We start from the raw sequence: 144179 nt of genomic DNA, 5'->3' as shown, positions 1-144179 counted from the left end.
GAATATTGGTTCACACGTGGCTGTTAGGTGAGATATGAACCGTGAAATGTAGTTCAATCTACCTAAGAAACCACGAACCTCCTTCTCTGTTCTCGGTTCAGGCACTTCTCGTATTGCTTTTACCTTAGCAGGATCAACCTCGATTCCTTTTTCACTTACAATGAACCCCAGCAATTTACCGGACCGCACCCCGAAAGTGCACTTATTCGGATTCAACCTCAGTCTGAATTGTCTCAGCCGGTCAAATAACTTGGCCAAGTCTACCAAATGCCCCTCTTCTGTTTGGGACTTTGCTATCATGTCATCAACATAGCATTCGATCTCATGATGAATCATATCATGAAACAAAGTCACCATGGCTCTCTGATAAGTAGCACCGGCGTTCTTGAGACCAAATGGCATCACCTTATAACAGAAAGTGCCCCACGGTGTGATGAACGTTGTTTTCTCCATATCATTTGGCGACATTTTGATTTGATTATAGCCAGAAAATCCATCCATGAAGGAAAACACCGAGAATTGAGCTGTATTATCTACCAATACATCAATGTGAGGTAATGGGAAATCATCCTTCGGGCTAGCTCTATTCAAATCCCGGTAGTCCACACACATCCTCACCTTCCCATCTTTCTTCGGGACGGGCACAATGTTCGCGACCCAAGGCGGATAATTAGTGACAACGAGGAAACCAGCATCCAACTGCTTCTGAACCTCCTCTTTAATATTCATGGCCATCTCAGGTCGAGTTCTGCGCAACTTCTGCTTCGCTGGAGGACAATCTGCTCTCAACGGTAGCTTGTGCACAACAATATCGGTATCCAACCCTGGCATATCTTGATAAGACCATGCGAAGATATCAACATATTCTTTCAACAAGGCTTCCATTCTACTCTTGACACTCGCCTCCAAAGCAGCCCTGATTTTCACTTCTTTTCTGACCTCGTCGGTACCTAGATTCACAACCTCTACCTGTTCCTCGTGCGGCTGAATCACCTTCTCCTCTTGTTTCAACAACCTGGCTAATTCCTCTGGCAGTTCATAATCTTCTTCGCCTTCTTCTTCGGCATGATAGATCGGATTGTCGAAATCATATGAGGGTGTAACAGGATTGTTATCAATGAGATCCGGCGAATGATCGCATCTGCATGAATGTTGATTCATGCACTGCTTTAGAACCGGAGTGAAACAAATTGAAAAAGGAAAATGAAAACATTGCCATTTTTATTTTGTTTTAAACTGCAAAAATAAATGAAAAATAGGGAACACCGCTTTTAATTGAAAAACATCCTTTTATTTATGATGCAAATATTGCAAAATGAAACATGAGGTGGCCCTTACAATGAACCATTACGTTTCGGGCAAAACATAAGGCTTCCATGCAGATAAAATTGAAAAACAGAAAATATTACTCTTCAAGTAGAGTGACAATGATGATCTTTTCGGCCTTCCAGTTCTGGACTTCCATCCCTGGTACGCACGGCTTTATCCATTGATCGATCTCACAATCACTGTCAACTTCTCCACCCACCATACAGATGTGATATCGATCCAGCATTCCAGCACTGGTGAACGTGAATGACGGACGGCGTCCTCTACCTTGTCCAGACGAGCCTCGGCCCGGCTGATAACCCACTCCGAATCTATCCTTCTTGGCGGCGATGTCCATCATCTTTCCCCAACCAGGAGCTTCCCCACTCTTCACCACCTCAGCAACCTGCTTGTACGAAGAAATGGACGGCTTCTCCTCTTCTTTGGAAAAAAGAGCATTTTCCACCTTGACGGTTTCAAATGCTTGACTCGGCGTTTCCCATATCTCACAGTCCATTTCAACATACTTGAACGATGATAGGTGGCTGACGAAGATATCCTCCTCTCCGCAGACTGTGACGACCTGCCCGTCCCAGATATACTTCAATTTCTGGTGCAAAGTCGAAGTCACTGCCCCAGCGACATGAATCCATGGGCGACCCAACAGGCAACTGTATGCCGGCTGAATATCCATGACATAAAATACCGACTTGAACACCTCGGGCCCGATCTTCACCGGGAGCTCCACTTCCCCAAACACTGCCCTCTTCGAACCGTCGAAAGCTCTCACTGTCAGGTCAGTGGGCGTCAAGATCAACCCTTCATAGTTCAGCTTCGCCAGGGCTTTCTTTGGCAACACATTTAAAGATGAGCCAGTATCAACCAACACGTGCGAGAGCACGGCTCCTTTACACTCCATAGCAATGTGTAATGCCCTATTATGATTCCTCCTATCCACAGTTAGATCTAAATCAGTGAAACCCAACCCATGACTGGCATTGACATTTGACACCACCGTCTCTAACTGATTGATTGTGATCTCCTGAGGAACATAGGCTCTCTTCAGTATCTTCAATAAAGCCTCCCTATGCCCCTCGGAGCTTAGCAACAACGACAAGATTGAGATCTTGGATGGAGTCTGCTGCAAATGGTCAACAAGCTTGTACTCTGACTTCTTGATGATTCTCAGAAATTCTTCAGCTTCATCATCAAGTTCTTTCTCCGACCCACCAGGCGCCGGTGTCACCACAGGAGTACCTTCATTTACCACTTGTTTCCCTCTTGCCCTGGCTAAAGCCTCGACCTTATCTTTCTTTTCTCTCTCTCTATCCCCATTCCTCAAGGCGTCCGGTGCAAACAACCTTCCACTGCGAGTGAACCCACTAGGTCCGACATTATCCACCTTTGAAATAGTGGTTTCACTTGTAGTTTGATCCTCCAACTTCTCCCCATTACAATATACTTCCCCACCATAATACCATGGCACGGCGTCATCTTTGTCATAAGGAATTGGCCCAGGTACCGTGATAGTAACTGGAGCCGCCTCTGCCAGCGTTGACAAATCAACCGGGTCAAAATAGATGGTTATGGTGGAGACATCTTCCTTCACCAAATCAACCTTCTCAAATCTGAGGCTTCCCTCATCCATCATCTTCTGGACAGCCTCCCGCAAGAAAACACACCCATTGATAGCAACAGTGCACGCAGCACAACAGTCATCACAACCCGGGAAGACCCCATTCTTCAACAATTGACGCTTGACCTCAGCCAACAGAGTCCTCAACTGATCCACATTCAACAGCCCAATTCTTCTACCATCTTCAGAAATTGCATTCACCCCCATTTGACCATGCACAGGCATGAGATTAGCATTCACATTTGGAGACGGTGCAAAATTGATTGCCTTGGAATCCACTAAGTCCTGGACCACATGCTTAAAAGCTTTACAATTTTCCACGTTATGTCCAGGGGCACCTGAGTGGAATTCGCACTTGGCGTTCTCATCAAAACTGGCCGGCCTCTGATCAGGTCTCAACGGTGCCAACGTCCTCAACTGGACCAACCCCAAGTCTTTCAGCTTCTTCAACAAGAATGAATAGATCACAGGTGGTCTATTGAATTGACGATCATTCATTCGTCCTCTTACCTGGTACCTGTAACACCCTTCTAAAATACCCCACATATTTAATTAAAATAACAATAACAAATATATATCAGAGTAATTATGCACCAAGGGTGTCACACAACACTTCACACATGTCACCATAAAATTCAGTCATGCTCATTATTTAATTCAAAATAACATTTTTGCATAATTCGCAGCGGATAGAAATCAAATCAACCATTCAAAACATATAACAGATTACATGTAAAATTATTCAACAATTAAAAACATCCCGTCCCGATGTTACATCTATCAGAGCATGACCCACTACGGAGACTACACTAGACTCCAAGCACTAGCTTCTACTCAATCACTGCTCGTTACCTGAAAAATAATTGTAAGGGTGAGTTCCTCAATCGATATAATAGACATTATAAATCATCACGTAATGCTAAGTGAATTCACACATTTAATCACCCTAATCTTATCACGCATTCAGTAACGGCACATCAACTCAAACATCATACTCAATACCAACAAAATGCAACTCAAATGAGACTCGACTCGTCATGCATGTGGTACCATTCGGAGTAAAACTCCCAACTTAAAATCATTGCCATTTTATTGGGCATCAAGGCATAAGCCTTCAACTTTCAACTTAAAATTTTGCCAATCCAGGCCAACGTGGTGTGAGCAAAGCTCCGACTTAATGCATATGAATGTACATGGCATACACGACTCTAAACTGTCGACAACATAATAAGAATAGCAATAGAACAATGTTTTCAACAAAATCAACTTATAATCAACTTATAATCAACTTTGGCTCACCAAGCCTACAACTCAGTATTTCCAACAACTTTAACACAACTTATCAACATATTTGTATCAACACTTCATAACATAAACTCAACAAAGTTACTCATCAAAATTAACGATAATAGGCCAATAACCAATTATGTTCACAACATTAAAATATCAATTTTTCCAATTTCCAATAGTGTTAACCGGTTAACGCCCTGGGTTAACCGGTTAACGCAGGACAAAACACACTTTATGGCAAAACGCAACAGTGTTAACCGGTTAACGCCCTGGGTTAACCGGTTAACGCAGGCAAAACAGCACATTTCCACAAAATATAACAGTGTTAACCGGTTAACGCCCTGGGTTAACCGGTTAACGCAGACAAAACAGCAGTTCCTGCGCTAACACAAGGCAGAATGCAGAGTTCTCCGCATTTTCCGCCGTTGGAGGACTTCCGGATCTCCGATTCAATTTCCGTGAAAAGCTATACGTTCGGGGGAACACGACTCACACAATTACGGACTCAGTTACAGCTTTAATACAACTTATTCATCACAATATTTTCAGCATTCAACATCCCAATTAGGGTCACTTCAACGGTTTATCACTACCCATGACATGTTAATCTATAATACCCATTAAACGACGATAAACCCCCCCTTACCTGAATAATTCGGCAATCTCTAAGCGTCAAGCTTTTCCGTTCTTCAACCTTTGCTCTCTAGCTCTTCCTCTTTGCCCTTTCTCCACTTTCCACTTTTCAGCCGCTTCTCTGTTTCACGTGAAAACTCTTTACCAAAAAAATGAAAACCCTTTTCTCTTATTCCAACTTATATATTTTCCACTAATTATTATTCCAAATAATAATAATAATAATCCAATAATTCAATTTATTTAATTAAATTAATAAATATATTATTAACTTAATTTAAATAATTCTCTTATTTTATTCGGGGTGTTACAACTCTCCCCCACTAAAAGAGTTTTCGTCCTCGAAAACATACCTCAAGCAAATAACTCTGGATAAGACTCTTTCATCTGACTCTCCAGTTCCCAAGTCACATTGCCACCTGCTGGTCCTCCCCAAGCTACCTTCACTAAGGCAATCTCTTTACCCCGCAACTGCTTCAACTCTCGATCCTCAATCCTCATAGGCGATATTTCAACAGTCAGGTTATCTCTCACCTGTACATCATCTACTTGGATCACATGCGACGGATCATGAATGTACCTCCTTAACTGAGACACATGAAAAACCTCATGCAAATTCGCAAGTGACGGCGGTAAAGCGATACGATAGGCTACCTCTCCTATCCTCTCCAAAATCTGATAAGGACCAATAAATCGAGGTGTCAACTTCTTTGACTTCAAAGCTCGACCAACCCCAGTTATCGGAGTAACACGAAGAAACACGTGATCTCCCTCTCGGAACTCAAGTGACTTCCTTCTCTTATCATGATAACTCTTCTGACGACTCTGAGCAATTCTCATCTTCTCCTGAATCATCTTAATCTTTTCTGTAGTCTGTTGAACAATCTCCGGTCCAACCACAACACTCTCACTGGACTCATACCAACATAACGGTGTCCGACATCTCCTACCATACAAAGCTTCAAACGGCGCCATACCAATGCTCGAATGAAAACTATTGTTGTAGGTAAACTCAATCAAAGGTAAATAACAATCCCAAGCACCTCCCTTTTCCAAAACGCAAGCTCTCAAAAGATCCTCCAATGACTGAATCGTCCTCTCAGTCTGACCATCAGTCTGCGGGTGATATGCAGAGCTCAATCTCAGTTTAGTTCCCAAAGCCTTCTGCAAACCTTCCCAGAATTTCGATGTAAATCTAGGATCTCTGTCCGAAACAATACTCGACGGAATACCATGCAAACTTACAATTTTCTCAATATACAACTCAGCTAATTTCTCTAACGGATAGTCCATTCTGATCGGAATGAAATGAGCCGACTTTGTCAATCTGTCAACAATCACCCAAATAGCTTCAAAATTCTTAATTGTCCTCGGTAAACCAGAAACAAAATCCATACTGATACTATCCCACTTCCACTCTGGAATAGCCAACGGTTGCATTAGCCCAGACGGCTTCTGATGCTCAATCTTTGACTTCTGACAAGTCAAACAGGAATAAACAAAACTCGCAATTTCTATTTTCATTCCCGGCCACCAAAATAACTTTTTCAAATCATGATACATCTTCGTAGCTCCAGGATGAATACTCAGGCCACTACGATGTCCTTCTTCAAGAATACTCTTCTTAAGTTCGGTAACATCCGGAATGCACACCCGACTACCAAATCTCACAACACCATTCTCATCAACTCTGAATTCGCCACCTTGACCTTGATTCACTAGAGTCAACTTATCAACCAAAAGCACATCGGATTTCTGACCCTCTCTGATCTCATCCAGAATACCACTTGTTAACTTCAACATTCCCAATTTAACACTATTGTGAGTACTCTCACACACCAAACTCAAGTCTCTAAACTGCTCAATTAAATCCAATTCCTTAACCATTAGCATAGACATATGTAATGATTTCCGACTCAATGCATCAGCCACTACGTTTGCTTTACCCGGATGGTAATTCAAACCAAAGTCATAATCCTTCAGAAACTCTAACCATCTTCTCTGTCTCATATTCAGCTCTTTCTGATCAAACAAATACTTTAAACTTTTATGGTCACTGAAAACCTCAAATCTTGACCCGTACAAGTAATGCCTCCATAACTTCAGAACAAACACTACAGCTGCCAACTCTAAATCGTGCGTCGGATAGTTCCTCTCATGAACCCTCAGCTGTCTTGAAGCATAAGCTATAACCTGCTTATTCTGCATCAACACGCCACCCAAACCCAACAATGAAGCATCACAGTAAACTTCAAATGATTCCGACGAACTCGGTAATATCAATATAGGAGCAGTAGTTAACCTTCTCTTTAACTCTTGGAAACCTTCTTCACATTTTGAGTCCCAAACAAACGCTTGCCCCTTCCTCGTCAACATCGTCAATGGTAACGCCAACTTAGAAAATCCCTCAATGAACTTCCTATAATAACCAGCCAAACCAAGGAAACTTCGAATCTCAGCAACAGACTTCGGAGCTTCCCACTTAGATACCGCTTCTATCTTAGAAGGATCAACAACAACACCACCTCTTGAAATCACATGACCAAGAAAACTCACCTCTCTTAACCAAAATTCACACTTGGACAATTTAGCAAATAACTTCTTTTCTCGTAGGACTCCCAAAACCACTCTCAAATGCTCAGCATGCTCTTCTTCAGATTTCGAATACACCAAAATATCATCAATAAACACCACAACAAACTTGTCTAGGTACGGATGGAAAATCCTATTCATATACTCCATAAATACTCCAGGCGCATTAGTCACACCAAAAGGCATTACAGAATACTCATAATGTCCATACCTTGTTCAGAAAGCAGTCTTCTGAATATCCTCGGTTTTCACACGGATCTGATGATACCCAGATCTCAAATCTATTTTGCTGAACACACTTGCACCAACCAACTGATCCATCAAATCATCAATCCTCGGCAAAGGATACCGATTCTTGATCGTCACTTTATTCAGTTGCCTGTAGTCCACACACAACCTCATAGTACCTTCTTTCTTCTTAACCAATAGAACTGGTGCACCCCACGGTGACACACTCGGACGAATAATTTTTTTCTCCAACAGATCTTCCAACTGACTCTTCAATTCAGTTAACTCAACAGCAGACATACGGTACGGAGCCATCGATATCGGCCTAGTACCAGGCACCAAATCAATTGAGAACTCCACTTCGCGCTCTGGCGGTAATTCATTCACCTCTTCCGGAAACACATCAGGAAAATCACACACCACGGCTAGATTGCCAATCACCAACTTATCTTTAGCCTCCAAAGTCGCTAACAGCATAAACAACTCTGCCCCATCAGCTACTTCCTCATTCACTTGCCTTGCTGATAGAAACAAACTCTTTCCCTCCTCAATCTCAGGAAAGACCACCGTCTTATCAAAACAATTGATAGAAACTCGGTTAAACACCAACCAGTTCATACCCAGAATAACATCAATCTGCACTAGTGGAAGACACACTAGGTCCATCCCAAAGTCTCTACCAAAAATACTCAAAGGACAATTTAAACAAACCGAAGTGGTAGTCACTGAACCCTTCGCAGGAGTATCAATTACCATACTACCAAACATCTCAGATATCTCTAACTTAAGTTTCACAGCACAATCCAAAGATATAAAGGAATGAGTCGCACCTGTGTCAATAATAGCTACAAGAGGAAAGCCATTAATATAACACGTACCTCGGATAAGTCTGTCCTCACTGGAGGTTTGAGTTCCGGTCAATGCGAACACCTTCCCAGTCTGGGATTTCTTTGGCTTCTGACACTGACTTCCAATATGCCCTTCTTCGCCACAATTAAAACAAATCATTTCCTTGTGCTTGCAATCAGCTATTGCATGACCAGTCTTACCACAACGAAAACACCTCTTTACTTCAGCAGTGCATACATTACTCTTATGACCAGCCTGACCACATTTGAAGCAAACTATACCAGCAGGAGCACCTCCCCTACTGGTCCTCTGAGCCGGAGCAGCTCCTTGTTTCCCTCTTCCCACTAGGGCATCATACGGCTTTCCACGGTTTTGATGTTGCTTGCCCCTGCGGTCACTGACAATCTTGTAATGAGCATTATTGTCTTCTTCAAATATCCTGCAGCTATCAACCAATTCAATAAAAATGCGTATCTTCTGATACCCAACAGCCTTCTTAATTTCAGAGCGCAGTCCATTTTCAAACTTGATGCACTTTGAAAATTCAGCACCAGCACCAGTGTAATGAGGATAAAATTTGGACAGCTCCACAAATTTCGCAGCATAATCAGTGACAGACATGTTTCCTTGCTTCAGCTCAAGGAACTCAATTTCCTTCTTACCACAGACATCTTCCGGATAATACTTTCTCATGAATTCCCTGCGGAATACATCCCAAGTAATGACTTCACCTGCCACGGTCAATCTCTCGTGAGTCTCTAGCCACCAGTCATCAGCTTCGACTGCTAGCATATGAGTACCATACCGAACCTTCTGAGCTGGAGTGCAATCCATAACACGGAAGATTCTCTCAATCTCTTTCAACCATCCCAAGGCTGCATCTGGATCATGCTTCCCTTTAAACACCGGCGGATTCTCTCTTTGAAAAGTCGCCAAGCTACGTGATCCAGCATCTCCACCAGCATTTGGCAAGTTCTGCACCGCTTGTGCCATCGCTTGCATTGCGGCAGCCATTGCAGCGTCATTCCTTCCAGCCATTTCAACTTATCAATACAACACAACTTAAAAGTTAGATTAGTAACAATACACAATTGTTAGACAGTAACGACACGACAACTGGCCGGACAGACCGACCTGCTCTGATACCACTAATGTAACACCCTTCTAAAATACCCCACATATTTAATTAAAATAACAATAACAAATATATATCAGAGTAATTATGCACCAAGGGTGTCACACAACACTTCACACTGTCACCATAAAATTCAGTCATGCTCATTATTTAATTCAAAATAACATTTTTGCATAATTCGCAGCGGATAGAAATCAAATCAACCATTCAAAACATATAACAGATTACATGTAAAATTATTCAACAATTAAAAACATCCCGTCCCGATGTTACATCTATCAGAGCATGACCCACTACGGAGACTACACTAGACTCCAAGCACTAGCTTCTACTCAATCACTGCTCGTTACCTGAAAAATAATTGTAAGGGTGAGTTCCTCAATCGATATAATAGACATTATAAATCATCACGTAATGCTAAGTGAATTCACACATTTAATCACCCTAATCTTATCACGCATTCAGTAACGGCACATCAACTCAAACATCATACTCAATACCAACAAAATGCAACTCAAATGAGACTCGACTCGTCATGCATGTGGTACCATTCGGAGTAAAACTCCCAACTTAAAATCATTGCCATTTTATTGGGCATCAAGGCATAAGCCTTCAACTTTCAACTTAAAATTTTGCCAATCCAGGCCAACGTGGTGTGAGCAAAGCTCCGACTTAATGCATATGAATGTACATGGCATACACGACTCTAAACTGTCGACAACATAATAAGAATAGCAATACAACAATGTTTTCAACAAAATCAACTTATAATCAACTTATAATCAACTTTGGCTCACCAAGCCTACAACTCAGTATTTCCAACAACTTTAACACAACTTATCAACATATTTATATCAACACTTCATAACATAAACTCAACAAAGTTACTCATCAAAATTAACGATAATAGGCCAATAACCAATTATGTTCACAACATTAAAATATCAATTTTTCCAATTTCCAACAGTGTTAACCGGTTAACGCCCTGGGTTAACCGGTTAACGCAGGACAAAACACACTTTCTGGCAAAACGCAACAGTGTTAACCGGTTAACGCCCTGGGTTAACCGGTTAACGCAGGCAAAACAACACATTTCCACAAAATATAATAGTGTTAACCGGTTAACGCCCTGGGTTAACCGGTTAACGCAGACAAAACAGCAGTTCCTGCGCTAACACAAGGCAGAATGCAGAGTTCTCCGCATTTTCCGCCGTTGGAGGACTTCCGGACCTCCGATTCAATTTCCGTGAAAAGCTATACGTTCGGGGGAACACGACTCACACAATTACGGACTCAATTACAGTTTTAATACAACTTATTCATCACAATATTTTCAGCATTCAACATCCCAATTAGGGTCACTTCAACGGTTTATCACTACCCATGACATGTTAATCTATAATACCCATTAAACGACGATAAACCCCCCCTTACCTGAATAATTCGGCAATCTCTAAGCGTCAAGCTTTTCCGTTCTTCAACCTTTGCTCTCTAGCTCTTCCTCTTTGCCCTTTCTCCACTTTCCACTTTTCAGCCGCTTCTCTGTTTCACGTGAAAACTCTTTACCAAAAAAATGAAAACCCTTTTCTCTTATTCCAACTTATATATTTTCCACTAATTATTATTCCAAATAATAATAATAATAATAATCCAATAATTCAATTTATTTAATTAAATTAATAAATATATTATTAACTTAATTTAAATAATTCTCTTATTTTATTCGGGGTGTTACAGTACCCGGCCCTCTGCGGTCTCTGTTGAAATGGCTGACGTTGTTGTTGCGGTTGTGGCTGTTGCTGTTGTTGATTATCAGCAGGAATAGTTACCGCAACAGTGTGCTGGTAGTAACGATTCCTACTCTGCCCCCTCTGAGCATACACGACACTTGTATCACCCTCCTTCTTCCTCTGACCATTTCCAAAGGGCTTCTTCGATCCAGATGACGAAGCGTTACCCTGTATCTTTCCCAACTTCAACCAACTTTCAATTCTTTCTCCGGCCACCACTATATCAGCAAAGTTGGTAACCGGGCATCCAACCATTCTCTCTGCGAATGTCCCCTGAAGGGTACCCATGAACAGATCTGACATTTCTCTGTCTACCAATGGAGGTTGGACTCGGGCAGCCAGCTCCCTCCACCTCCGTGCATATTCTTTAAACCCCTCATTAGGCTTCTGAGACATACCCTGCAATTGGGTACGGCTTGGAGCCATATCAGTGTTGAATTGGTATTGTTTAAAGAATGCATCACCAAGATCCTGCCAGCTCTTGATGTCAGAAGATTTCAACTTGGTGTACCATTCCAAAGACTCTCCAGACAGACTGTCCTAGAAGAAGTACATCCAAAGCTTTTGGTCCATGGTATAAGTAGAAATCTTACGGACGAAAGCCTGGAGATGAGTTTCCGGGCAAGAACTCCCATTGTACTTGTCAAACGCGGGCGCTTTGAACTTTTGTGGGATCACAATCCCCTCAACCAGCCCCATATTAGACATATTGACAACCCCTGGAGTAGCATAGCTTTCGAGAGCCCTGATTTTCTCCGCCAACACTTGAACCTCCTTGTTTGGTGGTTGGACACCGTACTGCCCAAACTGTTCATTCAACATGGAGAACTGATCTGCTTCTCTGTCTTCCTCTCTATCCTCTTCAGCCTCGAAGAAAGGAGGAAACAAACTGTCCTTCATATTGTTACCCATCGGACCTGGTCTACCACTTGTGGCAGCACCAAAACCACCAACATTATTAGTCACTACACCAACAGTTGTCCTCTTTCCGAGATCGCCTCCATCCCTGGAACCACCAAGACCGTGATTGGAGACCCCCTATAAATTAACACCACTATTAGCAGCTGAATCCCGCTCGAGCTTCTCCACTTTATCAGCAAGTGCTTTCTGCCCCACGGCAAACCCTTGCATGACATTGATCAATTCATTCATTTTCTCCTTCAGCTCAAGAAAATCTGCGTTGGGTAGATCCATCAGCCTAGGTGTGTTGCGTCTGGTAAAGTATCTGTGTGGACGGGTTGTGTGCAAGGGAATGATTCTACGCGCACGAGCAATGATTCCTGTAACAACCAAGCACATTAGAAACTGACACTTGCAAAATAGAAGACAAGTTATTATGATTATGCATGAATGCAATGTCTATCCATATGAGGAACACTCTGTCTTTCGATCCTGGCTTCATCGAGACAGATAATAATCCGGCATCAACATTCTGTCATTCATCGTCTGATTTTGACATACAGAGCAGAAAGTTATGATTTAGCAAAGATACCACCCAACCATGTGTGTGCTATGTGCGTGAAGAAATGGCAAAGCAAATAAAGCTTGAATACCAATCACTGAATGAAAATAACCATTGTATATCAAAAGTGCACCATATGTGCGAGAGTCATACATCAAGTCTGATACAAATCAAATACAATTCTCCAGAAATAGAAAGAAAATACAAACAAGTGACTTCCGCCAACAGGACTGACGGTAATCCAACACAAATGACAACAAGAGGCTACACTGAAGAAGGCCCCACAGAAGGCTCTGTGTCATCAACCATCCTGGTAAACTTCACAGTAAACCTGAGTTCAGTATTCTCCTGCTGCAGTCTTCCTATCTCCTTCTAGTGAGTCTTCATCTGTCGGAAATAATGATCCCTCTCAGCAAGATAATGATCTCTTTCAGCAATGATCTTCACGTTCTCTGCTTCCTTAATCTTCAGCTTTGCCTCCCACTCGGCGATAAGGGTTCTGACTCTGTTGTCCCTCTGATCCCTCACAAGGATTTGTCTCCTCCTCTCATCTTCGATGACCTTCGAAGCTCTAGCCAACCTCTCCTTGGTGACGTCATGCTCCTTCGTGGATGACTCCAAAGCTTGGCTGACCTTGCCATAATAAGCGGTGTCTATCTCAAAGCGCTTCACCACAAGAGCATGTCTCTTATCCTGATCTTCTATTCTCCCTTTGATTTCCTGATTAGCCATCTGAATTCTAGCAACACTCACCTCCAACTCAGTCTTCTCTGCTTGCAGCTGATCTTTGGCTTTCTTCATCTCAAGGAACTCTTCCATGCTAACAGAAGAACGAGGCCCCTCAATCAAAGGACACCAAGGATCACCTCCAGTAAATGGTAGATGTGTGAGCTCAATCCTCTTCCTAAGCCAATCATCAAACGGAGGAAAAGACCTGTTATTAACCTTCCCAAAAGGAACCTTGCCCTTTCTCTGAATGTCACGCCACTCCTCAGACACTTGCCTCAACCTTGTCTGATTGCCCTCAATTGGGAAATAGAAAGACTCCTAAATCTCTCGTCCAAGAGGAGGACCCTCCACAGCAAATCCCATCTGTCTCCTAAGAAGCACCGGGTTGTAATTAATGCAACCTTGAACTCCCATAAGAGGTACATTGGGAAGACTCCCACAACTGTAAATGAAATCTCGTCCAGCCATACCATTGTGATTCCAAGCTATGTCCTTGGCCCGCAAACCCATCAACATGACTGACCACTTGACAGTAGGGTCAAGAAAAGCAAAGGCACCTCTGGAAGGCAAATACCCCATGAACCATTTGTACAACAGCTGAGCACAACATCTGATCAATCCACCACGCCGCTTCTCGTTCCGATTATGGACCGAGTAATAAACATCCCTAACCAGAGTAGGAATGGGATTCCTCTGCATAAGCAACCTGATGGCATTAATGTCCACAAAGTTCTTCTGATTAGGGAACATGATGATTCCATAGATACTCACAGTAATCAAAGCACAAACGGTCCTCCAATTACCCACAACAACATGTTCCTTGGCTTTAGCCTCCAAGAAACTCAGATGAAAACCGGGTAACTTTCCTTTCTCCTTCAAACCTCCCTTGGTCACCTCCGGGCTCAAATAAAGAGCACGAGAAATCTCAACAGCATCAGGTTCCCCCTTAGTGACATAGAATGGAATCTGATCTCTGATTTGGATACCCAGGATGCTAGCATAGTCCTCCATCAAAGGTCCCAACAAGTAATCCGGGAAGACGAAACATCTCAAACCAGGGTCATAAAACTGGAGAAGAGTATGGATGACGCTCCTATCACTGTCTGTGAGCCTGAAAACCAACTTCAGAATACTACCGTATGCCTCACGAAACATCCCCACATGGTCAGGTGTAATCAATGTTATCATATCTCTCAGCACACCAATCTTTGGGTCGAAGAAACTGTAGACGACGTCGTCCTTCAAGCCGGTCCTCATGTCTGGAACAAAGAAGTCTCTCAACCAGGATCTCGATCAAGAATGTCCCCTGCATATGGATAAACATGTGTTAGATGCAGATAAATACAAAATGTGAATGATGTTGATGTATGAATGCAATGCACTGTGCCATCCTCCAAGTCATCTGATCATCAACTGTACAGAAGCCCCGGTCTCTGAACTGATCACAATCATCTGAGGTACTGAGTAACCACAAATCCGACTTGGGGTTCCGAAATAAACGGAACAGAGGATACATCACCATCATCACCAGAGATCCTCTGAACAGATAACCGCAAGACCCTCTAAACCAGCCCAGGGAATCCTGAAATAAACGGATCCCCACTGATAAATACCGCGGACAGAACTCCGGCGTCTCAGAAATAAATCCATAAATCCGACTTGTAAATAGGACTCTGATCAATATCTGAACCATTAGTCACCATCAAAGTCACCATCAGGACATGCATCTGTAAGAATCAACACTCCCCTCACAGGTGAATTCTAATCAAGTCATCCTAAGGCGGATAATGGTCTCGACAATCGGGCAAAGATACTCAACGGGTTTGCCCTTTCGGGTGTGCCGTTGCAGCTCTCATAAGATCGTCTAAACCAATGATTCGGGAAAGAACGGTCACCAAAGTCAATAGCTCAAATGAAGTGACTCAACCAAAGTGGATACTCCACAAAGGAAGAGCTCCCTCAAAAGAACCTCGTCCGGCTTGTGGTATGTCACGTCGCCCAAAACATGTTGACCTAACATGAGAGGCAACATGAGACCGCACTAATCCTAGGTGTATACTCGGGCCTGGGTTTTTGCCCCACTCAGAACACCCCCTCCCAAATCAGAGGAACCACCTTTACAGAAGACAGCACGATGATAGTATGATGCATGCAAACATTTATGCAAATATATACACAATATAATAATCATAAATGCAATAAATAGAGCAACACAAGCAACCTAAATTATCCTAGAGAACGCTAGGAGTGACTCGCTTAGGGAAGATGGACCAGCAAGAGGTCAACTTCTTAGTCCCCAGCAGAGTCGCCAGCTATCGCATCCGCGAAAAACAACCGGCGGGAAAAACAAACAAACAGAGCCGCCACCGTGCGTTATTTATCCCAAAAGAGGGAAAGGAAACGCTCGAAGTAAACCTGGAAAAGACATGGTCTTACGACCGGAGACGCAAGGATCGGGAGTCGGTTACGCAAGGGGAAGGTATTAGCACCCCTCACGTCCGTCGTACTCGACGGGATCCACACTCAGAAAGATAGGATAAGGTTGCTAAAACACTGCTCACAAACTGCACACACACACTAGAAGGAAACACAGATGGAAGAAGAGGGGAGCAGGCTCGCTAGGATATCGCATCCTATGCCTACGTATCTCATCTGGAATGAGAATCAGAGCTGTCATAGTTCGGCTAACACACGCCAAACAAAACCCACACAGGAAACCGACTGCCAATCGCTGGACTTACGTCAGACTCCACACAAACAGGCAAACCTGGAAACCGAATGCCAATCGCTGGACTTACATCAGACTCCAAACCAACAAACACACACACAGGAAACCAACTGCCAATCGCTGGCCTTACGTCAGACTCCAACAAGCAAACAAGACACAGGAAACCAACTGCCAATCGCTGGACTTGCGTCGGACTCCAAACACACACAAAGGGGTTGCAAAAGAAAAAGGGCGCCCGGAGAGATCTGCTCATCTCCTGCCTACGTACCTCATCTGGTATGAGGATCAGGGCGAGGTAGTTCCCCTTAACAGGGAAAGAACTTCTGTCCTAACCAGAAACAAAGGGAGACACATGTTAGACGGTGTGGCTAGTGATCGAGAGGGGGGGTGAATAGATCACCTCTTTAAAATTAATGGATTTAACGTTTTATCAGAGTTTTCAAAAATGGCGGAAAAATCAGTCCCGAATCGACTTCCGTCTATTCTGAACCGCTACTAGAAAGCCGGACACACAAGTGTAATTGCTGGATTTTAATGAGACTGACAGAAACAATTCACACCAGAATTCTAACAAATTGAATGCGCTTATCCTTAAATTCTATTTCCAATGAATTTAAATCTAGCTAACTGTTTTATCAAACAGTTGGTGTGTGTGTGATCGTCAATGAACGGCAATGGAGTTTGATTAAAGTTTTCTTGCCACTGTTGTCTTGAAAAAGAAGTAATCACCACACACTAACTGATATTGCGAAAACAGTTTGAAAAACGTAAAGAGGAGTAAGGTAAGAATACGATACGCAGAGATTTGGTAAGGAAGTTCCCCACGTCGTCCTCGCGTGTGGGTACGTCTCCCTCTCAATTTCAAATGAAATTGAGAACTTTGATTATCAATTATTGCCGAATCCGTTGATACAAAGACAGAATTCTAAACTCTAAGAACCTCTTCTTGTATAACCTTCACTTGATCTGAGCTCGATCAAGATTTTCCTGCACAAAGTTGCAAACAATTCACCGGTTCCACGACCTGCTTGCGAAATCCCCCGATCTCCAAACGCAACGCTGCGGCTGAATATGTTCTGCAAATGTGACTCCCAAACCCTCAAGAACACACCAGTTCTTGAAGGACAAACCAGTAGGTTTTTCCTAGAAACCCCCTTCAATCTTCGACTCAGCTAGATCCTCGATCGTTCCACTGCAAACCACAGCTAGATCCTTGATCGTACCACTGAACGTTATCTCAATGCTTCTTTAATCCAAAGAACAAGAATTGTTATGTGTAAATGTTCTTGAAGAAAAGTGATTGAGAAGATGAAGAAGATGAAGTCTCTTTCAGGTTTCTATGTGCTCACAAAACAATTGCTCCAACACTGCTTTTGATCTGTGTTCAATTGTTTTCCCTCAATGAATTCGTTGCATACATCTGCTGTTGAAACCTGTTCTTATATTCTGCAAAAACAGTTGCTGTTATGACTTAAAACAACTTTGTGTATTGATGCATAGGAGTGTGTATCGATACATACTGTAAGTTGTGTGAATATTTGGTGAAATCAATTACTCATGTATCGATGCATAAATCGTGTGTATCGATGCATGTGATTTTTACACTGATATGTATCGATGCTTAATGCTCATGTATTGATGCACATGCAGTCTCAAGTAGTCCTGTATCGATGCAGGAATCGTGTGTATCGATACATGGAGTTTTTGGCCTTCCATGTATTGATGCATGGCTCGTATGCATCGATGCATACTGAACAGAAATTGTTTTGTGATTAATCACAGGTTGCATGTATCGATGCAAAGGCTCATGTATTGATACATACTGATATAAAATGCATTTTAATAGTTATTCAAAGGGAATTTTCAATGTAGATTTATATGTATGTTTATGCAACAATAAAGTGGGATGATGGACAAAATAAGAACACAAATATATTATGTAATGTAATGCACAATCAATTTGGATGATGATCACACAATTTGCTATCATTAAAAATTAATTCAAGTTAAGGAATTCTTTCACAAACTCCCCCTTTTTGATGATGGCAAATTCTTGGCAAGATGTGTGATACTCCCCCTGAGTTTGTGCATATCTGCATTTTCTCCCCCTTTGTCAACATCAAAAAGAGGAAGAAACATAGCTATCAATCACAAAGTGTAGCATGGCATGGCAAAAATGGATAATAGGCTATCAATCACACAGAATGAAGCTGCAAGTTAAAGAATCATTCACAAAGAATCATTCAAAAAGTAAGGGCAATAACAAGTAGAGATAAACGAAATTGAAAAGCATTCTAAGGATACGAACGAGTTTAAGAGTTACAGAAGCTAAACCATATATTGTGCAACAAAATAAAACATGAGCAATATGAAATGAAATGCAGTGAGATGAAAGGGTGGTTGGTTAATTTGGATTGTTGCCACCACAGGACTCCTCATCATGTCTGTCAGGATCTCGGTAGCTTGGCGGAGGCGGAGGAGGAGGCATTGTGTCTGGATTTTGGCCCATGAAGGAGTATTGCCTAAATCGATTCTGAACTTCAATGCTTCTAAAGCTGTCCATAATCCCAGGATTTTCACGGCAATCATCCATAAAGCCGGACATTTCGTTGTAGAAAACCTGATGCCATTTAACCAAGTCTTGGTGCCAAGCGTGTTGATTGTGATACATCCGTGTATGCTCATCATGCCAGTCCCGATGCTCGTTGTGCCATTCAGATTGTTGAACATGCCAGTACCGTGCTTCTTCATGGCGTTCTTTGTTGACAATTTCCATCTGTTGAAGCATGTGAGTGATGTCCGCATTTGGTGTTGAGGCTGAAGTACCACCGGAGAATGGAGGGGCTGTAGGTTCAGGTACGTAGTTGGTGGGAGACCACCTTCGTGGCACCCACTCACCCCAACCAGTATTGGCCTCAGCTTGAGGTACATCTGTTTCAGGCGCATCCTGCATTTCTTCATCAGGTTGTTCTTCAACAATATGGATGCGTTCCGAAGGCACGTCAAAGTTGTAGATTCTGGTTTTGGATTTTCTTTCGAAGAAATAGAAGCATTTGCGGTCTTTGTCCCACCTATATCCCATATGTGATAGAGTGGCAGAGTCAAACTCTTGAGCTGCCGATGGGGATAGGAGAGGAACAATAGGTATTGCAACTTTCCAATACTTAAGAATTTTCATTATTTGAGATGCATAACCTAGAGCCACATTCTTGGAGCTGTCTCGCACAAAAAATAGACGTTTAACAAAGTAGTTCGCCCAATTTAGGAGAACCTTATTTTGCAGAATGTAGAGAAGATGTATGCTGGGCCTGTCCAACCGAGAGTGTCCGCTGTTTGTTGGACGCAGGATATGTGTGATAAGCCAGTGAAGAATACGCGGAGTCTGCTTGATCATACCTGACGTGACGTGTTCGTCCTCACTCAACAGTCTATCAATCTTTAGGATAGAAGTTGTAAAGTCCTTCAGGTCAAATTCAGGATCAAAGTGCAGGTCATGCCAGCACTTGAAAACCATCGACGGAGGCGGCATTTGAAATACCGTTTCCCAATCAGAAGCTTCAAAGGTATATGTTCTGACTCCGATAGAACACCGGAACATATAGCCTCTACCAGTTTGTAAACCAGCATAAAAGGCCCGGATGAAATCCTCATGATAGTCATCTTTTGTAGATAGAAATGACCCAAGTCTTTGTGCATGTAACAGTTCAACTACTTCATTTAGGTGCAGATGAACAACATCTGTTTTATCAAAGATATGAGGTTTCATTACCAACCTGGTCTTGAAGGATTCCTCAAATTCAGCAGTGATGGCAGGATGAAGAATGTCTAAGGCGTTTGAAGGAACATCTGGTGGTTGCTGAGAAGTACCGGCTGCTTCCTTTCCCTTTCCTTTTCCTTTGGCTCTGGCTAGAATAGTGCGTGGAGGCATGGTGATGTGAGATTTAGGGTTTTACCAAGTTTGTGAGAGAGAGTGAAGATGAGGAGGATTAGGGTTAGCCACTGGTTTTGGGGTTTTTGAGGGCAGATGAGATGAAGTAATGAGATAGGAGGTGATATGATTGGTTGATGTGTCGATGCATGAGAGAGAAAGAAATTGCATTTAATTCAGATAGCATCAGTATGTATCGATGCAGATAGTCATGCGTCGATGCCAAGTATTCAAAATTGTCATGTGTATCGATACATGCGATGGATGCGTCGATGCCAAGTGTTTACAATTGCCCTGTGTATCGATACATGCGATGGATGCATCGATGCATCCTGAAGCAGTTTTTGAAAAAATTGAATTTTTGAATATATGGATCGATGCAGGCTTCGTTGGTGTCGATGCATACTGATGCTGAACCAGTTTTTAATGAATTTTAATGCAGTATGAATATGCATTATGCACTGTCATGATGATTATGCTCAACAGAGATTCAGAAGTCAAATTTTAGTGTGCACACAATATGGACAGGAGTATATGCAATCAAATTTTGTATCAACTAGAGTAAGAACATTTGATGTAACATACACAATCACTTAGCAATAAGAAAATTGTAGAAAGGATTGATATTACCTCTGTTGGAGAACTCTTGTGATGGATAATTGACATCTAAAACAGCTCTTATCAACCATGGTGAGGCATAATATAATTAAGAGGTAACATGCTTATGACATCAATTGAGAAAGATCTAGGATTCCCAATTCGCGACGAATGTTGAAGAAAGGCTCCGTTGCCAATGGTTTAGTGAAAATATCAGCAAGCTGATTTTTGGAATCAATGTGCTCAAAGACAACGTCTTCTTTGTCAACATGATCACGAAGGAAATGATGTCTTATCTCTATGTGTTTAGTGCGTGAGTGTAAAACAGGGTTTTTAGTAAGGTTTATGGCACTAGTGTTGTCAGATTTGATAGGAATACGTTTGAGTTGAATGTTGAAGTCTTGTAGTTGCTGCTTCAGCCATAAAATCTGAGCGCAACAACTACCGGCTGCAACGTATTCTGCCTCAGCAGTTGACAAAGCCACAGAAACTTGCTTTTTGCTATGCCAACTGACCAAGGAGTTTGAAAACAGGTGACATGTGCCACTTGTGCTTTTCCTATCTGATTTGCAGCCAGCAAAATCAGAATCGGAGTACCCTACTAAGCTACAATCACTTCCTTTGGAGTACCAAAGCCCATATTTAGGTGTTCCGTGAAGGTATCTAAATATGCGCTTTACCGCTTTAAGGTGCGATTCCTTAGGATTTGATTGATAGCGTGCACACATACAAACACTAAACATGATGTCAGGCCTAGAAGCAGAAAGATACAAGAGAGATCCAATCATACCTCTGAACCTTTTGACATCTACACACTTACCATGCTCATCCTTGTCTAGATTTCCGTTGGTAGGCATTGGGGTGTCAATCGATTTTGAGTCATTCATTCCAAAGCGCTTGAGTAGTTCTCTGCAGTATTTTGTTTGACATACTGCTGTACCCTCATCAAGTTGCTTTATTTGCAGTCCTAGGAAGTAGTTCAGCTCCCCCATTAGACTCATTTCAAATTCTCCCTGCATAACCTTAGAAAATTCTTCGACCAAGTGTATGTTAGTTGAACCAAATATGATATCGTCGACATAAACTTGAACTAAAAGAATGTGCTTCCCTTTGTGTTTAATAAAGAGAGTATTGTCCACTTTACCTCTTGAATATCCATGATCAATTAGGAATTTGCTAAGCCTTTCATACCAAACCCGAGGGGCTTGTTTAAGACCATACAAAGCTCTTTTTAATTTGTAAACATGATCTGGATTTTCAGCATTTTCAAAACCGGGAGGTTGTGAAACATATACTTCTTCATTTATGACACCATTAAGAAAGGCACTCTTTACGTCCATTTGGTAAAGCTTAAAATCCTTAGAACACGCATAGGCAAGCAAAAGACGTATAGCTTCGAGGCGAGCAACTGGAGCATAAGTTTCCTCATAGTTTATGCCCTCCTCTTGGTTATATCCTTGTGCTACTAAGCGTGCCTTGTTCCTAGTAATCACTCCGTTTTCATCAAGCTTGTTTCTAAAAACCCACTTAGTGCCTATGATATGATGATCTCGCGGACGAGGGACAAGTTCCCAAACGTCATTTCTTTTAAATTGATTAAGCTCTTCTTGCATGGCCATTAGCCAAAATTCATCAATCAAGGCCTCTTTGGCATTTTTAGGTTCTACTTGTGAAACAAACGCGAAGTGAGAACAAAAGTTACTTATCTTGGACCGGGTCATTACTCCCTTTGAAATGTCTCCCAAAATGTTGTCGATGGGATGGTCTTTTGAGGATCTCCAAGCTGTTGGAAGATCATTTACTTCAGCTGTCTTTTCTTCCTCAATTTCTTCATGACTTGTATCTTCCTCCTTCTCATGGGAAAACTGTTTTGGACTGATCAGTTTCCTCAACAGCTTCCTCGAGTATGTCTTCTGTAGATACACCTGCGTCATCAAAAGAAATACCTTTTCCGACATTTTTTGGATAAGACTCATCAAAAGAAACATGAACCGATTCTTCAACAGTAAGTAAACGCTTATTATACACTCTATATGCTTTACTTGACATTGAGTAACCAAGAAAAATACCTTCATCCGCTTTTGCATCAAACTTCCCAATGTTTTCCTTACCGTTATTCAAAACAAAACATTTACAACCGAATACGTGAAGATGTGACAAGTTTGGTTTTCTTCCTTTCAAAAGTTCATAAGGAGTTTTGTTCAAAATAGGGCGAATTAAGATTCTGTTTAGAACATAACAGGCTGTGCTAACAGCATCAGCCCAAAAGTATTTTGGTAATCCACCCTCATTAAGCATTGTTCTTGCCAACTCCTCTAAAACACGATTTTTACGCTCCACAACGCCATTTTGTTGTGGAGTGCGAGGGGCTGAAAAGTTATGCTCAATGCCATACTTGTCACAAAACTTCTCAAAGTGATAATTTTGAAACTCACCACCATGATCGCTACGAATTGTAACTATTTTGGAATTCATTTTGTTTTGGGACAGATTTGCAAAATTTTTAAAAGCAGAAAAAGTTTCATCTTTGCTATGAAGGAATATAGTCCAAGTGAATCTAGAGTAGTCATCAACTATTACAAAGCCATAGTAATTTCCACCTAGGCTCTTTGTCCTAGAAGGTCCAAAGAGGTCCATATGGAGAAGCTCAAGGGGTCGTGAAGTTGAAATTACATTTTTAGATTTAAAAGACACCCTTGTTTGCTTTCCCATTTGGCACGCGTCACATAGGTGGTCTTTTGAAAATTTTATTTTTGGTAGACCGACTACTAGATCCTTAGATACAACCTTGTTTAGCAAATCGAAGTTAACATGAGCTAAACGTCTATGCCAAAGCCAAGAATCATCATTCAAGGTGACTAGACATTTAGTATTTGTTAACGGTACATCAAACAAGTCAAGCATATAGATGTTGTTTACTCTTACACCCTTAAACATAATGTTTTGTTCAACATGTTCAATTATGCAGCAAGTTTTTGTAAACGACACTTTATAGCCCATGTCGCATAGTTGACTTATGCTTAACAAATTGTGTTTAAGTCCCTCAACTAAATGGACATTTGAAATAGTAGTGATGGAGGGATTACCTACACTACCTTTGCCGAGTATAGCTCCTTTGTTGTTGTCTCCATAAGTAACATATCCCTTTTTCTTCGCCTTGAAGTCTATAAAAAGCGATATGTCACCGGTCATGTGCCTTGAGCAGCCGCTGTCAAGAAACCACCTTCTATCTACGGAGGCAAGGCACTCATCCTACAACATCAAAAGAGAGAAGTTGGTCCCCAATTTTCATTGGGTCCAAGAGGGTAAGTGTTAACATGGTTGCCTTTTGGCTTCCATTGATAAATACCTTTAGGGACTAGAAATCTCCTAAATTTGCATTTCTCAATGGTATGGCCAGCACGACAACAATAATGACATAAACCATGATGATGTGTTTGTTGTTTCTTGTTCATTGAATCCTTTAGAATAAAAGAGTATTTTGCATATGGAGGATTCAATGACTTCTTGAACAACTTGGGGTCAACGGCATAAGTAATTTTAGGTTGTAGCGCTTTCTCTAATTTGACCTTAAGAGTGTTTACTTCTTTTTGCCAAACATAACAAGCGTCACAATACCTAACTTTACTACATCCGTCAATGTTAATAGTTTTTGAATTTTCTGCAATACTAGTTTTCAATGCTTCTAAGTCAATTTCAGCTTTGTTTACTTTACCTTCCAAAAAAGAGAAAATATGTTTGTCGGAAGATAGTCTTTTAAAAGCATCTACAGCTTCGTTATGCAGTTTTTCAAAAGCTATTTTTAGTTCCGAAAAAGACATAGAGGAGAAATTATTGTAATACGCTTGGTTTACCTTTTTGTCATTGTTTTTCTTGTGGTAGGACAGATTTTTTGTGTGATCCATAAGGCACAGATTTGCAGCTTCATCATCATCACTTGAGCTTTGTGTGCTTGATGAATCACTATCACTTTCCCATGCAATATATGCTCTTCTTTGTTTGCTGTACCCTTTTGGCGAATCTTTTCTTTGATCCTTATATTTCATAGGGCAGTCCGTTTTATAGTGTCCGGATTTACCACAATTAAAACAGGATCCTCTTCCTCTACTCTTCTTGTTTTCTTCTTGTTTCGAATTTGTAGATTGTTTTCGAAACCTCATAAGATTTTTGTCGGAATGCTTGACTCCATTCTTTCGAATGAATCTATTGTATCTCCTTACAAACAGTCCCATTTCTTCATCATCCGAGTCTTTGTCACTACTTGAATCATTGTCGCTTTGCTCTTTTCGTGAGGACTTAGAGCTAGAGGCCACAAGAGCTATTGGCTTCTTCTCTCCCTCTTTGTGTCTTTTCTTCTCCTTTTCCTTCTTACTTTTATTCTCATATTTTTCAAGACTTTCCAAAGCTTGCTGATGTTCTTCCAGCTTTCCAAACAGTGTTGTAATCGTAAGTCTTGTAAGATCGTTGGCTTCCTTGATTGCTGTAACTTTAGGTTGCCACTCCCTGCTAAGACACCTGAGAATTTTATTAGTAGCAATTTCATTGGAAATAGGTTTTCCAAGAGCATTCAATCGGTTAGTTAGATGGGTGAATCTCTTTTGCATGTCGGAGATGGATTCTCCTTGTTTCATGTGAAAGAGCTCAAACTCTTGATTGAGTGTGTTAATGCGGGACTGTTTTACTTCAGTAGTACCCTCGTGGGCAACTTCTAAAGCGTCCCACATTTCTTTAGCTGTCGTGCAATGGGATACTCGATAATACTCATCAACACCAAGTGCTGAAATTAACATGTTTCGAGCTCTCCAATCACACGACCACTTTTTCTCATCTTTCTCATTCCAATCATCTTCTGGTTTAGGTACTATGGCGCCAGCCGCATTTGTCATAGTGATTTGAAACGGACCGTTTTCAATGGCAGCCCATACTAACCTATCCACAGAATTTATATGAACTCGCATGCAGTCTTTCCAGTAGCCATAGTTTTCACCGTTGAAAATAGGCGCTCTATTATACTCCCCCTTTGGTTCAGAATCCATACTGTTACAGGCAGCCACAGAGCACCAGCGAACCGGCGCTCTGATACCACTTGTTAGACGGTGTGGCTAGTGATCAAGAGGGGGGGTGAATAGATCACCTCTTTAAAATTAACGGATTTAATGTTTTATCAGAGTTTTCAAAAATGGCGGAAAAATCAGTCCCGAATCGACTTCCGTCTATTCTGAACCGCTACTAGAAAGCCGGACACACAAGTGTAATTGCTGGATTTTAATGAGACTGACAGAAACAATTCACACCAGAATTCTAACAAATTGAATGCGCTTATCCTTAAATTCTATTTCCAATGAATTTAAATCTAGCTAACTGTTTTATCAAACAGTTGGTGTGTGTGTGATCGTCAATGAACGGCAATGGAGTTTGATTAAAGTTTTCTTGCCACTGCTGTCTTGAAAAAGAAGTAATCACCACACACTAACTGATATTGCGAAAACAGTTTGAAAAACGTAAAGAGGAGTAAGGTAAGAATACGATACGCAGAGATTTGGTAAGGAAGTTCCCCACGTCGTCCTCGCGTGTGGGTACGTCTCCCTCTCAATTTCAAATGAAATTGAGAACTTTGATTATCAATTATTGCCGAATCCGTTGATACAAGGTTTTGATACAAAGACAGAATTCTAAACTCTAAGAACCTCTTCTTGTATAACCTTCACTTGATCTGAGCTCGATCAAGATTTTCCTGCACAAAGTTGCAAACAATTCACCGGTTCCACGACCTGCTTGCGAAATCCCCCGATCTCCAAACGCAACGCTGCGGCTGAATATGTTCTGCAAATGTGACTCCCAAACCCTCAAGAACACACCAGTTCTTGAAGGACAAACCAGTAGGTTTTTCCTAGAAACCCCCTTCAATCTTCGACTCAGCTAGATCCTCGATCGTTCCACTGCAAACCACAGCTAGATCCTTGATCGTACCACTGAACGTTATCTCAATGCTTCTTTAATCCAAAGAACAAGAATTGTTATGTGTAAATGTTCTTGAAGAAAAGTGATTGAGAAGATGAAGAAGATGAAGTCTCTTTCAGGTTTCTATGTGCTCACAAAACAATTGCTCCAACACTGCTTTTGATCTGTGTTCAATTGTTTTCCCTCAATGAATTCGTTGCATACATCTGCTGTTGAAACCTGTTCTTATATTCTGCAAAAACAGTTGCTGTTATGACTTAAAACAACTTTGTGTATTGATGCATAGGAGTGTGTATCGATACATACTGTAAGTTGTGTGAATATTTGGTGAAATCAATTACTCATGTATCGATGCATAAATCGTGTGTATCGATGCATGTGATTTTTACACTGATATGTATCGATGCTTAATGCTCATGTATTGATGCACAGGCAGTCTCAAGTAGTCCTGTATCGATGCAGGAATCGTGTGTATCGATACATGGAGTTTTTGGCCTTCCATGTATTGATGCATGGCTCGTATGCATCGATGCATACTGAACAGAAATTGTTTTGTGATTAATCACAGGTTACATGTATCGATGCAAAGGCTCATGTATTGATACATACTGATATAAAATGCATTTTAATAGTTATTCAAAGGGAATTTTCAATGTAGATTTATATGTATGTTTATGCAACAATAAAGTGGGATGATGGACAAAATAAGAACACAAATATATTATGTAATGTAATGCACAATCAATTTGGATGATGATCACACAATTTGCTATCATTAAAAATTAATTCAAGTTAAGGAATTCTTTCACAACACAAACTACTAGGGAGACTACGACTCGAGCCTAGAAGTTGTCATGCATACGATCCCTATGTTAAGGTTTCTATCTAACTTGCACAAGAAGCAAGCTATCCTAAACAGCACAAGCAAATACATACAAGCACATAAAACAAGCACACACACTATATGCACACAATTGGGCTCATACAAGGTTAGGCTGTGAGACACAAGCCAACTGGAATCGGGTGTAGTTAGCTCTTAACCCTAACATTGAGAGTTAGGGTGAAGCAGATGAAATGGGAAGTGAGGGTAAGACCTCACAGCTCTTATCCCTGGCTTGGGAGAGCTTCAGACAAATGAAAGTGTGGGAGTTCAGAATGTAGGAACTCTTCTCCACATACGACTGACACAACAAAGATCTTGGTCTATTATCCACAATGCATCAACACCATGGTGTGAGCAGGGTGAATGACACAACTGAATAGCAGGAGATGGATTACACATCTCTTTTATCTGCCAATTGCCTCTTAAGAGGTCTTTACCTGCTTGGCACAAAAGTAAACATTCACAAGCATTGCCTCTTAAGGAGGGCTTCAGACAGGTGCCTGCCCATATAACAGGACAGGTCTTCCAGGCTATATGCAGTCAGAGAAATTATACCTCAGTGGTTAAGCAACCAAGCAAAGCAAAAGCGAGTTCAAAAGAACTCAAAGTAACTTAGGTACCTGTTGAAAAATCTAAACCAATCAGTTCACAGTTCAGACAATCCAACAGACAACAGTCATCAGGCAATAGTACACAGACAGACAAAGCATTAGGCCACAATGAGCAAAGCACAAGCCATTAGGAAACGTGTTCTCAAATCCTACAAAACAACTCAATATTAGCCAACATCAATCAAGTAATCAACTCAAATGAGTGAGCCTCTCCAATCATGGTAATGTGCCTTTGAACCTGAAATCCACAATCTAAACAGTGAGTCCAAACCACTAGGTCAAAGCCTAGGGTCAAAAGTAGGTCAAACATTCAAAACAGAACTTGAAATTTAACATGAATCAACTTCAATCACATCTTGAAACATTCCAAAAGGTCTCATATCAATATAATTAACCAAAAGCATTTCATGATCAATTGAAGTTCAAGGAAATTTTAAAGCTCAAATGTGACCAACTAGAATGAAAAATCTCAATTAAATCAGAAATGATTCAAATAATTCCAACAAAATTCATGAGCAATCACAACATACATAACATGCATCACACAAAAAATCAGGGTAATTGGAGATCATTTGGCATGGTAAACACATCATTCAAGTTGAACATCACAAGGTGTGACACAAATTGTCACACCAACTTAGCACATTCATAAAACAGAAATGACAAGTGATAAAAATACCAAATCAACACCAAAATGTCAAGCAATATGTCTAGTTATAGCATGCAAAATTTCACATTCATTGGATCAAAGACCAGCATTTCACAAGATGATAACCAAGGCAAGGTCAAATATGGACATGTACTCAAACATTCTAGCACCAAAAAATATCCAGCCAAGCACAACTTGCATTTTGATAATCACAGAAAAGTAGACAACATGAGAAACATAATGCAAAAAATTGGAGGTCATTTGGATGAATTTTCAATTTATAGTGAATTTTAGAAGTTGAGAAAAATCTGAAATGAAAACATGAAGCCAAACATGAAATAATGAAGAAAAGGAGAAAAATGCAAGGCAAATGGAAAATGTCCTCAACCGGATTCGAACCATGTATATATTTGAATCCAAAAACGCGCCTAACTCAAAACGACGTAGTTTGGACACTTAAACCCTAACGCGCGCTCATGCATGGATTTAAAAATCCGCAGGTAATCCACATGAACTCGTGGATGAATCCGTAGGTAACATGGAAAACAGTATGAACATCATGAAGAACACGATGAAGATCATGAAGATCTTCATCCAACTTTTCCAGATTTCAAAAAAAATATTCCAGAAATTGCTAAAACCTACACCAATCAACTCACCACGCTATGCACATCAAAGATCAATGACTAATTCATGCTAAAACATCAAGATGAACACGAATCGAAGGAATCAAGAATCATCATCCAAAATTGAAATGCATGTAACTTGCTCAAAACAGCACCAAATCACTTCAAATTTGTTCCAGAATTATCACCAAACCATGATCTATTCAACTAGCACAAGGAAATGGAGAATTAAAGAGGTCGAAAAACCAACCTCTTGATGAACAGAATTGGATTCACTTGCTTCCAAGGCTTGGCAATGCTCAGATCTCTTCCAATATGCTTCTTGAGATGAATGATGATGAATGTGAGGCTCAAGGATGCACGAAACCAGCTGAATCTCCAACTGCCATGGATGCTTCAAGCTTCTACTCTAGCTCAATGTGCCACGATTTCTTCTGAATTCTTGTCCAAATATGCTCAATTATGCTTCATGATGATGAATTGAGCAATGAAATGTGTTTAAGCTTGAAGAATTTTGGAAAAAAATGAGAGAGAAATTTGGAGATTTTGGTGATTCTAGATCTGAAATGTTGATCCTGAGCAAAACAGTTATGATTAAGCATATATACCTCATGCTAATCATGTTTAAGAAGTGTTTAGGGCAAATGCAAATGTGATTAGTGAGTTTTGTGGTGTAAGTACAAAAATGCAATTTCTACTTCATGCACTTCTATGCACGTGAACAGTGCGCACTCTTGGTCTAAAATCTCTCACAATGAGTCCATGCAAGGTTTTGAATTGGTTTGGCATGCATATGTTCAACCAAAATGAGTTTATGAAATTTTTCCCAAAAATCCTCATGAATGCACCAATGATCATGCAATGATATTTCATGCCAAGTGATAGTATGCTTGGAAAATACATGTTACAAGGATCAAAGTTCAAAAAGAACCAGTCAAATTGGAGTTTTGGTTTGAAAGTTATGCTCATTTGAAGTTTAAACCACACTTTGCCATGATTGGACCATATCTTCTCAACCACACATGAGAAATCCATGATCTTGGACTTTTTGGAAATGGGAGAGAAATATCTTCAACTTTCATGTTGGACAAAATTTCATTTGAAGATTTCTTGATGATGTAAAGTTGAGTTGAAGTTGGTCCAAAATCTTTCCATTTTTGGAAAGTTCAAATTACAGGTCACCTGCTATTTTTGGAAAGTCTTGACCTGACCTCAAATTCTTCAATGTTGATGTTTGAAATGTCAAATGAGACTTGTTTGAACATGAATGAGGTATCTCTGACCACTTCCCACCTCCAAATCCATAGTTGACTTGGCAGTTGACATACAGTTGACTTGATCATGCACAGATGATTTTGAGCCTCAACCACTTGATGAAATGGCTCAAAAATAAAACCCTAGCTTACACAAGCTCCACATAATAACCATATGATGATCTCCTTCTCAAGAAAGACCTCATCTCCTTGAAAAACCCTGACTGGTAGAATGCAATTGATTAGGGTTGACCAGAGGTCAAAACCCTAATCCCCAGGAACATGATCAGGCACAATGAACCTCTTGGTGATGATAAAACCATGATGATGGTGATATACTCTGGCACATAAGATAACGCTCATCCTCCTTGAGGAACCAATAAACCCTAAATGAAGCACAAACCTCAGATGATTAGTGATCAATTTATGAGACCCTCAGGCTTGAATCTTTTAACCTCTCTATCTTCTGAGAAAGACCTAGGAGGATGACTTGCTTATTTCACATGATATGCAAAGATGTAATGCCTAATGTCCTAAAAATGAGATGCAATATGCTAAGCTAGTCCCAAGAGAGGAGGGCAAATTTTGAGGTGTTACACACGCACGCTTGTTATAACACATTCATCAAAGATTTCCGATGAGCCTCAGAATTTAGCAACAAAGACAACACCGATATTTTTTACGGAGTCTGAAGAAGTTGATATACCACCTTGTAATCATTTCTTTTGATTAGCCTTAGCAATTCTTCGACATCCTCATGCTTCTTAGGTTCATTAGACTGGCCAACGACCATAGGTTCTTGATTAACCATAACATGATCTTTACCGCAAAATTTCTTACTTGTTGACACATAATCAACCTTTCGGAGAGGTGTTGGAGAAAACATACGTCCACTTCTAGTCATACCATTGACATCTGCTATATTCTCGATAGATCGATCTGCTTCAATCATTACCTCTTTACCATCTTCCAACATAGTAGCATTACACCTCCAAGGAGCAACTTTGTCGGATTCGTACATAATCAGTCCAGGCAAAAAAATTATCAAGGGAGTCATAACACTTTCCTTGCACTGATAATTGATTTTCAAAGGCTTCAGAATATCAAACTGAGAAACAATAACAATCACTTCATCCTTTTTATGCTTAGTACTGACCTGTAAAATACCTTGGTCCATCAAGCCCTGGATATCTTTCTTCACTAACGTACATCCTTCAGGATTCTGCTCACACAACTGGAAATCTGTATGGTCATCTTCAAACAAACCAACCTTACATAACTTGACATGCATATCAGCCAAATAAGTCTTCACCAAACTAACATTATAAATCAAGCACTCTCCTGGACAAACTTCTACCATGCTGACAGAAGGTCCACCATGTCCTGGTAGAGGATTAACTTTCACATTAGGTTCGACATCTCAGAATTTCAACAAAGAATTCTTGACGAGCTTCTGAACTTATTCTTTCAACGAAAAACAAGTTTCAAGATCATGCCCGATGCTCCCAGATGAAAAACACAACGAGCTTCAGGTTTATACCACCATGGAAGTGGGTTTGGAATAGCCGGTGGAGATCTATTCTTAATCAACCCATTCTATAACAAAGATGGATACAATTCCGTAAAAGTCATAGGGATAAGATCAAACTGGTTCTTCCTGGGAACATGAACTTGTTGATTTTGATTAGACTGTTAATTTTGTTGAAACTGCGGTTGATAAGTCTGAACAGTATGAGTTGGACAAACCACCAGAGTTACTGCGACAATATAAGGATGTTGATAATACTATTGTTGAGACTGGTTCTGATAACTGCCTTCCCCCTTGAGAAGTAGCACCAGTATCCCCTTCTTTCTTTTTCTAGAAACTGTTGCCATACTTCTTTGTTCGGCTTGATGAACTTGCTTCTTTTGTCAAACGACCCTCTCTGACACCTACTTCCAATCTTACTCCCATACCAACCATTTCAGTGAAATCATTTGGAGCACTAGCAACCATCCTCTCATAATAAAAAGAACTTAAAGTCTTGAGAAACATCTTTGTTATCTCCTTCTCCTCCATCAGAGGGTTAATTTGAGCATCAATTTCACGCCATCTCTGAGCGTACTCTTTGAACGATTCCTTATCCTTCTACGACATGGCATCAAGCTGGTCACGATCAGAATCCAAGTCCAAATTATACTTGTACTGATGTACAAATGCCTCTACAAGGTCATTGAAAGAATTGATATGAGCACTGCCCACCCCCATATACCACTTCAAAGCTACACCAACCAAACTGTCTTGAAAATAGTGGATTAACAACTTACCATCATCAGTGTGAGTAGCCATCTTCTGGCATTACATAGTCAAGTGACTCTAAGGACATAAATTACCCTTGTACTTTTCAAAGTTAGGGACCTTGAATTTGATAGGGATCTTGACATTGGGCACCAAGTACAAATCATAAGCTTTCTTACCAAACAAGTCTTTACCTTTCATAACTTTCAACTCTTTATGCAATTATTCAAATTGATCCTGGAATTCATCCATTCTCTCATAAACATCTGGATTCTCACTAGGAGCAGTGTAATAGATATGATCCTCTGCTTGTGGCACAACATGCACAACTGGAGGAGTGGTGACTATTACAGGTTGAACTGGAGGAACTTGATTCACCAAAGGAGATTAAGTAGCAAGGTTGAAATTCTCTGGCATATAGTTGGGAGCCATACCCCAAGGATAACCAACATGCATCTGATTCTGATGGAGAGGTCCATTAGGTACAGGATATATAACATGAGTTATTGCAATCTCAGAGATAACAATCGCTTAAGGCCGAGACAGAGGTGGAGGCTGATTCTGATTTTCCACTAAATGTTCCAATAGAGCGGTCAATCTGTCTATTCTTGTCTTCAAAGAATTCACGTCCTCACTAAGTTCTTTTTTCTCTTGATCAATGGTCTCCATCTTTCGTCTTGTATTGGCACGAGTACTGTACCAGTGTGTCAACTTGTCTTCTACGAAGACGAAGGAAAACAAATGAGACTATGACAAATACTTGCAGAAAGCAAAACCAAATGATGCAAATGATGCTTGAAATGCAATGTGAAAATGATTATTTTCAAGGAATTAAGGAATTAAAACCAGATTGCAAACATCATAAGTAATAACACATTAAAAGAAAAGCTCAAACTTTCATTTTATTAAAATATTTGAAAGGATTACAATTTCAGTACATGATTTCAAAGAAATCCTAAACAAAAGACATAAGCTAAAGCCTAGGATATTATGGAACCACAACTAAAGAAGATCCTCCTTCATGCTGCAACTTCCTTTTGAGCTTTTTGATCAGAGCTTCAAAATCACTCTTCATGTTAGCTTTTTTTTCTCAAGATTTTGTCAACAACACATCTCCAGGCACCAGAGCTAGCCTCTTGATCCCTCTTCCTTTTCTGTCCATGTTGTTCAATCAAGTTATCCTTATGGTGAAGAAAATCATCTTTCTCCTTTAATCACCTTTGCAGTTCTTACCTCTTTGCGATTGAAACATGAAACTTGTTTTCCCAAGCATCTCTTTCTTGCTTCATCTGAGCTAAAGCAACTTGGAGTCCTTTCAGATCTTCAACTGAAACACGAATAAGTCCTATAACTTTAAGGAACATAGGTTCTTCATGAGGATAAGGCATCATGATCTTAGAAGATCTTGCTTGCACCCACTGAGTGTAAGGCTCCAAGACAACATAATCTTTGTTTCCTAATTCATCCTTTTCTTTTCGGTGGACCTTATGCCAGGCATGGACTATCTTCTACTTTAATCCCTTGCTATCAACACCTTTTTGAATAAATAACTCTTCCAAAAGAATATTTCTTGGTTTATCCTTCATAGCACACCCAAGCTGGCATCGAGCCAAAATCAGATTGTAGTTGATTCCTCCTTTTGTACCAAGAAGAGATACATTAGGGAATTCACCACAACTGCCAACAATATTCACATTATCATAAACTCTAGAATACCAAGTCACATCTACATTGGTGAAAGACATGATCCTATGAGACCACCTCAAACACTTCTTATTATCCTTGAATAAGCTGGACTGCAGCAAGTGCAAAATAAACCACTTGCATAGTAAAGGTGCACAACACATAACAGTTCCTCTATTCTTCTCCGTTTTGTGATGGATAAAATAATAGGTATCTATAAGCAAAGTAGGAACTGGATTCTAAATCAGAAAGATACGAATAACATTGATGTCCACAAAGTTGTCAACATTAGGGAACAAGATTATGCCATAGATAAGAAAAGTGAGAACAACTTTGAGAGCAACCATACTACTAGCACTACCAAAAGTAGCAGCCTTCTCTATCAAGAACTTAGCAGGTAGGCCAAGAATACCTCCTTTAGTCACAAGATTAACATCAATCACCCCTTTTCTCAAATTACCAGACCTTCAAATGACATGAGACTTAGGTATCTCCTATAAACCACTGAACGATATTTGATCTGATACAAGCAAGCCTATGTAATAAGAATACTTCTCAAAAGTAGGTGCAGGCCAATAATCGGGGAAAGTGAAACACCTATACGTTGAATCATAAAACTGGACCAAGGTGTTCAGAACTTCGTCTTCTACATCAGTGTTCAACACACTAAAAAGTCTTCCATGCATGTCTTTGAAATTAGGAGGAAAAACCACCAAAGATCCTAGATTCTTTATTATGTCAATTCAGGACGTTTGAAACGGAACTGATGAGTGTTTCTCCTTCTAGAGTCCATACTCAAATTACCTACAATGTTTACAAATAAATTTCCTAAGTCCCTTGAAAACCAGGTTGAAAAGAGGTGTTTATGAATGCATGAAAGCATGATTATGCCACAATCACAAGCTTGGGGGTTTCAAAGGTTTAATATCCCAAACATAGTATGTTTTATAGCTTTGGATGTCTCGAATAGTAACCAGGTTCTAAATAAAGTTCCTAGAGTCATAAATCCATCTTTTGGACATTACCGGTTTAACGACTTGCTCGTAGACCAATAATATTCTCAAGAGAACCTCGTATGAGTGTAGTGTCGTGTATCAACTAGACCAGACCTACACCGAAAAGGTCACCACACTACATCCTAAAAGGCCAAGAGGGGTTAAAGTGTTCTAAGGTCTCTCAGAATCCTTGACTCCCAGGTCAAAAATAATAATTCCATTACGACTACTCGCAAGACATTAGTACCTCCAAAGGGGTCTCATCTGAGCGGGGTTCTCATGTCAACCTAACAAGGCTAACGACAATAAGGTCAACATGATTATACCACCATCCTAGCTTAAGTGCACTAAAGTCCGGGTAGGGGACTTATCTCACCACACAAATATCACCAAGCACCCACAAACAAAAATAACAAATGAAAAGCGATAACATAAACACAGATAAACAAGTTAGGCTTAACCCACTTAGAGACTAATTCCCCAGCACAGTCGACAGCTGTCGCGGCGGAAAAAAGTTTGAGATTAAGCTATTGATTAACTTAACTCATAAAATCAAGAGTCACCACCGAACTTTATTGTTTCCAAAGGGAATGGGAAAAAGGTCGAACAAAACCCACAAAAAGGTAAAACAAAAGAGAAATCTAGACACAGGGGTTGGTTATGAAAGTGGAAGGTATTAGCACCCCTCACATATATGGTACTCCATGGAACCACTTGAAAATTCATGTTTATAAAAAAACTGGGTTGTTTGTTGATTGATTTTTATTTGAAAATATATTTTATCGTATTCGAGTGGAAAAACTCAGCTTACTACCCATAAGTATGAGGAAATGAGCATTTACATCATCTTGATATGGAGAACTTTTACTTGGACTTTCTCACAAGCACGTCTCAACATTCAAGTGAAAAATTTAAATTATTTCTCAATATATTGTAGAAGTATAGTGGTTTGCATCACTACAAGAATAGACTAATATTCAATCTACGCAAAAAAAAAAGGCTCTTAAAGAAAAATGCACAAAGGCACAAAAAGAAGTTTGATGAGGTATATCTTTTTTAGAAGTTTGAAAAAAAGAGTTTAAGTATGCTTAAGTGTTTTAGCATTTATTGAGAAAAGGATTTTCTGGATCACTTGACAAAGTCAAGATTTGTTAAGGAAATGTGAAGTTTTAAAAACAAGAGGTTTTTGAAATAGAGAGAGAGAGGTTTTGAAAATTTTAGAAGTGGACGGAGAAGAAGAGCCTATCCTAAAGCATAAAGTAAATGACATGAAATGAAAGGTATCATTGTAAGGTAGCGCAAGAGAAAGCCTTTTTGTGTGCAAGGGAATTAACCACAAGATGGAGCAAGCATTTGACATTGATCAAAATAATCATTCCTTTTCCCTTGGATTGAGCCACAAGATGAAAAAGCATATAAGAATATGAATATCAAAAGATCCAGATGAACAACATAGCCACAAAGAAACATCCAAGTATTGAATTGAAGATCAAAGGGTCCAGAGGGATCACAAGGTCTCAGATGAATCATAATGTCAGATAAACTCCAAGCAAGGGAAAATCACTAAGTCCTAAGGCCTAAGGTCCAAGTAACTCCTCAAGCAAGGGATAATAACACAAAGTCCATAAGATCAGATTAAAGTTTTTTGAGTCTTAGCCATTTTTATCATGTTTTTGTTCTTTTGCAATGAGAAGACAATAAGAAATATAAAGTGAAGGCAAGAATATAAATGTAAATGACATGAACGTAAGGAGCATAAATGTAAAGTTAGGTGTTAGATGTTAGACGTAAAAAATTATTGATCATGAGACAAATAATGTATGTGGCAATCATGTTAGAGTGTTGATACAAAGTCAAACTCTCAAGGCATGAAGCCCAACTATTTCAAACCGCAAAGAGAAAAGAAGAGAATAAGATACAAGATGAGAGCATGTTCAAGTGTTAGACTTAGGATCCACTATCAAACAAGTCAAGGGACCTAAACATATGGCACAACCCATGGATGATCTATCACTAACTCAAAGTTCCAAAAATATGATCAAATGATCATCTATCAACATATTGAATTAGAGAAACTAAATCAACCTAAAAGACCATCTATGAATGACTTGAAATGTAGAAGCATTGTCAACCAAGTCAACAACTCAAGCTCAAACATCAAGTTGTACAAAAATTAATCAAAAAAAGATTTTTAAATTGATTAAAAAGGGAAATTAAAGACAAAATTAAAATCAAGCACCAAAATATAAAAGAAATGGTTGAAAAAATTAGAGAAATTCAAGAAATCTTTAAGTAAGTAAGTCTCAAAAGTTGGATCTCAAAATGTTTGAAATGATCAATAATAAAATTGAAAATGAGAATTAAAAAGAAAAAATGAAACAAAATATTAATAAATTCTAAAATGATTTTATAAATTATGAAAAAGGTAAGTGAGATGCAAAATATTTTTATGGATTTTCTATAAAAAAATTGGATGAAAAATAAATTAAAAATCAACCAAAATTAAATCAGAATAGAAAAGGAAATAAAAATGAATAATAAAATAAAAGAAATATTTGAAAAAGGCGCCAACGGCTATTGAATTTGAAAAAAAATGCTGGCGGGATCCTATTGGCCTGAATGCCACTTCGGTCTGAACACCGGAAGACTGGCCTGAAAGCCACTTTGGTCTGGATACCACTTCGGTCTGAACACCAATTTGGTTTGAACACCGCAAGCTGCATCGATCTGAACTTCGGAAGCTTCTTCGATCTGAGAATCGGAAACTGGTCTGAATACCACTTCGGTCTGAACACCGAAAAACTGGCCTGAATACCGCTTCGGTCTGAACACCGGAAAATTGGCCTGAATGCCACAAGTTCTTCGACCTGAACGTCGGAAACTTCTTCGATCTGAAAATCGGAAACTGGCCTGAATGCCACATCGGTTTGAATACCCGAAAAACTTGTCATGCCTGTCAGCATCGGCAAAGATAAGGAACAATGATAAATGAGGCGGCACGCGTGCCAACGACCCATACCGGGGGTAACAAGCCGTGAGCATGCCATCCTCTATTCAATCCTAGCAAACGAATAATTTGCGCTCAACTGGGGATTATTCTCTTTCTTCCCTTTTTGGACCCCGAAACTTCTTGGATTATCATTCCATCTCCGCCTGACAGAAGTCCTTCCTCCAATATCGCACTACTGGGGAATACTGTTGATTCAAAATCATGATGCCAAATTCCTTAGAGTAACATCTTCACCATTTGGCGAAACCACCTCTCAAACGGTAACCACGGCTTGAGACTAGCTTATGCTTGCAATGCTTATGCATGATGATCTTTTAGCGTAATGCTCCATAATCATGGAAATGCTACGCAATTAAGTATGCAACATGTTATGCTTATCTACATGATGAATGCATAAAAAAGTATCCCCCTCAAGGGACTCTTCTAGGGAGCCCGAGGCAATCTACTGAGGAACTCGACAACACTCCAACCTCCACCCTGCTGGGGAATAGCCCTGCTGCCGGGAAAAGGACCACCCTCACTAGGGATAACCTCCTCTGAACCCGATCCACTCGGGGATTTCGCTGGGGAAGAAACCACCAATGCACTCTGTGGGGGAAACAACAACCTTCGGCTTGCTGGGGAACTTAACAAGCTCCGCCATGCTAGGAAAAACAACCACCAACAAGCACCTCCGCTGGGAAATAGCAACCTTCAGGCCGGGCTGCTGAGGAAACACCGATCTCAATCCTGCTTGGGAAAACCAAGAAAATCTGGCACAGAACACCCGTCGACTCGTCGACCCTGGTATCCCACATCTAAACCCAGTATCCGCTTTCCACTTTTGAGAGCTCCCCGACCCGTCTGGACTTTTCTGATTCATCACCTTGTATTCTCGACTCCTCCGTACTCGACGGCGATCGAACTCCTTGGATTCATACAAACCTTCCAGTCTCCATATTTTGAAGAGTCTTGTTGATTAATATCCAGGATCGTCGTCATCCCTTGCCGTCTTTCCATCATTCCTAGGTCCCTGATTGGACTCCGTGGGGATCCTTTTGCCAAAACTTCCCATCACCACCTGCAAGTGAGTGAAAATATCTAACAGCACCTGCAAAAGAGATCGTTAGACAAAAACGTGCCCCAGGCGTGCCAAGATTTCAACACCTGAGTCACTCAGCCTTCCAAATAAGATTTCAAGTTTTCAATCTTATAAACATGCATTGGAAGGGACCCGTATGTCTTAAAATGCAAAGATTCTTTATCACAAACAATTGGATGTTTTTGCAATCAAAGCGGTAATGAAAACAAAAACAAAATTATTTGACTGAATATGCATTTTATTGATTGAAAAGGTGTGGCTCAAACTAGCAATACAAAGGAAGCAATTCCTGAAAAGAGGTAATTGCGCACAAAAGGAAAAATCTATCCTAATGGCAATGTGAACCCGCGATCTCATCGAGTTCCAACTCGGTTACACCCCTTATGTCCTCAGACTCTCCGCGCTTTCTGCTTTCTGAACAAGACGCTTCCGACCGATCCCTGTCGGGGATTATCCTGGTGTCATAATTAAAGCAAACGAACATGCTGGACGCAGTTGTTCGTTTCAATCCCTCTTTTGCCTGGACCGCCCTTTCGGGTTTTCAGTCCACCAGGATACCCTTTTTTCCCAAGCCGCCTTTTCAGGTTTTCGTCTTGCCGGGTGTACATTTTTTCTTTTTATCCCTAATTTTTGACCGAACCTTTTCCTTTTTTTTTGGTTCGCCGGGATGCCCTTTTTTGCCTGGACTATTTTATTCTTTTCGTCCAGCGGGTCTCTTTATACGAAGTCGGCTTCAGAAGGTGCCGATGAATGATTATGTCGGCTTCAGAAGGTGCCGATGAATGATTATATGAGAAGATTCGAAGCTAAAAGAGCTTGAATCGAATAAATGGTTAACTGGTTTTTTGAGGTATATGGTTCAAATGGCTTTATAGTTTCTTTGGCTATCAAAGCTTGAAAAGGAAGGAAAAATCTTCCTCTATTTATAGGAAATGAGATGAGATCATGGTACGTGTGAAATGGAGGCCAATTCGTGTGAATTAGGTCAGAATTTTAATGATATACAAAGCGTGTGAAATGAGACATGAAATGCGTGAATTATCAGAGCCATTAATTGACTCTGAGCAAAGAGAATTTGCTCAAGAACACGAAGAACCCTAGTTCTTCAAAGTATAATTAAATGACTAATACACAATATAAATTCAAGGTAGTTTAGGGCTTTTGATCAGTGAAACACGACGAACACACTGGTAACCTGTTTGCTCCGAAGGGTTACTCGTATCTACCTTTCCTGTTGAAGCTTCATAGGTCAACAATGGAGGATTTGGAAGTCTGGTTCCAAGGTGTTTCAAGCCAAGGCAATGCTTCAGTCGACTTCAGAAGGTGCAGATGAATGATTATGGGAGAAGATTCGAAGCTAAAAGAGCTTGAATCGAATAAATGGTTAACTGGTTTTTTGAGGTATATGGTTCAAATGGCTTTAGAGTTTCTTTAGCTATCAAAGCTTGAAAAGGAAGGCAAAATATTCCTCTATTTATAGGAAATGAGATGAGATCATGGTACGTGTGAAATGGAGGCCAATTCGTGTGAGTTAGGTCAAAATTTTAATGATTTACAAAGCGTGTGAAATGAGACATGAAATGCGTGAATTATCAGAGCCATTGATTGACTCTGAGCAAAGAGAATTTGCTCAAGAACACGAAGAACCCTAGTTCTTCAAAGTATAATTAAATGACTAATAAACAATATAAATTCAAGGTAGTTTAGGGCTTTTGATGAGTGAAACACGACGAACACACTGGTAACTTGTTTGCTCCGAAGGGTTACTCGTATCTACCTTTCCCGTTGAAGCTTCATAGGTCAACAATGGAGGATTTGGAAGTCTGGTTCCAAGGTGTTTCAAGCCAAGGAAATGCTTCAGTCGACTTCAGAAGGTGTTGATAAATGATTATGGGAGAAGATTCGAAGCTAAAAGAGCTTGAATCGAATAAATGGTTAACTGGTTTTTTGAGGTATATGGTTCAAATGGCTTTAGAGTTTCTTTGGCTATCAAAGCTTGAAAAGGAAGGCAAAATATTACTTTATTTATAGGAAATGAGATGAGATCATGGTACATGTGAAATGGAGGCCAATTCGTGTGAATTAGATCAGAATTTTGATGATTTACAAAGCGTGTGAAATGAGACATGAAATGTGTGAATTATCACTTGAAACCAATTGTTTTATGCTTGTTCATATGTGTTTTTCTTTTTCAAATAGGTTACACATGTGCAGGTGGTCCCATTTTGAGATTGATATGAATTTCATGACCTGAAACTTGTGCAAGAACAAAGTTCATGATACCATGTTGGAGCTTAGGCCAAATGAGATTCACTCTTGCGTTTTGAGATATTTTTTATTCCAAATGGTATCCTCATGGTGAATAATCAGATGCAAAAAGAATCAAATCAAAAGGATGCTTGAGTTGAGAATGACATGGATGGAAAGTTGGGGTCGCGACCTGAAATTCTAGGCCAGGCATTAGATCGACCAGGTCTTGGACCTACTTTTGTGCACACATGGGCATCTTGGCCAATTCCAAATTTGATTAACTTAGAGGAAAAATTGATGTTTGTCCCTTGAAGCAAAGTGTAAAGGATTTCAAAAGTGACATTTGGCTCAAAGTAGATTCCAAAAATGTTGAGAAATGAGAGAGTTATGGTGTTTGGACTAAGGGACATGCCATACTTGATTTTAGGTCAATCAAACATGTCCCAACTTATGATTTATTGCATCCAAAGGCCCAATTATGAACACTTGAACACAAAATGAAGTAAACTTTATTGTCCTTTGAAGAATCTTGATAATTGCTTGAAAATTGGATGTAGATGGCATGGAAATAAACACATGAACCATACTTGAATCAACTTTTAAAACATGCACCTGTCATACCCTGATTTTGGTCCTGAATTTTTTTCCAATCAATCATTCATTTGCATTTCTCCTCACGACCCTTTCATCTGGTCATAAGACTATCCACCTACATTGGTTGTTTAGACATTGCCACTACTTGCCATTCCATAACTCTTAGATTTTTACCTTTCCATTTGGCCTTAGATGTTTGATATATTTTGATAGAATCAGGTGGAATCTTATGAATTTCATTATCATGACTAAACTCAATCCATGTTTTGTCTTTCTCATAGGACACCATTCACCCCTCGTTCAAGTTAGTCACCTATGTGGTCATTCACAATCCATTGTCATGTTCCTAATTCTTACTCACTTTTTTATTTATGAATTCTTATGCCAAATACAAATATTACGTTGTGGGTCATCATTCATATTCATTTTCCCATTCATTCACAATTCAAAGAAATTCCATACATACTCCATCATTCACATTCACCATTTCATATTCAAAATTCTCATTCATGATTAAAAAATCCACATATTTCTCTATACACATTCATATTATCCATTTCATATTCAATTTTTCCCATTATATTGAAGAACTTACACATACTTATTCATACTCCAATTACTTCATTCATGTCCAAGATTTTGCTCACATTCATTCACTCATAACCATCCATATACATGGCAAGTGACTAGTTCATCATCTTAAGGTACCATCTCATGAATAGATGAAAGTTCTAAGGTACAAGGAAAAAGTTTTGTTTTGCTACAAAAACACCAATTTTTCATTTCACATCAAGTGTCATGTGCATTACACGTCATAAGATGTTCCAAACGTAAGAAATCTACACAAATGGCATTTGGACCAAATTCAATTCACCCAAACCCCAAGAATCCCAATCCTTACATCTTTCTTGGCCTTTGATCGATACCGTGCTCCGTTGCACTTCATGCGTAATGCCTTCACATATGCAAGAAGCCATGCCAAACCATTCTACTCGGTCCAATCATAGTTTTTCTTTTCAAGCTTTTGAAGAACCAGAGCCTGCCATTGGTTCTTTACTGCATAACATCGGTTGAAGGAAGTTCTGCATGTTTTACCAACTATGCAGCAGACACTAACCCTGCAGAGTTCACCGCCAAATGAACCAGACAAATCACTTTTGCAACTTGTTTTGAATACTTGAAGAAGTTGCGGTTTGGTTGATGTTAGAGGGTTATGCGATGCTATCAAACCTGGATTGACATGGTACATCATGATGAGGTTGCAGGCTTGAGAAAAGCAGTAGGTGTTATTGTTATACAGAGGCAATTACACCAGCAAGTTGATGAATTAGACGATTCTTGCGAATGGAATACAAAAGACATACCTGTCGCTGAAGATGGTGTTCAATTTTATTCTTAATGAATATTGTGATGTAGACACAACCACATATGGTGAAAATTCTATCGGCGATAACATTTCATTTTAGCAAATCTCCAATACAAGACGAACCTGCCAAGGGCATCTTATCCAGTGGTGTATCATGTATTGAATCTACAGGAGCCAGCAAACAAAATGAAGGACTAGGATCTTCATCTGATGTTGATCCCATGAAGTTTTCAAAATCAACTACCAAGTCTCTATAGGAGCTGACTCCTATGTTCCGATGCCTTTAAAGATAGCAAGAGTAATTGGGAGACTGGTATTGGATTGAAAAGTCCCTCTTATACTCAAAAGGAAATTGGGATGCTCTCCAAATCATCACAGAATAATTCAGAAATATCTCCATGTTTGGTACAGGTGCCCGATGTAACTGGTAAAAGATCCGTCTCACGTATTAGTGATGGATGTGTTGCGCCTAATCTTGAAAACCAGGTGTCTGTTAATTTTTCTTCTTCAATTGAAGCTTTACAAGGAGAAGATAGGTTAGGTGATACTGGTTTTAACATTGATAGTAGTAAGAGTGTTACTGCTGAACAAAATTGTGAGAAGGAAACCTCTAAGTTTGAACCAACTATTCTAAAAATAGATGAATTTGGGAGGAATATTAAAGAAGGTGCTTCAGATAGTGGCTCTGATGAATCTCGCTGTCATATCTGTATTGAGAGAAACAGTTGTCAAAGAGTTATTTCAAGAACAAAACTGATGAACACTTTGATTGGAAAACAAAAACCGCAAGAAGCCGTGAGCGTCTTCAATAGTTTGGCTGAAGAAAGACATATGCCAACTATTATAACATACACTACATTCGTGGATGCACTAACACGTCTAAAGCGTTTCAAGTCTATTCCTTCACTTCTGTCAAAAGTTGAAGAGAATGGAATGAAGCCAGATTCTATACTCTTTAATGCCATGATCAATGCTTTTTCTGATCCCGGTAATGTACATGAAGCCATGAAAATCTTTCGGAAACTGAAGGAATACGGATGCGAACCAACAACTCGTACTTTTAATATTCTCATTAAAGGATTTGGAGTCATTGGAAAGCCTTATGAAGCCATGAAATTGCTAGAGATGATGTATCAGGACGGAAAAGCTAAACCGAACAAGAGAACATATAATATTCTCATCTAAGCTTGGTGTACCAAGCATAATTTGGAAGAGGCATGGGATGTCTGCATAAAATGGTGGACTTCGGTCTGCAACCTGACATTGTCACGATCTCACGCCGGCGCCGGTTTAATTCATGAACCAACCATGGTGTTTGCAAACCTCATCTAAAAATTCAACTCGGCGTGACATATTTCTTGCAAGTATCAACAACAACAATCACAAATGAACACAATCGCATTTCGATAATTCCAAAAGAAAACATATTCTATTTTGTTCAAGTGAGTTTACAGTGGTGAAACTACTTGTTACCAACAGTTAAGGTTTGGGGGTAGAAAGGAAGAAGAGGGACCACAAGGTGGAATGCGGACAAGAATTTCACAAACATTTTCCGTACGTACCCGCTCCACTACTCAGGAGGAGCCAACAGTTAGAAGGACAGAGGAATATTTTTGAGATAAGAGGAGAAAGGAGGGACGCACAGAAAAAAAGAGAGGAAAAAACTTTTTCATTTTGGTGAGAAGATAACACACACAGAGTTGATATTGAAAAATCTTCCGAGGTGAGCTTAGTTCCGAAGCACACCTCCATCGGGAGAAGCCATTGAACAAGAAAAGGAACAGATAGTTAGAAAATGGAAGAACAAGAGAAGGAGCTAACAAGTAGAACAAATTTACTTACTCAAGGTAAACGCTTCGACAGGATATCGTCGAAGTCGTAAGGCTCCAGTAAATCTTCTCTCTTTCATTTTTTTCTTTCAAACCTTCAAGATGTCGAAAGCTCCATTTGCCTTTGTTGATTGTTTACCTTTGATTGATGTTTTATAACACCCTGTTCGTCGATCCATGTCGATGTTGCGTCTGGGTTTACTTCCATTCTTTAGATCCAGAAAGTTGTTGTGTGTGTTGAGAATCGCTTTGAGTTGAGAGCTCTCCACGCCGGTTTAGCTCCGGATTTGGTCGGATCTGTTTGGGTTTGAGTGGTTAGGTTTCATTTGCTTAGCGCTGATATCCCCTAATTGGAGGTAGAGATGCAAGGGCGGGGTCATGGTGACCTGCGTTTCTTTTCTTTTCTTTTAGAAAGGGAATGAATAGTTGAAGGATGAGGGAACATGTATAAAGGGAATTAATTTATGGATTCAACCACTCTCATGTTGTTTATCTATGATTATTTTATCGATATAGCGATAGAATTTCACCGTGTTTTGATCTGTCGCACATGATCATCCAATGTTTGTCATGATGCGTAGACCGGTTTTGAGCATATTACCTAGTTGTCACTCCCGCATATCCACACCCTTGTAATTCGATTTCTTTTAAGCATTGCCACCAACCTCACATAGCTTACTCTTGGGCTTTCTTACTATGAGACCGTTTTATTGCACCTACACTCATGCATTGTGCATCCTGTGATTGGACCTGATTTAATTATTTATATATCTTGAACCCCCAGTCGACAAAATGTACCCCCATTCCCATGATGTGTAATATCTTTACTGTTTTATTTCTTTATTTGCTTGACTGTTTAGTTTGTTACTAACACAAGAATAAAATCATTTTCTTTTCAAAAGATAAAAAATAATGACTCGAACCAACGTCGAGCATTTTTCTCAATAAACAATTCCCTCCATTTCTATTTGTCCATTTCTATCCATTCCGTTTCTTTCAAACCTTCATTCAAATCTCTCTCAATCGCCCATCAAATGCTTGATCCAACGTCAAGCCATTTTCGCAATAAAAACTCAAAAATACTTAATTCCTATTTAAGACCTTTTAATAAAAATGGAAATGGAACGTGGTGGATACCGCACACTCCTGAGACTAGGATTCGAGATGGATATCTCGCCTATCTTAGCTCTCGACATTATCCAAATTTGTCAATGCGGTTTCTTAAAACCCTTTCTCAATCAAATCTTAAAAGCACATAAATATACCAAACCTTTTCGCAAATAAGATAGAAATGGAACATGGTGGATACCACGCACTCCTGAGACTAGGATTCGAGATGGATATCTCGCCCATCCAAGTTCTCGCCATCACCCGAAGTCATCAACACGGTTTCGTAAAATCCTTTCTCAATCAAGTCTCAAAAACACTTAATTCTTATTAAATACTTTTGCAAGTAAGATGGAAATGTTACATGGTGGATACCACGCATTCCTGAAACTAGGATTCGAGATGGATATCTCGCTCATCCAAGTTCTCGTCATTACTCAAAACACACACAAACCAATCAATTTCTTTTCTCGCTGCCGTGCGATTGACCCTTAAACCCTTTCTCAAATGAAAGGTACTTTGTTCCAAAAACGATGCAAATGAATGTTTCTCCACTTGTTTTGGGTAGTCCAACAATGTTTTCGTCGATTGACACAGAGTAGCTTTCGCTAAAATCGACCAACAAACAAACATTCTTCTACCCATAACTACATAAGCCTTGAGTTCTCTATTGCACCTGGATATACGTAGGAGCAGGATTCGTAAATCTTGTCAGACCCATTAATAAAAAACTCAGGTTTAGTCCCCTTCGTTGCAAGAATCCAAAAACTTTCTTCTCTTTTTATTCTTTCTTTCCCACCTAATAACTTGAGAAGCCTACCATTTTAAACTAACATTAACACACACAACTAACCTAACGGTTCCCGTTGAGTACAACAGACGTAGAGGTGCTAATACCTTCCCCTTGCGTAATCGACTCCCGAACCCTGATTTGGTTGCGACGACCATAATCATTGTCGTTCTTTCTTGGGTTTTATAGATATTTCCCCTTTCCTTTTAGGAATAAATAAAGTTAGGTGGCGACTCTGTTCAGTTCATCATTGCGAGCGTGCGATTGCGCTTCGCTAGGTCGTGTTCTCATTTTTCATTTTTCGAGGTACGACAACAGTAAATTTGAACTTCTCTTGATCAAATGATGTTCAATGAAGCTAGACATGAATGTAACTTGAGATTATAGGTCAACCTTGAAGTTGAAGCTCTTGTGGCCCTCTTGTTGACCAAACTTTGACATTGGAAAGCAAAACCCTAATTTAGAAACCAATCTTGATCCTTTGATTGCAAGTCCCTACCTTGTATAATAAGAAAAAGGAAACAATACATATTTTGGTATTTTTTAATAAGGTTAGCAAATTACAATGCAAGCAAGCAAAAAGGTAAAAAGAGAACACAAAGGATACTTGATGATCTCCCATAAAGGCAAACTCAAAGAGGTGAAGATTAGGAGGATACCATGTTTGTGATCTTGGTTGAAATGAAAATGATATGATAGGTGGAATCTTAGGGGTAAAATTAGGGTATGACAACATCTTACCAAAAAAATGTAAGGGTAACAATAATCAAATTATGATTATTCTTTAATTCCATATGTAATTAAGTATTTGATTTCAAAAAGTTAGATGAATTAGAATATAAGGCTACAATAATATTGTGTCAATTGGAGATGTTTTTCCCTCCATAAGTTTTTAACATTATGGTTCATTTAACTATTCATCTAGTTAGAGAAATCTGGTTTTGTGGTTTAGTTTATTTAAGGTGGATGTATCCAATAGAGTGATACTTGACTATCTTTAAAGGGTATACAAAGAACCATCATCTTCCAAAAGCTCTGATCGTTGAAAGGTATATCATAAAAGAAGTTGGTCCAGTTTATTTAAGTCTCGTCGTGATGCAAGATATGAAGGTAGATGTAATCAAGGTTTAAATGTTAAGTCAGTGACTCAAGATGTAGTTTTTTCAAGCATATTTGTATATATTGAATAAAATTGATGAAGTTTAGCATTACTTATCTACTAACAAAAGACTTATCATGGAAAAATGACCCTGGATTAGTGACAAATGGTTGTTAAAGGAGCATAACAAGATTTTCATAAATTGGTATCCGAGACAATTAAATGAATGTCATACATGCCTAAATTAAATGAATGTCATACATGCCTAAATTAAATGTAGTAACTTGGACTGCATACGAAATTAGTAAATTTTCCTTTTATACAAAATCAAAGGATGATCGTAGTACAATGCAAAATAATGGGGTCATGGTTGAGGCCAAATCCATGCATGTATCTAGTTCCAAAGAAAAGAATCCTATAATAGCATTTATACCATACTTTGGGGTCATTGAGGAGATTTGGGAGATTGATTATGTTTGATTCAAAGTGAATTTATTTAAACGCTAGTGGATTGAAAGTAACACTAGTGTACAAACTGATGACTTAGGATTGACACAGATTGACATTGGCAAGACAACTTAAAAAAATCAAAATCAAAATCAAAATCTATTAATTTAAATTTAAATAAAAATCCAAATAAAACAATTAAATCTTCAAAAATAAAATATTATGAACATTTTCATTAAAAAACAAATACAACATCATTAACATTTTCAAAATCAGGAAAAAAATATTCAAATTAAAATTTTAATTATATTAATACAAAAAAAATACAAAAGTTTCATATTTTAGCAACAATTTTTTTCAATTAATTAATAATTAAAATACTTAAACAACACAATTTTATTCATGTTTAATTACTCAATTTTTTTTGTATTTTTGTGTAATGCCATCAATAATACGATATTACCCATAAACATATATATATATATATATATATATATATATATATATATATATATATATATATATATATATATATATATATATATATATATATATATATATATATATATATATATATATATATATATATATATATATATATATATATATATATTCATTGTTTTTCTCTTAACACCACAAACATCATCAACCTAGAGAATACTTTCTCAATATATTCTTCTACGGTCACCGTCATCAAAATACTACAATCCATACAACAACATCGCCAAAATAAGGAAACTAAAAAACTTCCAGATATGTTTTTCTTTTGGTGAAATGAAGCTTTACCAATACGTTCACCCTTAAACCTAAAACTTTTTTTCTTCACATCTGAAAACAACCTCTTAGCCACTTCAATATCCCATTCCCTATAAAATCCATTAATAAAACGAAAATTATTAACATAAATTGGCTTCTTCCCTCTCGTAATCATACCTTGAAATAAAGAAAACAGAACTAGTGGGACCAATGTTGAGATTTTGACACGAGAATGATAACATAAGAGAGCGAGGAGGTCAAGTTGGGATTCAAGGTTCAGAGATGCAACAAATTTATACTATTGATTTTGGATTAGTTTTAGATTTTAGGATATAAAGGCAGATCTTAATAACCCATTTCCTGAATCAATCAACTTTAAGATCTTTTATGGTTTGTAAATAAATGGGTTAGAAAAAATAAGAAATATTTTAAACTTGTTAAAAGTACTATGGGTGACAACCTTTTATGGTGTAGGATTTTCAAAGGGTTTTAAGGTTGTTGTAATGTTAGAGCTAGCTCACATAAGGATGGTGAGAAGGTTTGTATAATAGTATTTAATCAGTAAATTGAATGTCCCCCTCAACCTTAGAGTTGAGGTATTTATAGGAGTTTCTTGGGTATGGATCTTAGGCTCCAAGTAACAACACTTCTATCTTTCATGAGAGTGGCGACCAAATGGTTATTTCCCTTATTCTTCCGCAGAACGTGTCATTCATCTTAGACTGCCTCCCCTATCTTTTCTGAGTGTGGACATGTCACTCCTCACATTTTCATAAATGGGTGAGTAACTCGGTCAAAAGGCAACAATTTCATATGGTAGGCGCTTGTTACGATAAATAGACAAACATTGCAACTAATGGGCGACTAGTGGCCATGCTTTGGGTGATGAGCGCTGTCTACTTTTCCTTGGTGAATCTTTTATTGCCTCCTATATGTTCCTTGCAAATATATCAACACATATTTCCTCAAACATACAACCTTGTAAAAGGCAAAGTTATTTAATTTCATACACTTTAGAGAATTTAAATGCCGAGTCCCCCAGGAAAGACTTTGAGTTGAGTCTCTTAGGCAATACTTTAAGTTGAGTACCTTAGAAGAGACTTTAAGTTAAGTACCATAGGAGAAAATTTAAATTGAGTCCCTTACGTGAGACTTTAAGTTGAGTCCCTTACGAGAGACTTTAGGTTGAGTCCATCAGGCGATACTTTGAATTGAGTCTCACAGGAGAGATATTAAGTTGATGTATTGCTCCTTGTTTGGAAGGGATATTTCCATGGAAGTATATTATTTATTGCCTCTTGAGGAGATAAGGATCTCCCAATGGAAGTCAATCATTTATATTGCCTATGAGGACCACAAGGATCTTCCGATGGAAATCCAACATTCAGATTTCCTTTGAGAGTAACATGATCCTCTAATGGAAGTCAAATATTTATATTTCCTTTTGAGGCGGAAAGGATCTCCCAATGGAATTCTAATATTTATATTGACTAAGGAATGGATTAGCGTAATATGACTATTATAATAATCAATTTTCAAAGGAATTCATACATTGGATGGCCAAATGCCTTTCTCCTTAAAATAAATAATAAGAAAGAAACTAATTATAATAGTATCTCATGTTAACTTAGTTCCATGTACTTCAGATGATTTGTCCATTCATATCTTCATGCTTATAGGCTCCATGAGGCAGTTTCTAACATATGTGGTACGAACCTTCCTAGTTAGGTTACAACTTCCTCTGTTGGGCGAGCATGACAACATGTATAAGTATGAGGCTGCCTTCTTAGATTTCTCTTTGGACCACCTTTGAGTTGTATTTTTTGGTTGAATGAGGGGTGGTATAATATAACTACAGTACTTCGTGAAGATGTTTAACCCATTCTCCCTTGGATTCATCCAACTTTTTCTTTATCTTACTTAATATTAATCTGTTTGCTAATTCAACCTTCCTATTTGCCTATGATGGACAATAGAAATTAACTTTGTCTGATCACCTAGATTAAGGCAGAGTGTTAACATTGTTATTCTTAATTTCACAAATCTTCAAAGACAAATAAAAATATCCACGAGCCATAATCGAGACGCTGGAAAATTCCTTAATGATCCCACACAAGATGAAAGAGGAATGTAGCACTAGGCATAACCTTTATTGGTAGCTAGGCTCTCTAGAGTACATATGGTAAAGCTTCACTCCCGTCGGCCTTGAATTGAGATCTCACCGAGAATGGGAGGGGAACAAACCCTTGAATGAGCCATAAACGTCTAATAAGTTAAAGTTTGATCTTCATCGGTGTAACCATAAAAAGTAGCGAGGACAACCACATCTAGAAAGATAACGACCAATCCAGAAAATGAAAGCATAATAGTATGTCAAATGATGAAACATAATCATTCATAAAATTATTCATAAGATAAAATCAAATGACCAATAAAATACAAGCAAACAACAAGTTAAACAATGAAAGTAGACATGTCTGCAAAATGAAAGAAAAAGATGAAACCACACATAAAAAGCAGAGCTTTGCTGAGGGAAACTTGCTTCCCCTCCATGACCTTCTGTTAGACATTTAATTTATCCATTGGGATCTTCACTCTAGGATAAAATAGTGCCACTTGGTTCAAAGCTTTATCGATGGAGGTTGGTATGACAGAGATCCAACATGGACGACTCCATCAGACCCGTTATGCTAAGAGTATTTTATCCCCTCCTTCATCAATTTTTCCTTTACATTTTAGCCTACTCAAAGTGAGATTATATTGCCTCATTTAGAGAGGTCTTGATGTATTCCACCATTTTGTTGGTAGTCTTAAGCGACTCGACGGACTCATTCAAAGAAACTTAGACACCAGATAAAGAGTTATGAACCAATCCCAAGGTTTTCTCCATAATCTTTCACCTATTCCTACATATATTTGAAGAGCTTTATCGTCTCAAAAATCTCCTTTAGGAGACAATCTTTAATCATAAAATAGATTCGAGCCTCTTTATCAGGACTTTCTTATCCTTCTTGAGACAATTTAGAGCCAAAATCTTCTTCTTTCCAAATACACCAATACATAACACAACGAACCCTTGATACAATTGATAAAACATCTCTTCCATTGCTTCCCAAAGGCTCGAATAAGTCAAATGAGCATTGTAGTTATAATCACTGTTTGGGAAGATGGACTAGACTTCTTTGAAAAATATAATTACATCATAAACATTAAGCCATAAGGTTTCTAACCTGATGATTTTGGTCTTCAAAGGGATGACATTGGGAAGATCACTGAAAAATAAAGACCGCATGAAAGACTAAAATTATGGAACTCTAGAGTAAAAGAAGTGAAAGGAGGAATTGAGTGCATTTATCCAATTTATAAGCAACCAGGGTGTCTAGATCGATGATAAATAATTAATAGGATATCAAAAGACGCAATCAAAAGTCCAGGATCCACCTTGGTTCCATAACAACACTCGAGTGCACCCAAGTGCAATAGTGATATCACCTCATCCTACCATAAAGTTATAGGGCCACGTGGAAGATTTTCTGAGTGAAACGTTTCAATTAAAGACAAACATTTAATGTGCGTATTCTCTAGATCACCTATTCCCATGCAATACACCATTTAACTTTCCCTCAACACAGAAGGACCACCTAAAGGATTCAAAATAATGAAATAAAACTTTATAGAGGCCAATCTAAACAATTACATAAGAATTCTAGCATGGTGACAAGTAGAAAGGCCTTGGGGTGCAACAGTTCTAAGCCGGGAAAAAGGAAGAATAAGACCAACGCGGTTCAAAAAACCTAATCCACAAATGCCCTTGTTGAAGATTGACGAACATGTAGACCCTCTCTAGGGGGCCACACATCGAACAAAAGTAGGAAACACGCTGATCACAACCGTTGAAATTAATACAACAATTGCTTGTATTCCATGCCACACTCATCAATGGTGGTTCTCACAATCATCCATATATGCATGATTTTGCACCTCACCAAAGTATGATTGATTATGTTATGAATCAATGTCATCAAGGATAAACCAAAATATGAGATAAAGATTGAGTTTCTTAAACAAACACAAGAAACCCTATTAGGTTTTACTAAATAGATAGAAGAAGAATTATGATTGGTCATAACTATTTTACTATTCATTTTCTATATTAGGATTCAAAGATTAAAGGGAATATCAACAACCAACTCTCTCTTAACACTCTGAGAGAAACAACCTATTTATACACTACTAAGCTAACTTAGGATACAATCTAACTTAAACAATTGGTCTAAACAAACGGGCCCAAATCAACATGGTAACAAACCTAGCAATTTTGACTACTGCATGCTTGAGCATACTTTGACTACATCATGCATGATCGTCATGTTAACAGACTTCGATTACATGCTAAACCTTTATCGAACCAAGAATATGAAGGTGTGAAAAATACAAGAAAGAGGGGGTTTGAATTGGGTTTTAAAAATATAAGCTTTTTACCAACTCAAAAAGGCCACACAATCAAAAGAGCAAAGAGGGAAAGACACAAGGATTTTTATCCTGGTTCGCTTGAAATCAAAGCTACTCCAGTCCACCCGCCAATGTGATTTCACCTTGTACACAAGGACTTAATCCACTATAATCAAATAGATTACAAAAATCACAAAGAACAACTTTTTTTTGTCTTTTCAAGGATTCGATTACAACTTAGTCTCTTTAAGGAAATCACAAAGAACAACTTTATTTGTTTTCTCAAGGATCCGACTATAACTTAGTCTCCTTAAGGAAATAAAACAAACAAGTTTAATTATAACTTTTTTTGTTACAAGTTGCTTCTACACAAGCAGATTTTACATAAATGAAATACAATCACTTAAAGAATAGTATGCATAAATCTAAGAGCTTTTCACATAGAAACAATATTGTAAAATGTTGTAGCATCATTCTTCAAGTCTCCAAGTCCTTCTTATATAGCATAACAAAGAGACCGTTGGAGGGAAAATAAGGGATACCAAAAGAGCAACTGTCCACTAATGGAATGGTGATAAGTGTGATGTATAGTACTGTCCTTCGCCCATATTTTTAGGAGTGGAAGGAATATTTTTTATTTGTACTATGTACTATTAGATCACGTATCCACTTTGATCTTATCTTTAAATTCATTGGATTTTGATGAAAAGTTGATGAAGGATGAAGAGAAGAAACACAAAGCTGAAATCAGAATCTTCAGAATCTTCAGTTAGAACCTTGACCACATCAGCGTCTAGCTTGAGACCTCCAGAGTCTTCAGCTAAGTAATAAAACTTAAGAATCTTAAGAATCTTTAGTCAGAACCTTGACAACGTCAGCGTCTGGCTTGAGATCTTCAGATTCTTCAGCTAAGTAACAAAACTTCAGAAGCTTGCCATTATTCAGAAGCTTGATAATAAGAGCCACATCCAGAAGCATAAGTGGAGAGATCATTGCAACATCAACATAGTGTCTTTCCAAAACTTCTCAGGAGTGAATCAACGCAGAAGCATAATTAACATTGCAGCAACAACATAGCATCTTTTAGACCCTCTTAGAAGTGAATCAACACATAAGAGAATTTCAGAACAAATGTTTAGAAGATGATGACGTTGCACGTCATAAATTCAGAATCAGAACTGGTTGTTAAAGCTACACAAAAATAAACCGTTAGAGTACCAAAAATTTTCTTACACAAATACTACATTGTTATCATCAAAACTTAAAGGTATAGATGCTTAACCAAATCTTTTTCTAACATAAGCTACCCTTGTCGAGACTAGAGTTATATCCAACTTCTCAAAAATCTCTACCTTGGAACAAACTCTACACAAACGAGGGAAAAAACTAGATTTCTTCATGCAACTTTATCAATTGCATACAATGGAAAAACTCGCAGCTTGGCAATGTCTTGGTGATCATATCAACAACATTGTCATTAGTCAAAACCTTCAATACTTGGACTTTTCCATGCTTGATTATCTCTCTGATGAAATGCAGTCTCACATCGATGTGCTTGGTTCCCTCGTGATAGGCTGAATTCTTCGACAGATGTATTTCACTTACACTATCATATTTAACAGACATAACTCGGCCTTGAAGTTTCAGCTCCTTAACAAAACCTTCAAGCCATAATGCTTCATTCACAGCTTCAGGGAGGGTAAAATATTCCGATTCAGTGGTTGATAAGGCAACAATCTTCTGAACTATTTATTTCCAACTAATTTTTGTGCCAAACATAGTGAACACATATCTAGAAATAGATTTTCTGGAATCCATACATTCTACATAATCAGAGTCGACAAATCCTTCGATTTCGACTTTGCTATCATCACCGCAGGCTCCACCATAAATAAGTACTTTTTTCAGAGACCCATTTATGTACCTTAGAATCAACTTTAGTTATTTCTAGTGTGCCTTCCCATATTGGACATATAAAATACTATTCATATAGGCTCTTTCGACTTCAGTACTAGGACTTTGAGTCGAACTTGTCTTGAAATAAGGATTCGTCGGTGTTACAACAGGCTTTGAATTCAACATATCAAACTTGTCGAGAATCTTCTTCAGGTATGTCTCTTGAGATAATAATAATCTCAAATGCTTTCTATCTCTTCGGATGTTAATCCCAAGAATCATGGAGGCAACTCCCATATCCTTCATGTCGAATTCCTTATTGAGTTCTGAAGGAGAATTGCCATCCAAGGCGCATCGGAATTTAAAATTTTCTCCATTTAGTGATCCTTACGAATGGGCATGATCAGTGATAGAATCGTTACCTCTTATGGTGATTCAAACCTTTGGTGCAAATCTCTTGTAACGATCAAAACCTTGGATACAAATCCACGGAGCGATCATGAACGTTGAACGATGACAACGTCTCTACTCAGTCCACACGAACGGGTTCCTTCAATCTCAGTGCTAGCTGGTACGAATGAAGGCTTTGAGTGAAAGAGAGAAACGAAATTCCAAGTCTTCACTTGAGTTTAGTCTGAGTGACAATGCTTCTACCCAAGGGTTCTATTTATAGAACCACTTGTGTGGGCTTCAAGCTAAAAAGCCCACTTAAGTGTATTTTGGCCCATATCTTATAATATGCCCAAAATCACTTAAGCGTGTGGTACCTTACCATATTTTGTATTCCACTTAAGTTACTCTATTTCTCATCAATCCGTCCTTTGTGTGTGACCTTGTAGGTTTTCGCGACGCTGGCAATTATATTAAATCACGCATTTAACATAATAAATAGTGAGCGGTATCTAGCAACACATCACTGCTACCCAAGTCACGAAAGTGTCATGTGATCTGACAAAACCTCATGTGATAATAATTATGTGTATAATTACCCTTTTGCCCTTATGTCTATATTGAACACAAGGTATAGACCGTGTCATCCTTGTCCAGTTCAATATTGGGCCCATAGACATTTATCCTGTTATGCAGGATGGGCAAATTCCATCTAGGACACTCATGTCCCTCATCATGCTTTGTGGAGTACCCATCAACTGTCTTTATGCTTATCCAGTTACGGACAATGTTGGATCAGCAACAAAGCACTCGACTCTACATCTAGGATCCATAGTGGTTTCAGGTCGAAGAGTGGTATACACCATTATCACCATGAGAATAACTTATGACACTTTGCATAACTTTCTATATAGTATTCTCATAGCGGGTCAATCTGGTATAAATATTACTCTTAATATTCATACCTATGTTTAAGACTTGATAACTCTTTATCCATGATCCATGAGATGTGATCATCAGTCTACAAACATAATAGTCTTAATGCTTTAATGTTATCCCACTTCACAATAAAGCTCGACTACGGATACTTTAAGAATAATGTCCTTATGTTTAATGTGATCTCATGATTAAGTCATACTTGATACATTAAACGGACTAGCTATTCTAGGGACTTTATTAATCAAACATAATAAAGAAAAAGCCTTTTAATTATTAATACATAATTCGATACAAGTACCAAAAGTATTGGCCTCTAGAGCTTACACCAACAAGTTCACCCTTCACCTTCATAACATATTCGACACTAATGTTTGCTATGAGGAGGTCATCCACATAAAGCAAAAAATAACAAGTGAACTTCCAAGTCGAAATCTGAAGTAAACATAGTGGTTGAAATGGATCATAGTGAAACCTATATGTGCCATGAACTTCTCGAATTTCGTATTCCATTGTTGAGGAGATTGTTTCAGGCCATATGCCGACCTATTCAACTTGCACGTGTAATATACAATTCCCTTTTCTACACACCCTTCATGCAACCTCATCAGGATTGTTTCATCTAGATCACCATATAGGAAGGTATTCTTCACATCCATCTGTTCCAACTCTAGGTCAAACTTCGCCACCATGGCTAACACCATTATAATGGATCTATGCTTTATAACGGGTGAGAACATATTGTAAGACCCTAATTTTGGGCCCTAAGATCCCTCATGGCATCATAACATGGCATTTGCATAGCCTTAAGGATCATAAGCATCTTGGCTCCTTACCTTTGGGTGATATCTCTCTTGTAAGTGGGTTGAGATCACCAAGCATGCTTGAATTGTATATTATTGTTTTTCTCATTTTATTTACTAACCAAAAGCATAAAAGTATGTCACTAACATTTCTTGTTTGTAGCTTGATCAATCACAAGATCCAAAGCTTTTAGGAGATCCTTTAGCATTGATATGGTCAATTTAAGATGAAAGCAAGCATGGTAATGGTTCCCAAAGCTCTCATCCATCAAATATGCCTCCCAAGTATCTCAATTCATCATTTTGATCAAAGCAAGTCAAGGGGTTTGAGGTTTGTTTCCCAAGGAAACCTTAATTCATCTGTTCATCAACTATGCCTTGCTCATGAAGCAACCTCAACCCATGGCCAAATACAATCAAGTTAAGTTCTTTAATTCATCATCTCATGCATATTCGAACTTATTTGAGTGTCCTCAATCATCAATTCATCAAGATATGAGTTGTAGACTTGAGAAGTTGATCAGTCAATTCATCTGACTATTTTGAAATACACTGAGACCTAACTTTTTATGTGTTGGTCAAATGGAGATGATACCAAGAGAAACAATGTTCTTAAGGCAAATATGAAAAACTTTCATGTTCATCAAAATTTTATTTGAAGCTTGGAAGGTCATCATCCATTCCAAGACATTATAGGTCATTTTGACTGAAACCCTATTTTTGGGTCAACTTCCCAAGAACATAACTCATTCATTTTTCATGATTTTGAGGTGAGACTTAATGAATTAGAAATATTATTGTGTATACTTAAAATGTTATGTTTAGAAAAATTGCAAAATCTCAAAAGAAATACATGTGATAATGCAAAACATTATAGGTCAGTTTGGGCCAAATGCATTGAAATGTGAAAAACTCCAACTTCAAGTGCTCATAACTTCTTCATTAAAAACCCAAATGATGAAAATTTTAAGTCCAAATTGATTGTTTTGAAAAAATCTACAACTTCTATTTTGAAGATTTTATCATTTGGAGCTTTCATCATTGAAACAGAAGGCCTAAACATTGGCCAAATTTGGGAACTTCACAATTGCATGTTTTGCACCCTACACTTCAAGCTCGAATTTCATTAATTTCCAAGGCCCAATTGGAGTTTTGATCAACATAGCATTTGTTCCTTATGCAACAAGCTTTCTAACCATTACTCATAAGGTTGCATTTGGAGTTTGGAAGCACATTTTCGAAGACATGAAGAATTAAGTGCATTTTGTGAAATTCATTTCAAACACATTGCATGAGCTATTAACATTTAATCTGCGTGTCCATTTCTCATTTGGTGATGTATATCAATCCATTCCAATCAGAATTGGGCCCTCCATGCGCCTGTACAGGCCCATGCATGGAGGCCCTCTTCTCCCATGCACACTTTGTTCATTGCATTTCAGATGGCTTTGCCTATAAATACAAGTGCTTTGCTCTTCAATTCTTCAACCTAATGGCGCATAAATCCTTGCTGAATTGAATCCCCACCCATACCAAAGGAACAAACTTCATTTTTCTCTAAAAATTTCAGATCTGAAATTCAATTGCATTGATTGATTTTTAAGATCTAAAGTTCCCAGACCTCTTCACCTTGATCCATTGAAGCTTCTGTTTGCAAAAGGAATCAAAGAGAGTGACTTAATTCTTCATAATCCAAAGGTTTTGCTCAACTGAAGTTTTCTTCGAATCTCATCATACATTGCTCAATTTGCCTTGATCTTGTGTTGTATGAAGTCCTCTGTATAGAGGCATCATTATTGTGTTCTTAATTGTTGAAATCGAGCAAGTTCAGTTGAACACCACCAAAGTTCCATCTCTGATTTCTCTCTTAATAGGAATCTCGAGTGGAATTGAGTGGCATAGGAGGGATGTACATCACTTCACCTTTCGAATGGTGCCTGGATCGTGCATTTTAGTTAACATTTTTTGACCTGTAATTTTTTGATCTTCATCGGAGCTTGCCGGAGAAGACGGTGGCGCTGGCCACCGTCTGGTCTCCAGATCAGATCTGGACCGTCCCTTTCCATTTCCAGATCTAATCTCAGCAGTCCAACCTTATGACTTTTTTATGTACCGCGTGTGGTTGCATTGACTTTGTAACACATTGGACGCGCGCTTATGGATGCTTGGATCTGCCAGCTCAATTAATGAGCTCAATCCAAGGGCTCTCGCTTTACAATTTATTTTAATTCTGATTTTAATTTCTATTTTATTTTTTAATTCCATTTCATTTTCTAAAATTCATATCTCTTTTATTATTGGTCCAAAAATTATGGGACCAATTGCATTATTTCTCTTTTAATTTCTAGTTTCTAAAAATGATTTTTAATATTTTTTATTTTATCATTTGCTATTTTTTAGTAATTTTCTCTTTTCTGGTTATTTTTAATTCATTTTAAATAGTTTTTGATAATCAAAAAATACAAAAATATTTTCTCAACCTCTTTGAATGATGATAGATTTATGAAAAATATTCTCATCAATTTTTTAATTGATTTGAGATTTATTTGAGATTTTAGTTCAATTAGGTTATTTTTGTTCATTTTTAATTGATTAAAAATAGTTTCTGACTTTTAAAAATGCTGAATTTTTTTGTCAAACTTTGTTTGACCTTGTTGAACTTGGGATTATTCACTTGGACTTTTCAAAGTTGATTTGAAGTGAGTTTGAAGTTTGACATTTCTTTAATATTTTAATTCAAGTTTTATTTTAAATATTAAAAATGCCAAAAATATTTTGTTTATTCCTTGACTTCCAATCTTCATTTTGCTTCTCTTTTCTATTGTTTGACCTTGATCTTCCCTATCTTTGGTCAACATTTGTTGATTGGTACATTCCATTTCATTTAATGCACTTTAATTCTTCATTTTTAATTCTTCTTCTTCTTCTTCTTCTTCTTCTTCTTCTTTTCTTTTTTTGATCAATGAGTTAAAGGTTGATGGTTAACATTGATTAGGGAGGTTTAATCTTCCTTGATTCAAAATATAATTCATCTTGATCAAATGATCAAGTGAATGACTTTGCATTAAGGATAGATTGCTTTCTAAATCATGCAAAGGACTTAAACCAATACAAGATCATTTCTCATCATCTTTTTGGCATGGCAAGTTGTTGGAGTTTGATTCACTAATCAAGACCTCTAACTTGTGTTGTTGCCTACATTATTATTGACCGGCCTCAGATAATTGTGACTTTTACATAAGTCCAATTACGATTGCTTAACTATAGCGCTAAATTTTCCTTATGACACACTAACTACTAACACTAACCATTGACCATTAACATTTAATTCTTGCTCTTTACATTTATGCAATTTACTATTCTTGTACATATTATTCATTTGCTTTTCCCCTTTGCTCATTTGAGCATATGTTTATGTTAATGCAATTTGCCTTTTGCTCACTTGAGCATATAATTGTGTATATATTATTGTGCTTGTGTTTTGTTTTGATTGTTGTGGACCAAATGCAAAGAAATTGACAAATGGACTTAGTTCCTAGGACTTTCCCTATGCAAATTGGAGTAAAAGGACTTTAAATGGTGAAGATGGATTAGAAGGACCAAACCTCTAAACTCACTCTTGTCCATTCTTGATTTGCTTCATAAAACTTTTGATGTGTGTGCTCTTGTGCTAGGGAATCCTATGAGAGCTCAAATTGAAGAGCCATTGCCATGTTCATCCAAAGTGAAAGATACAAGATACTTTGAGGATATCCTAAGGAGCTTGTTTGGTTATGTTGATTGCTTGAGCTTACTCTTATTTTGCTTGCATACTCCAAAGGATGAGAGCTACTTGAATCATCAATATGATCTCAAGAGAGGAACTCCATTTGTGGTCTTGTTTCTTATCCCTTATCTCTTGTATGATTAGGACTTTAGCCATTCTTCTTCTTCCATCCACTCTAACCCAAGCCAAAACCTTTGTGCAAACATTTAACACTTGTTTTCAAACATTAGAAACCTAAGCCTTATGCTTTTGATTTTCAAAACTTCTTTTCATAACACTTATTTTGAATTGAAATTTTAAATCCACTTTGACCATATTTTTGTAAATACTTTTCATTGGTAAATACCACTCATTCAAATACCTTTTTTGTGGTTTCAATGGCCACTTACTTAACCAAATTTTTCATAACCTTTAGTTATTAGGTTTGAGTTATCCTTTAGGTAGATGTAATACTCACCTATATCCTTAGTGATGGACAATGAGTCTTCCATGCTTATTATAGGGTTAACCCCTCACTAGCATGTTGAAGCTATCCTCACATGGTGGATTTGTGGTTTTAGGTTGACTTTTCTCCCTTGGATAACAAAAGACCATAAGGCTTTTGGACCAATCAATTCACCAACTCATTTTGATATTTTTACCCCGAACTACGAGGTTTTGATCCTAATCTTTTTTAAGATGGTACGTAGGCAATGAGTTTATCCATCCAAACACAAATTGTAAATAACTTGTATATTCTCTTCTCATCTCTTCAATCGTGTTTGCACAAATAAATTTTCATAAAATACCAACCTTACAACAAGTATGAAAAGGGCTCCCCAGGAGTACCTAGGATGTTTTGGGTGCTTAAAACCTTCCCATTGCATAACCAACCCCCTTACCCCGATCTCTGACATTTTTACTAGTTTTTGATTCGATAAAACTTTTAGGTTTTTGTTCGCTTTCTAACCATTCCTTTGGATAAATAGAAGTGCGGTGGCGACTCGACTTGTATGGTTTACCTTAGATTTAGTCAATATCTCTAATGGTAACGAATACCCCGCTACAGAAAAGTGGCGGCTCTGCTGGGGAAATTTGCCTAGTGGGTTTTACCTACTTTTCATATTGTGTTGTATTGTATTGTATATTGTTTCGTGACATATTTTTATGCAATTTGGGATTAATGTATTGTATGTAAAGATTGAATTGCTTGAATATTAATTCCTTGTATGCTTGGTGATCTTTGTGAGATGAGTTTTATACCCGAACTCAAGTGCAGTTAGGATAGGAGAATGGCATAGTCTTGTTGACTTGTGTGGAGTTATTCCTTAGCAAGTTGACTTGCAAGTCCATTCACTTGGTGGAGGTCATGTTGGGATCAATAATGTCACACAAGTAGTTGTGGTTAGACATTACTCTTTCCAATATAGACCTTAGAAGCCAAGGACCTTAGTTTACCAAGCCCATCTTGGCCTTTTCTTAGGATGTAGTGCGAAAGTCGTTTAAGTATAAGATTTGATACGATTGTTACGCGATACTACACTCATAAGAGTCTCTCTTGAGAATATTTTTGGAATACGAGTAGTCGCTTCTCCGATAATATCCGATAGATGGGATGATGACTATGGGAACCTCTTGTAGAACATGTTTGGCAGGTTTAAACCCTAGTACACTCCCTTTGGGTGGTTCTTAACCGAGACTCCATGCTCGTGACTTGCAACAAACCCTTGATTCATGGTTGATCCGTTCTTGTATCCTTAATATCAATGGAACTTGGGTGTTGATAAGGTGTAAACCATAATCCACCAAAATGGATGATTGATATTAAGGATGACATGATCTCTCCCATGACCTTTGTTTGGTGTGCTTTGCTTGATCCTTGAGTGTGTTTGATGCATTCATGCATTCATGAACCCATTTGCATCCATATCATCAATAATAAGAAAATTTTCAAGGAACTTAAGAGGTCTATTTGCAAATTTTCAGACATGGAAAGACAAAGAAGGAATACGAAGAAGTACAGTTTTAGACAACCCGACTTGAAAGAGCTAAGGAATTTGACATCCTATGTATTAGATCCCTTGGGTTTCAAGGCTAGTTTTGGGAAGCTCCTATCTATTTTGACTACTTAAGTGGACGAAGGATTGATGAGTGTATTGGTGCAGTTTTATGATCCCTTGTACCGTTGCTTCACATTTCAGGATTTTCAGCTTTTGCCCAGGCTTGAGGAGTATGCCTACCTTGTGGGTATACCTATTCTAGACCAGTTGCCATTCAGTGGCTTAGAGAGTGTTCCTACTCCTCAAGAGATAGCTGACATGTTGCATATAGATGAATCTCTGGTTGGTGCGCATATGACTACCAAAGGTGGAATTCAAGGTCTCCCTTCTGAGTTCCTCATTGCTCAAGCTACTATGTATGGGAAGGCCATGAGTGAGGACACCTTTGAGGCCATATTCGTACTTCTCATCTATGGGCTAGTGTTATTCCCCAACATCGACAAGTTTGTGGATGTGAACGCTATTAGGATTTTCTCTACTCTTAATCCCGTTCCAACTCTGTTGGGTGACACTTACTTTTCTTTGCATATGAGGAATGCAAAGGGTGGTGGTACCATTGTGTGCTGTTTGCCTCTGCTGTATAAGTGGTTTATTTCTCACTTGCCGCAGACGGTCGCCTTCAAGGAGAACATAGGATGTCTAAGGTGGTCCTCGAGACTTATGTCACTCACCAATGATGATATCTCTTGGTACAATCGTGTGTATGATGGTGTGCAGATTATCGACTCTTGTGGTGAATTCTCCAATGTGCCTCTTCTTGGTACATGTGGTGGGATTAACTACAACCCTATTTTGGCACGTCGTCAGCTTGGGTTCCCCCTAAAGGATAAACCTAATAACATTATGTTAGAGGGTGTGTTCTTTCAGGAGGGTAAAGATCTTCAGGGCTTGAAGGGAAGGATGGTCCGCGCTTGGCGCAAGATCCATAAGAAAGGAAGGAAGGAGCTGGGTCCGAAGAACTGTATCGCTTTGGAGCCTTATACTTCTTGGGTGAGGAGGAGAGATTCCGAATACCTCATGCCTTACGAGTATCCAAGACCTACACCTTTGGTTGTGGTTGGGCCTTCAACCCTCCCTGACCAAGGAGTAGAGGAGTTGAGAGACGAAGACCGTTCACGTGCTTGGATCCGTGAACGAGAGGAGTTGCTTCAGCAGATTAAGGAGAAGGATGCTTTGATAGAGTTCCTTGAGCATCAGGTTATTGATGATCCTGATGATGCATGGACTTCTCTACTTCCTCAGTCTTCCAAGTTTTGGAAAAGGAAGTACGATCGACTTGCCAAAGAGAAGGCAAATATGGAGGCAGCCTACGAGAGGGAGGTGAAGAGGCTTTGTGCATCTTATCTTCCTGTGTCCAGAGCCTTAGATGACTGTTTCTAGGGATCCATAGGATGTTCATTTTCCTTCTCTCTTGTATTGTATTGGGATTACCAAGACTGTACTTCTTTGGTGTAAAAAAAAATATATTTCCAGATATTATTGATGATATATTTCCATATGTGATAAATGTTTAATATTTCCAATATTTGCAAATAGAACTCTAAAATTTCCTCTGATAAAAGCAAATCATATGCACAAGCATTGCATGCATCATGTGCATAAGCAGGTTTTGCTCCAGGCTTCTTGTTCTGTGGTCTAACTCTGTGTTCTTCATTTATTTTGAAGACAAGCTGACTCACCGGTACTACACCAGAGCCAACATTTCAAGACTGATGGATCATCTGGAACAAGAGAACCGCGAGCTGAAGGAGGAAGTGGCCAGATTAGCTTCCCTAATGGAGTCATTCATGGCTGCCCAGAGCCAGTCTTCTCTGACACCTTCAACTCCTCCCCAGAGGACAGTCATCTCTAAGATTGTCTCCTCAATTGTGCCTGCGGCCAGCGCACACTTTGCTCCAACGACCATGCCAGCCGGATTCCCGTGGGGGATGCCTCCTAATTTCATGCCTGAGGGTCCTGCACCCACTTTTGCTTCTCTGTCGTCATCTAGCCCAGTCCTTGCTGTTCCTCATCCTGTCGTGCATACTATGCCCAGAGTAGACGACACCATCTATCATTATGAGCCGTCTGAGGGCCCAAATGTGTATGAGAATATGGATGTTATGAATGATCAATTTCTTGAGCTCCGCAAGGAATTGAAAATCCTTCTAGGAAAGGATCTTTTTGGCAAGTCTGCTACCAAACTTTGCCTAGTTCCGAATGTGAAGATCCCTGTGAAGTTCAAGGTCCCTGACTTTGAAAAATACAAGGGAAATAATTGCCCTCTCAGCCACCTGGATATTGTATGCCAGGAAAATGTCGACTCAGACCGACAACGACCAATTGCTCATCCACTACTTTCAGGACAGTTTGTCTGGTGTTGCCCTACGTTGGTATATGGGCTTGGATAGCGTGAACATCCGATCCTTTAACGACCTTGGCGAAGCCTTTGTCAAGCAATACAAATATAATATGGATATGGCTCCCGATAGGGATCAATTGAGGGCCATGTCCCAGAAGGACAAGGAAACTTTTAAAGAGTATGCCCAGAGGTGGCGAGAGGTGGCATCACAAATCGTGCCCCCGCTAGAAGAGAAAGAGATGACCAAGATCTTTTTGAAGACATTGAGTTCTTTTTACTATGAGCGGATGATTGCTAGCGCTCCTTCTGACTTCACCGAGATGGTGAATATGGGGATGCGTCTAGAAGAAGGGGTCAGGGAAGGGCGCCTGACCAGAGAAGAAGGCTCTTCTGCCAAACGCTATGGGGCGTTTGCAAAGAAGAAAGATGGTGAGGCACATGCTGTGACCTCCCATATGAAACCAAGAAGACCCTCTGTGAGGAGGAAGACCGTGCGTCCTGCCGGTAACCAGCACCAGGTGGCTCATATAGCACCTGTCTTCAGAGATAATCAGCAATATCAGCAACACAACAATAATCAGCAACAACCACATCCGCAGTATCAACAACAACAGCACCGTCCGCAACAGCAAGCCTACCAACCTCGAAACAGTAATCAAACCAGCACCATTTACGAGAGGAAAAGGGTCACCTTCGATCCTATTTTGATGACGTATGCAGAGTTATATCCCTCTTTGATAGAGAGGAAATTGATTACGCCACGAGACCCACCGGCTATACCTACTAACCCCCAGTGGTGGTATAAGCCCGAATTACACTGTGTTTATCATTCCGGTGCTCCCGGACATGACGTGGAAAATTGCTACCCTTTGAAGACCAAGGTCCAAGACCTTGTAATATGTGGTATTTTGTGTTTCGAGGACGTAGGTCCTAACGTGAAGAAGAACCCATTGCCCGAGCATGGGAAATCTGTCAACATGGTTCAGGGTTTCCCTGGCAAGTACAAAGTCAAGTACGTCAGTCATATTCGACAATCTCTGGTCGAGATGCATCATTTGCTGTGTGATTATAGTCATTACGAGCACGAGCACGATAGGTGCCGAGTCTGTTCTGTTAACCAAAGAGGTTGTCGCCAGGTGCGTAAAGATGTTCAAGAAATGCTGGACGAGGGAGTCATTGAGATCCTTCAAAACAGAAATGTTGACGAAGATGCTGATGAAGTCAATGTAATTTCTCCAGTATTTCGGATCCCCGAGCCTGTTATCATTAGTATGATGGTAGCAAGCAGAAGGTTTCTCCTGCTTTGACCATTAAGCTAGTCGGCCCTGTACCGTACTCTTCTGAGAAGGCGGTCCCTTATCGCTACAATGATGTAGCATTGGAGAATGGGAAAGAGGTGCCCCTGCCCTCTTCATCTGTTGTTAATATTTCCGACATCAGCGGCTAGACCTGCAGCGGTCGTGTTTTCTCGGCTCCGCCAAAGCCACTAGCTGTTGCCCGAAGGAATGATAATGCTGATTATGCTGTGAACGCCCGATTGGGAATGCTGAACGCCCGATTGGGAATGCTGTGAACGCCCGGAACTTGTTGCTAAACCTACCTCTACGTTGAAAACTCCTGTCTCTGTTGGCCCGAGTGGTAATACGAAAGAAGACTGTGATGAGATGCTGAGGCTCATCAAGAGAAGTGAGTACAATGTTATAGATCAGCTTCTGCAAACGCCATCCAAAATCTCTGTATTATCCTTGTTGATGAATTCAGAACCACACCAAGAAGCTCTGCAGAAGGTGTTGGATGTGGCGTATGTGGATCACGATGTCACAATTGAACAATTCGACAGTATTGTTGCAAACATTACCGCTTGTAACAATTTAAGTTTTTGTGATGCTGATCTCCTCGAGGAGGGAAGAGACCACAACATGGCATTACACATATCTATGAGCTGCAAAGATGACGGCATGTTCAATGTGCTGGTGGACACTGGGTCATCATTGAATGTATTTCCGAAGACCACTCTTGCAAAGTTATCATATCAGGGGCCTCCCATGAGGCAGAGTGGAGTAGTTGTGAAGGCTTTCGATGGGTCTCACAATACTGTGATTGGAGAGGTTGATCTCCCAGTCAAAATTGGACCAAGTGATTTCCAGATTACCTTCCAGGTTATGGAGATTTACCCATCGTATAACTGTCTCTTAGGCAGACCATGAATTCACGAGGCAGGTGCCGTGACATCCACCCTACACCAGAAACTGAAGTTTGTGAAAAATAAGAAGCTGGTGGTGGTAGGGGGAGAAAAGGCTCTCCTGGTTAGCCATTTGTCTTCTTTCTCTTATATAGATGCTGAGGATGAAGTTGGAACGCCGTTCCAAGCTTTATCTATTGCTGAACCTGTTGAGAAGAGAACTTCTTCATTTGCTTCCTATAAAGATGCAAAGTTGGCCATTGAGCATGGTGCAACTGCTGGATTGGGGAAAATGATCAAGCTGGAAGACAACAAATCCCGGGCTGGCATAGGCTATTCTTCTGAGGTCTTCAATAAGCAAGGGATGTTCAAGAGTGGTGGATTCATCCACACTGGTCAAAATGAAGAGGCTGCTGCATTCTGGAAGAGGATGAAGAGGATTCTGGAAATTTCATCATCCCTGGAGGGATCTGCAATAATTGGGTCGCTGTTGATATTCCAACAGTTATCCATAAGTCAAAGTAATGTTCATTGTGTTTGAAAACCCTTCTCCCATGCCAAAAGGAGAAGTGATGACATTGTTGGCGCATAAATACAATGATATTTTCATTTAATAAATTCATGTTAAATGTTTGTTTTTCCAATTATTTTCCCTTTTCGCTTTTGCATGAAATTGGTGATCAAATAAAACCCTAAAAATAGAATAAAATCAATCTTTTCATCTGCATAATGATTTGCCTTGCTTGAATTCTAAAATCTTTTATATCCAAAATCATTATGCAAGTTGATCAAACCCATTGAACATAAGGATCCAACACCATCTCCCAACTTTGAATTCCCTGTATTTGAGGCGGAAGAAAATGATGTTGAAGAGATTCCTGACGAGATTACCCGTCTACTTGAGCATGAAAAGAAGGTCATTCAGCCGCATCTTGAGAATCTGGAAACAGTCAACTTGGGGTCTGAAGATTGTGTGCGAGAAGTGAAGATTGGGGCACTCCTGGAAGAGTCTGTTAAGAAGGGGTTGATTGAGTTGCTACGAGAATACGTCGACGTCTTTGCCTGGTCATATGAAGACATGCCTGGTCTAGATACTGATATCGAAAACATTTCCTGCCGTTGAAGCCTGAGTGCGTGCCTGTGAAGCAGAAACTCAGAAGAACTCATCCTAATATGGCAGTAAAGATCAAAGAGGAAGTTCAGAAGCAAATTGATGCGGGGTTTCTGGTGACTTCTACATATCCTCAATGGGTGGCCAATATTGTGCCTGTGCCTAAGAAAGATGGAAAAGTCCGAATGTGTGTGGACTATAGAGACTTGAACAAAGCTAGTCCGAAAGATGATTTCCCTTTACCACATATTGATATGTTGATAGATAATACAACTAAATTCAATGTCTTCTCATTTATGGACGGATTTTCCGGATATAATCAGATCAAAATGGAACCCGAGGATATGGAGAAGACAACATTCATCACACCTTGGGGAACATTCTGTTATCGAGTGATACCCTTCGGTTTGAAGAACGTCGGAGCCACGTATCAACGAGCTATGACTACCTTGTTTCATGATATGATGCACAAAGAGATCGAGGTATATGTTGATGATATGAATGCAAAGTCAAGAACGGAAGTTGAACATGTAGAACACTTGTTGAAGCTTTTTCAGCGTCTGAGGAAGTATAAGCTTCGTCTAAATCCTAACAAGTGTACATTTGGAGTCTGTTCTGGCAAGTTATTGGGCTTTATTGTTAGCGAAAGAGGTATTGAGGTTGATCCTGCAAAGGTCAAAGCAATACAAGAGATGCCTGCGCCCAAAACTGATAAGCAAGTCCGAGGTTTTCTTGGCCGCTTGAATTATATTTCCAGATTTATATCCCACATGACTGCCACATGTGCACCAATATTCAAGCTCCTCCGAAAAGATCAGTCTCACGATTGGACCGAGGATTGCCAAAAGTCCTTTGACAGTATTAAAGAGTATTTGTCTGAGCCTCCGATTCTGTCCCCGTCTGTGGAAGGGAGACCGTTGATTATGTATCTGACAGTCCTTGAAGACTCGATAGGTTGTGTCCTTGGTCAGCAAGACGAATCGGGAAAAAAAGAGTATACTATCTACTACCTGAGTAAGAAGTTCACTGATTATGAGTCTCGATACTCAATGCTTGAGAAGACGTGCTGTGCTTTGGCTTGGGCTGCTAAGCGCTTACGCCAGTATATGTTGAATCATACGACTTGGTTGATATCCAAAATGGATCCAATTAAGTATACCTTTGAGAAACCTGCTTTAACTGGGAGGATTGCCCCTTGGAAGATGTTGTTATCTGAGTATGATATTGAGTATCGAGCTCAGAAGGCTATTAAAGGCAGTATTTTGGCTGACCACTTGGCACATCAACCAATCGAGGATTATCAGTCAGTTCAGTACGACTTCCCAGATGAGGAGATTATGTATTTGAAAATGAAATATTGCGATGAGCCTACGCTCGACAAAGGGCCAGAGCCTGGTTCCAGATGGAGTATGGTGTTTGATGGCGCTGTGAATCAATATGGAAATGGTATTGGGGCAATGATTATTACTCCTCAGGGCACACATTTTCCTTTTACAGCAAGGCTAACTTTCAAATGCACGAATGATATGGCTGAGTATGAAGCTTGTATTATGGGATTGGAAGAATGTATTGATCTTAGGATCAAGCATCTTGATGTTTATGGTGATTCGGCCCTTGTTGTTAATCAGATTAAGGGTGAATGGGAAACGAATCAGCCTGGCCTCATCCCATATAGAGATTATGCGAGGAGGATTTCAACGTTCTTTACTGAGGTTGACTTCCATCATATTCCTCGAGATGAGAATCGGATGGCAGATGCCCTTGCTACACTTGCTTCAATGATTGTGGTTAGACTTTGGAATGAAGTTCCTAATATCACTGTGATGCGCTTGGACATACCAGCCCATGTATTTGCAGTAGAGGAGGTGCAAGATGATAAGCCATGGTATTATGATATTAAGTGCTTTCTTCAGAGTCAGATTTACCCGCCTGGGGCATCTATGAAAGATAGGAAGATTTTGAGGAGATTGTCAGGCAATTTCTATCTCAATGGCGATGTGCTTTATAAGAGGAATTTTGACATGGTTCTGCTCAGATGCGTGGATAGACACGAAGCAGACCTGTTAATAACTGAGATCCATGAGGGTTCATTTGGTACTCATTCCAATGGACATGCCATGGCTAGAAAGATGTTGAGACCAGGCTACTATTGGCTGACAATGGAGTCTGATTGCTGCAAATATGTGAAGAAATGCCATAAGTGTCAGATTTATGCGGATAAGATTCATATTCCCCCGACACTTCTGAATATGATTTCATCACCATGGCCTTTCTCTATGTGAGGAATTGACATGATAGAACCGAAAACGTCCAACGGTCATAGATTTATTCTCGTAGCAATTGATTACTTCACCAAGTGGGTTGAAGCGGCATCGTATGCAAACGTAACCAGGCAAGTGGTAGTGAAGTTTATCAAGAATCAACTCATATGCCGTTATGGTGTGCCAGATAAGATCATTACTGATAATGGATCTAACTTGAACAACAAGATGATGAAAGAGCTGTGTAGCGAGTTCAAGATTGCACATCATAATTCTTCTCCTTACAGACCCAAGAGGAATGGGGCTGTTGAAGCTGCTAATAAGAACATCAAGAAGATTATCCAGAAGATGGTTATTACGTACAAGGATTGGCACGAGATGTTGCCATTTGCTTTGCATGGATATCGCACATCTGTCCGCACTTCAACAGGGGCAACCCCTTTCTCTCTTGTTTACGGCATGGAGGTTGTGCTCCCAGTAGAGGTGGAGATCCCATCAATGAGAGTCTTGATGGAAGTCAAGTTGACTGATGCTGAATGGGTTCAGAGTCGTTATGACCAGCTGAATTTGATTGAAGAGAAGAGATTGACTGCCATGTGTCATGGTCATCTATATCAGCAAAGGATGAAGAAAGCCTTTGATAAGAAGGTCAAACCTCGTGTGTTCCGAGAAGGTGATCTTGTGCTCAAGAAAGTCTTTTCTTTCGCGCCCGATTCCAGGGGCAAGTGGACTCCAGACTATGAAGGTCCATATGTTGTTAAGAGAGCCTTTTCAGGCGGTGCTTTAATACTTACAACTATGGATGGGGAGGATTTCACTCGTCCTATGAATTCAGATGCAGTCAAGAAATACTTCGCCTAAAAATAAAAACAGAATAGCTCGCTAAGTTGAAAACCCGAAAGGGCGACTTAGGCAAAAATGAGCGTCTCGGTGGATTGAAAACCCAAAAGGGCGATCTAGGCAAAAGTTAGAGACATAAAAAATGAATATGTATCCCGCTAGATTGAGTACCTCACCCTGGGGAAATCTAGGCAAAAACCAGGGATTTGGCAAGTAACTGCATCCCGACAAGACTTTGTTCTACAAACTGTCATCTGTCAGAGATTCCCGATCAATCATCGTCAACTGAAGCTTCAAATACATCGGATTCAGAGTTGGTGGAGAAATGGTCATTATGTTCAATGTAGCCCCTTTTCCAATATATATCACCGATTTCAAATTTGTAAAGATCTATGGAGTCTTGCCATTTGCAGACTACCATTCCATCAAATAAATTTGAGCCTTTATCTAATTACTTGCACTCTTATTCGTTTCTATTCAACAAATGTTTTGCATGTTTTAATTGAGAAATATCATTGTTTTTAAATAAATTTTTCATAACTTGTTTTTAAACAAAATGAACCTTCACAATGATAAAAGGATACTGGGGATGTCTTCAGTGCTCTCCCAAAGATGGTATGATTCTCAACAGGGTAAGACATTTATTCATATTCCTGGCATGCTTGTGTCCTCTTCCTTCAAAGCCTGTTTGTGGTCTTTCTCCCGAGCAGAGTGTTTGGCAGAGATATTCAGCCTTCCTTCCTCCTCAGCATATGTGATCTCTTTGGTAGGGCAGTATTTGGTGATCTTTGGAAGTTTCTGATTGATGGTTGTCCCTAGAGATCCATCCCCTCCTCTGATAATTTCCCCGGTAGAGGTGTTTCTACGGCGGAGTTCATCTGTGCAATGATCCTGTCCCCAGTTGGAATGACTGATATGCATTCCCCTGCAGAGATCTTTGTTTCCTGGTATCACTTGCCCCTCATCAGATTGGATATTTTCCACTGGGCCTGGCTTTCTCTCTTGAGATGTAGTACCAGATGTTTGTTCATCGTTCGTTGAACCTGGTTGTGTTAGAAATGTCTGTTCGTCAGCACTCATCATACATAAACCACACATATATGCATAATTTTAACATTCAGATTGCATCCTTTGCCATATATCTTTGTTTGTTATCTCCTGCTGGTTGGTAATGTTTCCCCAAAGCAGATGTTTGTGTCTGATCTCCCCATATAGAGTCAGCCCCATAAGCAGAAAGTGTTTATCCTTTCTTCCATAGTCCCCACCGAGTTATATCCTCTTGGATGATGGTTGTTTCTGTTTCCCCCCAACACATATATTGGGATGGAATTCCCCATTGAGTTATATCCTCATAGGGACAAGTCTTGTTTCATCGTGCCTCTCTAGTTTGATCCTAGATCGGCTTCTCGTGTCTTTTTCCTGCGATTCCCTGTAGTTCAGATGAATGATTGCTCAGTAACCAGTAATTATCCATCTTTTCCACGGCAGAGTCTATGGTTTTCTACCTTTATACCGGTAGTCATAAACCCGATTTTTATCCCCTTTGCAGAGTTAACCTTTTTGTTCATCCTAACCGATGACGGTTACTCTTCCGTGGTTTTCTACCCAGTATCTGGTAGATGTAATCCCCCTTGACGGTTATCTTTATCCAATATTCGGTATTGATAGTCCTTCACCCTTTTTGAGTATACCTCCCGGTAACCTGTGATATATCTCCCGGATCATTGGCTTTGTCAATGTATCCCCAGCGAGTCATCTTTCGTTCGCCTTTGACGGCAATGATTGTTTCTCCCTCGGATTTGGTCATCTTTTTATACCTAGTATTTGGTATCCCGATGTCCTTTCTTTTCGGTCGATTTATCCTTTATTAACCCAGTAACCGGTTGTGGATAATCTTCCATGCGAGTATGTTATCTATGTTCTGACGGTAATAGATAATATATCTCATGCGCTCTTTGGTCGAAGTCTTTTTATTCTTCCCTAGTCGAGTAAGATTCGTATCCCCTTTTGTGGAATCGAATACCCATCCAGTAATCGAGTCTGCATTTTAGCCCTCTTTTGGATGATGAGTGTCTTGGGAATGTTCCCCAATTCACGCCTTGGTTGGTCACCTATTATATACCCAGTAATCGGTATCCCTGGTGTTCCTTCCCTTCTGCTCCCTGTTATGACTTTCGTCCCCTGTGGAGTCAGATTTCCTGAGTCAAAACATACCATTTTAGGTTTGCCTCAGATGATTTCGGATGTTTGATATCTCTCACCCTTATACCGGTCTTAGATATTCATTCTCCCCGAGCATGTTGTTCTTTCACCCTCATACCGGTGTTTTGATCGCATGTCTCCTTGAGCTTATTACCCAGTAACCGGTAATACCTCATCCTGGTGTTCCCCCAGAGGAGTCCTGTTTGGATGTCCCCCATCGAGGTCCCTTAGTGGATTGTCCCCATTTGAGTCCAGATTTTCATCCGAAGTATCCTTTGTGGATAATTCCGCTGTATTGGCATATTCCCCAATACATGTGCCTTTGAGTCAGCTCGGGTCTTTCCATTGATTTATTCTTTTGGAATTCTTCTCGTGTCTTTCACCAAGTTTTAAGTCGTGCCCTGCTCACGCAATTTATGCCCTTTCTTATCCCCATAAGAGTCCCAGAGTCTCTGTCCCATGGAGTGAATTACTCATATGGATTGTCAGTTTCTCCAGATTTCTTTTTTCTTTGTGGACACATATCTCCACAGAGTATTCCCCTTTTTGCATACATACATTTGCATCATGAGGTCTCTTAGGGACCAAAATTCGTCTCTTTGTTATTATTTAAGCTCATTCTATCTCGTCGAGACGAAGATTTTCACCCTCACTTCTCCGGCTAGAATGACATTAAATAGGGGCATATGTGAGACCCTAATTTTGGGCCCTAAGATCCCTCATGGCATCATAACATGGCATTTGCATAGCCTCAAGGATCATAAGCATCTTGGCTCCTTACCTTTGGGTGGGATCTCTCTTGCAAGTGGGTTGAGATCACCAAGCATGCTTGAATTGTATATTATTGCTTTTCTCATTTTATTTACTAACCAAAAGCACAAAAATATGTCACTAACATTTCTTGTTTGTAGCTTGATCAATCACAAGATCCAAAGCTTCTAGGAGATCCTTTGTGCATTGATATGGTCAATTTAAGATGAAAGCAAGCATGGTAATGGTTCCCAAAGCTCTCATCCATCAAATATGACTCCCAAGTATCTCAATTCATCATTTTGATCAAAGCAAGTCAAGGGGTTTGAGGTTTGTTTCCCAAGGAAACCCTAATTCATTTGTTCATCAACTGTGCCTTGCTCATGAAGCAACCTCAACCCATGGCCAAATACAATCAAGGGAAGTTCTTTAATTCATCATATCATGCATATTTGAACTTATTTGAGTGTCCTCAATCATCAATTCATCAAGATATGAGTTGTAGACTTGAGAAGTTGATTAGTCAATTCATCTGACTATTTTGAAATACACTGAGACCTAACTTTTTATGTGTTGGTCAAATGGAGATGATACCAAGAGAAACAATGTTCTTAAGGACAATATTAACAACTTTAATGTTCATCAAAATTTTATTTGAAGCTTGGAAGGTCATCATCCATTCCAAGACATTATAGGTCATTTTGACTGAAACCCTAATTTTGGGTCAACTTCCCAAGAACATAACTCATTCATTTTTCATGATTTTGAGGTGAGACTTAATGAATTAGAAATATTATTGTGTATACTTAAAATGTTATGTTTAGAAAAATTTCAAAATCTCAAAATAAATACATGTGATTATGCAAAACATTATAGGTCACTTTGGGCCAAATGCATTGAAATGTGAAAAAGTCCAACTTCAAGTGCCCATAACTTCTTCATTAAAAATCCAAATGATGCAAAATTTAAGTCCAAATTGATTGTTTTGAAAAAAATATACAACTTTCATGTTGAAGATTTTATCATTTGGAGCTTGCATCATTGAAACAGAAGGCTTGAACATTGGCCAAATTTGGGAACTTCACAAATGCATGTTTTGCACCCTACACTTCAAGCTCGAATTTCATTAATTTCCAAGGCCCAATTGGAGTTTTGATCAACATAGCATTTGTTCCTTATGCAATAAGCTTTCTAACCATTACTCATAAGGTTGCATTTGGAGTTTGGAAGCATCATTTTCGAAGACATGAAGAATTAAGTGCATTTTGTGAAATTCATTTCAAACACATTGCATGAGCTGTTAACATTTAATCTGCACGTCCATTTCTCATTTGGTGATGTATAGCAATCCATTCCAATCACAACTGGGCCCTCCATGCGCCTGTACAGGCCCATGCATGGAGGCCCTCTTCTCCCATGCACACTTTGTTCATTGCATTTCAGATGTCTTTGGCTATAAATACAAGTGCTTTGCTCTTCAATTCTTCAACCTAATGGCGCCTAAATCCCTGCTGAATTGAATCCCCACCCATACCAAAGGAACAAACTTCATTTTTCTCTAAAAATTTCAGATCTGAAATTTAATTGCATTGATTGATTTTTAAGATCTAAAGTTCCTAGACCTCTTCACCTTGATCCATTGAAGCTTCTGTTTGCAAAAGGAATCAAAGAGAGTGACTCAATTCTTCATAATCCAAAGGTTTTGCTCAACTGAATTTTGCTTCAAATCTCATCATACATTGCTCAATTTCCCTTGATCTTGTGTTGTCTGAAGTCCTCTATATAGAGGCATCATTATTGTGTTCTTAATTGTTGTAATCGAGCAAGTTCATTTGAACACCACCAAAGTTCCATCTCTGATTTTTCTCTTAATAGGAATCTAGAGTAGAATTGAGTGGTATAGGAGTGATGTACATCACTTCACCTTTCGAATGGTGCCTGGATCGTGCATTTTAGTTAACATTTTTTGACCTGCAATTTTTGATCTTCATCGGAGCTTGCCGGAGAAGACGGTGGCGCTGGCCACCGTCTGGCCTCCAGATCAGATCTGGACCGTCCCTTTCCATTTCCAGATCTAATCTCAGCAGTCCAACCTTATGACTTTTTTATGTACCGCGTGTGGTTGCATTGACTTTGTAACACATTGGACGCGCGCTTATGGATGCTTGGATCTGCCAGCTCAATTAATGAGCTCGGATCCAAGGGTTCTCGCTTTACCATTTATTTTAATTCTGATTTTAATTTCTATTTTATTTTTTAATTCCATTTCATTTTCTAAAATTCATATCTCTTTTATTATTGGTCCAAAAATTATGGGACCAATTGCATTATTTCTCTTTTAATTTCTAGTTTCTAAAAATGATTTTTAATATTTTTTATTTTATCATTTGCTAGTTTTTAGTAATTTTCTCTTTTCTGGTTATTCTTAATTCATTTTCAATAGTTTTTTATATTCAAAAAATACAAAAATATTTTCTCAACCTCTTTGAAAGATGATAGATCTATGAAAAATGTTCTCATCAATTTATAAATTGATTTGAGATTTATTTGAGATTTTAGTTCAATTAGGTTATTTTTGTTTATTTTTAATTGATTAAAAATAGTTTCTGACTTTTAAAAATGCTGAAATTTGTTGTCAAACTTTGTTTGACCTTGTTGAACTTGGGATAATTTACTTGGACTTTTCAAAGTTGATTTGAAGTGAGTTTGAAGTTTGACATTTCTTTAATATTTTAATTACGATTGCTTAATGTAACAACCCTTTTTCCACCCTTTTTCCACCCCAAAATACTTAACATATAATCAGAGTAAATAGGCACGCATATAAACAAAAGGGCGTCACACCGACGTTTTCAAAAACTAAAAGCTTTCAAAAACCAAACATCAATATACAATACACCTGGTTAATTAAAATAACACATTTCACTTATCATGAATATTCAAGAATATGCGTTCGCAACGGAAAATAATGAATACTCATGAATTTCATCAAATGATCCATGTCCCATACCATGATCATCTCTCAATAATCTCTTCAAAATAAACTAAAACCATAATCAGAACATTTGGCACTATGGCCTCTCAACAGCAATTGCAAATAAGCATGTTCACGAGTAATAACATAATCCTTATCCAAATAGGATACAAGTTCAATACTACTAATCTACCTAGTCACTACGCCAAAAAGGTTTTTTAACAGCGCATCTTAGACAGCGCTTTTAAAAGAAAGCGCTGTCTAAGGTTAAAATAAAAATAAAACACGGAAAATGTTCTAAAAATTTAATGAAAGCGCTGTCTAAGGGGGGTATTTGATCTATGTTGCTGATTCCACCTTAATGTAAACGACCTTTGTTGTTATCGTAAGATTTTGTTGTAGAATGTTCAAATTTAAGTGTCAATTAGCTTCTGCTACCATTTCATAATATATGCAAATTGTTGATCTTATGTCACAAAAATTATTCCCTCTTTTGCAGCTTACTACCGTGGAGCCATGGGTATTTTGCTTGTATATGACGTTACTGACGAATCTTCTTTTAACAGTAATTTTCTCTTCCTCACACTCTCGTGTTGCATGCTATTCCTCTTTCATCATTTCCACTCCTTAAATCCGGATTTACTTAAATCTTAATGTCTTAGTAGAACACCCATTATATTCAGCCAATTCAATTATTCAACAGTTCAATTGGACAATTTGGCTTGCAATGTGTTTTAAGTTCTTTTACATGACAATACAACTTATTTTACTGTGTCCAGATCATGTGCTTCAAATGTATTTTTATTTCTTTTCTACATGGCAAATAGTCTTATATCATCTTGTGTCCATATATCAGGAATTGGATTCGTAACATTGAGCAGCATGCTTCTGACAATGTTAACAAGATACTGGTAGGCAACAAAGCTGATATGGATGAAAGCAAACGGGTATGTCATCTATCATCCTTACTTATACTCTTGCCAATCGCGCCTTTCTTGAAACCAAGAAGGCTCAAAGCAGGAACCACAGACTGCACCTGGCTTATGGTCATGGTGTTTGTTGTTAACAACTATGGTATTCCTAAATTTCTGAATATGTGTGAATATAGATCAAACCTATGTTGTTGTGACATCCACATCTTCATTCTTTAGTTTAACTGTTTATCCAAATAGGCATTAATTTGCTTAGTTAGTATGTTTGAACTTGTTAATAGCTAGTTAGTTAATTCTTTAATAAGCTTTATATATCGATGTTTTTGAACGGGTGAGATCTTTGGGTCATGGTTTTGAATAGCTTGAGCTTAGGTGAAAGTGTGATTGATCCGGTCAAATAGCCGAAGTGTAAACAATGCAGTTCACAATTCTACTGGTTGAATGGCTCGCGGTTTAGTCTTTGAAACATTGCGAGCTTCTTGTATGCATCTTTTCATAGCTTTTGTGTGCTTATAAATTTAAAATTCTTCACTTATGATGAGTTTCAAATGGCTAGATGTATGACTTTATCAAATAGGTCATGCCAGGTTTGTAGTATGTAATGTATGGTTGGTTTTTATTTTTTGATTGATGGCTCTTGATGACTTACATTTGATTGCCTGTTCTGTGTTTACCTAGGACTGAGGTGCACGTGTAATGATTATTGTGGCCAGTTATGAAATAGGAAATTCTTGGTTAAAAACTCAATATTTGGAATAGTTAATCTTCTATTTCCATAAAAATAACCTATCTGTACTAACTTCAAACAGAATGTGTGTGGATGCTGTGTGTTTTGTTCAACACATGCAACTGGTTGTTTGTGGTTGTGCTGTGCCCCAGCAGTGTTTTTGTTATTCTTCTGAGCAGTAGCTATTTTGCTGTTGCCACTACCCTTGGCTGTTCTGTGGTTTTTGACGGTTCTGTTATTGAATTTCTGTTCAGTTCTGCTTAATCTTTTCAATATTGATGCATTATGTAATTTTGCTTTTTTCATGCATGCTATTTTGATAGGATTTTTCAATCTGTATCCTGATGTCATAATACTCTATCATTTGAGACTTACATAATCAAGATTGACAACACATACTACTCTTAGCAGGGCCAATGGAGAGGTGTTGACCCTGTCGTCTTTTTTAAAGATGACACAATTATTAATAGTATAAGGGACTTTTATGGGATTGATGAGGGTTTTCCATTCAATGGCCACCTTATTACACGAAACAGTGATACCAGTCACGTGAAAAGAATTTACTATGTCTCCAAGTTTGTCAAGGATATTCTTGAGTTGAACTTTTCAGCTGGGCAGCAACTGAAAATAACCTCAGTTGGCATGAAGATGTTTGTAAGTATACTTTATTCTCAATTTAGAGATATTGCTGGTCTTGTTAGAATTTTTATATTACATGATTGTCTTATTTTATTTGTCATCCATTTTTCGGGTTTAAATAAATACTACCTCCGTTCTTCTATATAAGAGACAACTCGTTTTTTAGATTCATTGAATATCAAATGTATTTGGTCGGTTATAAAGGGCCAGAGGTCGTAATAATTTGTGGGTAATCTCACCATTAGAAGGCCTAAATACATTGGTTGGTAGATATGGTGTTGGCGCTGGGTTTGGGAGGCATTCTGTCAGAGTTTGAGTTTAAATAATGAAAGGGAAATGTATAAATTTTTTAAAAACATTCAAGTCAATGTTAATTATACCTTGTATCTTCTATTAGAGTTAGAAACTAGTATTTCATATCATAGATCATTTAATGAATTTCAGCACTTGTTTTTTTGGCTCAAATTGTTTATAGTTTTATTGGATATGAATTATATAGTCAAGCTTTCATATCTCATTTTGACATATATTCTGTAAGGATTATATGGTGATATAATAGTTTATGTATTTAAAACTGCTTTACCAACCTGATTTTTCTATGCGTCATTCTAGCATAGTACAAATAGCATGCACGCCACAAGGAATTGTCACAATCTACACTGTTGAATAAATCTATTAGTATTTGAATGACATGGCCTTGTAGTTTGTAAACTTGTCCTTGTAATGGAAGTGGTTTTCTGGTCAAGGAGTCAGTCTTTGACCGATTGAGATATAAGTCTCAGTTTGTTTTTACTAGTACTTGTGAATAACTGTTCTTGCCTTATCTTATAGGAAAGACAAACAGCACGAGAAGGTACCGATGCACCATGTGCTTTCAGGATATCATCTGAAGGATTGCCCCTTATTCTCCCATACATAACAAAGCAAATTATACAGGCTTCTCCCGTGAACTTCAAGCATCTTCTGCAAGACAAAGATGTAAAATTTACAGATTTTGCTGATGCCGAGTTTGGTAAAAAGGCAGAAAATCTATTGCCAGGCTGTTGCGTGATAGTTCTGGGTAAAGGTATGTATAATCCCAGGTGATGCTCTAGAAAAGTTTAAACTATCCCGTTGACATCGATATATCTGATTACTGGCATTTTTCCTTTTCTGCAGAGAACACAGTTACTAAAGAGTCCCTCAAAGTTGATGAGTCAACAATAGCCATCGGATGCTGGAGGGGTAGGGCAAGGTTGTCAGTGATGGTTACTGCAATGGACTGCCAAGAATTGCTTGAAAGGCTTTTAATACGTCTAGACACAGAAAAGGGCTCTTCTGGGCATGTCGGAGGTGAAGCCTGTACAGAAGTTGAACAATAAAGACCATGATGTTAAAGCTACTGACAGTTAGAGGACTCCTCAACTGATATTTAATACTCTGTTGTAACAGATATTTATTCACTCATGAAATGATGATTTTTTCCTTCACTCATGAACTTTCAATTATAAGTTTTTGTTATTAGTTTCTTAGACCTTGGTTCATTTTTGTACTAATACTCATAATCTAAAGCTTGAAAAGTTTGCCTAAATTGTTTGAGAAACACTCTACAGTTGAGAGGTTCAGCATGAAAGATGAGTCTAATTCTACCATGCATCCAGCTTATCAGTGACATACAACTTTCAAATTTTGGCAAAAGAAAGCTACAAATTCAAGGCCAATGGAGAGGTGTTGACCCTGTCCATTGGCATATATAAAATGTGATAATTGTCTGTCAAAATCTGGTTGAAAACAGGTAGAAATTCTGGTTTATAAACCTGGAAAAAATGTGGTTTAAAACAAAAGCTTCAAAAATTTTCGTATACCTTAGACAGCGCTTTTGTAAAAAGCGCTGTCTAAGGGGGGGATTAGAAAGCGTTTTAGGCAAAAGCGCTGTCTAAGGGGGGGGGGGCTTAGACAGCGCTTTTTGAAAAGCGCTGTCTAAGGTATACCTAAAAAAATTAAAATAGGAGGGTCTTATAAAGCGCTTTTGGCCAAAGCGCTGTCTAAGGGGGGGGCTTAGACAGCGCTTTTAAGATTTAAAAAAGCGCTGTCTAAACCTTTAGCAGCGGAGGTTTAGACAGCGCTTTAAAGCGCTGTCTAAGGCTAAAAAAAGCGCTGTCTAAGGTCTTGTTTGTTGTAGTGAGTGTTACATGACCAGAGCATTGACTCATTACCTAGTCTTCAAACTAAAATACGGAAACTCTCCAGCTAATCTCGAGCGAGCTACCGTCCACTTACTTCAGCAATACTACTCTGGAGTTGCTGCACGATACCCATGTAAAGGTAACATTCAAACAGAAAGGGTGAGAATTCAAATCATTATGAAGAAGTATAATAAGACACAATGATTAAATCAACAATTAAAGGAATTCATCACACTTCATATAACCATGTAACCAACATTTATTTCACACGTTTCAAGCACGCACAAAAACTCAAGGATTATAACATTCAAATCCAATATTATATTCCAAATTATACACATAACTACAATTATCACATAATCGCATTCTTTGTCAAGTTATGTATCCAAACATCATCAATTCAATTACCATATCTCATACACACATCACAATCACAATAATGCATACACTCAACTATCACATAACTCTAATGTGACTCAATGCAAGACATGTGACTCTATGCATGCGGTACCTCAATGTGAACCCAATGTTTCACCGCTTTCCGATTCAATATCTAGAATCCAAGCCACCACGTCTATTACCAATTAGGGATCAACGTCTGCTATGCCTATTTCCAATTAAGGATCAACGTCTATATGGACCCAACGTTCCACCGCTTTCCGATTCAACATCTAGAATCCGAGCCACTACATCTATTTCCAATTAAGGATCAACGTCTGCTACGCCTATTTCCATTCAAGGATCAACGTCTAATCCATGTGAACCCACAGTTTCACCGCTTCCACTATGAAGCCGACCATGCCATGAACGAATGTACAAATACCAATACATATGCAATTAAGATCATCTCTACCATCTTAACATTCCACATATCACCATAATTCAACTCTATGAATTATCCACCAATGGTACATATAAACATTCATAACAATTACACCATTCACATAATATGCAATTAAGATCATCTCTACTATCTTAATCATTCCCCATATAACCATAATTCAGCTCTATGAATTATCCACCAATAGCACATATACACATTCATCACAATCCACTATTCACATATATAAATTAATTCTCAAATAAGCACAATTAGATTTCATCTCAAAACAATTACAGCATTTAAAATCTCAATTTTTCACTTTTCAAACAGTGTTAACTGGTTAACGCATTTGGTTAACCTGTTAACGCAAGACAGAATACAAATTTCTAACAGATTTTCAACTGTGTTAACCTGTTAACGCATTTGGTTAACCTGTTAACGCAAGACAAAATACAAATTTCTAACAGATTTTCAACAGTGTTAACCGGTTAACGTATTTGGTTAACCTGTTAACGCAAAACAGAATGTTATTCCTACGTTAACAAAAAAACAGAATGCAGAATTTTCTGCGTTTTTCATCGTTGGAGGACTTTCGGACCTCCGATTTTGATTCCGTAAAAAGCCACACGGTTAGAAAATTCTAACTCATACAACACTCTAATTATATAAGGTTAATTTACAGTTTTAACACAATTAAATCACTACAATCAAGAATACTCATCAAACTTAACAATTTCAAAAGTCATAAAAATTAGAGATTTTAACCTAACATACTTCTACCCTTTGACCCGATCATACTAACCCATAATAATAAGGATTCCCCCCTTACCTCTTCAATTTTTTGGAAACCCTAGCTCCTCTCTTGTTCTTCCCCTCTTCTCCTTACTTTTCCTCTCCTCTTTCTCTATTGTTGTCAAATGATCAAATGAATCCTAATTCTCACTCTCTTCCCTTTTATATACTAGTATTCTATTTGGGCTTAAAGCATAATACCTCTAATTTAATTAATAGGCCCAATAAGACCTAATATTTAAATATCTCTAATTAGTTCAATTAAATTAAACTAACACAATATGCCTACCAAGTTAATTAATTCAATTATTCATGATATCTCATATCAACTAAATAATTAATTAACACACCAAATTAATTAATATAATCGATTATTTTACTACCTAACAACCAATTAATTAATTAACACTCCAAATAAATAAAATAAAATATAGTAATAATAATATAATAATTAAATACTAAAAATTGGGTTGTTACAACTCTCCCTCACTTAAAAGATTTTCGGCCTCGAAAATACCTCAAACGAACAACTCCGGATACGATTCCTTCATCTTATCCTCGAGTTCCCAAGTAATATTGCCATTGGCGACTCCGCCCCATATCACTTTCACCAAAACAATCTCCTTACCACGAAGCTTCTTCACTTCTCGATCTTCAATTCACATGGGTGATGTATCAATCGTCAAATTATCCCTCACTTGAACATCATCTAATGGAACAACATGCGATGAATCCGAAATGTACCTCCTCAATTGAGACACATGGAACACATCATGAAGATTAGAAAGTGATGGTGGTAATGCAATCCGATATACCACTTCACCTATCCTCTCGGAAATCTGATAAGGACCAATGAAACGCGGCGTCAACTTACGCGACTTCAAAGCTCTACCAACACCCGTTATTAGCGTAACTCGGAGAAACACATGCTCATCTTTCTCAGACTCAAGAGCTTTCCTCCTCTTATCATGATAACTCTTTTGACGATTCTGAGAAGCCTTCATCTTCTCTTGGATCATCTTAATCTTATCTGTAGTCTCTTGAATCAACTTGGGTCCAACCACAACACTCTCTCCCGATTCGTACCAACATAAAGGAGTCCTACACCTTCTACCATAAAGAGCCTCAAAAGGTGCCATTCCAATACTCGAATGGAAACTGTTGTTATACGTAAACTCGATCAAAGGCAAGAAGCTATCCCAATTCCCTCCTTGTTCTAAAACACAAGACCTCAAAAGATCTTCAAGTGACTGAATAGTCCTCTCCGTTTGACCATCAGTTTGCGGATGATATGCCGAACTCAAACGCAACTTCGTACCCAAAGCACTTTGCAAACCTTCCCAAAATCTCGAAGTGAACCTCGAATCTCTATCCGAAATAATGCTCGACGGAATACCATGCAAACACACAATCCTTTCGATGTACAACTTAGCAAGTCTCTCCATCGAATAATCCATCCTTATCGGAATAAAATGAGCACATTTCGTCAACCTGTCCACAATGACCCAAATTGCCTCACAATTACTCGATGTTCTCGGCAAAACCGAAACAAAATCCATAGAGATACTATCCCACTTCCACTCGGGAATAGATAACGGTTGCATCAAACCAGACGGCTTTTGATGTTCAATCTTTGACTTTTGACAAGTCAAACATGAATAAGCAAATTCCGCTACATCCTTCTTCATACCTTGCCAACAAAACATCTTTCTCAAGTCTTGATACATTTTAGTAGCACCAGGATGAATACTCAAACCACTTCTATGCCCTTCCTCGAGAATCCTCTTTCTCAAATCCGCAACATCCGGAATACAAACTCGATCACGACACCTCATGATACCATTCTCATCAATTCGAAAGTCACCACCTTTGCCTTGATTAATCAATGTCGTAACATCGACTAATTTCAAATCTGACTTCTGACCTTCTCTAATCTCGTCGAGAATGCCACACGTAAGCTTCAACATACCAAGCTTAACACACGAAGACGTCGCTTCACAAACCAAACTCAAATCTCTAAATTTCTCCAACAATTCAAACTCTCGCATCATCAACATAGACATGTGCAATGACTTCCTACTCAATGCATCGGCTACAACATTCGCCTTTCCAGGATGATAATTCAAACCAAAATCATAATCTTTCAAGAATTCCAACCATCTCCTCTGCCTCATATTCAATTCTTTCTGATCGAACAAGTACTTCAAACTCTTGTGATCACTAAGCACATCAAATCTCAATCCAAACAAATAATGTCTCCAAAGCTTCAACACAAACACCACGGCGGCCAACTCTAAATCATGCGTCGGATAATTCCTCTCATGAACTTTAAGTTGCCTTGAAGCATAAGCTACCACTTGCCCTTTTTGCATCAAAACACCTCCCAAACCCAACAAAGAAGCATCACAATACACAACGAAAGTTTCTAACGGATCCGGTAAAATCAAAATAGGAGCCGTAGTCAATCTTCTCTTAAGCTCTTGAAAAATCGCTTCACACTGCGAAGTCCAAATGAAAGCTTCACCTTTCCTTGTCAACTGCGTCAACGGTAATGACAACTTAGAAAATCCTTCAATGAACTTCCTATAATAACCAGCCAAACCAAGGAAACTTCGAATCTCAGCAACAGACTTAGGAGCTTCTCACTGAGATACAACTTCAATCTTCGTAGGATCCACAGAAATACCACCACTCGAAATCACATGTCCAAGAAAACTTACTTCACTCAACCAAAACTCACATTTAGAGAGTTTAGCAAACAACTTCCTCTCTTTCAACACCGATAACACAACCTTCAAATGCTCGGCATGATCTTCTTTACTCTTGGAATAAATCAATATATCATCGATGAACACAACAACAAACTTATCCAGATAATCATGAAAAATTCTATTCATATACTCCATAAATACACCAGGTGCATTAGTCACACCAAAAGGCATCACGGAGTACTCATAGTGACCATACCTTGTCCGAAAAGTAGTCTTTTGAATATCCTCAGCCTTTACACGAATCTGATGATACCCAGACCTCAAATCAATTTTGCTAAACACACAAGCTCCAACCAGCTGATCCATCAGATCATCAATCCTCGGAAGTGGATACTTGTTCTTAATCGTCACTTTGTTCAGTTGTCTATAATCAACACATAATCTCATAGAACCTTCTTTCTTCTTGACTAACAGAACAGGTTCACCCCACGGCGACACACTGGGACAAATAAACTTCTTCTCGAGCAAGTCTTCAAGTTGACTCTTCAACTCTTTCAACTCGGAAGCAGACATTTGTAGCACCTCAAATTTGCACCCTACCATTGTGTACATTCATTTCATACTAGGTCATAGCATTAACAATGTCCACTGCATAACATTGCATTGTCCATGTGCCCAAGTGCAAGCTCAGTTGATGAATCAGGTCAAACTGATCAGGAGAATCGGTCAATCAAGCAAGCAAGTGCTATTTTTCATTGAGACAAAGCCCCAGGGTTGATTTTTCAAGCTCATATGGTCCAAGGATCATTTTGAAGTGGTTTGGCCAAAGATTGGATGCTCAGAAGTCACCAGTCCTTGTTCAGTCAGCCAGAAACCCTAGAAAGTCAACTGTGGTCAACTGTGGTCAACTGTGCCCGATTTTATGGATTGGAAGGTGGGAAATGGCTTGAAAGGCCTCATTCATGTCCATATAAGTCTCATTTGGCATATCAAAGACCAAGGTTGAAGGAATTGAAGTCAGGACAAAAACTGCCAAAAATAGCAGGTGACCTGTAACTGAAGTTTCCAAAAATGGAAAGTTTTTGACCTCAAAAACAGAAGTCCAAGGAAGCTTCAAATGAAAAATTGTTCAACATGACAGTTGTAGATCTTGCTCTCACCTTTCCAAAAAGTCCATGAACTTGAAAATCCAATGTACGGTTTGCAAGATATGGCTCAGTGAATTTCAGAAAAGACCCGTAATCAGGAGGCCATAACTACCACATACTTTGTCCAAATTGCAAGTTCTTTATATGCACAAACTCCATTTGACATGTACTTCAAGGGTGCATCATTGGATTTTTCCAAAAATGGCCAAGGCAAAAAGTCACTTTTCAACTGGACAGCTGAATTGGACCAGGGGCAAAATCGTCCAAACGTCAAAATATTTGGAATTTTTGAGTGGGACCTTTTGTAACACCTCAGGAATGACATTTAGAATGTGTTTGAATCCTCATTTCATGGCTAGGCCTCATAATTTGAGTTTTGGCTCGAAAAATGAAAGTGCACAAATTGGACTTTTTCCATCAAATGGTGAAATTGCACAATAGGCATCCAATTGAGGTGGGAATTGTTTCTACACATTACAAGTGGTATTTTGGACATGTTGAAACCATATTTGAGCTGCAATTTGGACTGTTATAAGGAAAGGGCATTTTTGGCCAAATTGAGGAAAATTGCATATTAGCTTAACAATGCCAATTTGGATTAAGGGATTGTTAATCATGATTAAAGGCATGGTATAAAAGCTTAATCATTCCATAAACATAACAGATTTTTCATTTCACCAAAAAACCATATCAAGATCATCACAATTCTCCAAGATTTTTCAAGAATTCTCAAAAACCAAAATTGATCAAACTTCATCGTTCTTCGATCAATTTGAGAAATTCTTTTTGCATCGATCTTACATTGGCTTATGCTTCATCTGTTTATGCTCAAGAGCTTCCAAAACCGTGCCATTCTCAACTGCATCTTCAAGGTGCATCCATGGTGAATGTTGATTTCAAGCGATTGGAGCAAAGTCGAGTGAATCAAAGCTTCAAATATCCTTGCCACTAGCCTATACTGTACCTGTTTGGGGTTTGTTCGCGCGAATTCAACCGATTCCACTACTGCAATTTCCAGGTAACGTCGGATTCGATCATCACGGTTTGTTGAATCATTGTGTGCGTGTTGTAGCTTGTTAGGTGTAGTTCATCATGCTAGGCTCGGTTTTAGAAACGGATAACCGTAGGTGGAGAAATCCGAACTCGAAGCTTTGAATGCGAAACTTTAAACGATCGATCCGGTTTACACGGTTAGGTTTAGGTTGATTAGATTATATATTCGTGATCTATGCATTCAGACCTTTCCGATGAGTATTAGTTTGTGAGATTTGGTTGAGTTTTGAGCGAAACCGACTTTGGCCATGGAGGGGGATTGACCGCGTGAGGAAGACGATATTCTCTGTCATTTTTACTGTTTGATCTTCATTTTGGGTTGAAAATTCGAATTCCATGTTTCCCGCCCCGCGCAAAGAATTACCAAAATGCCATTTCCTTTATTTAATTTAATTAATTTTAATTAATTCTAAAAAATTGTAAATAATACTTTAGCACCTTAGAAAATTCATAGAAAAATGTAGAAAAATCAGAAAATTGTGAAAATTATTTTGTTGACTTTGTCATTGACTGTAGATGATTTTTGACCTATTGGTCAAAGTTGTGCTTGGAATATTTTTCATTTGACCTAGGGTTTCTTCCACATGTGCATAATTTGACACCTTTGAATGATTTGATCATGAAATCCTCATATTGTATGATAAATGGCTGAAAATTTTTGTGTTGATTGTTGACTGGCTGAGGTTTTTTTCCATGTAAATTTCATGAATCTATGTTACCTGGCCTTTGAGTTACAATTTTTCGAACTTAGGTGTGACAATTGGTGTCACACCTCTTGATGCCAATTTGTTGGATTTTTTAGCATGACCTATCCTTGTTAGAATTGATTGAAATTTGGTATGGATGCTCATTAACATGTTAGGATCCTTTGTGAATTTTTGTGGAATTGTTCATTGTGTTTTCTAATTGATCATGATTTTTCATTTCTGATGATTGAATTTGCAAGCTTGTGTGACATAGGTTGGTAGATTCATTGTGAAATGCTCATATGGTACTGTATCATCATGAAATTTGATATGCTTGTAATAGACACATAATAGGACCTCCCTGTTTTGGTCTCATCCATTTCTTTGTTGTTTTCATTGAGTTATGAATTTTTGAAGTGGGAGCATGTATTGATGTTGTGATTTGGAGCCTATAATTGTGTCTGTTTTTTGTTGATTTTCATTGACATGGTTCCATTTGCCCAATTAAGCTGAAATTTGGTGTGCCATACCTAGATTAGGTCCTGTTTATATGTAAATTGTTTGAGAATTTTTGGGATTGTGTTGATGTGGATTTGAATGCAATAATTCTGTTTGTAGGCTTAGTGCTTCCTTTGAACTAGTCTGCCTTATTTTATGCATAGGATGAGCATGATGAATGATATGACCATGAAATTTGGTAGAATAGTTCCTGACATGTGTAGCTTTCATTTGGCTTTGGTCCTACTAATTTCCCATTTAATCTCACTGTTTACCATTGAATTGAAGTTAATGTACATTTTGTAGCTTCATTTGATTGTGTTTTTGCATGCTTTGTCATGTTGAATTAATTCCCATAGTTCCATTAGTCCAAATTGCTTGAAAATTGACATGTAGCTTGTTGAATGTCCTCTGTTTAGGATATAATTTTTGTGGAATTTACTGTGTTGTTTTGATATTTTTTTTGATGTGATCTTGCTGGTTGCTCATATGTGGTTTAACATTGCTCACTTTGCCTTACATGTTGCATAGAATAAAATGTGTACATAGTTTGGATATGGGACCAATTGGTATCCCTTTGTAATTGAAATGGCTTGAATTTGATCATGAATTGGCTGCTGTTTTAGGATTTTTTCATCTTTTTGACCCTAGGCTAGTCCTAGTGGTCATGTTACTTACATTTGAAGTTGATTGTGCCTTTTCAGGTTAAGGAGTTAATGATTAAGGAATTTGCTCCACATTTTGGATTGTGTTACTTGACACATATGACTAATGTATTTGTTTTGTAGGATGTTGGTCCACAGGGACTTGTGCTACGCACACCATTGTTTGATTATGATTGTACACTGTTGATCATTATATTGTTGTCTGATTATGAATGGGATGCTGATTCTGTTTGACTTTTGTACAGGTACACTTAGTCGCTCAGTTCTCTTAAGAACTTGCTTTGCTTTGCTTAAATAGCAATTGGCATTGAGGTATAGAACTTTCTTCTTCATGTAGTCTGGAGACCCGGCTGTTACCGGGCCGGGCACACTGTCTGAAGTCCTCCTTAAGAGGCAATGCTTGTGTATGTTTATATTTGTCCTAAGCAGGGAAAGTCCTCATTTGAGGCAATTGGTGGAAGGTAGGGATAAGCAATCTATCCCCCACTATTCAGTGAGTCTTCTCTTTGCTCCCATTACATGGTTGTAGCATTGAGATCCAAGCCCAAGATCTTGTACATTGTACAGTCGAGTCTATGTCCTGAGCGTAGAAGGGTCCCCCCATTCTGGACCCACGCTCCCTTGTCTGATGCTCTCTCTGACTTGAGATAGAAGCAATGAGGCACACCCCTCATCACCTTTCATCTGGCTTCACCTTAGCCCCTCAATGGCAAGGTTAAGAGCTAACCTGACCCCGATACAGAGGCTTGTTTGTTGAGGTTGATATGACCCCTTGACTAAAGCCTAGCCCTGATGTTTGAGCCCCTTGTTGGTGTGTTTATTTCATGCTGTATATGTTTGTGTGGTGTGATTGTATCCCCTAGGTTTGCTAGACTCCGCGTAGTCTCGTTTGCATGTCAATTAAGGTAGCACGGTTCCTTCGTATAGGACTTCCTTTCTTGCTTGAGCTTTCCTAAAACACAAACAAACATTATCCCCTCTTAAGGATACGTCAACTCCTTCTACTACAGGTGAGTAAGTCTCCAAAGGTCGAGCATCCGGTAGATTGTGTAGTGACGTGGTCCACTTAAAAAACACAAACCAACAGGAATAGTTTAGCCGAACTACGGCAACTCTGATTCTCACGTTCAGGTGAGATACGTAGGCACGAGACGCGATGTCTTGCCGAGTTTGACTAACAACTAACACTAATTCTTTTCTCTCGCCCTCGTTGCGATTGGGACCTCCCCTTTCTCTTGCCCTGGTTGCAATCGAGACCCTTCTTCTGGTTGTGTGCTTGGAAGTTGATGTAAGTCCATCGAGTGGCGTTCGGGTTCCAGTGTGAGTTCGTTTGGTTCGGATGCTGATGTAAGTCCAGTGATTGGCATTCAGGCTCCACGTTTGCCTCCTTGTGTGTGTTTTGGTTCGGATGCTGATGTAAGTCCAGTGATTGGCATTCAGGCTCCACGTTTGCCTTTGCCTGTGTTAGTTTGTGTGCGTGTTAGCCGAGCTACGAATGCTCTGATTCTCCTTCGTCCAAGGAGATACGTATGCATAGGATGCGACATCCTAGCGAGCATGTGTCGTTTCCCCAGTCCGAACTACTTTGACTCTGATGTCTATGCTTGATAGACTAAGTAGGCCCAGGATGCGATATCCTGCCGAGTCAGTCTTGTCTGTTTTCTTGTGTCTTTTTCAGCCAGTATCAGTGTGTGTTTGAGCAGTATTCTTAGCAACCAATTTCCTTCCTATTGTGCGTGGATCCCGTCGAGTACGACGGATGCGTAGGGGTGCTAATACCTTCCCTTCGCATAACCGACTCCCGATCCCATTCTCTTTGGTCGCGAGACCATGTTCTTTCCCAGGTTTACTTCGAGCGTTTCCTTTCCCTCTTTTGGGATAAATAACGCACGGTGGCGGCTCTGTTGTTCTTGTTTTCCCGCCGGTTTTTCGCGTAATGCGACAGCTGGCGACTCTGCTGGGGACTATTAAGAAGTTGACCTGTGCTGGTCCATCTTCCCTAAGCGAGTCTCTCCTAGCGCTCTCTAGGTTAGGGCCTTGGTTGCTTTTTGCTGTTATTTATTGCATTCATTTCATTTATTGTTTGCATTTATTGTTTGCATTTATGTTTGCATGCATCATACTATCATTGAGTTGTTCTCTGTGCAGGTGGTTCCTCTGTTTGGGGTGGGTGTTCTGAGTGGGGCTAAAACCCAGGCCCGAGTATACACCTAGGATTAGCGTGGTCTCGCGTCGCTCACATGTCGGTTGGGCATGATGTTGCAACGTGACATACCACAAGCCGGACGAGGTTCATCTGAGAAATGCTCTTCCAGTGGGATTTTCCACTTTGGTTGGGTTATCTCTTTTGGGCTGTTGACTCTGGTGACCGATCATTTCCCGGATCTTTGGTCTAGACGATCTCAGGAGAGCTACAATGGCACACCCGAAAGGGCAAACCCATTGAGTATCTCTGCCCGATTGTTGAGACTATTATCCGCCTTAGGGTGACCTGATTAGAATTTACCTGTGAGGGGAGGGTGATTCTTACAGATGCATGTTCTGATGGTGATTTTGATGGTGACTTGTGGTTTCGTTGATCAGAGTCATATTTATAAGTCGGATTTATGGATCTCTATTTTTGGACGCCGGAGGTTTGACCTTGGCCAGTATCAGAGGGTTCCGTTTATTTCGGATCCCTGGGCTGAGTTTGAGGTTGCACAGATGTAGGTTTGGTTCTTCAGATTGGGCTCAGATGACAGTTGACCAGTTGACTTTGGGGTTTCAGATGATTGTGATCAGAATTCGAGCCGAAGCTTCGATCCTGTGTTCAGAGATGCACAGCTTGCCAGTCGTGTCTGCATCATGTGCATCATAGCATGTTTATTTTTCAAAAGAAACGCAATCAACAAAAAAAAAAGAATCAAAAAAAAAAAATTGAAAAAAAAAGAGAAGAGAAAATGATCTCTGCATGCATATCATTTCTCAGGTACATTCCAGAGTCTGTGCACTGATAGATCCGGGTGATCATTTACAGATGAAATCGTTGGTTTCACTCGGTACTCGTTGCTCTGGTATACTGTGCCGTTGCTGCAGATTGCTTTTTTTCGAAGATGAATCAGACTCTTTGAAGGCCTGAGAAATGATCATTATCATGTGCATCATATGCATTAGCATCATAATCATAACATGTTGCATAACAGGTGTTCTGGTTCGGACTTCTCACTCTGGTTCCTGTGTCAGGCAGGATAGCTGATCAGAGACCGCACCGGTATTCTACAAGACTCAATCAGCGAAGAAGCATGGATCAGGTTCAGGCTGAGATGGCGGAGATGAGGGCGAACATGGCCCAATTTTTGACGATGATGCAAGGGGTTGCTCAGGGTCAGGAGGAGCTCCGTGCTTTGGTTCAGAGACAGGAAACGGTTATTCAGGCGTCTAACCATGGTTCGCCTATTGCTCCACCTGGTTTCGAAAATGCCAACGTTGCTGCTGCTCCTGTTTATGGTTACGCCACTGGAGAGGAACTCAGGGGTATAAGGGTTGATGGTCAGCCTCTTGCTGCAGAGGTTAATGCCAGAGCTACCAGGGCTCCGGCGCGTCATCCAGCTCCTTTTGTTGACAGACAAGAGGACATGTTCACAATGATGGGTGAGGACGATGGTGATGTTGCTAGAAATGAAGATAGGGATCGTAAGGTCGATGCCCTGGCTGAAAAGATTCGGGCGATGGAATGCCAGAACTCTCTTGGGTTCGATGTCACGAATATGGGGTTGGTCGAAGGTCTGAGGATTCCCCACAAATTCAAAGCGCCCACCTTTGACAAGTACAACGGTACTTCTTGCCCTCGCACTCATGTGCAGGCCTACTATCGGAAGATCTCGGCATATACAGATGACGAGAAAATGTGGATGTACTTCTTTCAAGATAGCCTATCTGGGGCATCTCTGGATTGGTACATGGAACTCAAGCGAGACTCTATCCGATGCTGGAGAGATCTGGGAGAAGCTTTTCTCAGACAATATAAACACAACATGGACATGGCACCGAGCAGGACTCAGCTGCAGAGTCTGTGCCAGAAGAATAATGAGAGCTTCAAAGAATACGCCCAGAGGTGGCGTGAGCTTGCTGCCAGAGTTCAACCCCCTATGCTGGAGAGGGAGTTGACTGATATGTTCATTGGCACACTGCAGGGAGTGTTCATGGACCGAATGGGGAGTTGCCCATTCGGAAGCTTCTCTGATGTGGTAATTTGTGGTGAAAGGACCGAGAGCTTGATCAAGGCCGGGAAGATCAATGATGCAGGTTCCTCTTCATCAAAGAAACCTTTCTCTGGGGCACCTCGCCGTAGAGAAGGTGAAACCAGTGCTGTTCAGCATCGCCGAGGGCCGAACAGAAATCAGCATCAATATAGACAGGTTGCTGCAGTGACCATCCCTGCACCGCAACAACGTCCACCTCCTCAACAACCAAGACAACAACAACAACAGCAACAACGTCCTTATCAGCCGAGGCAGAGGCTGCAACCGGATAGAAGGTTTGACCCGTTGCCTATGTCATATGCTGAGCTTCTGCCCGAATTGCTCAGATTGGGTTTTGTGGAACTAAGAACCATGGCTCCACCAACCGTTTTGCCACCTGGGTACGATACAAATGTCCGGTGCGATTTCCATTCTGGAGCACCCGGGCATAATATTGAGAAATGTCGGGCTTTCCAGCATAAAGTCCAAGATCTGATCGATTCTAAGGCGATCAATTTCTCCCCTGTGCCGAATGTTGTGAACAACCCTATGCCTGCGCATGGTGCTCATAGGGTAAACTGTATCGAAGGGGTCGAATCCGAGGATTTGGTGATCAGTGTTGAAGAGATTCAGACTTCTTTGCTGGTAGTTAAAGACCGTCTGCTGAATAGTGGTGTTCATCCGGGCTGTGACAGAGACTGTGTGGGCTGTGCGGAGGCCGAGAACGGTTGTGATCTACTGAGGGTTGGTATCCAGGGTTTGATGGATCAGGGCCGTGTTCAGTTTGGTAGGGCTGATAACAGAGATCAAGGGGCAGTGTCTACTGTCACTATCTTCTTCAAGCCAGCTGAAGGGCGTGCGCCTACAACCAGTGGTAATCCAGTTACCATCTCCACACCAGTTTCCACCAATATCCCTACAACAATCGTCGCTCCGGTTAGAAGGGCCGAGAATAATAATGCTGTGCCTTGGAGGTATGATAATGCCTATCGAAGCAACAGGAGAGCTGAGAACAGGGTTAAGCCTTCGAATCAAGCGCCCGTGACAATTTATACACCTGCTAGTAAAGCTCCGGTCGTTGCGAGTCCTGCTGTGGACAATGTGGGTGGACCCGGAGGCTTTACCCGTAGCGGTAGGCTGTTTGCGCCTCAACAATTGAGGGATGCCAATGCTGAGGCATCTGTTAAAGCTAAGGGCAAACAGGCCGTTGTTGATGAAGTTCCTGCTCAAACAAATGTGCCTGGTGGCTCGTTTGAGAAGGACGTGGAGGAATTCATGAGGATAATAAAGAAGAGTGACTACAAGATTGTAGATCAGCTCAATCAAACTCCCTCCAAAATCTCTATCTTTTCTCTGCTGTTGTGCTCTGAGGCACATAGAGACGCCTTGCTGAAAATGTTAAATATGGCGTATGTACCTCAGGAGATTTCGGTCAATCAGCTTGAAGGTGTAATTGCTAACGTGACTACCCGACACGGTGTAGGGTTCACAGATCTTGATTTGACACCTGAGGGGCAGAATCACAACAAGGCCTTGCACATCACCATGGAGTGCAAGGGGGCTGTGCTGTCACATGTCTTGGTAGACACCGGATCTTCGTTGAACGTGCTGCCGAAGCAAATCCTGAAGAAGATACCGGTTGAAGGGGTTGTACTGACGCCGAGTGACCTAGTTGTTCGTGCATTTGATGGATCCAAGCGTTCTGTCTTTGGTGAAATCACTTTGCCTATAAGGATAGGTCCGGAGGAGTTTGACATTGTCTTCTATGTCATGGACATCCAGCCTGCTTACAGTTGCCTTCTGGGACGTCCATGGATTCATGCAGCAGGAGCAGTCTCATCGACTCTCCACCAGAAGCTCAAATACGTCTGGAACGGTCAGATTGTGACCGTGTGCGGTGAAGAGGACATCTTGGTGAGTCATTTGTCCTCATTTAAATATGTTGAGGTGGATGGCGAGATCCACGAAACATTGTGCCAGGCGTTCGAGACTGTGGCTATTGAGAAGGTTGCCTATGCTGAGCAGAGGAAGCCGGGTGCTTCAATCACTTCTTACAAGCAAGCTAAGGAAGTGGTTAACTCTGGTAGAGCTGAGGGCTGGGGCAAGATGGTGGACTTTCCTGTCAAAGAAGATAAGTTTGGCATCGGTTATGAGCCTCTCCGAGCAGAGCAGGGGGCAGCAGGTCCAAGTACCTTCACCAGCGCTGGGCTGATGAATCATGGTGATGTCTTTGCTACCGAGGGTGAAGATGTCGACAGCGACTGTGATCTCGACTGCTGGGTCCGCCCGAGTGCACCAGGGGAGGTGATCAACAACTGGACGATAGAGGATATAGTCCAAGTTACTCTTCACACAGAGTAATTTTCTTTTGTTTTTCTCATTCTGCACATAACCCTACGTTCTGCCCAAGACGTAGTGGTTCATTGTAGGGCCACATGTTTTCATTGTTTATCACTAATAAAGGACGTTTTGCAAACAATTTTGTGATCCCTGTCTTTCTATTTTGTTTTTCATTTTTCAAAAAAAAATAAAAATGGCAATGTTTTTGTTTTTGTGACTTTCTTGAACTCTTTTTCTAAAATAAAGCATCAACATGCAGAAACGATCTTATGGCATCCGCTATGAACAAATCTGTTATGGCTCAGTATGATTTCGACAATCCCATCTACCAAGCCGAAGAGGAGAGTGATGAAGACAGTGAACTCCCGAAAGAATTGGCTAGGTTGTTGAAGCAGGAGGAAAGGGTCATCCAACCTCATCAGGAGGAATTGGAGATTGTGAATCTTGGTACTGAGGACGCCAGAAGAGAGATCAAAATTGGGGCTGCTTTGAAACCTGAGGTCAAGAACAGGTTGATTGAGATGCTGAGAGAGTACATGGAGATATTCGCCTGGTCTTATCAAGATATGCCAGGGCTGAATACTGATATTGTGGTTCATAGACTACCTCTCAAAGATGATTGTCCTTCGGTCAAGCAGAAGCTTCGTAGAACGAGTCCTGATATGGCAGTGAAGATCAAGGAAGAGGTTCAGAAGCAGTTCGATGCTGGTTTCCTGTCAGTAACAACCTACCCGCCGTGGGTAGCCAACATCGTTCCTGTGCCAAAGAAGGATGGCAAAGTCAGGATGTGTGTCGATTACCGGGATCTGAACAGAGCAAGTCCGAAAGATGATTTCCCATTACCTCACATTGACGTATTGGTTGATAATACGGCTCAATCCTCGGTATTCTCTTTCATGGACGGTTTCTCGGGCTATAATCAGATCAAGATGGCGCCAGAGGACATGGAAAAGACGACATTCATTACACCTTGGGGCACGTTCTGCTATAAGGTGATGCCATTTGGGCTGAAGAATGTCGGTGCTACCTATCAGAGGGCAATGACGACTCTCTTTCATGACATGATGCACAAAGAGATTGAAGTGTACGTGGATGATATGATTGCGAAGTCGCAGACAGAAGAGGAGCATCTGGTAAATTTACAGAAGTTGTTTGACAGGTTGGTCAAGTTCAAACTGAGGCTGAACCCAAACAAGTGTACGTTTGGAGTGAGATCAGGGAAGCTGTTAGGCTTCATTGTCAGTGAGAAAGGGATTGAGGTAGATCCAGCAAAAGTCAAAGCTATTCAGGAGATGCCTGAACCGAAAACGGAAAAGCAGGTTCGTGGGTTTTTAGGGAGATTGAATTACATCGCAAGGTTTGTATCTCACCTAACGGCCACGTGTGAACCGATTTTCAAATTGCTTAGAAAGAATCAGGCGATCAAGTGGAATGATGATTGCCAGAAAGCTTTTGACAAAATCAAGGAGTATTTACAGAAACCTCCAATCCTGATCCCTCCGGTTCCAGGGAGACCGCTGATAATGTACCTGTCAGTTACCGAGAACTCGATGGGGTGTGTATTGGGACAGCATGACGAGTCTGGTCGAAAAGAGCATGCCATATACTACCTTAGCAAAAAGTTTACCGACTGTGAAACAAGATATTCACTGCTCGAGAAAACTTGCTGTGCTTTGGCCTGGGCTGCTCGCCGACTGAGGCAGTATATGTTGAACCATACTACCTTGTTGATTTCTAAGATGGATCCAGTCAAATACATCTTTGAGAAGCCGGCTCTCACCGGACGTGTTGCCCGTTGGCAGATGATCTTAACAGAGTATGATATCCAGTACACGTCTCAAAAGGCTATCAAAGGTAGTGTATTGTCAGATTATCTCGCCGAACAACCGATCGACGACTATCAGCCTATGATGTTTGAATTCCCTGATGAGGACATCATGTATCTAAAGATGAAAGATTGTGACGAGCCGCTTGTCGAGGAAGGACCGGATCCTGATGACAAGTGGACACTGATGTTTGACGGGGCTGTCAATGTGAATGGTAATGGTGTTGGTGCAGTGTTGATCAATCCTAAAGGTGCTCATATGCCTTTTTCTGCCAGATTGACGTTTGATGTCACCAACAACGAAGCTGAGTATGAGGCTTGTATCATGGGGATAGAAGAAGCCATTGATTTGAGAATCAAAACGCTTGACATATTTGGAGATTCTGCTCTAGTGATCAATCAGGTCAATGGAGATTGGAATACGAACCAGCCGCATTTGATTCCGTATAGAGATTACACCAGAAGAATACTGACGTTCTTCAAGAAGGTGAAATTGTATCATGTCCCCCGGGATGAGAATCAGATGGCCGACGCTTTGGCTACTTTATCTTCCATGATAAAAGTTCATTGGTGGAATCATGTGCCACACATTGCTGTGAATCGACTCGAGAGGCCTGCGTATGTGTTTGCAGCCGAGTCTGTTGTTGCGATTGATGAGAAACCGTGGTATTATGACATCAAGAACTTCCTCAAGACTCAAGAGTATCCTGAAGGTGCATCGAAGAATGACAAGAAAACCCTGAGAAGGCTGGCTGGAAGCTTTTACTTGAATCAGGATGATGTGCTGTACAAGCGGAACTTTGACATGGTCTTGCTCAGATGCGTGGATAGACACGAAGCAGACATGTTGATGCAAGAAGTGCACGAGGGTTCGTTTGGTACCCATGCTGGTGGTCATGCAATGTCAAAGAAATTGTTGAGAGCCGGCTATTACTGGATGACTATGGAAGCCGATTGCTTCAAGTACGCTCGGAAATGCCATAAGTGCCAGATATATGCTGATAAGGTGCATGTACCACCAAGCCCGTTGAATGTCATGAACTCGCCTTGGCCGTTTGCCATGTGGGGCATTGACATGATTGGGAAGATTGAGCCTACTGCTTCGAATGGACATCGCTTCATCTTGGTTGCGATTGATTACTTCACCAAATGGGTGGAGGCAGCTTCCTATGCCAATGTTACCAAACAAGTGGTTGCCCGGTTCATCAAGAAAGAGATCATCTGTCGTTACGGAGTTCCCGAGAGAATCATTACTGACAATGGTTCAAATCTCAATAACAAGATGATGAAAGAGCTTTGCAGAGATTTCAAGATCGAACATCACAATTCTTCTCCTTACAGACCAAAGATGAATGGTGCCGTAGAGGCGGCAAACAAGAATATCAAGAAGATTGTGCAGAAGATGGTCGTCACGTACAAGGATTGGCACGAGATGCTGCCTTTCGCTTTGCATGGGTACCGTACCTCAGTGCGTACGTCGACCGGGGCAACCCCCTACTCCCTTGTGTATGGTATGGAAGCAGTCCTACCAGTTGAAGTGGAGATCCCTTCTCTGAGGGTGTTATTGGATGTCAAGCTAGACGAAGCCGAGTGGATTCGTACAAGGTTTAACGAGTTAAGCCTTATCGAAGAGAGACGGCTAGCAGCTGTGTGCCATGGGCAGTTATATCAGAGAAGGATGAAGCGAGCCTTTGATCAGAAAGTGCGTCCTCGGACATTTCAAACTGGTGATCTAGTTTTGAAGAGGATCCTTCCTCCCGGTACAGATAACAGGGGCAAGTGGACTCCTAATTATGAAGGTCCATATGTTGTGAAGAAGGTTTTCTCCGGTGGAGCCTTGATGCTTACAACAATGGACGGTGAAGATTTTCCGTCCCCTGTTAACTCAGATGTAGTCAAAAAATACTTCGCGTAAATTGACCCGCTGGACAAAAAGAACAAAAGAGTCCAGGCAAAAAAGGGCATCCCGGCGAACCAAAAACAGAAAGAAAAGGTTCGGGCAAAAATTAGGGATAAAATGAAGAAGAATTTGTACACCCGATAAGTCGAAAACCCACAAGGGCGGCTTAGGCAAGAATGGGTATCCCGGTGGATTGAAAACCCGAAAGGGCGGTCCAGCCAAAAGAGGGATTAAAGCGAAGACTACAGTCTGAGTGACCTGTACTTCATCGCGCTTCATTCGTCTGCCATCTTGAAAGATGTGATCGGTCCAGTCATTCTTCTCAGGAAGCAAGGAGTTGGGAGGAAAACTGATGATCTATGGGTTATAACAGGATTGGGAAATAGTGGATGCCGTATTCACATTGCCATTAGGATAGTTTATTTTCCTTTTGTGCGCGATTACCTCTTTCTAGGAATTGCTTCCCGATGTATTCGCCTTCTCAGGCACATTTTCAATCAATAAAAGTCGTTATTCAGATAAATAGCTCTCTTGTTTTTATTTTTACTGTTTTGTTTGCAAAAACGTCCGAATTTTTGATAAACATTGCATATAATAAAACATGAAGGCTTAACAATAACCTGCAGAAGGATAAAACATTTGAAAATCATTTTGAATGTTGAGGACACTTGAGCATATCTTGTCCATGTACCCCTGGGGCATTGTGTTCTGCTGTTTTACAGGTCGACATCTGTAAGCTTTTTCCCAGCAAGTTCTTCTCGGAGCAAGTTTGATATCTGTCAGAGTTGTATTCCCCTGCAGAGGTGTCTGTGGATGGTATCTTCTTTCCTCAGCAGATGTAAGGACTGCATATCCCCAGCAGGCCTGTGTTGGCAGATTTCCCCCAGTTGAGATCCCCGCTGAATGCCTGGCAGATGTTTCCCCAGGAATTCCCCCGACGGAGTTTGTCGTGAGAATGTTGTTCTCCAGCAGTTGGGTTTGTGATATGTTATCCCCAGCACGGCCGTGAGTGTTTCTCCCAGCAGGGTTGTGAAGGTCTATCTCCAGTATGATATAATGTGTTATCATCCCCACCAGAGTTGTTCTCCTCAGCAGAGTGGTGTGGGTTTGTTCTTCAGCAAGTTCCCCGAGTGGAGCGGGTTCCATGAAATATTTCTCCAGCAGAGTTCATCCTACTTGTGGATTGGACGGGTTCCCGTGGCAGATCAGTATTGGCATCCCCAGCGGAGTTTAGTCTACCTGTGGATTGGGTGGGTCGTCCCCAGTGGAGTAGTAGTTATTCCCCAAAGCAGAGTGGTCCTACCTGAGGTTTGGTTAAGTCTTCCCCCGGCGAAGTGGTATATCAATCTCTGGTAAAGATGTCTTGTTACTCCCTGGCGAGTACTGTCCCTGAAGAGTTGCTTGGTCTACTTCCCCAGCGGAGTATTGAGTGCTTCCCAAGTGGAGTCCCCGAGTGGATTGGATCCTGTGAAGGATATCCCCAGCGAAGTCTATCTTGTTCCCGGCAACAGTTTTGTTTCTCCAGCATGAGTGAGAAGTCGGTGCTTTCTCCGCAAAGCATTCCCAGATGAAGGCTCTCCCCGCAGAGTATTCCTCAGTCAGAGTCTCCCCGTCAAGTTGGAGTACCTGATCCTTTGGCTCCGTAGCCAGGATGCATTTGCATTTTGCATATAGTAATCATTGCATCCTCAAAACGCGTAGCATTTCCATTCAATATGGAGCATTACGCCATAGAAAAATTCAAACATATGCATTCATGTGTTCGAAACCAATCAGACCGTATCCCCGGCAGAGGCGGATGTTTGTTCAACTTGTACAGCACGTTTGCTACAGTTGCTCCTGACAGCATTCAGGATTAATGATCCCCACAGAGGTTTATTTCCTCATCCGTTGGTGAAAGGAAGACATATTTCTCCCCAGCGAGACCCCCTGCCAGTGTGTGGCCTTGCCCAGACATGTAGATGTCAGTATCCTGTCAGCACCCGCGTGTGTTGTTTCTTTGGTGTCGGTAAACACCATCTTTCGGTGCTTTCCCAGTCATGCGTAGTGTCTGGTCTTCTTTGATGTCAGTAAACATCATATTTCGATGTTCGTAACGTCGCCCCTTCCCTAGTGAAGTTCCTCCTCTCCGTTGGTGTCGATAAACGTCGAGTTTTTCCCTATCATCCGTTGATGATTTGGTTGCGTCCTCCTCTTCCCTAGTGAAGTTTCCTCCTCTCTGTTGGTTTCGATAAACGTTGTGTTTTTCTCATTCGTCCGCGAACGTCTGATTGTGTACCCTATTCCCATTCATTCATTAATGTCTGGTTGATTTCCCAACCAGAATTCCCAGTAGACGTCCTATTCGGTTTCCGGTTGTGGTGCCTTTCCCTCGTGAAGTGGCTTTCTCTTTCTCCCTTTCGTCCGATGACGTCTGGCTGAGTTTTCTCCTTCTCCCTTTCGTCCTATGACGTCTGGCTGAGTTTTCTCCTTCTCCCTTTCGTCCGATGACGTCTGGTTGAGTCTCCCTTTCGTCCTATGACGTCTTGGCTGAGTTTCCTCCTTCTCCGTTGGTGTCGATAAACGTTGAGTCTCCCTTTCGTCCTATGACGTCTGGCTGAGTTTTCTCCTTCTCCGTTGGTGTCGATAAACGTTGAGTCTCCCTGTCGTCCTATGACGTCTGGTCAAGTCTTCCCATTCATCCTATGATGTCTGGCTACCTCTCCGTTGGTCTTGGTAAACGTTGAGTTTTTCCCCATTACGTCCGCTGACGTATGGTTGTATCTCTCTTTCCATTCATCCTATGATGTCTGGTTACCTCTCCGTTGGTCTTGGTAAACGTTGAGTTTTTCCCCATTTCGTCCGCTGACGTATGGTTGTATCTCTTCCCATTCATCCTATGATGTCTGGTTACCTCTCCGCTGGTTTCGATAAACGTTGAGTCTCCCTTTCGTCCTATGACGTCTGGTCGAGTGCTCCCTTTCGTCCTATGACATCTGGTCGAGTATTCCATTCATTCATTAATGTTTGGTTACCTCTCCGTTGGTTTCAATAAACGCTGAGTTTTTCCCTATGCGTCCTATGACGTCTGGTTGTACCTATCCCCACGTGATTTACCTCTCCGTTGGTTTTGGTAAACGTTGAGTTTTTCCCATTGCGTCCGCTGACGTATGGTTGTATCCTTTCCTGGTTATCCCCAGTAGAGTTGACGTACCTCTCCGTTGGTCTTGGTAAACGTTGAGTTTTTCCTAGTTGTCCGTTGGCATCTAGTTGAGATGATTTCTGATCCCATTCATCGTGTGTCGATGTCTGGATGTGGTTGTACCTCGGAAAAAAGGAAAATAGAGAAATAAGTCCCAGCAGTGTGCAAATTTCTACGGTACTTGGTATTCAATCCCTGTTTACCCTGAAGGTCTGACAGCCGTTGCTCTCATCCATTCGGGTTCCCAGCTGATTGAATAGGGGCAGCTGTAGCACCTCAAATTTGCACCCTACCATTGTGTACATTCATTTCATACTAGGTCATAGCATTAACAATGTCCACTGCATAACATTGCATTGTCCATGTGCCCAAGTGCAAGCTCAGTTGATGAATCAGGTCAAACTGATCAGGAGAATCGGTCAATCAAGCAAGCAAGTGCTATTTTTCATTGAGACAAAGCCCCAGGGTTGATTTTTCAAGCTCATATGGTCCAAGGATCATTTTGAAGTGGTTTGGCCAAAGATTGGATGCTCAGAAGTCACCAGTCCTTGTTCAGTCAGCCAGAAACCCTAGAAAGTCAACTGTGGTCAACTGTGGTCAACTGTGCCCGATTTTATGGATTGGAAGGTGGGAAATGGCTTGAAAGGCCTCATTCATGTCCATATAAGTCTCATTTGGCATATCAAAGACCAAGGTTGAAGGAATTGAAGTCAGGACAAAAACTGCCAAAAATAGCAGGTGACCTGTAACTGAAGTTTCCAAAAATGGAAAGTTTTTGACCTCAAAAACAGAAGTCCAAGGAAGCTTCAAATGAAAAATTGTTCAACATGACAGTTGTAGATCTTGCTCTCACCTTTCCAAAAAGTCCAAGAACTTGAAAATCCAATGTACGGTTTGCAAGATATGGCTCAGTGAATTTCAGAAAAGACCCGTAATCAGGAGGCCATAACTACCACATACTTTGTCCAAATTGCAAGTTCTTTATATGCACAAACTCCATTTGACATGTACTTCAAGGGTGCATCATTGGATTTTTCCAAAAATGGCCAAGGCAAAAAGTCACTTTTCAACTGGACAGCTGAATTGGACCAGGGGCAAAATCGTCCAAACGTCAAAATATTTGGAATTTTTGAGTGGGACCTTTTGTAACACCTCAGGAATGACATTTAGAATGTGTTTGAATCCTCATTTCATGGCTAGGCCTCATAATTTGAGTTTTGGCTCGAAAAATGAAAGTGCACAAATTGGACTTTTTCCATCAAATGGTGAAATTGCACAATAGGCATCCAATTGAGGTGGGAATTGTTTCTACACATTACAAGTGGTATTTTGGACATGTTGAAACCATATTTGAGCTGCAATTTGGACTGTTATAAGGAAAGGGCATTTTTGGCCAAATTGAGGAAAATTGCATATTAGCTTAACAATGCCAATTTGGATTAAGGGATTGTTAATCATGATTAAAGGCATGGTATAAAAGCTTAATCATTCCATAAACATAACAGATTTTTCATTTCACCAAAAAACCATATCAAGATCATCACAATTCTCCAAGATTTTTCAAGAATTCTCAAAAACCAAAATTGATCAAACTTCATCGTTCTTCGATCAATTTGAGAAATTCTTTTTGCATCGATCTTACATTGGCTTATGCTTCATCTGTTTATGCTCAAGAGCTTCCAAAACCGTGCCATTCTCAACTGCATCTTCAAGGTGCATCCATGGTGAATGTTGATTTCAAGCGATTGGAGCAAAGTCGAGTGAATCAAAGCTTCAAATATCCTTGCCACTAGCCTATACTGTACCTGTTTGGGGTTTGTTCGCGCGAATTCAACCGATTCCACTACTGCAATTTCCAGGTAACGTCGGATTCGATCATCACGGTTTGTTGAATCATTGTGTGCGTGTTGTAGCTTGTTAGGTGTAGTTCATCATGCTAGGCTCGGTTTTAGAAACGGATAACCGTAGGTGGAGAAATCCGAACTCGAAGCTTTGAATGCGAAACTTTAAACGATCGATCCGGTTTACACGGTTAGGTTTAGGTTGATTAGATTATATATTCGTGATCTATGCATTCAGACCTTTCCGATGAGTATTAGTTTGTGAGATTTGGTTGAGTTTTGAGCGAAACCGACTTTGGCCATGGAGGGGGATTGACCGCGTGAGGAAGACGATATTCTCTGTCATTTTTACTGTTTGATCTTCATTTTGGGTTGAAAATTCGAATTCCATGTTTCCCGCCCCGCGCAAAGAATTACCAAAATGCCATTTCCTTTATTTAATTTAATTAATTTTAATTAATTCTAAAAAATTGTAAATAATACTTTAGCACCTTAGAAAATTCATAGAAAAATGTAGAAAAATCAGAAAATTGTGAAAATTATTTTGTTGACTTTGTCATTGACTGTAGATGATTTTTGACCTATTGGTCAAAGTTGTGCTTGGAATATTTTTCATTTGACCTAGGGTTTCTTCCACATGTGCATAATTTGACACCTTTGAATGATTTGATCATGAAATCCTCATATTGTATGATAAATGGCTGAAAATTTTTGTGTTGATTGTTGACTGGCTGAGGTTTTTTTCCATGTAAATTTCATGAATCTATGTTACCTGGCCTTTGAGTTACAATTTTTCGAACTTAGGTGTGACAATTGGTGTCACACCTCTTGATGCCAATTTGTTGGATTTTTTAGCATGACCTATCCTTGTTAGAATTGATTGAAATTTGGTATGGATGCTCATTAACATGTTAGGATCCTTTGTGAATTTTTGTGGAATTGTTCATTGTGTTTTCTAATTGATCATGATTTTTCATTTCTGATGATTGAATTTGCAAGCTTGTGTGACATAGGTTGGTAGATTCATTGTGAAATGCTCATATGGTACTGTATCATCATGAAATTTGATATGCTTGTAATAGACACATAATAGGACCTCCCTGTTTTGGTCTCATCCATTTCTTTGTTGTTTTCATTGAGTTATGAATTTTTGAAGTGGGAGCATGTATTGATGTTGTGATTTGGAGCCTATAATTGTGTCTGTTTTTTGTTGATTTTCATTGACATGGTTCCATTTGCCCAATTAAGCTGAAATTTGGTGTGCCATACCTAGATTAGGTCCTGTTTATATGTAAATTGTTTGAGAATTTTTGGGATTGTGTTGATGTGGATTTGAATGCAATAATTCTGTTTGTAGGCTTAGTGCTTCCTTTGAACTAGTCTGCCTTATTTTATGCATAGGATGAGCATGATGAATGATATGACCATGAAATTTGGTAGAATAGTTCCTGACATGTGTAGCTTTCATTTGGCTTTGGTCCTACTAATTTCCCATTTAATCTCACTGTTTACCATTGAATTGAAGTTAATGTACATTTTGTAGCTTCATTTGATTGTGTTTTTGCATGCTTTGTCATGTTGAATTAATTCCCATAGTTCCATTAGTCCAAATTGCTTGAAAATTGACATGTAGCTTGTTGAATGTCCTCTGTTTAGGATATAATTTTTGTGGAATTTACTGTGTTGTTTTGATATTTTTTTTGATGTGATCTTGCTGGTTGCTCATATGTGGTTTAACATTGCTCACTTTGCCTTACATGTTGCATAGAATAAAATGTGTACATAGTTTGGATATGGGACCAATTGGTATCCCTTTGTAATTGAAATGGCTTGAATTTGATCATGAATTGGCTGCTGTTTTAGGATTTTTTCATCTTTTTGACCCTAGGCTAGTCCTAGTGGTCATGTTACTTACATTTGAAGTTGATTGTGCCTTTTCAGGTTAAGGAGTTAATGATTAAGGAATTTGCTCCACATTTTGGATTGTGTTACTTGACACATATGACTAATGTATTTGTTTTGTAGGATGTTGGTCCACAGGGACTTGTGCTACGCACACCATTGTTTGATTATGATTGTACACTGTTGATCATTATATTGTTGTCTGATTATGAATGGGATGCTGATTCTGTTTGACTTTTGTACAGGTACACTTAGTCGCTCAGTTCTCTTAAGAACTTGCTTTGCTTTGCTTAAATAGCAATTGGCATTGAGGTATAGAACTTTCTTCTTCATGTAGTCTGGAGACCCGGCTGTTACCGGGCCGGGCACACTGTCTGAAGTCCTCCTTAAGAGGCAATGCTTGTGTATGTTTATATTTGTCCTAAGCAGGGAAAGTCCTCATTTGAGGCAATTGGTGGAAGGTAGGGATAAGCAATCTATCCCCCACTATTCAGTGAGTCTTCTCTTTGCTCCCATTACATGGTTGTAGCATTGAGATCCAAGCCCAAGATCTTGTACATTGTACAGTCGAGTCTATGTCCTGAGCGTAGAAGGGTCCCCCCATTCTGGACCCACGCTCCCTTGTCTGATGCTCTCTCTGACTTGAGATAGAAGCAATGAGGCACACCCCTCATCACCTTTCATCTGGCTTCACCTTAGCCCCTCAATGGCAAGGTTAAGAGCTAACCTGACCCCGATACAGAGGCTTGTTTGTTGAGGTTGATATGACCCCTTGACTAAAGCCTAGCCCTGATGTTTGAGCCCCTTGTTGGTGTGTTTATTTCATGCTGTATATGTTTGTGTGGTGTGATTGTATCCCCTAGGTTTGCTAGACTCCGCGTAGTCTCGTTTGCATGTCAATTAAGGTAGCACGGTTCCTTCGTATAGGACTTCCTTTCTTGCTTGAGCTTTCCTAAAACACAAACAAACATTATCCCCTCTTAAGGATACGTCAACTCCTTCTACTACAGGTGAGTAAGTCTCCAAAGGTCGAGCATCCGGTAGATTGTGTAGTGACGTGGTCCACTTAAAAAACACAAACCAACAGGAATAGTTTAGCCGAACTACGGCAACTCTGATTCTCACGTTCAGGTGAGATACGTAGGCACGAGACGCGATGTCTTGCCGAGTTTGACTAACAACTAACACTGATTCTTTTCTCTCGCCCTCGTTGCGATTGAGACCTCCCCTTTCTCTTGCCCTGGTTGCAATCGAGACCCTTCTTCTGGTTGTGTGCTTGGAAGTTGATGTAAGTCCATCGAGTGGCGTTCGGGTTCCAGTGTGAGTTCGTTTGGTTCGGATGCTGATGTAAGTCCAGTGATTGGCATTCAGGCTCCACGTTTGCCTCCTTGTGTGTGTTTTGGTTCGGATGCTGATGTAAGTCCAGTGATTGGCATTCAGGCTCCACGTTTGCCTTTGCCTGTGTTAGTTTGTGTGCGTGTTAGCCGAGCTACGAATGCTCTGATTCTCCTTCGTCCAAGGAGATACGTATGCATAGGATGCGACATCCTAGCGAGCATGTGTCGTTTCCCCAGTCCGAACTACTTTGACTCTGATGTCTATGCTTGATAGACTAAGTAGGCCCAGGATGCGATATCCTGCCGAGTCAGTCTTGTCTGTTTTCTTGTGTCTTTTTCAGCCAGTATCAGTGTGTGTTTGAGCAGTATTCTTAGCAACCAATTTCCTTCCTATTGTGCGTGGATCCCGTCGAGTACGACGGATGCGTAGGGGTGCTAATACCTTCCCTTCGCATAACCGACTCCCGATCCCATTCTCTTTGGTCGCGAGACCATGTTCTTTCCCAGGTTTACTTCGAGCGTTTCCTTTCCCTCTTTTGGGATAAATAACGCACGGTGGCGGCTCTGTTGTTCTTGTTTTCCCGCCGGTTTTTCGCGTAATGCGACAACATTCTATAGGGAGCCATCGATACAGGACTAGTTCCAGGAACTAAATCAATCGAAAACTCAACCTCACGTTCCGGCGGTAAATCACTTATATCTTCAGGAAATACCTCCGCAAACTCACAAACTATTGGCAATTCTTCAATCGTCCTCTTCTCGCGAATATCCAAAGTTGCCAATAACATAAACAACTCGGCACCACCTTGCACCGATTCATCAACTTGCTTAGCAAACACAAACCAATCTTCCTTCGCACCAGCCTCAGGAAAAATAACCGTCTTCTCGAAACAGTTGATATACACCCGATTAACTTCTAACCAACACCATCCTCAAATCTGACCTCTCTTCGGGTTCAGGAAAACACCACATTCTCAAACCGGTTAACTAGCCAACAGTGCACTCTTGCATGCAACAACATAATATCCAAGCTCGATACAATTGGAACATCCAAGATAAGCAGACGCTTCTCCCCCACTTATTTCATTCCCAACCTGCAAATGGAAAATAAAACAAGCATCGACAGTGTTTTCACACACATGTCGCATACTAGGGAACAAACCTAATTAAACAACCTGGCTGGACGGACCGACCTGCTCTGATACCACTAATGTAACATCCCTTTTTCCACCCCAAAATACTTAACATATAATCAGAGTAAATAGGCACGCATATAAACAAAAGGGCGTCACACCAACGTTTTCAAAAACTAAAAGCTTTCAAAAACCAAACATCAATATACAATACACCTGGTCAGTTAAAATAACACATTTCACTTATCATGAATATTCAAGAATATGCGTTTGCAACGGAAAATAATGAATACTCATGCATTTCATCAAACGATCCATGTTCCATACCATGATCATCTCTCAATAATCTCTTCAAAATAAACTAAAACCATAATCAAAACATTTGGCACTATGACCTCTCAACAGCAATTGCAAATAAGCATGTTCACGAGTAATAACATAATCCTTATCCAAATAGGATACGAGTTCAATACTACTAATCTACCCAGTGTTATATGACCAGAGCATTGACTCATTACCTAGTCTTCAAACTAAAATACGGAAACTCTCTGGCTAATCTCGAGCGAGCTACCGTCCACTTACTTCAGCAATACTACTCTGGAGTATCTACACGATACCCATGTAAAGGTAACATTCAAACAAAAAGGGTGAGAATTCAAATCATTATGAAGAAGTATAATAAGGAACAATTGTAGCGGTGTATTCGTTACCATTGGAGATATTTACTAAATCCAAGGCAAATCATACAAAGTCGAGTCGCCACCGCACTTCTATTTATCCAAAGGAATGGTTAGAAAGAGAACAAAAACCTATAAAGTTTTACAAATAAAACTAGTAAAAGAGGGTCAGAGATCTGGGTAAGGGGGTTGGTTATGCAAAGGGAAGGTGTTAGGAACCCAATGCATCCTAGGTACTCCTAGGGAGCGCTTTTCACGCTTGTTTCAAAGGTTATTGTTTATGAAATTATTTGTGCAAACATGATTGAAGAGATGAGAAAAGAATATACAAGTTTATTTACATTTTTGTGTTTGGATGGATGGACCCATTGCCTACGTACCCTCTCATGAAAGATAAGGATCAAAACCCCGTAGTTCGGGTAAAAAATTTCAAAACAAATGAGTGGATTGATTGGTCAAAAAGCCTTAAGGTCTTTTGTTATCAAAGGGAGATTACTCGACCTAAACCACAAATCCACCATGTGAGGATAGCTTCGACATGCTAGTGAGGGGTTAGCCCTATAATAAGCATGGAAGACTTACGGTCGACTCACTAAGGATGAGGTGAGTATTATATCTACCACAAGGATAACTCAAACCTAATATCAAAAGGTTTATGAACAATTTGATTAAGACATGGTCATTGAAACCACAAAAGATCACATTTGAAGTGAGTTGAATTAACCAATTAGAGTATTCACAAAATGAGGTCAAAGTATGAATTAGAGTTCATTTACAATGAGTATTAGGAAAAGAAAGTTTGAAAAATCAAAGGCATATGGCCTAGGTTTCTAATTTAAAAACAATGTCAAATGTTTTCACAAAATGTTTTTTGGTTTGGGTTAACATGAAGGTGGAGGTATAAGGAAACAAAAAGGTGGGGGAATGAGGAACAAAACCGCATTAGGAGTTCCTCTCTTGAGATCATATGTAGATGATCCAAGTAAGTACCATCCTTTGGAATAAGCGACAAGCACAAGGCAAAAGCAATCAACAATAAAAAGGAAATAGAATGCCAATATATGGACTTATATCCAACTCCAAGCAACAAAAAGGAAATAGAGTGCCAATAGATGGACTTATATCTAACTCCTCAAAACAAACAGGAAACAGAATGCCAATAGATGGGTTTACATCCAACTCCTCAAAACAAACAGGAAACAGAATGCCAATAGATGGGCTTACATCCAACTCCAAACAACAAACAGGAAACAAAATGCCAATATATGGACTTAGATCCGACTCCTAACAAACAAACATGCATGTAAAGCAAATACATGAAAGATTCACAAGTAAGCAAACAAGAAATCAAGCATCACACTCTATATACAAACAAGAGGCTCAGACAAATGGTTGGGCTTTAGTCAAGAGGGGTCATATCAACCTCGACAAACAAGCCAAAACTGTAAGGGTGTTCTGAAGCTCTTAACCACTAACATTGAGAGTTAGGGTGAAGCTGATCAAATATGGTAATGAGGATTAGACCTCATGCTCTTAACCCTGGCCTGGGTGAGCTCAAATCAAAGAAAGCGTGGGGATCCAGAAAGAGGGACCCTATTCCACCTGACTGACTTTATACAAAGATCTAGGGTGTTTATTCAAAAGCATCAGCACGTAGTGCGAGCATAATGAAAGACTCACTGAATAACAGGGGATTGATTGCTAATCCCTTCTATCTGTCAATTACCTCTTCACTTAGGAGGACTTATCAAGTAACATGCCTCATTTAGAGGTCTTTGGCACAAATGTAAACAATCACAAACAGAGCCTCATAAGGAGGACTTCAGCCAAATGCCTGCCAAAAAGGTGACATGACTTCCAAACTACATGGAGTAAGAGAGTATCTACCTAAGTGGTGTATCAACCACAATCCAAAGCTCAAGCAAGATCTAAAAGCTAGCAGCTAATGTACCTGTACAAAAGCTAAACAGTTAATATCTCAGACAGAAAACCAATAGACAACAGTGGAACTTTCCAATATTTACAACTTAATAAACAATGCTCAAGCAATCAAGTGAACTCATGAGCATCAATTAGAACCTACAAAACAGAAATGTGTTAGTGTTCAAAATTATTTGCATCTCACAAAGTGAGACCAAACCAACCATTAATGCTAAAGGTCCAAACCTGAAACACAAAGCACAATTAGTTTATGTACAAAACACTAGTACAAAGACTAGGTCCAAAACCAAATCAAATGATCAAAACAGAAGTCAATCTTTTGCATAATGCACATTCAAGCAATTAAGAAAATTTCCTCAAAAGGACCAAGATCACTTCACAAGGTAAAGGCATCAAACAATTCATGTCATGCAAAGGCAAACAATGTGCACAAAGTTGGACATCCAAATTAGAAAATCCAAATCAAAACAGAAAAGCATCCAATGCTCATTAAATTTTTTATGTGAATTACTCATGTTATGAACAAACATCATGCAAAAAATTAGATTCATAAGAGCTCAAATGATAGGTAAACAAAAATGTGACACAAATTGAATACCAAAAATGTGACACAAATTGTCACAACATATCTTCATGTGTCCAAAACAGTGATAGCATATGATAAAAATCTCAACCCAAAGCTCAAAAATCAAACTACATGTGAGGATCAAGCACACCAAATTTCAGATCAATTGGATTAACAATGAGTATTTCACAAAGCATTTATCATGACATATCAAATTAGCATATGGTTCAATCAAAAAATCACAATTAAAAATCCAGAATCAAACAATTCATGAAATAAATGCTATAAAAATCTAGGGATCAAAACAAGAATGTGAAAAAAAATTGGAATCAATTTGAAGCATTTGGCTATTTTTAATGATTTTTTGAAGTTGGAGAAATGAAATGAAATATCAAATGAAATAATGGAGGGAAAAATATTATTTGAATAAAATCCAGAAACGATCAAGGCCAGGTTCGAACACACGCACCAAGGATCAAAATGAGAATTCAATTGAAATTCAGAAAAATGCACAAGCGGAGAATCGAACACGCGCGCTGAAGGAGAAAACAAATGGAATTCAAAAACGCACAGGCCAGGACTCGAACTCGCGCGCTAAAGGATCAAAAGCGCTTGAAACACTGCGTTTCAACACAAACCCTAGGGGAAATAACCAGACGGCGGAGCAACCGTCTTCTCCGGCCAACCAGGCGGAGCTCCGCCGTGGATTTTTCCAGAAATGGACGAAATATATATGGTTCGAAAGCTCCTTCAACGAGGATCATGAATATCATATCAAATCAACCTAAAACCTCATGTATTTCACAGATCGAGCAAGAACGTATTTGGTGTCAAAACTTTAATTCCACATGGCATGTTCATTTCTTAACCAAATTCAAATATAATCATATCATCATTCTCAGTGTAACAAGCTCTACATGTTTATGGCAATAAACTGGCAAAAAGAGAGAATCGAATTTCACCTACCTGAACTTGCAGTGATCCAAACTCGTGTGTTCAAACTTCCAAAACTTCCAGATCTTCTCCAATATCCTTGCCTTGAAGCTTGATGCAAAAAGTAATGGTTGAAAGCACTTGGATCTAGCTCAATTTCAAGTTTCCATCTCCATGTTCATGTGCTTGTGTAGCTCAAATCTGAACCGAATTCTTCAAACCAAAGGTTGATTCCTACTCAATGATACATGATGAACCAGATTATGCAAAGAAAATGAAGGTTTATGTGAAGAATTGAGAGATTCAAAGAGAGAGAAAAAATGGAGGGAATGGAAAATTTCAGATCTGAAAATGCTTTTTTTTCTCAAAAACAGTTATGATTTAGCTTTTATACTCTGTGTTAATCATGCTGAAATTAGGATTAGGCTTTGGTTAATTGAGATTAGAGAGATGTAAGGTGTTTTGCAAAAAAGGCAAGTGTGCTTAGCATGTACATGCCACACGTGAACAGTGCCATGCTGAGCCTTGTTTTCACTTAAAATCATTCAATAATCATCATGGAATTAGTATTTGGCTTGTATGATCATCCAATTTTGAATTATCAATTTTCCCTCCAAAATGCACATGTATGCGCAAGTGATCATATGAGCTTCTTTCATGCAAGGAAATGATTCATTTGGAAAGTATTGGTCACAAGGAGTATTTTGCAAAAAGAGTGAACCAATTTGGTGTTTTGAATCAAAAGTTATTCCATGTTGAACTTCCATGCATACTTTGTGATCATTTGGCTATAACTTCTCAACCAATTATCAGATGGACATGATATAGGACTTTTTGAAAAGAGGAGAGAAATATATTTAACTTTCATGTTCACCAAAAATCCATTTGAAGCTTCTTTGATGTTGGAAAATCAAGTTGAATATGGACCAAAAACTTGCCATTTTTGGAAACTTGAAATTACAGGTCATTTTCCATTTTTGGAAACTTTTGCCATGACTTCAAAATCTTCAAGATAGATGTTTAACATGATGAATAGGCCTTGTTTGAACATGAATGAGATGTTTCAAATCATATCCTCCACCTCAAAGCCCTCAGTTGACTGTACAGTTGATTATTTGATCCTCAGATGACCTGAAAATGCCTTGATGAACTTGGGCCTCTACCACTTGGTAAGATTGCTTCAAAATGAAACCCTAGCTCATATAAGCTCTTTTAATGATCCTGTTGTTTTCATTTCAAAGGGAAATACCTCCTCACTTGCACAAAGGATTCTCTTGATGTGCTTGACCTGTTGACTGCTTAGACTGCAAAACAAAATGTTAGATGACATATTTTTGTGCTTTTGGTTAGTGATTAAAACAAGAAAAGCAATGATATACAATGTAAGCAAGCCTGGTGATCAACAATCACTCACAAAGAGATCCCAGCCATAGGTAAAGGAAGCAAGATGCTCAATGATCCTTGAGGCTTAAGCTATGAGATGATATGATGCCATGAGGGATCTTAGGGTCAAAAATTGAGGTCTTACAACAATGATTAAATCAACAATTAAAGGAATTCATCACACTTCATATAACCATGTAACCAACATTTATTTCACATGTTTCAAGCACGCACAAAAACTCAAGGATTATAACATTCAAATCCAATATTATATTCCCAATTATACACATAACTACAATTATCACATAATCACATTTTTTGTCAAGTTATGTATCCAAACATCATCAATTCAATTACCATATCTCATACACACATCACAATCACAATAATGCATACACTCAACTATCACATAACTCTAATGTGACTCAATGCAAGACATGTGACTCTATTCATGCGGTACCTCAATGTGAACCCAGTGTTTCACCGCTTTCCGATTCAATATCTAGAATCCAAGTCACCACGTCTATTTCCAATTAAGGATCAACATCTGCTACGCCTATTTCCAATTAAGGATCAACGTCTATATGGACCCAACGTTCCACCACTTTCCGATTCAACATCTAGAATCCAAGCCATTACGTCTATTTCCAATTAAGGATCAACGTCTGCTACGCCTATTTCCATTCAAGGATCAACATCTAATCCATGTGAACCCACAGTTTCACCGCTTCCACTATGAAGCCGACCATGCCATGAATGAATGTACAAATACCAATACATATGCAATTAAGATCATCTCTACCATCTTAACATTCCACATATCACCATAATTCAACTCTATGAATTATCCACCAATGGTACATATACACATTCATAACAATTACACCATTCACATAATATGCAATTAAGATCATCTCTACTATCTTAATCATTCCCCATATAACCATAATTCAACTCTATGAATTATCCACCAATAGCACATATACACATTCATCACAATCCACTATTCACATATATAAACTAATTATCAAATAAGCACAATCAGATTTCATCTCAAAACAATTACAGCATTTAAAATCTCAATTTTTCACTTTTCAAACAGTGTTAACTAGTTAACGCATACGGTTAACCTGTTAACGCGAAACAGAATACACTTCCTGGCAGATTTCAAAAGTGTTAACCGGTTAATGCATTTGGTTAACCTGTTAACGCAAGACAGAATACAAATTTCTAACAGATTTTCAACAATGTTAACCTGTTAACGCATTTGGTTAACCTGTTAACGCAAGACAGAATACAAATTTCTAACAGATTTTCAACAGTGTTAACCGGTTAACGCATTTGGTTAACCTGTTAACGCAAAACAGAATGATATTCCTGCGTTAACAAAAAAACAGAATGCAAAATTTTCTGCATTTTTCATCGTTGGAGGACTTTCGGACCTCCGATTTCGATTCCGTAAAAAGCCACACGTTCAGAAAATTATAACTCATACAATACTCTAATTATATAAGGTTAATTTACAGTTTTAACACAATTAAATCACTACAATCAAGAATACTAATCAAACTTAACAATTTCAAAAGTCATAAAAATTAGGGATTTTAACCTAACATACTTCTACCCATTGACCCGATCATACTAACCCATAATAATAAGGACTCCCCCCTTACCTCCTCAATTTTTTGGACTAGCTCCTCTCTTGTTCTTCCCCTCTTCTCCTTACTTTTCCTCTCCTCTTTCTCTATTGTTGTCAAATGATCAAATGAATCCTAATTCTCACTCTCTTCCCTTTTATATACTAGTATTCTATTTGGGCTTAAAGCATAATACCTCTAATTTAATTAATAGGCCCAATAAGACCTAATATTTAAATATCTCTAATTAGTTCAATTAAATTAAACTAACACAATATGTCTACCAAGTTAATTAATTCAATTATTCATGATATCTCATATCAACTAAATAATTAATTAACACACCAAATTAATTAATATAATCGATTATTTTACTACCTAACAACCAATTAATTAATTAACACTCCAAATAAATAAAATAAAATACAGTAATAATAATATAATAATTAAATACTAAAAATTGGGTTGTTACACTTAACATAGCGCTAAATTTTCCTTATGACACGCTAACTACTAACACTAACCATTGACCATTAACATTTAATTCTTGCTCTTTACATTTATGCAATTTACTATTCTTGTACATATTATTCATTTGCTTTTCCCCTTTGCTCATTTGAGCACATGTTTATGTTAATGCAATTTGCATTTTGCTCACTTGAGCACATAATTGTGTATATATTATTGTGCTTGTGTTTTGTTTTGATTGTTGTGGACCAAATGCAAAGAAATGGACAAATGGACTTAGTTTCTAGGACTTTCCCTATGCAAATTGGAGTAAAAGGACTTTAAATGGTGAAGATGGATTAGAAGGACCAAACCTCTAAACTCTTGTCCATTCTTGATTTGCTTCATAAAACTTTTGATGTGTGTGCTCTTGTGCTAGGGAATCCTATGAGAGCTCAAATTGAAGAACCATTGCCATGTTCATCCAAAGTGAAAGATACAAGATACTTTGAGGATATCCTAAGGAGCTTGTTTGGTTATGTTGATTGCTCGAGCTTACTATTATTTTGCTTGCATATTCCAAAGGATGGGAGCTACTTGGATCATCAATATGATCTCAAGAGAGAAACTCCATTTGTGGTCTTGTTTCTTATCCCTTATCTCTTGTATGATTAGGACTTTAGCCATTCTTCTTCTTCCCTCCATTCTAACCCAAGCCAAAACTTTTGTGCAAACATTTAACACTTGTTTTCAAACATTAGAAACCTAAGCTTTATGCTTTAGATTTTCAAAACTTCTTTTCATAACACTTATTTTGAATTGAACTTTTAAATCCACATTGACCATATTTTTGTAAATACTTTTCATTGGTAAATACCACTCATTCAAATACCTTTTTTGTGTTTTCAATGGCCACTTCCTTAACCAAATTTTTCATAACCTTTAGCTATTAGGTTTGAGTTATCCTTGAGGTAGATGTAATACTCACCTATATCCTTAGTGATGGACAATGAGTCTTCCATGCTTATTATAGGGTTAACCCCTCACTAGCATGTTGAAGTTATCCTCACATGGTGGATTTGTGGTTTTAGGTTGAGTTTTCTCCCTTGGATAACAAAAGACCTTAAGGCTTTTGGACCAATCAATTCACCAACTCATTTTGAGATTTTGACCCTGAACTACGAGGTTTTGATCCTAATCTTTTTTAAGATGGTACGTAGGCAATGGGTTTATCCATCCAAACACAAATTGTAAATAACTTGTATATTCTCTTCTCATCTCTTCAATCATGTTTGCACAAATAATTTTTCACAAAATACCAACCTTAAAACAAGTATGAAAAGGGCTCCCTAGGAGTACCTAGGATGTTTTGGGTGCTTAAAACCTTCCCATTGCATAACCAACCCCCTTACCCCGATCTCTGACATTTTTACTAGTTTTTGATTCGATAAAACTTTTAGGTTTTTGTTCGCTTTCTAACCATTCCTTTGGATAAATAGAAGTGCGGTGGCGACTCGACTTGTATGGTTTACCTTAGATTTAGTCAATATCTCTAATGGTAACGAATACCCTGCTACACATATCATTGGAGTCGACACCTTCTTTCTAAGTGAACCCCCTAACAACCAACCTTGCCTTAATTCACTTTGACATCACTCTTTTGATTCTTTCTTTAACATTGAAAATCCATTTACGACTGACTAACCTGGTACCTACAGGTTTCTCCATCAACTCTTAAGTGTTATTATCATGAAGATATTTCATTTCATCATCCATGACTTTCATCCATTCAGTCTTATTTCGACTCCTCACAGCTTCCTTGTAATCTCTAGCTTCTTCATCGAGGACCTCACTTGTAGAGATTAAGACGAATGTTATAAGATATGCATAACCAAGTCTCTGAGGTGGCTTGATGACTCTTTTCAACCTATCTCTTGCCAGCATGTAGTCATTATTAGTCTCCTTATCTTCAACAACAACTTGTGCTTGCTCTTCGACTTTATCCGGGTTATGCAATTCAACATCACTATGATCCACCTCAACGAAAATTTCTTCCTGTTCTATCTCTTCTCCAGAGATCTTGGTACTTCGACGTCATCATTTTTCTTGAAAGCCATCTTAGCTTTATTGTAAACTACATCTAAACTGTTATAAACCTCTTGTGAACTGGCTCTAGACACCATAACCTATAAGTTTTAAATCCTTCAGGGTATCCAAGAAACATACATCTTAGAGCTCTAGGTTAGACCTTCTCTTGCATAATGTGAGCATATGCTACACAACCAAATACTTTAAATCTTTCGAGGTTTGCTGGATGACCTAACCAAACTTCTTTAGGTGTCTTCATCCCTAAGCTAGTCGAAGGACACATATTTATCAAGTATGATGCAGTCGCAACAACCTCGGCGAAGAACACCTTCTTGAATCATGCACTAACCAGCATGCATCTAACCCTTTATAGAATGGTTTGATTAAACCTTTCAGCCAAACTATTTTGTTAGGGAGTTCCTGCGGTATTTATGTGCCTTGCAATAACAGATACAACACAATATCCATTGAAAGCCTCATTGCAAAATTCAAGACCATTGTCGATCCTCAACCTCTTGACCTTCCTACCAGTTTGGTTGTCAACCAGAGTCTTCCATCTTTTGAAAATTTTAAAAGTTTTAACCTTAGCTTTCTGAATGAATACCCATAACTTTCTGGAACAATCATCAACTTTGGATAAGAAATACTTTGCACCTGAGTGTGAACTATTCCTTGCATGCTCCCAAAGATCAACATCAATGTAATCAATGGATCAGTGTGATCTTTTTTTACCTTTGTTAAACTTCACCCTACAACATTTACCAAATACACAATGTTCACAAAACTCCAGTTTTTGACCTTGTCACCACATAGCCGATTTTATCTCAACAATTCGACCATGCTTCTTTCATTGACAAGGACAAGTCGCTTGTCCCATAGCTCAGTCTTTGACACATGTTTTGTGGATGCCACATTTACTGAACCATTTACAACCTCATCCTTAAGGGTATACAAGCCTTGTTTTTTCACGCCTCTCAAGATTTCCTTCAACCCCTTCATTACCGTTAGGATACTTTGACCTCCTTTGAAAACACATCCTTTCTTGTCGAATTCACCAAGAGAAATCAAAATTCTCTTAAGTTCAGGTACATACCTGACATCAGTTAATAGCCTTATTGACTTATCAGGGAGCTTGAACCTCATAGATTAAATACTCGTGATTTTGCATACTTTGTTGTTTCCCAGCAGCACTAATACACCATCTTGATCACATAATTCCTCAAACATGACTTTGTTTAGAGTCATGTCCCAAGTAAACCCTGAATCCATAATCCAGTCCTTGCTATAGTCGTTGCTTGAAACCACAAGGACATCAGATGATTGATAATTATCTTGTATAATGGTTGCATTACCATTATCCTTTCCACCATGTTTCCCTCATGATAGGCTGGATTCTTTGGCAGGTGTATTGCACTTTCACTATCACATTTAACAATGATAACTTAACCTTGAAGTTTCAGCTCCTTAGCAAAACCTTCAATCCACAATGCTACTTTCACAACTTCAGTGAGGGCAATATATTCCGATTTAATGGTTGATAAGGCAACAACTTTATAAAGTATTTATTTCCAACTAATTGATGTGCCAAAATCGTGAACACATATCCAAAAAATATATTTTCTAAAATCCATACACCCTGCATAATTAGAGTCGACAAATCCTTTGATTTTGACTTTGCTATCATTACTACAAGCTCCATCATAAATAAGTAATTTTTTAAGAGACCCAATTATGTACCATAGAATTAAGTTTAATGTTTTCTAGTGCGCCTTCTCAGGATTGTACATATATAATGTTATTCATATATGCTCTTTTGACTTTATTACTAGGACTTTGAGTCGAACTCAACTTGAATTGAGGATTCATTGGTGTTACAATAGGCTTTGAATTCAACATACCAAACTTGTCAAGAATCTTATTCAGTTATGTCTCTTGAGATAAGCATAATCTCGACTACTTTCTATCTCTCAGAATGTCAATCCTAAGAATCCTGGAGGCATCTCCTAAATCCTTCATGTTGAACTCCTTATCGAGTTCACTGTTCACCTTCATAACATCTTCGACACTGCTTCTATCTATGAGGATTTCATCCACATAAAGTAACAAAATAACAAGTGAACTTCCAGGTCAAAATCTGAAGTAAGCATAATGGTCGAACCGACTCCCAGTGAAACCTATGTGTGCCATAAACTTCTCGAATCTCTTAATCCATTGCCGAGCAGATTATTTCAAGCCATGTAACGACCTATTCAACTTGCACACATAATATTCCTTTCCCTTTTCTGAATACCCTTTAGGTTGCCTCATCAAGATTATTTCATCTAGATCACCATACAGAAAGGCAGTCTTCACATCCATCTATTCCAGCTCTAGGTCAAACTTCGCCTCCATGGCTAACACCATTTTAATGGATCTATGATTTGAAATGGGTGAGAACATATCATTGAAGTTGACACTTTCTTTATGAGTTAACCCTCTAGGAACCAACTTTGCCTTAAATCACTTCAACATCATTCTTTTGGTTCCTTCCTTAACCTTGAAATTCCACTTACAATTGACATACCTGGCCCCTGCAGGTTTCTCAATTAGGTCCCAAGTGTTATTATCATGAATATATTTCATCTCATCATTCATGGCTTTAAGTCATTAATTCTTATTTCGACTCCTCAAAACTTCCTTGTAATCTCTAGGTTCTTCATCAAGGACCTCACTTGCGAAGATTAAGGTGAATGCTATGAGATCTGTAAACCAAGTCGTTGAGGTGGCTTGATGAATCTTATTGGCCTGTCTCTTGCCAATAGGTAGTCATTATCACTCTCCTTATATTTACCAATAACTTGTGCTTACTCTTCAACTTCATATGGGTTATGCAATTCAACATCACTATGCCCCACCTCAATAGGAATCTCTTCATGTTCCATCTATTCTCTAGAGATCTTTATACTTTGACCAACGTCGTCAATTTTCTTGAAATCCATCTCAGCTTCATTGAAAACTATATCTCAACTTGTGATACACCTCTTGTGACCTGGCTCTAGGCACCACAACCTATAAGCTTTGACTCCTTCAGGGTATCCAAGAAACATACATCTCATAGCTCTATGTTAGACCTTCTCTTGCCTAATGTGGGCATATGCTACACAACCAAATAATCTAAGTTTATTGAGGTCTGGTGGATGACATGACCAAACTTCTTCAAGTGTTTTAATCCCCAAGGCAGTCGAAGGACACCTATTTATTAGGTATGTTGTAGTCGTAACAACCTCTACCCAGAATACGTTCTTCAATCCTCCACTAACTAGCATGCGACTAACCCTTTTCAGAATGGTTCGATTAAACCTTTCAGCCAAACCATTTTGTTTGGGAGTTATCGCAATAGTTATGTGCTTTGCAATACTAGGCATAACACAATAGATGTTGAAAGCCTCATTGTAAAATTAAAGACCATTGTTGGTCCTCAACCTCTTCACCTTCCTGCCAGTTTGGTTTTACGTCCAGAATCTTCCAACTTTTGAATTTTTTAAAAGTTTCATCCTTAGCTTTTCGAATGAATACCCATAACTTTCTAGAATAATCATAAACTATGGATATGAAATACTTTGCACCTGGGTGTGAAGGGTTCCTTGTAGGCCCCTATATATCAACATGAATGTAATCAAGGGATCCATGTGTTCTTTGTTTACCTTTGTTAAACTTCATCCTACAACAATTACCAAATACACAAGGTTCATAAAAATTCAATTTTTCGACCTTGTCACTACATAGTAGATTTTGTTTCGATAACTGACCAAGCCTCTTTCACTGACATGGCCAAGTCGCTTGTGCCATAGCTCAGTCTTCAACACAGGTTTTGTGGATGCCACATATGCTGAACCACTTACAACCTTAACCTCAAGGGTATAAAAGCCTTGTTTCTTCACGCCTCTCAAGACTTCCTTTAACCCCTTCATTATCCCTAGGAAACTTGGCTCTCCTTTGAAAACATATCATTTCTTGTCGAATTCACCAAGAGAAATCAAATTTCTCTTAAGTTCAGGTACATACCTGATATCAGTCAATAACCTTATTATCTTATCATGGAGCTTGAATCTCACAAATCCAATACCTGTAATTTTTCAAGCTTTATTGTTTCCCAACAACATTGATCCACCATATTGATCATATAATTCCTCAAACACGTATTTGTTTGAGTCATTTGTCAAGTACACCCTGAATCTATAATCAACTCCTAGCTAGAGTCGCTGCTTGAAACGACCAGGACATCATATGATTGATAAGCATCTTGTACAATGGTTGCATTACCATTATACTTTCCACCATGATTATTCAGTCGATCAGAGGACACCTTTCTTGTGTTACTTCTCTTTCTTACATTGGTAACACCTAATAGCAGGAACATTACCACCATAAGAGTATTGTAGAACTTTATCCTTCTTCTTCTCAAACCTACCATCTTTCTTTGAGAACTTTCCTTTAACGAACAATTCCTCACCAATAGACGATGGCTTGTACTCCTTTTGTTCTCTTAAATCTTTATATTTAAAGATTGATTGAACATATTTAAATATCAACGAATTTCTTCCATACAAGAGAGTTTCTTTGAAATGAGCATGAGATTTAGGTAATGCACATAACAATAGAAACACTTGATTTATCATCAATCTTAACTTCAATTTTCTCAAGATCAAGAATCAACTTGTTGAACATATCCAGTTGCTTAACAAAGACTTTGTCTTCACTCATCTTAAACGATTACAACGCTTGCTTCAGGTAAAGACGATTTACCAACGATTTCGTCATGTATAAACCTTGAAGTTTCGTCCACACATCAGCTGCAATATTCTCTTTTGAAACCTGTCGGAGAACCTTATCGCCAAGTTTAAATACAATGGCATCACGGGCTTCCTCGATCATCATCGTCTTCTCATTCTCTGTTAGGGAAACATCCATCTTCTCCGATTCTTTAAATGCTTATAACAAATCCTGCTGAACCAATGAGGCTTGCATTTTCAGGCGCCACAAACCCAAATCATTCACACAGGTGAATTTCTCAATCTCATACTTTGTTGATGACATCTTCTCCTCCACGCTCACCGCAATAGTTTGTTGTTAATCGATGTCGTCAAGAATAAACCAAAATATGAGATAAAAATTGAGTTTCTTGCTTAAACACAAGAAATCCTATTAGCTTTTACGAAAGAGAGAGAGAAGAAGGAAGAAGAAGAATCATGATTGATTATAATTGTTTTACTATTCACTTTCTTTACTAGGATTCAAAGATTGCAAGTGAATATCAACAACCAACTCTCTCTCAACAACCTGAGAGAAACAATCTATTTATAGACTACTAAGCTAACTTATGCTACAAGCTAACTTAAGCAATTGGGTTAAACAAAAGGCCCAATCCGACATGCTAACAAACCTAGCAATTTTGATTACTGCATGTTTGAGCATACTTCGACTACAACATGCATGATCAGCATGTGAACAGACTTCAACTACATGCTAAATCTTTGTCGAATCAAGAAGTTATCCTTATCGAGACTAGAGTTCAATCCAACTTCTCACAGATTCTATAGTTGCAAATTATACATCTATAACTTCATTGACTTATGTGTTGGATGACTAACCATGCATATACATATCCTTCCACCTATCAGAGACTCTCATCATTGTAGTGGAAAGACTCTATAGTATATTTCTTCAATACATCACTAATTTTCTGTTCCACACCGGAATAGAAAATATTGTCAATTTTTAAAAATGTTTACCTCTAATAAAGAGAACCTATAAAAAAAATACAATATACACATTTTTTTTAAAGAAGACCATACACACACTTAAACATGAAGGCTTAATATCATACATGATGGACTAATAATTTTGTTTATACTTCCTTTATCTTACAGTGAGTGATTTAGTTGACTATTTCACACAAATCAAAAAATAAATAAATGAAAGAGAGAATGATATTTTGATTAAAGTACTCTTATAATATATTGAGAATGATGAAAGTAATATTAATTAGAGGATAAAATTGAAATAAATCTATTAAAAATTAAAATAAATCATCCATTTTAAAATATTTTTTTTAATTTCAAATGAATTATTTATTATAGGAGTGAGGGAGGGAGTAAGAATGAAAGGCTATTACTTTTACTTACACTAAAAAGAAAGTGGACTAATCTTGAGAGAAGCCCTTGTTGTGATGTTTTTCATGAACAATGAAAAGATATATAGCATATGATACATCACTTTCTTGTGCATGAAATGGACCAACCATAAGTATCTCACTTAATAATATGATTGTCTTTTCCTATTTGGAACCCAAGCTTTCTTTTAATGGTTTTCTCACATGCATTCATTATAAGTTATTAACTCTCTCAATACATTCATTTCTTATGAGATATGAAAACATCTCTATACTAATAATAGCACTCGATGATTAACCATTGATTTTTTCTCTATCTAATGGTTTGTTATTTGTTTGTGTTTTGCTTTTTGTTTGATACCTAGCTAGTTACCTTCCCCATGTGCAACATTGCTTTCATCCCAAACAAAGGCATAGTGAATATATATATATATATATATATATATATATATATATATATATATATATATATATATATATATATATATATATATATATATATATATATTAAGCAAAAGCCTCTTAATTGTTGAAATCTTCATTTTCTTACAAACATGCCAAGCACAAGAAATATGAGAAATCTCAACATCTGCTTTTCAAATTCAACTCTATCAAAATCTCCACCTGCAAGTCCCACTGCTACTACTACTACCAGTGCAACTTCCTCACATCAACATCATCATCAAATTCATCACAAACCATCTTCATCTACATCTTCCACATCATTTATGATTAAGAACTTCAACTCTCTCTATGACCCTTCCTTAACCTCTAACCATACTTTATGCTCTTCTTCACTCTCTACCACTTTCACCACATCCACATCATTCAATCTCGACTTCGAACCCGAACCCGAACTCGAACCAGTTGACTTTGCAGCTGCCTTCGCCTCTCAACGCTTCTTCTTCTCGTCTCCCGGAAGTTCGAACTCGCTAATTGAATACACAAACACAAATTGCAAGTCCAACGGTACCAAGCATGAGAAGAAGAAGAACAAAAATGAAGAGAAAGAGGAGGTTTTGTTCAACGGAAGCGTGGCTGTACCGACCTATTCGCCTGATCCTTATACAGATTTCAGAAGATCGATGCAAGAGATGGTGGAGGCTCGTCCGGAGTTGATGGATGTGAAATCTAATTGGAACATCTTACATGAATTGCTTCTTTGTTACCTTGCTCTCAACCCAAAAAACACTCATAAGTTCATTCTAGGTGCTTTTGCCGATCTTCTTGTTACCCTCATATCGTTGTAATCATGATTTTAAATTGCAGTTGCAACGTGAATTGTGATACTCTTGTAAAAGAACACTCATAATCTCATTCTAAGTGCTTTTGTTGATCTTCTCATTACCCTCGTACTATCGTTATCGTAATCATAGTTTTAAATTGCAGTTGCAGTTATACATCTTTAATATTACGGTCATAACTGCAGTTTAGAGCTATGATTCATGTGATTTCGAAAAACATGTAGGGTTGATGTGAGCTAATGATTTGTCTCATCATCATCAATAAAACTGGTACATCATTCATACACGTTGATCGTTTCTTGATTTGGTTAAATTTAACGTGTACTTGAGTATAGTACGTACGTAGTGACTAAAATATTTAGTTTCTTTCTTCGGAGGGTGGGGAACAGGCTATAATCAAGGTTTTGGTCCCCTCGGTACAGCATTCATGGTCCTCTACTTCACCCATCACCATCCTCTTATTTTTTTTATTATATACCAGTTAAACTAACTTACTTGATACATCAGATACAGAGATACTGAAAAGAGTTCGAATCTGCTACATTTTAATTAAAAAAAAAATATAATAAATCATAATCAATAAAGCTTTTAATATTTGTTCAATTCAAATTCAGATGGATCATAAAAGACGCAAAGTAGCAAAATTAATGTATGGTCTCTTTTTAGATCTTGACGACATTCATAGTTTAACTAATAACTATAGTCTAATTTGGCTGGTAAGCAAGGTTGGTTTTAATTAATATTAATTAATCAGTTGTTATATGTTTTTGACTTATTGGGCAGTGGAAAGGGAAAATTGATTATAATATTCAACTAATAAACAAATGTAAGTGATTAGTAGTTAATAATTGTTTGATTGAGCAGAATCGATGCATCCAGACGATGAGAATCATGAGATGCTCAGAGAGTCAGAAAGAAACAAAATGAAAAATAGTAAAATAAGAATTGCCAAAGAGACATAATCAAGAAATCTCGATTTTCTGCCCCCTTTCAATTTTCATTTTCATTTTCATTTTCATTTTCATTTTCATTTTCATTTTCATTTTCATTTTCATTTTTCTATTTTGATTCTAATATTATTTTAATGAGATGATGGTTAAGAATGGAGATAAGCCACGCTGAAGATTCACTCGCCATTTCTTTAGGTCCTTTCGTTTTCCTCATTTTCATTTAGATATAGCCCCCCTACATTTTGATTAATATCACATGTAATATGGAATTCATTTTTCAAAAGGTAAAGTGAAATGTGATACATTCGAATTTATGCTCCAGCATATTCTTGCATAGTTATTAACTCAACTGATTTAATGGAATTATAGGCAAGATTTTAAAAAAACTATAAATCAATTTAACTGAAAACATCATATTAGAAATAATAAAAAAAGCTTTTTAAAATCGATGATCTAATTATTATTATTTTGTTTTGTACTTTGTGCTAAATCTTAAATTTGGTATTTTTGTTGCTGTGTTGTAATTTTTACATTATAATATAATGTATTTTTTCCACATATTAGACCTATTCTTGTAAAATATAATTTAAAATGTCATATATAAAATTAGATTCTCTAAAGGCATGGTTAGATTTGAAAATAAAATTTAATTTCGATAATATTGTTCTAAATCAATCATAGATCTAAAGATAGAAAAGTTCAATCATGACGAGATCCAATCCAAGAACGTGCGGGTTAGACGGTGTGGCTAGTGATCGAGAGGGGGGGTGAATAGATCACCTCTTTTAAATTTAACGGATTTGAAATTTTATCAGAGTTTTCAAAGTTGGCGGAAAAATCAGTCCCGAATCGACTTTCGTCTATTCTGAACCGCTACTAGAAAGCCGGACACACAAGTTTGATTGCTGGATTTTAATGAGAATGACAGAACCAATTCACACCAGAATTTTAACTAATTGAATGCACTTATCATTAAAGTCTATTTCCAATGAATAAAATCTAACTAACCGTTTTATCAAACAGTTGGTGTGTATGTGATTAATGATAAACTGCAATGGAGTTTGATTAAAGTTTTCTTGCCACTGCTGTCTTGAAAAAGAAACAATCACCACACACTAACTGAAATTGCGAAAACAGTTTGAAAAACGTAAAGAGGAGTAAGGTAAGAGTACGATACGCAGAGATTTGGTAAGGAAGTTCCCCACGTCGTCCTCGCGTGTGGGTACGTCTCCCTCTCAATTTCAAATGAAATTGAGAACTTTGATTATCAATTATTGCCGAATCCGTTGATACAAGGTTATGATACAAAGACAGAATTCTAAACTCTAAGAACCTCTTCTTGTATAAACCTTCACTTGATCTGAGCACGATCAAGATTTTCCTGCACAAAGTTGCAAACAATTCACCGGTTCCACGACCTGCTTGCGAAATCCCCCGATCTCCAAACGCAACGCTGCGGCTGAATATGTTCTGCAAATGTGACTCCCAAACCCTCAAGAACACTCCAGTTCTTGAAGGACAAACCAGTAGGTTTTTCCTAGAAACCCCCTTCAATCTTCGACTCAGCTAGATCCTCGATCGTTCCACTGCAAACCACAGCTAGATCCTTGATCGTACCACTGAACGTTATCTCGATGCTTCTTTAATCCAAAGAACAAGAATGGTTATGTGTAAATGTTCTTGAAGAAAAGTGATTGAGAAGATGAAGAAGATGAAGTCTCTTTCAGGTTTCTAAATGCTCTCAAAACAATTGCTCCAACACTGCTTTTGATCTTGTGTTCAATTGTTTTCCCTCAATGAATTCGTGTTTGCACTTCTGTTGTAACCTGTCTTTTATATGCTGCAAAACAGTTGCTGTTATAACATGAAACAGTTTTATGTATTGATGCATAAGGGTGTGTATCGATGCATACTGTAAGTTGTGTGAATTTTTGGTGAAATTTATTAATCATGTATCGATGCAAAATTCGTGTGTATCGATGCATGTGATTATCTCACTGGTATGTATCGATGCCTAATGCGCATGTATTGATACACAGGCTGTTTCAATTGGTCATGTATCGATGCAGGGATCGTGTGTATCGATGCATAGAGTATTTTGTCTTCCATGTATTGATGCATGACTCGTATGCATCGATGCATACTGAACAGAGAGGTTTTGTGATTTATCACATGCTGTATGTATCGATGCAGAGGCTTTATGTATCGATGCTTACTGACATAAGATGCATTTTAATTGTTATTTAAAGGTAAGTATCAATGTAGGTTTATATGTACAGTTATGCAACAATAGAGTGGGATGAAAAACATAATAAAACACACATGTATCATGTAATGCAATGCACAACCAACATTTGGATGATGATCACACAATTTGCTATCATTAAAATTAATTCAAGGTAAAGAATTCTCTCACAAACTCCCCCTTTTTGATGATGGCAAATTCTTGGCAAGATGTGTGATACTCCCCCTGAGTTTGTGCATATCTGCATTTTCTCCCCCTTTGTCAACATCAAAAAGAGGAAGAGACAAAGTTATCAAGGTAGCATAGTGTAGCAGGACATGGCAAACAATGGATAACAGGCTATCAATCACAAAGAATGAAGCATCAAAGTAAAGAATCATTCACAAAGAATGAAGAATAAGGGCAATAACAATAGAGATAAACAGAATTAGAAAGGCGTTTTAAAGATACGAACGAGTTTAAGAGTTACATAAGCTAAACCATAGTGTGCAACAAAAGAAAAGCTAGAGCAATAGGAGATGAAATGCTATGAGATGAAATGCAGGTGGGTTAATTTGGATTGTTGCCACCACAGGACTCCTCATCATGTCTGTCAGGATCTCGGTAGCTTGGCGGAGGCGGAGGAGGAGGCATTGTGTCTGGATTTTGGCCCATGAAGGAGTATTGCCTAAATCGGTTCTGAACTTCAATGCTTCTAAAACTGTCCATAATCCCAGGATTTTCACGGCAGTCATCCATAAAGCCGGACATTTCGTTGTAGAACACTTGATGCCATTTAACTAAGTCTTGGTGCCAAGCGTGTTGATTGTGATACATCCGTGTATGCTCATCATGCCAGTCCCGATGCTCGTTGTGCCATTCAGATTGTTGAACATGCCAGTACCGTGCTTCTTCATGGCGTTCTTTGTTGACAATTTCCATCTGTTGAAGCATATGAGTGATGTCCGCATTTGGTGTTGAGGCTGAAGTACCACCGGAGAATGGAGGGGTTGTAGGTTCAGGTACGTAGTTGGTGGGAGACCACCTTCGTGGCACCCAATCTCCCCAACCAGTATTGGCTTCAGCTTGTGGTGCATCTGTTTCAGCCGCATCCTGCATCTCTTCATCAGGCTGATCTTCAGCAACATGGATGCGTTCCGAAGGCATGTCAAAATTGTAAATTCTGGTTTTGGATTTTCTTTCGAAGAAATAGAAGCATTTGCGTTCCTTGTCCCACCGATATCCCATATGCGATAGAGTGGCAGAGTCAAACTCTTGAGCTGCAGATGGAGATAGGAGAGGCACAATAGGTATTGCCACTTTCCAAAACTTAAGAATTTTCATTATTTGAGAGGCATACCCTAGAGCCACAGTTTTGGAGCTGTCTCGCACATAAAATAGACGTTTTACAAAGTAGTTCGCCCAATTTAAGAGAATCTTATTTTGCAGAATGTAGAGAAGATGTATGCTAGGCCTATCCAACCGAGAGTGGCCACTGTTGGTTGGGCGCAGAATGTGTGTAATGATCCAGTGAAGAATACGCGGAGTTTGTTTGATCATACCTGACGTGACGTGTTCATCTTCACTCAACGGTCTATCAATCTTTAGGATAGAAGAAGTAAAATCTTTCATGTCAAATTCAGGATCAAAGTGCAGGTCATGCCAGGACTTGACAGCCATCGACGGAAGCGGCATTTGAAACACCGTTTCCCAATCAGAGGCTTCAAAGGTATATGTTCTGACTCCGATAGAACACCGGAACATATAACCTCTACCAGTTTGTAAGCCAGCATAAAAGATCCGAATGAAATCCTCATGATACTCATCCTTTGTGGACAGAAACGACCCAAGTCTTTGTGCTTGTAAGAGTTCAACCACTTCATTTAGGTGTAGGTGAATAGCATCTGTTTTATCAAAGACGTGAGGTTTCATGACTAACCTTGTCTTGAAGGACTCTTCAAATTCAGCAGCAACAGCAGGATGAAGTAGCTCTAAGGCATTTGAAGGAACTTCAGGTGGTTGGTGGGATGTACCGGCTGTTTCCTTTCCCTTTCCTTTTCCTTTGGCTCTGGCTGGAATAGTGCGTGGAGGCATGGTGATGTGAGATTTAGGGTTTTAGAGAGAGAGTGAAGATGAGGAGGATTAGGGTTAGCCACTGGTTTTGGGGTTTTTGAGGGCAGATGAGATGAAGTAATGAGATAGGAAGTGATATGATTGGCTGATGTGTCGATGCATGAGAGAGAAAGAAATGCATTTAATTCAGATAGCATCAGTATGTATCGATGCAGAGGGTCATGCGTCGATGCCAAATATTCACAATTGGCATGTGTATCGATACATGCGATGGATGCATCGATGCATCCTGAAGCAGTTTTTAAAAATTTGAATTTCAGAATGTATGGGTCGATGCATGCTTCGTTTGTGTCGATGCATACTGATGCTGAACCAGTTTTTAATGAATTTTAATGCAGTATGAATATGCATTATGCACTGTCATGATGATTATGCTCAACAGAGATTCAGAAGTCAAATTGTTAGTGTGCACACAATATGGACAAGGAGTATATGCAAACAAATTTTAGATCAACTAGAATAAGAACATTTGTTCTAACATACACAATCACTTAGCAATAAGAAAATTGTAGAAAGGATTGATATTACCTCTGTTGGAGAACTCTTGTGATGGATAATTGACATCTAAAACAGCTCTTATCAACCATGGTGAGGCATAATATAATTAAGAGGTAACATGCTTATGACATCAATTGAGAAAGATCTAGGATTCCCAATTCGCGACGAATGTTGAAGAAAGGTTCTGTTGCCAATGGTTTAGTGAAAATATCAGCAAGCTGATTTTTGGAATCAACGTGCTCAAAGATAACGTCTTCTTTTTCAACATGATCACGAAGGAAATGATGTCTAATCTCTATGTGTTTAGTGCGTGAGTGTAAAACGGGGTCTTTAGTAAGGTTTATGGCACTAGTGTTGTCACATTTGATAGGAATACGTTTGAGTTGAATGTTGAAGTCTTGTAGTTGCTGTTTCAGCCATAAAATCTGAGCGTAACAACTACCGGCGGCAACGTATTCTGCCTCTGCAGTTGACAAAGCCACAGAAACTTGCTTTTTGCTATGCCAACTGACCAAGGAGTTTGAAAACAGGTGACATGTACCACTTGTGCTTTTCCTATCTGATTTGCAGCCAGCAAAATCAGAATCGGAGTACCCTACTAAGCTACAATCACTTCCTTTGGAATACCAAAGCCCATATTTAGGTGTTCCGTGAAGATATCTAAATATGCGCTTCACCGCTTTTAGGTGCGATTCCTTAGGATTTGATTGATAGCGTGCACACATACAAACACTAAACATGATGTCAGGTCTAGAAGCAGAAAGATACAAGAGAGATCCAATCATACCTCTGAATCTTTTGACATCTACACACTTACCGTGCTCATCCTTATCTAGATTTCCGTTGGTAGGCATTGGGGTGTCAATCGATTTTGAGTCATTCATTCCAAAGCGCTTGAGTAGTTCTCTGCAGTATTTTGTTTGACATACTGTTGTACCCTCATCAAGTTGTTTTATTTGCAGTCCTAGGAAGTAGTTCAGCTCCCCCATTAGACTCATCTCAAATTCACCCTGCATAACCTTAGAAAATTCTTCGACCAAGTGTATGTTAGTTGAACCAAATATGATATCGTCGACATAAACTTGAACTAAAAGAATGTGCTTCCCTTTGTGTTTAATAAAGAGAGTATTGTCCACTTTACCTCTTGAATATCCATGATCAATTAGGAATTTGCTAAGCCTTTCATACCAAACCCGAGGGGCTTGTTTAAGGCCATACAAAGCTCGTTTTAATTTGTAAACATGATCTGGATTTTCAGCATTTTCAAAGCCGGGAGGTTGTGAAACATATACTTCTTCATTTATAACACCATTAAGAAAGGCACTTTTTACGTCCATTTGGTAAAGCTTAAAATCCTTAGAACACGCATAGGCAAGCAAAAGACGTATAGCTTCAAGGCGAGCAACTGGAGCATAAGTTTCCTCATAGTCTATGCCCTCCTCTTGGTTATACCCTTGTGCTACTAAACGTGCCTTGTTCCTAGTAATCACTCCGTTTTCATCAAGCTTGTTCCTAAAAACCCACTTAGTGCCTATGATATGATGATCTCGCGGACGAGGGACAAGTTCCCAAACGTCATTTCTTTTAAATTGATTAAGCTCTTCTTGCATGGCCATGAGCCAAAATTCATCAATCAAGGCCTCTTTGGCATTCTTAGGTTCTACTTGTGAAACAAACGCGAAGTGGGAACAAAAATTACTTATCTTAGAACGAGTCATTACTCCCTTTGAAATGTCTCCCAAGATGTTATCAATGGGATGGTCTTTTGAGGATCTCCAAGCTGTTGGAAGATCATTCACTTCAGCTGTCTTTTCTTCCTCAATTTCTTCATGACTAGTATCTTCCTCCTTCTCATGGGCAGCTGTTTTGGACTGATCAGTTTCCTCAACAGCTTCCTTGAGTATGTCTTCTGTAGATACACCTGCGTCATCAAAAGAAATACCTTTTCCGACATTTTTCGGATAAGACTCATCAAAAGAAACATGAACAGATTCTTCAACAGTAAGTAAACGCTTGTTATACACTCTATATGCTTTACTTGACAGTGAGTAACCAAGAAAGATACCTTCATCCGCTTTTGCATCAAACTTCCCAATGTTTTCCTTACCGTTATTCAAAACAAAACATTTACAACCGAATACGTGAAGATGTGACAAGTTTGGTTTTCTTCCTTTCAAAAGTTCATAAGGAGTTTTGTTTAAAATAGGGCGAATTGAGATTCTGTTTAGAACATAACAGGCCATGCTGACAGCATCAGCCCAAAAGTATTTTGGTAATCCACCCTCATTGAGCATTGTTCTTGCCAACTCCTCTAAAACACGATTTTTACGCTCCACAACGCCATTTTGTTGTGGAGTGCGAGGGGCTGAAAAGTTATGCTCAATACCATACTTGTCACAAAACTTCTCAAAGTGGTAATTTTGAAACTCACCACCATGATCGCTACGAATTGTAACTATTTTGGAGTTCATTTTGTTTTGGGACAGATTTGCAAAATTTTTAAAGGCAGAAAAAGTTTCATCTTTGCTATGAAGGAATATAGTCCAAGTGAATCTAGAGTAGTCATCAACTATTACAAAGCCATAGTAATTTCCACCTAGGCTCTTTGTCCTAGAAGGTCCAAAGAGGTCCATATGGAGAAGCTCAAGAGGTCGTGAAGTTGAAATTACATTTTTAGATTTAAAGGACACCCTTGTTTGCTTTCCCATTTGGCACGCGTCGCATATGTGGTCTTTTGAAAATTTTATTTTTGGTAGACCGACTACTAGATCCTTAGATACAACCTTATTTAGCAAATCGAAGTTAACATGCGCTAAACGTCTATGCCAAAGCCAAGAATCATCATTCAAGGTGACTAGACATTTAGTATTTGTTAAAGGTACATCAAACAAGTCAAGCATATAGATGTTGTTTACTCTTACACCCTTAAACACAATGTTTTGTTCAACATGTTCAATTATGCAGTAAGTTTTTGTAAACGACACTTTATAGCCCATGTCGCATAGTTGACTTATGCTTAACAAATTGTGTTTAAGTCCCTCAACTAAATGGACATTTGAAATAGTAGTGGTGGAGGGATTACCTACACTACCTTTTCCGAGTATAGCTCCTTTGTTGTTGTCTCCATAAGTGACATATCCCTTCTTCTTTGCCTTGAAGTCTATAAAGAGCGATATGTCACCGGTCATGTGCCTCGAGCAGCCGCTGTCAAGAAACCACCTTCTATCTGCGGAGGCAAGGCACTCATCCTACAACATCAAAAGAGAGAAGTTGGTACCCAATTTTCATTGGGTCCAAGTGGGTAAGTGCTAACATGGTTGCCTTTTGGCTTCCATTGATAAATACCTTTAGGGACAAGAAATCTCCTAAATTTGCATTTCTCAATGGTATGGCCAGCATGGCAACAATAATGACATAAACCATGATGATGTGTTTGTTGTTTCTTGTTCATTGAATCCTTTAGAATAAAAGAGTATTTTGCATATGGAGGATTCAATGACTTCTTAAACAACTTGGGGTCAACGGCATAAGTAACTTTAGGTTGTAGCGCTTTCTCTAATTTGACCTTAAGAGTGTTTACCTCTTTTTGCCAAATATAACAAGCGTCACAATACCTAACTCTACTACATCCGTCAATGTCAATAGTTTTTGAATTTTCTGCAATACTAATTTTCAATGCTTCTAAATCAATTTCAGCTTTGTTTACTTTACCTTCCAAAAAAGAGAAGATATGTTTGTCGGAAGATAGTCTTTTAAAAGCATCTACAGCTTCGTTATGCAGTTTTTCAAAAGCTATTTTTAGTTCTGAAAAAGACATAGAGGAGAAATTATCGTAATAGGCTTGTTTTACCTTTTTGTCATTGTTTTTCTTCTTGTGGTAGGACAGATTTTTTGTGTGAGCCATAAGGCACAGATTTGCAGCTTCATCATCATCACTTGAGCTTTGTGTGCTTGATGAATCACTATCACTTTCCCATGCAATATACGCTCTTCTTTGTTTGCTGTACCCTTTTGGCGAATCTTTTCTTTGATCCTTATACTTCATAGGGCAGTCCGTTTTATAGTGTCCGGATTTACCACAATTAAAACAGGATCCTCTTCCTCTACTCTTCTTGTTCTCTTCTTGTTTCGAATTTGTAGATTGTTTTCGAAACTTCATGAGATTTTTGTCGGAATGCTTGACTCCATTCTTTCGAATGAATCTATTGTATCTCCTTACAAACAGTCTCATTTCCTCATCATCCGAGTCTTTGTCACTACTTGAATCATTGTCGCTTTGCTCTTTTCGTGAGGACTTAGAGCTAGAGGCCACAAGAGCTATTGGCTTCTTCTCTCCCTCTTTGTCTCTTTTCTTCTCCTTTTCCTTCTTACTTTTGTTTTCATATTTTTCAAGACTTTCCAATGCTTGCTGATGTTCTTCCAGCTTTCCAAACAAGGTTGTAATCGTAAGTCTTGTTAGATCGTTGGCTTCCTTGATTGCTGTAACTTTAGGTTGCCACTCCCTGCTAAGACACCTGAGAATTTTATTAGTAGCAATTTCATTGGAAATAGGTTTTCCAAGAGCATTCAATCGGTTAGTTAGATGAGTGAATCTCTTTTGCATGTCGGAGATGGATTCTCCTTGTTTCATGCGAAAGAGCTCAAACTCTTGATTGAGTGTGTTAATGCGGGACTGTTTTACTTCAGTAGTACCCTCATGGGCAACTTCTAAAGCGTCCCACATTTCTTTAGCTGTCGTGCAATGGGATACTCGATAATACTCATCAACACCAAGTGCTGAAATTAACATGTTTCGAGCTCTCCAATCACACGACCACTTTTTCTCATCTTTCTCATTCCAATCATCTTCTGGTTTAGGTACTATGGCGCCAGCCGCATTTGTCATAGTGATTTGAAATGGACCGTTTTCAATGGCAGCCCATACTAACCTATCCACAGAATTTATATGAACTCGCATGCAGTCTTTCCAGTAGCCATAATTTTCACCGTTGAAAATAGGCGCTCTATTATACACCCCCTTTGGTTCAGAATCCATACTGTTATAGGCAGCCACAGAGCACCAGCGAACCGGCGCTCTGATACCACTTGTTAGACGGTGTGGCTAGTGATCGAGAGGGGGGGGTGAATAGATCACCTCTTTTAAATTTAACGGATTTGAAATTTTATCAGAGTTTTCAAAGTTGGCGGAAAAATCAGTCCCGAATCGACTTCCGTCTATTCTGAACCGCTACTAGAAAGCCGGACACACAAGTTTGATTGTTGGATTTTAATGAGAATGACAGAACCAATTCACACCAGAATTTTAACTAATTGAATGCACTTATCATTAAAGTCTATTTCCAATGAATAAAATCTAGCTAACCGTTTTATCAAACAGTTGGTGTGTATGTGATCAATGATAAACTGCAATGGAGTTTGATTAAAGTTTTCTTGCCACTGCTGTCTTGAAAAAGAAACAATCACCACACACTAACTGAAATTGCGAAAACAGTTTGAAAAACGTAAAGAGGAGTAAGGTAAGAGTACGATACGCAGAGATTTGGTAAGGAAGTTCCCCACGTCGTCCTCGCGTGTGGGTACGTCTCCCTCTCAATTTCAAATGAAATTGAGAACTTTGATTATCAATTATTGCCGAATCCGTTGATACAAGGTTATGATACAAAGACAGAATTCTAAACTCTAAGAACCTCTTCTTGTATAAACCTTCACTTGATCTGAGCACGATCAAGATTTTCCTGCACAAAGTTGCAAACAATTCACCGGTTCCACGACCTGCTTGCGAAATCCCCCGATCTCCAAACGCAACGCTGCGGCTGAATATGTTCTGCAAATGTGACTCCCAAACCCTCAAGAACACTCCAGTTCTTGAAGGACAAACCAGTAGGTTTTTCCTAGAAACCCCCTTCAATCTTCGACTCAGCTAGATCCTCGATCGTTCCACTGCAAACCACAGCTAGATCCTTGATCGTACCACTGAACGTTATCTCGATGCTTCTTTAATCCAAAGAACAAGAATGGTTATGTGTAAATGTTCTTGAAGAAAAGTGATTGAGAAGATGAAGAAGATGAAGTCTCTTTCAGGTTTCTAAATGCTCTCAAAACAATTGCTCCAACACTGCTTTTGATCTTGTGTTCAATTGTTTTCCCTCAATGAATTCGTGTTTGCACTTCTGTTGTAACCTGTCTTTTATATGCTGCAAAACAGTTGCTGTTATAACATGAAACAGTTTTATGTATTGATGCATAAGGGTGTGTATCGATGCATACTGTAAGTTGTGTGAATTTTTGGTGAAATTTATTAATCATGTATCGATGCAAAATTCGTGTGTATCGATGCATGTGATTATCTCACTGGTATGTATCGATGCCTAATGCGCATGTATTGATACACAGGCTGTTTCAATTGGTCATGTATCGATGCAGGGATCGTGTGTATCGATGCATAGAGTATTTTGTCTTCCATGTATTGATGCATGACTCGTATGCATCGATGCATACTGAACAGAGAGGTTTTGTGATTTATCACATGCTGTATGTATCGATGCAGAGGCTTTATGTATCGATGCTTACTGACATAAGATGCATTTTAATTGTTATTTAAAGGTAAGTATCAATGTAGGTTTATATGTACAGTTATGCAACAATAGAGTGGGATGAAAAACATAATAAAACACACATGTATCATGTAATGCAATGCACAACCAACATTTGGATGATGATCACACAATTTGCTATCATTAAAATTAATTCAAGGTAAAGAATTCTCTCACAGTGCGTACCAAGACGCCGAGAATTTAAGATACCCACAATCATGAGATTCACATTCGATTCTCAACCCCAAATGCGCCCATCGTAAGATATAATTAAACGATACCCCACTAAAGGCGTTGTATCACACGGGAAAGATTTTAATCGTCCACTCTACATAAAGCCCATCACACGTCATTTCAAGTAATCTTTAATTCACACCCGCACTACCACATTTTTTTTGCGTGCTTAGACATGAATATCAATTTTTTAAATTTGTAGGCTTTTAAGGTGTAGTGTCTGCATGCCCGTTCTGTCCTGCCCTCATTTTTTGCGTGGCGGGGCAAGATTTAAGGCTTGCACCCTCAACAACATTTGCCTCGCTCTACCCCATTTTTTGAAAGCTTTTATGGGACCGACCTAATATGGACGGACATGCCTGTTTCCCACCCTTACCCTTATACTATTTTTTATTCATTCACTAACTTGGATGTTGGCGTATTAACCTTGTAGGTTCATCCTCACTTAGTTGTACCATAAGCTCACTATAACAAACCAGAACTCCATCCCATTCAATCTTTACATATTTTTTGTTCCAGTTCAAAATATTGGCGCCGTTTTTTAGAACCGTCGTCTGATTCTCACAAATTTCCTGTTCATATTCTTTTGTTTTCAAAATATCTAATTGAAATCACGATCTCTCTTAAGAGAATAGATAATATCTGATGTAGCTTTTGAAGTCACCACCGATGTATTAACTCTAACATCACCCATTTACTTTCATGTACATATTATTAATGGTGGATTGTCTATCAAGTAAGAAGTGAGTTAAAAGCATCCAGCGAGAAACTCTTCAAGGCTGACAATGGTAATTAGGAGGGAAAATGGAGGTAGACCTATCTTAGGGTTTCAAGACCGCAAAAAAGTTACCGGAGCTCATAATGTGACGCTTCCACTAGCCATAACTGATATCTTTGCAAATCACTTAGTGTCAATGATCTTTATCGATGATGGTAGTTTTTGTGGCCTTATATACCTAACATCTTCAGGAGGTTAGGATTACATAGAAGAATCTCATGTTGTGTGAAGGTAGGAATATTGGGTTGTAATTACTAAACTAATCATAATAAGATTATATATGTTTAGAAGAAAGAGTTAGGAACAATCCATATGATGAATTAGAATAAGGAGTTATTCACCCAATTAATAAAACTCGAGAGCTGTATTAGATACACTTGGAAGGAATTCCTATCGAAATAACTAAGTTTTGTGTAATCACCCTACCGCTGACTTAAAATAAAATGAAATTTGGATCTAGATCCACTAGAGAATCTTCCAACAGAATCATTCGAACCAAATATTGAGGGTAATTTTGTTTGAGTAAAATAGTGGAAGCATACTTAATTGAAGACCTAATTCAATATATTTTTTTAATGATACTTATGTCTTCAAATTTTTTGAAATGTAGATTACCATGTCAGCAAACACTTTGAACATCATTTAGTGATAAATCCTTGAAAAAGAAAATTTCTCTAGGACATATTTTTTAGGTTGACATCGAAACTGGAGGATTTTCCTCAAACATGAAAAAAAGATTTATTTCTTAGAGAAAGTTGTTCCTAAAGATGATTCGTCCAGTTCTACTCTTAGGGCTGAAAATTCTGCTTATAAGAAACATGTTTATGATGCCTTAGAAATTTTATGCCTCATGCTTGCTACCATGAAATTTGAATTGCAAAAGGAACATGAGAATGTGTCATAGTTTTATATAATTGAACACTTAAAGAGGTTGTATCAAGAACAAGTTAGGCATGAGAGGTTTGAAGTATCCAAATCCCTTTTTCAAGGCAAGGTAGTTGTGAGAGTCCAAGTAGGTCCCCATGTACTTAAGATGATTTAGTGTGTGAAGAACCTTGACATTGCCTAAGAGCTTTAGTCAGTTTGTCCTTAATTTCAATATGAAAGACATGGACAATTTTTTTGCCAAACCTATTAGACATGTTGAGAAATGTTGAGTAGAATTTGAAATCAAAAGGGAAGACCATTCTCATGATCAATAATGGAAAGAAGCAAAACAAAGGCCTACCAAGCAGGGTAATGAAAGGAAGGGTAATGAAGTTTTCAGGCCCAAATCTACTACTTGTGCTTTGAAGCCTACCTGAGGTATAACTAAGTAAGGCATTTACTTCTAATGTGGTAAGACTGGACATTGAAAGAGAAACTTCCAAAGTACCAGAAATATCAAAAGAATGAAGTAGAGACTTTAACTTCGGGTATTTTTGTTATAGAGATAAATTTATCTAATTCTGCATCATGGGTATTGGATACTGGATGTGGTTCTCACATTTGTATTAAAAAGGAGTAGAGTATTAGCAAAAGGTGAAGTTGACTTACAAGTTTACAATGGAGAAAATGTTGTTGCTTTAGCCGTATGAATTTAGTTTGAGAACTGATATTACATACCTTTAACTAGAAGAAATATTAGTTTCGTTTCTTGTTTGGACAAGTTTGGCTTTTCATTTATAATAAAGAATAATTGTTTCTTTATTTATTTAAATTATATATTTTATGCTACTGCACAAATGAACAATGAATTGTATGTCATTGATCTTGAAATTTCAGTTTATAATATTAATATAAAATAATGAAACCTAACAAGTTAAATATGACTTATGTACTTGTCAAAAAGTACTGGTGTGCATGGTATCCCTACGCATGTAAGGGATACTCGGAGGCCTTAGTAAATGGCGATAGTTAGGGATTGGCCACTGCAGGGAGAAGCCGTGTTTGGTGATGTTTATGGTGTTTATGGTGATAAGAGAGGTCAGCTCAGATTAGGTGAGAGGCTCTGTATTATGTGTTATACTGTTTAAGTTATGATTTGTCTTTTATCCTTAAAGGGTCATATATTTATATAGGCTATTAGG

At 39.0% G+C, this 144179-nt stretch overlaps 2 protein-coding genes across 2 annotated transcripts; both read left to right on the top strand.

The window, feature by feature from the left end:
- Nucleotides 1-45940: 45940 nt before the first annotated feature.
- Nucleotides 45941-82854, top strand: LOC127094138 (multisite-specific tRNA:(cytosine-C(5))-methyltransferase trm4b). Its single transcript, XM_051033001.1, has 7 exons — nucleotides 45941-45992; nucleotides 79616-79681; nucleotides 79800-79911; nucleotides 79973-80063; nucleotides 81187-81429; nucleotides 82246-82480; nucleotides 82573-82854. The coding sequence occupies exons 1-7, from the start codon at nucleotides 45941-45943 to the stop codon at nucleotides 82773-82775; spliced, it is 1002 nt and encodes a 333-aa protein (XP_050888958.1). The 3' UTR covers nucleotides 82776-82854.
- A 45132-nt stretch (nucleotides 82855-127986) lies between these two features.
- Nucleotides 127987-128986, top strand: LOC127097625 (transcription repressor OFP12). The gene has a single exon (XM_051036123.1). It carries the CDS (start codon nucleotides 128011-128013, stop codon nucleotides 128704-128706), a length of 696 nt encoding a protein of 231 aa, XP_050892080.1. The 5' UTR covers nucleotides 127987-128010; the 3' UTR covers nucleotides 128707-128986.
- The last annotated feature ends 15193 nt before the right edge of the window (nucleotides 128987-144179 follow it).

The sequence above is a fragment of the Lathyrus oleraceus genome, chromosome 6 (assembly GCF_024323335.1).
Source record: "Lathyrus oleraceus cultivar Zhongwan6 chromosome 6, CAAS_Psat_ZW6_1.0, whole genome shotgun sequence".
Lineage (NCBI taxonomy): Eukaryota > Viridiplantae > Streptophyta > Magnoliopsida > Fabales > Fabaceae > Lathyrus > Lathyrus oleraceus.
The sequence above is the reverse complement of the archived record's forward strand: the minus strand, read 5'-3'. Positions and strand labels throughout refer to the sequence as shown.

Coding starts and splice junctions, on each gene's coding strand:
- LOC127094138 (XM_051033001.1), top strand. CDS start 45,941: ATGGAAGAACAAGAGAAGGAGCTAACAAGTAGAACAAATTTACTTACT. Junction 80,064..81,186: donor ATATGGATGAAAGCAAACGG/GTATGTCATCTA, acceptor TACTCTTAGCAG/GGCCAATGGAGAGGTGTTGA. Junction 82,481..82,572: donor CGTGATAGTTCTGGGTAAAG/GTATGTATAATC, acceptor CCTTTTCTGCAG/AGAACACAGTTACTAAAGAG.
- LOC127097625 (XM_051036123.1), top strand. CDS start 128,011: ATGCCAAGCACAAGAAATATGAGAAATCTCAACATCTGCTTTTCAAAT.